Source organism: Garra rufa, chromosome 5 (assembly GCF_049309525.1).
Source record: "Garra rufa chromosome 5, GarRuf1.0, whole genome shotgun sequence".
Lineage (NCBI taxonomy): Eukaryota > Metazoa > Chordata > Actinopteri > Cypriniformes > Cyprinidae > Garra > Garra rufa.
In genome coordinates, this window is record NC_133365.1 from 13,977,687 (window position 1) to 14,121,865 (window position 144,179).

Genomic DNA, 144,179 nt, shown 5'->3' on the forward strand with positions numbered 1-144,179 from the left:
AACATTTAAGGGTTCAAAATAGGTCCAGTTCCATGAACTAGCAATCCAGTAACTGTCATCTCGTGCCCTTGAGGGAAAGGCAAAGCTGGCCATGCAGTAAGTGTGCTTTACGTCACTTTGGATGAAAAATGCCTGCTAAATGGCAACCAAAACAGTACATGTCATGTCAGTTATTTCAGGAAAAAAGCAAAGCATTTAGTGTGACGTTAGGTCTGCCTACATATTTACACTTTTCAAAAGGTCAACTTTCTATAGAAATTACAGCATTGTCACTGCATCAGTTAAGAAACAGCTATAAAATAAGTAACAATGAAGAAACTAACAGTACACATAACATAAGGTATGATCACACCAGGGTCAGTAATTAACTTTTCCATTAAGGGGAAATATTTGCCCCCTAGAGGTTATTTTTTATTTATTTCTTTTTATCATTTTTTTTTAATTTTTTAATTTTATTGCAGAACTTGTAAAAACACACAAGAACAGGGAAATTAGACATTGATAAAATCCTACAAGGAACAATCAGATAAAGACAGAAAATTAATATTCTGGATTTGCGTACATCAAATTGTGGTATTATCCAGCCCTCTTGAATTTATTTCCAGGGTCATTTTTTACATTCGTAAGAGCTATTTTTATAATCACCTTATTATTATAATCACCATAGGCATACTATATTGTCTTTTATGTCAAATACTTGAATTTATCCAATTACTTTAATCAATATTTTAAACTGTTAAATAACAACAAAATTGTATCTAAATTATACATGTAAAAAAAAAACAGAGCACATAGGGCTGCAATATTATGACAAAAATCATTGTAGATTATTGCTCTTTATATTGTAATAATGATTTAAAATAAAGATATAGAAAACGTTTTTTGCACATTCTGGCTGCAGACAAACATGTCGGTCCATGATGTTAGACGTTAAACTCTTGTTATTATTACTCAAATTACGAAATTAATATTTTATTTACTACGTTTTAAATGCACTGTGTTGTTTATGAAGAGGGAAATTGTGAGCGTGCGTGACCAACACAGCTCGACGTGTTGATCTAATCCAAGCGCCTCTGATTGGCCGATGCATTCCTTAATTCATCACAAACGCATTTGATTGGTTCTAAGCATCACTGCTGCACAAAACGGCACGTAAAAGCATTCCGATGCAGTGTGAGTGAATCTGAATATAGGCGAATTCCGTGAATTGACACATTTGATTCATTTTCAAATTTAATTTCAATCGCGACAGCTGTAACACATTGTTTAATAGTGCATTTTTGCTGCTTTGTCTTGAATTTATAGGGCATTTTTGTTGAAGTTAGTGGCATTTTTGCCATAAGCTGTCATTCATTTCCAACCTTGGGTCACTTTTACCATTGTTAGGCACATTTAATAATTCAATCGATCAGGAATTCGTAAGGAATTTTTTTATAATCTCCTGTTTATTATAATAACTATAGGCATAATATGTTGTCTTTAATGTCAAACACTTGAATTTATCCAATTACTTTAATTTTAAACTGTTTTCAATAACAACAAAAATGTATCTAAATTAAAGGTAAAAAACAGGAGCTCATAGGGCTGCAATATTATGGCAAAAATCAATATTTATAGATTATTGCTCTTATATTGTAATAATGCTTAAAAATATAGATATAGAAAACAATATAAAAACGTTTTTGTTAGTGTGTGCATTTTGGGTACATCACATTCTCGCTTTACAGACAAACATGGCGGTCCATTATGTTGATTTAATCTAAGCACTTCCAGGGGCGGAGCGGGGGGGTGGCTAATTGGGCTTAAGCCCCGAATGTTTTGGTTTTGTCAAAAGCCCCGAATCTTTTAGGTTTTTAGCGCAATTTTCCACCGGACAAAATTGCGATTGTTAACTCATGATTTCTGTTCTGTCTGTGCGCACCAATCTTGCACTTCTATCTACTCCTCAACCAGACCACCTAGAGAATTCGGGTTTTCGGCATTATGTTAAGGAAGGTCTAATCTCGGGAACGCACAAAAAAAATCCAGGAAAACATTTACTATCTCTTAGTGTTGTGATCCCATGACGTGAGAAAATTGCGCTAAAACACTCACTGAGTTTTTATTACTTGTTTAAAATAACTTCAACTTTGTTCCATTTCCTCTTATAGGCTCTACTAACTATCATCATTTTCCCAGATAGTGTATAGATTTTTAGGCATTCTATTATCTCAAACAGCCTGAAAAATAGTGCATTTAGCTGACGTAATTGGGAAAAAATCTACACGGGGGAGCATGCCCCCGGACCCCCCTAGGTTTGGGCTAAGCCCCGAATGTTTACATCGTCTGGCTCCACCCCTGAGCGCTTCTGATTGGCCGATGCATTCCTAAATTCATCAAACACAAGTTTGATTGGTTCTACACATCAACGCTGCACAAAACGGCACGTAAAAGCATTCCGATGCAGTGTGAGTGAATCTAAAGATAGGCGAATTCCGTGAATTGACACATTTTATTCATTTTCCAATTTAATTTCAATCGCAACAGCTGTAATACATTGTTTAATAGTGCTGTAGCATTTTTGCCCCTTTGTCTTAAATTTATGGGCCACTTTTGGTCATTTTAGGGGCACTTTTGCCATGAGCCCTTGTTCATTTCTGACCTTGGGTCACTTTTACCATTGTTAGGCAAATTTAATAATCTAATCGATCCGTACAAAGGAGAAATTTTACCATTCAGATTTGAGAGAAACAGAAAGCTGTTAGTCTTAGTGTGAGCAGAATATTTCCTGTTTTTTCGAAAACGATTTGCAAGTTCAAAATAGCCCAAACACAAAATAAAATACACATTTTTCTCAACATCTGCCTCAGTTATAGTTACAGAAGTCTAGGTTCAAGGACACTGAAGAGAAAAAAGCTCTTTATGCTCTTCTAAAAGCAAACATATCCAGCATATCTCAGATGTACGTTGTATAGAATTGCTGTTGACATGACAACTTATCTTTTTGGCAATGAGCTGAAGAGGCTTGTTACATGCTTCTGTGACACTTCCAATCAGCACTAGCACTAAAGTGATAGTGAAAGACAAGGAGGCAGAGGCCCAGCCCAAGTCACTTTGCCTGGGCCCATTCATCACAGGAACCGCATCGTGCTTTATTCCAATAAAGCCTCGTGAAACAAGAGCTGATTTCTTGCTAAATTCCAACATTAGTCACAGGTCCATATTTCAGGATTAGCAAAGTCTACGGGGAGTAATTGTTGCCCTAGGAACGAATGAGGCCTGCCTGGGTTACCGAACCACTCCATTTGAAGACATTTGTTTAGACATCGATTTGTAAAAAAAAAGTACTGTTATGCTACCGGATTAACTGCCACAAATTCCTGTCTTTGTAGCTGTCAGTGAAACCTCGTGAACAATGCCCGAGGGGCAAACAAAACAAAAAAAAGTTACAAAAAAAAGAAAAATTAGGTAAAGAGGCTTCAGCGTGTGTTGGAGTTGTCTAATGGTTACCTTGCAAAAGCTTAATTGTTACCCAAGTACTCGAAAGATCCAATTTCACAAGTTTATATGAGGAGGATCAAGACGGGAGACCTTTCATCAGAAAAGCACTTAAGATCCATGCTGATATTTGATAGAACTTAATCACTGTTTAGAAAAAATGGCGCCTGTCTAAGCACTCTTGGATTGGGTTCCTTCATTTCCATGAGCGGATTGTGATTTCTTGGGGGACTTGCATTGACTCGTATGTGATCCCCAAACATTCCAGATCACTCGTTCATTCATTCGTTTTCAGCACTGTGCTAATGCTCAATGTGTCTCTTGAGACTGGCAATTCTTAGCAGTTGTACATTGGCATTTTTGGTCCATCCACACTGACATACTAACATTCCCACAACATACTCTATATAGCTTCACTCCTAAGCGTTTTAACCAAAATATTTAGTCAGCCCATCTTCTCTGGTTTAGCTGAAAGTCAACTCCTGTGACCCACGATTCCTCGGTTCTGCCAGCGCACAGTGAACTCTGTGTGAACTGAGAGTTAATGAATACAGCCCTAATACACCGTACGGGTATAATGTAAATGTGACTGACTCTGGGTCTTCTTATGTCACTCCATGTGCTACAAGAAAAATAGAGGCTATGTGAAAAAAAGAAAAATATAACACCTAATGATTTTTTTTTCTCAAATAACCAAGCACAGCTAATTTGACAAGATCTTGACAGTCAGCATAAATTATCTCATAGGATATATCGTTAAACTTTGTATTTGACATTTGTTGACTAAGCAAACCTGTGTGATATTTTTCAGCAGTTCGGATGGGTGTTTGGGCAAAATGAACAACCTGATCTCATGACAAAAACGTACCTGTGGGAACTTGTGGGAAAATGCGAAATACGTACTGCCATGTACGTTTTGTGACCTATTCAATGTAAAATGTCCATTGAGTGGAGCTAAAAGAGTGTTATTTTTTCCCCCTGGAACAGATAAACATACATATGGTACGTTTTATGTGATGTTGGTTTTGTACGTGTCACAGCAGTTCTGACTTGAAATGTTCATCTTTCAGCTCTTTTATCGTGAGTCATGTTTTTCACGGGATTCATACCCAAGGATTTCGCATCCTAAGTCCACTTCTGTGCCCGCTAAGCTATCTAAGAAAGCTTGTTACGTCCGACATGCAAATATTATGGAGCTGCAATCATAACTGTGTATGAAAACGATTACAAGTGTTCACTGTTTTACTGCCTCTAGTGTTCATTTCTGTTGGAAACTGCAGTGATATGTACTTAGTACATATTTTGCTTCTTACGAAACAGTTCCCACTGGTAAGTTTTTGTCATGAGATCAGATCAGAAAATTAATAAATGAATAAATTACAATAACAAATGCATAACATCTTGTTATTGTTAAGTCAAAAATATGAAGAAAAAAACATTGGGTAACATGTTATTTATATTTGTTACACATTACATGCACTTACTATAGCAATAACAGTAAATTATGCATAATTACAAACAACTAATCCTAAACAAAACTCTAATGCTGTGTGCATAAATGTGAAGCCAATATATTCTCATCGCGTTATCACTCAGGCTAATGCCTTGCTCCATTTTATGATACAACCATACGTGTCAGACTGGACGTGTTTTCTGAATGCATCCTGATTCTCTCTGAAATCAATTTTGTGCTAAGATTTTTTCCAGCAGATGCCGCTCTAATCTAGTTTTTATCTGCACACTCAAATGCTCACAAAGAAAAGCGCAAAAGAGCTCTTGTGTGTTCAGCTGTAATTGCACCTTGGCTCAAATGCTTATGAATACTCTTGTAATTCACTTCAAACTTTATGAATTATTATTTTAGGTTCAAGTGTGTGTAAGGAACTGGAATCAAGCAGAGTACGGCTGTTTCTAAAGCTTGCAGTGCCATCTGCTGGTATAAACAGAGCTCAGAATCGATTCAAGAGAGAATCGTGATGCATTCGAAAAATTTCAGAATAGATGTAGAATCAGTTCTTGATTCACGATGCATCGATTTATTTTCCCAGCCCTAGGTGCAACGCCACACGACAATGCATCATGCCAACTTCCAGCTTTAGTTTACATTTTTCGACTTACACAGAAGATGTGACATTGATTGTTTGCGGCAATTGCGTTGCCCCAATTCGCATTGCTTGCGACGCCCAGCGCAATTTTCTCTGGAATCAATTTTGAGACTTTAACAGCAGATGGTGCTCTAACCTTGAATGATTATTTTAGATTCAAGTGAGTGTAAGGAATTGGAGTCAAGCAGACTACGGCTGCTTCTAAAGCATGCAGTGCCATCTGCTGGCAAAAAAAAAAAAAGCTCAAAATTGATTTGAGAGAGAATCTTGATGCATTTGGAAAATGTCAGAATAGATGCAGAATAATTAACTCAACGGGAAATTTTTCCACTTGTACAGAAAACACAATATTGTGCATTTGCTAATTTTATGGGTCTGGCTTCCGGTCTCATACATGACCAGCTATTTTTAGTTGTACAAAACAGCTTGTTTTGCTGCTTAATATTGCAAACTGGGGTGTCTTGCCATATTATTTTAATGTATTATCTTAATTATGAGGACACTGGTTTGTAGTGCAAACAGTATTACCCTTACTGCACGTTGCATTCTTCTCGTTATTTCCTTATAGTGGCCAATAAACTGGAAGTCTCACCCATAGGCTTACTTCCACAGAAAAAGGTGGATAGATGTTGTGGCACAACGCATCCGTTGTAGATACATGCAAGCCTATAGTAAGTACAGTACATGTTGTTAATTAATATTACTCAATACTTTTTTGCTTAATTACACTGTAATAAGGACACTTTAAAATAAAGTGTAACAAAACATTATAAAGAAGTTACTTTGGATCAGTGACTGGGAAATAACAAGTCAGCACAACCCTGCATTTGTAGCTTGTAATAACTTGTGATGGATGAGAAATAAAAGTAAAGTGTGTGACAGTGCCGATATGATTAATGATAACACCTTGACAGCGTAAACTTTGAATCAGACATCTGTGGAGAGCAAATCTGTTGTTATCAGACAATCGGGGGAAGTTTCTCTCTGTTTGTGCACACTTACCAGGTGAAGTTGAGACTTGTAGAGCGCCACGGCCATTGAAAAGCAAGAGAAAAGCTCAGAAGGACTGTTTGGAGTTTGGACATATGAGATCTGGCTGCGAGGGGATGTTGCTGCTTGGTAAAAGGAGAGGAAAAGATAATCAGCTTGAGCAAGATGGGGGTGCACTGTGCTTGGTTTGTGACTTCATGGATTTGACCTTGACCAGCACATTAGGTCAACCGTTTAAAAGAAACTTTTGCAAAGTAAAAGGCTGCACAGTTTACACTTACAACAGATCATTAAAATACTACACAAAAATAAACTGATATTAAGACAGAATGATATTTGATAATAATACATTTTATAACAACACTGACACTGAAACATAAATCCTTGGTAACACTTTTTGGGACCATTTAGGTGTTTACTGAGCAAAAGTCTTAGTTAATAGTGAGAATTGTTCCCCAAACTGATTTTTTTTTTCCACAGTAATTATTACAGTAACAGTTTGATATATCGTCAATGTATTCTGAATTCACAGTGTACAGCAGCAGGAAAATAATGTTGTGAAATATGCTTTGAAAAGAAAAATCTATATTAGCAGGTTTTATTGCAGTGAAAATGTTATTTTACATTACTGAATCAACCTAAATACATGAATTCTTACCCGAATATTAAATAGAGAAAAAGTTATTTAAGGTAATAATTGCAGGTTACCACTTTTTACAGTGAGGTAGACAGTCATGATTAGACATTACCATCAATGGTAACACTTTAGTAGAGGGACATGCATATTACTAGCATACTGCTATTTATATAGTAGTTATAAAGCACATTTTCTCCATATTCTACCCAATATCTAAACCTAACTACCTTACTAAGCAGTCATTAGGAGTTAATGAGGCAAAAGTCGTAGTTAATAGTTAATTAATAGCGAGAATTGGATCTTAAAATAAAGTGTGATCTGGTCAGTCACTAGACATTTACACTATTATGCCAAAATGTAGTACAAATATTTAGTAATATGTAGTGCTGTGACAGAAAATGACCACTCTTTCTTTGTTTTTACAAAGACATTAAGACATTACTATTAAAGGATAACTATTGCCAAAATGCAACCTGGGCTGTTTTTTTTTACTGTAAACGAGACAAACTTATATCTAATAGCATAATTACGACAAACAAGCCGTTTTTGAGATTGACCGTGATTTCGTTTTGTGGTCAATGGCCGGTGAATGGGAGTTCTAGGGGCATAATTTTGAGCTCATCAAAATCTATATTTTTACAACACTAAGAAGGCTCGACACACCATGAAACTTTGCTCGAAGTATCGCCTGGGTCTCTTCACATGAACTCGAGCATTGAGAACATTGTTTGTGTACACAGAGTTTACTAAAAAGAAAAGTTTTGAACAACTCACTTACACTGTTTAGGTTTCCACTCGCAGCCATCTTGCCAGTCAAGAAGTGTCGATCTCCGAATGCGAATGAATGGACTCCATAGGATGAAATATTAGGCTTATATGAGACTCTTTTTACAACTAGAAAGTTAATATTGTTTTTCACTTGCGACAAAACAACGAATTAGCCCTGCATTTATATGGAAATGCTTAGGAGCTATCCATCTTTACTCTCCTCACATTCGGAGATCAACACCTCTTGACTGACAAGACGGCCGCGAGCAGAAACTCAAACAGTGTAAGTGAGTTGTTCAAAACCTTTCTTTTTAGTAAACTCTGTGTACATAAACAATGTTCTCAATGCTCAAGTTCATGTGTAGAGACCCAGGCGATACTTCGAGCAAAGTTTCATGGTGTGTCGAGCCTTCTTAGTGTTGTAAAAATATTGATTTTGATGCGCTCAAAATTATGCCCCTAGAACTCCCATTCACCGGCCATTGACCACAAAACGAAATCACGGTCAATCTCAAAAACGGCTCGTTTGTCGTAATTATGCTTTTAGATATAAGTTTGTCTCGTTTACAGTAAAAAAAAAAAAAAAAAAAACAGCCCAGGTTGCATTTTGGCAATAGTTATCCTTTAAATATAATTACAGTGTGTTTCAAATACATTGAAAAAATGGTGGGGAAAACTAGTTTCACTCAGAAATTGCTAGTAAGTTTCAACGATGATTACAAAGGAACGGCAAGTAACATTGAATTAAACCGTGTATGAAGAAGTATCACTAAAATAGCAACTGAGCATAAAGAATTTTAAATCTCCAAACATTCAAAATAACCCATTATTGTATTTAAGCAGTCAACCGCAGAAAAACATATTTTAGATTCAGTAGATAAAACACTAATGATAAACTACACAGATGCACCCACAGCTTGCATTTAGGTCAACAAATGAAGCACAGAATGTGAACTCTATTCAAGTCTGTCAATCAGCAGAATGTGGTAGAGAAAGTATTAACTTTGCAACACCTTCCATTGAGAAGCACAAATCACTCAAATCATTCATATGCCAAATTTGTTTCAAGTGGGTGTTGTTGTTTCAACAGTGTAGAAACACTCCTCTCTTGTGAAGGGTAGACAAGTTGCCACTAGCTCACACATAATTCTCTTTTTATGTTTTGTTAAAAAAAATCACAATGAACTGAATACCAGCACTTAACACTATATATAGCCTGCATAGAAACAACTCGCCAATCCAGTGCGGGTTGTTACAAATATTATGCTTGAGCCAATCCGACTTAGCATGAAAACTGTCTGTATTTCTTAATTAATTGAATTTGATTTTGTGAAGTGAATGTCAGCTGCATTAGTTTTCTCCTTCCAATGCTTAGTAAACCTGAGTTTTTTTTCTAACAGAGCTGGCCATAGCTCACCAAGCCTGAACTCTGTCAGAATCTCCTATGCATTTATGATGAAGAGTATATGATTACCTTTTGTGCCAGAACGATTTTATTATTTTGCACAAGTTGGAGACCTGACCACTTGTTTCATTGAAAACAGGTGTCAACTTTTACCGTTAGTTTCCATCGAGGGGCAGCTGCCTTGGAAATACTGTTCATCTTACAGATTTAGAACATTCACGTGTTTGATTTATAGACAAAAAGCCAGCAGACAATGGGAAATAACATTGAGAACCGATTATAGAAAAGGTCTGACTCCACAGCATGAATATACCCAACAGCTATGCATTTTTGTTTTGTAGGAAGAGACTAATCAATGGAATATGAAGTATATGTTAATGCATATTTATTAGCTGAGAACTTTTTCCCAGCTTTTTGGTTAACTGGTTAACATTCTAGCAAGGTTCTCTCAAAGTTATAAACAAACGTTCTTCCAGTAACATTAATATAATGTTTGTTAGAACAAAAAATGTTAGCGTCTGAAAGGAAAATTTCTATAAAATTCCTATAAAATAAGGTCAGGTGCAAAAACAACTGTGTCCATGCCTTTTTAGTGCCAATTCTTCACTGTAAGTCTTAAGTAAATCCTGGCAGTACTATTTTAACACCAAAAGATGGTTTGCGCCGACGCAAGTTAAGAAACAATTTCCTCTTAGAAATCACTATTAAATTTTACAGGTATCACAATGAATCAGCAAGTAACACAATCAATTATTACATTTTGAAGTAGAATGTATGAAAAAAGTATTTTGTTTTTAAAACATACCCCAATAATCTTTCTTTACAACTTTAAATTAATAATTTCAATAAATGCAATTATTTTGTACATACATTTGTTATTACATTGTACTTATATTTTAGAAAAAAATGTATTACGCATGGAATTACATCTGTAATTCATTTCTGTAATTACATTTATAATTACACTGTTGACCCATAAAGTGGGACCTTTTTTTAAAAAAAAAATTAGTTTTGGAATATTCAGAGAACATTTCCTTAATCTTTTCTCTATTGTTTGCATAACTAAGAATAATACAAAATAATAAATAAATAAATAAATAAATAAATAACACATCTTGTGTTCATAAATGAATTTAATAATAGACGTCTCTTCTGCTTACCAAGCCTGCATTTATTTAATCCAAAGTACAGCAAAAACAGTAAAATTTTGAAATAATTTTACTAATTAAAATAATTGTTTTCAGTTTGAATATGTAATTTATTCCTGTTTTCAAATCCTAGATTTTCAACATCATTACTCCAGTCCTCTGTGTCATATGATCCTTGCTGTTCAAGAAACATTGTATTATTGTTATTATTATCAATTATTATTATCAATAAAAACAGGATTGTTTCAGTATTCTTTGATGAATAGAAATATTCAAAGATTACATTATACACTGTAACATTCAAAAGCTTTAAGTCAGTATATATATTTAGCAAGGATGCTTTAAATTTATCAAACATGATGGTAAAGACATAAATAATGTTACAAAAGATTTCAATTTTAGATAAATGCTGTTCTTCTGAATTTTCTAATCAGCTGTTTGTAACATAATAATAATGATAAATGTTTTTGAGCAGCAAATCAGTATATCAGAATGATTTCTAAAGGATCATGTGACACTTAAGACTGGAGTAATAATGCTAAAAATTCAGCTTTGAAATCACAGGAATAAATTACATTTTAAAATATATTCAAATAGAAAACAGTTATTTTGAAGAGTAAAAATATTTAAAAACTTTACTATTTTTGCTGTCCTTTGGATCAAATAAATGCAGGCTTGGTGAGCGGAAGAGACTTCTTAAAAAACATAAAAAACTGAATGATTAAATGATTAAAATGGACTTAATATAGTATATAATATATGTGCAACATGTAGTTTGTAACTGAATGTAAAGCACTATCAAGGGTCATACTGAACTTTATCCTGAGTGTATCCAAAGAAAAAAGAGGCTCTATTATACTAGTTGTTGCAGGTGAGTGTTTGCTAAGGCCTTATGTCAAATGCCATTCACCTGATGACTTCTCTTCCCGCAACAAGTCATCACGAGCATAAAACAAGGTGAAAAAGTTACATACACACCCGTCCTACACAGCAAAAACCCCTTCATTGTGTTTCCAGTGCTGAAAAATGAAAACAAAGATTTGCCTTCTGAATGCTAACGTGAGAGGGCAAGGACGTACGCAATGATGTCTATGTACATAGGAATCAGAAATTAATTACAGATGGGGCAGCTGTCATTCTGCCAGTGGCAGCTCAACAAAGCTGAGCGGAATACCTGAACCGTGAGTTTGGAGGGGTAAACACTTAACTTATTCACTGCGCCTTTACATGGCATCTGAGCTTCTGTCAGAAAAAGACAAGCACTGTTATGTCTACAGTCAATTGAGAGGCAATTACGTGGGACTAATCTGTCATTACTGCGAAAACGAACTAAGCCCAGAGACATTGTATCAAATCACATGCGTCTGACAAAGCATGCCTGTCAGATAAGCCCGTTGCATACCGATGAGCGCAGCGCCTGTGTACTCAGGCACAGCATGAAAGAGGGAAAAGGTCAATGTTTACTGTATGTGGCATGCAAAAGGCCGACCAGCTCAAGTTGTCGATGATACGACAGATCTGCCTTCTTCGGAGTGGTTTTGGTTTACTCGTCGCCAGGGCACGATCGTTTATTAATTGTCTTTTACTGCCATCCATTTGGTGCCTTGATGATTCAATAGGCTCCTTTATGGCCATCAGCATTTGGCCCCTGAGAATATGAGACTGACAAATTAAGATCGAAAGTCAGGCCAAAACAGTTTCTCACATACCACAAGCTTCATGTCATGCTAAAGTGTTTTGAAAACCTGAGATCTCCACTGATATGACTTGCTAATGCATGAAACGCCTCCTCTACGGCCTGTATTCATTACATGCTTCAGAACTACCAAAGACACTGATCGGTCCTGTGCCGTCTTACTCTCTGAAAACAATATCTTAATCCGGCAGAAGTCCTCAGAGGGCCGGACAGGATGTGCAATTGCTTTTGTTCATATGGGTGTAGCGTGTGTATGTATAGACACTGCAGATGTTCAAGATATCAAGATATTACAACAGATTTACGTTTTAATTTCTATAGCGTGTGTGCTGACACTTTAACATTCACTGTCTCACTCACACACACACTTGACACTAAGGGTGAGAGAATAAAGTAGCTCTAACTACTCCCAGATGCTTGTTGGTCGTTGGTGGCAGTCAGGTATTTTGCTGACATCATTCCACAGGAGTTTAAAGTATTCAGTGTGACAAGTTAAAAACACATTGCAAACTTAAATTGCCAAGCTCATCGTGATTTGAAGCAAGACTGTAAAGCCAACACACACTTTTTGGGGCTTCAGACTAAAGAAGAAATTAATAGAAATCCACTTACTCCCAAAATGAAAAGTTTAGGAGTGACAAATTACAGAAAGTTAATTGTTCAGAGGTGATTTCCTTCTTATTTGAGTCTGCCACTGTAGTGATTCTGATTGTATTTTGGTCTATATTAAATATCCATTTTGCAAGAACATGTTTTTATGCTTTTTAAAATTTAAAATTGTGGTTCCAAAATGTCACCACCCTTATAGTTTTACTGATTCCATTACAATAGATTCAGCATAACCACTGAACCTCACTATCTTAAAGGCTTAGTTCACTACTGAATTAAAGTTTCCTAGTAATTTACTCACCATGTCATCCAAGATGTTCATGTCTTTCTTTCTTCAGCAAAAGAAATGATGTTTTTTTGAAGAAAACATTCCTGCATTTTTTCTCTATATAGTGGACTTCAATGGGGATTAGGGTTGAAGGTCCAAATTGCAGTTTTAATGGATCTTCAAAGGGCTCTACACAATCTCAGCTGAAGAATAAGTGTCTTATCTAGTGAAACAATCTGTAATTTTCTTAAAGTTACACATATACATTTTCTAAAAATTTAAATGTATATACTTTTTAACAGCAAATGCTTGTCTTGCACTAGCTCAACTTCACGCATTAGTCACACTGGAAAGATCACAAGTGATGTAGGTGAAAGTACTGACCCAGTGTTTACAAAGCGATTGTGCAAAGAAAGTGAAACGCCTTCAACAAAAAAGTAAAATGATTTTTAAGTTGAAGGAGAAAATTAGTTTTTCACCCTCCCTACCTTTTTGAACCACAGTACTTAGACAGAGCTAACCCCATGTGACCTCTTCAACATGATTACACAATGCGTGAAGTCATGCTAGTGCAAGATGAGCGTCTGTGGTCAAAAAGTCTATTATTATTATTATTATTATTATTATTATTATTATTATTATTATTTATTTAAAAATTTTTTTTTTGAAAATGATGGATCATTTCGCAAGACAAGACCCTTATTCTTCAGCTGGGATCATGTAGAGCCTTTGAAGCTCAATTGAAACTGCAATTTGGACCTTTAACACGTTGATCCCCATTGAATCTCCACTATATGGAGAAAAATCTTGCAATGTTTTCCTCAAAAAATTTTGACTAAAGAAAGAAAGACATGGGGGTAATTCAGGAGTGATCTATTCATTTAGAAAACAACCAATTTGTGTTAAATATTAGATTTTTCCCCCTGAAAGTTTCATTCAAACCAAAGTTTGACACTGATTTGTGATTATTTATTAAAAAGAACCGGTTCACAGTTTGTTTGTTTTTTTCACAAGACAGACCCAGCTCATCAATTATTGTCAACTATAATTATTAACTGTTTCAACTATTTTGGTGGCCAGTTTAGTCTCAGTTAGTAGCCCTGCTTTTAGAAGTTAAAGGAGCAGTCTATTCACACAAAAATTTGTTTTCTCCTGTGGAACATGAAAGAAATATTTTGTAAAATGCTGCTAACCAAACAATTTTGGTGACCACTGACTTCTATTATAGGGTCAAAATACGCAGATACATTTCTCAAAATATTCTCTTTTATTGTCCACATGAGAAAAGATACAATAAATCATTAACCTTTGCTTGTAGGATCAGTGTTTGCTCTTTCCAGATGTTTGACTATCAGACAACCACTTTAAACCTGAGTGCAGGTCAAACCTGATAAACCAAGGTAAACCAAGACAACATGTTAAGTGAGCAACTACCCAGTCCATGGAACTAATTTTGTCGATTCTCTGTATTCTTAGTGCGAAGTCTCTTTCCTGATAGTAATGTGTCTTAGTTTAGCAGATGTCACGCAGGTAAAGATGATGAATAGACAGCAGAGGATAATGGTGAGTGGCAGAACACCTGCAACAAAGGCAACTACAAAGAGGCCTTACTGACAGCGCTTCCTCCCCCCCAGCCTATATCTTGACCCCTCTGGAATCCCACACCATCTTGGAAAAAGATTTCCAGCGCTGTTCTTTATCAGATGCTGGTCCCAGGAGGCTGTTAAAAATCCTGGGGTTTGCAAATCGAGTGCTGGAGCGGTGAAATTAAAGGGTCAAGTGATGGAAGGTGTCCCACACCTGCGGACAAATCTGGCTGAGTTCCACTTTCAATGGGATGACAGAGGGGCAAATAAACACTGGCCAGAGCGTGCAAGATAAAAAGAGAAGGATGTAGCCAGTTGGCCAAAAGGGATCTTTAAGAAACTGTTTATTGCCATGAATGGACAAAATGGACAATGCTTAGATTGAAGAAGTCAGATTTAGAGGTGCTTGACAGGTTCATTTGTATCTCTGGATGTTTTATTTTCACAAGAACAGACATATATGTGACCCTGGACCACAAAACCAGTCTTAAGTAGCACGGGTATATTTGTAGCAATAGCCAACAACACATTGTATGGGTTAAAATAATCTTAATTTTTTTCTTTAATGCCAAAAATCATTAGGATATAAAGTAAAGATTGTGTTCCATGAAAATATTTAGTAAATTTCCTACCAATAACATATCAAAACGTAAATTTGATTAGTAATATGCATTGCCAAGAACTTAATTTGGACAGCTTTAAAGATGATTTTCTCAAAATTGTCCTATTCTAACAAACCATACATCAATGGAAAGCTTATTTATTCAGATGTTTCAAAAAGTTAACCCTTATGACGTTGTCTAGGGTCACATATAGTGTTTGTAGGATCATAAAAATAACTCAGTTCATTAGGCCACAACTTATGCCCTGAAAACAAAAGAGCCTGGAGCCAGTGAGTGTCGTGCATGGAAACATGACACGAGTATATTCAAACTTTTAAGTATCCTCCACAAACTGATATTTGTTTTAGGCATATTAGGTGTCAATAACACAAAATTCAAAAGTGTAATGGCTCACGACAGACCTTTTTGCTACGTGGCTTCATTTAAATACGAAAAGCTTAATAAGGAAAGTTATCCACCTGGGACGCTCAGAATACCAACAGCACCACGCACAAAACAAACAAGCCCCCGAAACAGATGTCACATGTAAAACTAAATATAACGTGCCTTTGGTCAGGTCACACCTGGAAAACACAGGCAATTAGCCAAAGCAGGTCATGAAAGCCGCTCCAATCTATGGTATATATATTTAGCTGTGGCCGCTGTGCAAATACAGAGCGTGGTGAATGCCGATACTGCCGTGACGACTGTAATAACCGATGTGTTCATACGACGCCCACAAGAGCTAAAATTGTCTTTTTGTGAGTGCATTTGTAAAAACACTTGGGCCTATTGTAAGGCACATGGGATTGTTATTGTAAGGCCAATTTCCATAAAGCTAAAAGCCTATATGTGTTTATGCTGTTGCGCTCATTTGAGCTGGTAGTTAGAAGGTGTATTGAGATTTAATCACTTGGCATTAAGCTGCTAAGTGTCATTTCACACATTTGACTAATTCAAATATGTAGAGTGACTGATCGCCTGGCTATAGGATGAGTACAGGTTTGGCGACTGCGCACGCCCTAATTTGGACAGTGGGCAAATTTCATGGTGGGCAGTCTGAGGAGGTAATGGTTTTAAGGCAAATTGATTTTGAAACCACTGTCGACTGTCATTTTCCATGTCAAATGAACGCTGGTTTGGCCTTTCCTGACCAGTGAATCTGAAGTGGAGGCACTAACCATTCAGGTTATTTGGAGGCTTTATTTGGATGAATTTACATTCAGGAACCTCGCACACATCCTTTTTTGAAAATGGCAAGAAAATAAAGGATTACTGAGGAAAGGAAGCAGAGACAGAGCCAAAACCATATACTTTGTTTACCTGTCCAAAGGCTATTCAAATACAACCTTTAGTTTGTGCTTTGCAGTTCAACAAGATGTATTTTCATTCATCTGATGTATCTGCGTGTTGTTGATCAGATTTGAGAATACACGACAATACTAATAGACGGCTAACATACACTGTAAAAAGTTTTCACCAGATTCAACTTACAAACCCAAGTTCAGCAGCTGCCTTAAGTTTTTAAGTTAAATCAGCTTAAAACTACAAGTCATTTTAACTTATTACAATAAAAATGAGTTGATATAAATTAATTTAAATGGCTTAAGTTGATTTAACTTAAAATCTTAAGGCAGCTGCTAAACTTAAGTTTTTAAGTTGAAACTGGTGAAAACTTTTTACAATGTAGTAATTATAATGCTTTGCTCATTATGACCATTTTACATTTTATATTCTTTGTGATTAGTTATTGATTTGTTATATTAAAAGGTGATACAATAAAAACTGAATATAAAATCTGCAATATGTGACCCTGGACCACAAAACCAGTCTTAAGTAGCATGGGAATATTTGTAGCAATAGCCAAAAAATACATTGTATAGGTCAAAATTATAGATTTTTCTTTTATGCCAAAATTCATTAGGATATTAGGTAAAGACCATGTTCCATGAAGATATTTTGCAAATTTCCTACTGTAAATATATCAAAACTTAATTATTGATTAGTAATATGCATTGCTAATAATTTCATTTGGACGCTAAAGGTGATTTTTTTATTGCATCCTCAGATTCCAGATTTTCAAATAGTTGTATCTCGGCCAAATATTGTCTTATCCTAACAAACCATACATCAATAAAAATTGTATTTATTCAGATGTATGAATCTTACTTTAATTTTTTTTAAATTATATTTATTAAATGCTTATGACTGGTTTTGTTGTCCAGGGTCACATATAGTGTCTGTAGGATGATAAAAATAACTCAGAAGGGAAAACAAAAGGGCCTCGAATCAGCGAGTGTTGATTTTCTCAATATTTCGATTTTTTGCTCCCTCTGAATTCCAGATGGCCCTTTATGACTGATTTTGTGGTTCAGGGTCACATATATGTTTTAAAACGTATACTGTCTTACTCATTTAAAGTTTTTTTCGCTCTCTCTCTTTGTTGTCTGTTAAAAACCCTGAATTGTGCTTGTGAACAGTGGACATAAAATCTCCACCTGTGTGACAAAAAGTAATTTATTTTACCGTGCGGTTGGAATTGACTTGATAGGAGAAACGACCACAAGAATACAATCTGTCATTCCAACACTGAGGTCACATTCAACAACATGCCTATCTCACCTGATAGCATCAGCCAGGTGTCAGAGAAAGCTTATGGGCGATAAGGTTACACTGCAACCCAAATTACGTTTTGTTAGGACTGCTGTTACAATTTGTAAATACATGATTACTATCCAAAAGACAAATGTATCATTTCAATATGTTGTCTAGATATTTTGATTAACTGAATAATTTAACTAGATGTAAAAGTATGCAATTTCCAGTTATTTAAAAAAATAAATCAGGTTAATCTTGGCTTTGTATAAAATGAAAGATTCCACATTACAATGTTGATTGCATCATAACTAAAACCTCTTAAATGCTCCTCTGCAAACAAGATACAATCATCACTTTTTAGTTTAACAATGATGTCATAAATTATATCTTGTCTTGTCTTACTACTTTCTACTATTTACTACATTTAACCTGTAAAAAAAACAACAACAGAAGTGTAATAAACCATAGAGTTCACTCAGTATTCAAAGCCAGTTTAACAATAGCAATAAAATCATATTCCTGCATTAAAGATTAAGAACTATTTCCATTCAGAACAATAGAGTGCAAACTGATTTGCATAAGTCTCTCAGGCACAGCTGAGGGCCAATCGGACATTTTGTATTAGCAAATTGTCTTGGCTTACCTTTATTGTCTATTTGTTTTTTGTTTGTTTGTATTGTGTTTGAATTACCCTTTGTTAAACAACAACAACAACATTTTTTTTTGCTATCACATTCTCTTAATGGTGGAACAAGTTCCCATAAATAAACAAATAAATACAAGTATGAAAATCTTTAGAAAATTCTACCCTATACAGTATACAATATGTAAGCAGCCATCTTGTTTTGCTAAACAGCAGTGTTTAGTACTATGACAGCACTGATACTTTTGTTTTTAGAGCTTTGTGGTTTAATCTTCATCTCTCAAGCACTCAACACCACTTGTATCTGTGCTTTTAATGACATTTAGAGGTTTATTCAGCTCTTGATTTCTTTCCTGTACCTGTACAAACTGTGTGCTTTATTTCAGATGCTAAGAAAAAAAGCACATGAATATAAATGTATATTAATATTTGTAATTTCAGTTAAGATGAAATCAGTTCGATGATAGCACTGTTGCTATTTCTAATAGCAAATCTGAAAACTGTTGTATTAAACGATAACTATATTAACTATTTTTATTACGTTATTATAGTTATTTTTATTTGTGTTATTTAAATAATTTAAATAAATTGTGTTATTTTATTATAGTTATTTTATTTATAAGGTGAATCCGTTTGAATATGTGTGTGCATTATTGCATGGCAATAATAATTGATGGTTGGCAAATTAGATAATTCATTAACTAATTATATAAATGAGGTAATATATTAGTGTCAATACATGAGTTACCCTTTTAACACTACGAACCGAGTCGTAGCAGTATTTGCATGTAGGCCTAGATTGCGCTTGAATCTCATTGAATTCTTGAGCACTGCCTCCCTCGTGTGGTTACATAATAAAACGAATAGTTATCGCCTTACCCAGTTCATTGATTACATTGATAATTGCAAACATTTCTTGTATTACAAGTTTTCTAAAATGTTAGGTTTAAATATGCATATAAGGCATTATTTAATTAAATATCCGATAATTTGCATACATTTTTAGTACAAAAATGTAAACACTGGATGAAGACGGTTTCAAAATTCAAATTTTTATCATATTAGTGTCAAAAAAAATCACAGAGGGAATTTTGGGAATTTTTGTCATTTCATAATTCAGAAAATATTTTTACAGACAGAAAACAATATATTTTCACATGTTTTGGGGGGAATATAATTATAAAACTAAATTAATAAAAAAATATAATCAAGCAAATTAAATATGAACAAATCCCTCTGAGATTTATGTCTTAGTGTAGGACAAAAAATGCATTTTGAAAATAGATAAAGTGCTATAAATGAAACACTTAACAGTGTCTTTTGGATGTTTTCTTTCACTAGTCTGGGAAAAACTTTATGAAAAACCAAAAAGCCCAAAATCTCAAACTTGACAGGAACTCGCCGCGCTAAATGTGCATTTATTAATGAATCGATATGATTAATTTATGTTAATATATTTTTAAATAAGCCTTTTGATATAATATTACGGGTGACGTTGGCACTCCTATTTTTTTTTTTTAGTTTTCGTCATTTTGCTTTAGACAGTAAACAGGCCTGCATGAGCGCATTTGTGCATTCAGATGCATGAAAAAACTGTTTTGCAGAGTCTCCCCCTAAAAAAGTAACAACCAAAAGAAACCATCTTTCCCAGCAAATATTAATATTAATTACTAAATTGCAATCTATGATAGCTAAACTTGTGACAAATTGCCTTATAAGCTGACATTCATAGACAAAAGCTACCTTTGTCACAAGAAAACCGTTTCATTCTGTTACCCAATAGATGTCATATGCAAAAATATGATGATATCATTAGTTTGGATTCACTAAGAAGCCTTTGACGTAATAAATCATTATAAAATAGGTGTGAGGGTGGGCGTTATAGATATGAACCAATCAGGTATAGCCCCCCAGGTGTATGAACCAATCAGAAGCAGGGAAGTTATTATTTTTCACATTGAGTAACGTTGCATTTTCGGCCCAACAATTAGTTAATTATTTTTACCACTTATTTAAGTATGAGATACGTTTTTATTTATCACACTTGTTTTAGAGAGCAAATAAAATATCTAAAATAATAAACAAATAACAACAACAACAACATGGTTATGCAACCTATGAATATGCAATGCACGGAACCTGTGACAGCTCTTCCCTAGTGCAGTGACAGAGAAAAACGAACCAGATACGAGACGTAGGGACAGTTGCAGGCGTATATACAACACATTCAGTTCTGTGAGTGTGTGAAAACGTGATCATTTTCAAGAGTGTCCCCAAACGCCCTGGCGGACAGCCGAAAGTTCCAGCACGTTCTGTACTGCGAAGTGAAAGTGTACTTGAAAGGCCCGCCTCTAAATATACCACGAGATGATCGATGTACTTCTCAGCCAATCACAGCGGAGAGACGACTGCGCTTCCTGCGCTCTCAGCGAATCAGAAATGGCAAAACACTAAAAAACGCGAACTTCAACTTGTCAGCAAAACAGAGGGGAGGGGACCAACATATGGCAGTCATATTTTTGAAGCTGAAATAATGTGCTAGACCTTTTACTGTGTTGTTTACCTCGCAGAAGGTAATTGAGTTTAAATACTCTTTGCTTGGACATTTATACTAATGTATATATGTCAGCGGGCAGCATTTTTACCATTTTTGTGCTGATAAAATGTAGCGGGCTAGCATGCTAACATAACTGTGAAGACGGTTAGCGAGCTGCTGCTCAATTATATCAGACAGGGGGCTTTACTGCGTGCTTGCTTTTAACTTTGACAACATGAAAGCAGGTGAATAAACTGCTCTTCGAAGAATGCATATGTGTTTATAATGCGAGGAAAATTAAAAGCTGTTAATAAACGTGCATTGGTAGTGCGTTGTGGTGGGAAGGTCCCACAAAGTTTGAGATTTCAGGAAACTGCAATGGCGTGAGGGGGAGACAGTCATGACAGCAGGTCGAGGAAGCCATGATCTGATCAAAGCAACTCTCTCTAAATTACAGCCCTGCGCCACGCTATATGTGCATTTATTAATGAATCGATATGATTAAGTTATGTTAATATGTGTTTTAAATTAAGCTTTTTTATATAATATTACGGGTGACGTTGGCACGCCTAATTATTATTAGTTTTTTTTTAAGTTTTCGTCATTTTGCTTTAGACAGTAAACATAGGCCTGCATGAGCGCATTTGTGCATTCAACGATGGATTGATTGTTTATTCCTAGTTCTGCGTGAATGAACTTAAGTCGTTCTTAGATACTCAAATAATTACTGTAATTTCAATAGAGTGTGTAATTAAATGTTAACGTGTCGTTATACGATAAAAGTACTGTTATTTCTCCCTGTGCATGTTTTTTTTTTCCTTACTGTCATTATTGGCGTCTTGTGATCCTGTCATTTCCAGAAGCGCTTCTCAGGTGGGCGTGTCAGAGATCAACGCGGGTCATTGTTATGCAAATAACACTGGAAGAGTTTGCGTAAATTTTAAACAACTCTATTTAAAGGCCTGTCTGTTTGTTTCCCTTTATATGAGCTGGGGACTGTCCTTATACGTTTCCCACTTCTTCTTCTTCTGAACTACAATACTAACAATAATAATAATAAAGCAATATAACAGTAAAGCAATATTAGAAGGGATTAGAAGAATTACTAACGCATTATTAAAGTCACAAGTTGTGTTTTTTAACATTAGGTAATGCACTGTGAACTAATATGAACAAACAATGAACGACTGTATTTTTATTAACTAACATTAACAAAGATTAATAAATAGTGTAATTATAGAAAAAGAAAGATCTTGTTTAATAATGTATGTTTTTTTAATTGTGTGGTAAAGTTCATTGTTGTTATTATTATTAATAGCAACAACAACAATAATAAAGAAATATTAGAATATAAATACAACTAAATTAATAAAAATTGTTCAGGCTTTTTTTCCTTCATATAATGAGTATCAGGGTTCACACAGTCACGGAAAACATTAAAATGCTGTTTTCCAACCCAGGAAAAAGACGTTGAAATTCATTACTCAAAAACGTGGATCCTGAAATATCATCATACTACTGCCTGTATTTCCTTATTATGACAGAACTTGGTTTCAGGTTATTTATATACTGATGCAATAAGCCACAAGAGACTGAAATGCACTGCTGTCTTGGCTTATTGATTGTTATGATAAAAGATAACAGATGCTGTGCATAGTTATGTATACTAATAATCAGAATTTAATTGAATTCATTAGCCTAGCTGTAACTTTGATAACCGATGTAGAAACTTTCTCATATAATTTATTCTTATATAATTTGCACTTCTAGTCAAAAGTTTTTGAACAGTAAGATTTTTAATGTTTTTTAAAGAAGTCTCTTCTGCTCACCAAGCCTGCATTTATTTGTTCCAAAGTATGGCAAAAACAATAAAATTTTGAAATAGTTTTACTATTTAAAAGAACTGTTTTCTATTTGCATATTTTTAAAATAGAATTTATTGCTGTGATTTCAAAGCTGAATTTTTAGCATCATTACTCGTCACATGATTCTTCAGAAATTGTTCTAATATTTTGATCAGCTGCTCAAAAAACATTTTTATTATTATTATTATGATGATGATGAAAACAGCTGATTAGATTTTTTTTCAGGTTTCTTTGATGAATTGAAAGTTCAAAAGAACAGCATTTATCTGAAATAGAAATCATTTGTAGCATTATAAATATCTTTATCATTATTCTGACTCCAAGCTTTTGAATGCTATAGTGTATAATGTTACAAAAGCTTTTTATTTCAGATAAATGCTGATCTTTGGATATTTCGATTCATCAAAGAATTCTGGAAAAAATGTATCAATTTTTTAAATATTAATAAAAATAATATTATTATATATTTCTTGAACAGCAAATCAACATATTAGAATGATTTCTGAAGGATCATGTGGCACTAAAGACTAAATATACCTTAATTACAGAAATAAATAAAATTTAAAATATACTAAAATAGCAAATAGTTATTTAAAATATCAGATTTTTAATGTTTTTGCTGCTCTTTGGATCAAATAAATGCAGGCTTGGTGAGCGGCAGAAACTTAAAATATATTTAACTTTTTACAGTATTGCTTCTTATTTTGAAAGTAGCAAATGAAAAATGCTGTTATTTGGGAGTCAAACAATGTTTAGTATTTAGACAATAGTGAGAATTAATCATTTACAGTAAGTTTAAGCTTTTGCCACTTCTTCCCACAGATTCCCAGCCAATAGATGTCCACTCCCAATGAGCCACCGGTTGGGATGTCCCATGCTGGTCCATCACCAGGTGCTGGCCTGTCTCCAGGGCCCATCCTAGGGCCCAGCCCTGGACCTGGACCCTCTCCTGGCTCTGTACACAGCATGATGGGTCCTAGCCCAGGGCCCCCAAGTGTGCCGCATGCTCTTCAGGGGCAAGGGGCTGGAGACTATTCACAGGACATGCACCCATTGCATAAGGTAAAGGATGGCTTTTAGCGTTGATTATATTAAAACAGATCAATAGTTGTCTAATAAATGCAAACAGAAACATGCTATGAATAAATATGTTTCAAGTTGCCAGTATGCCAGCAGCATGTATGACTAATCTCCTTCCTCTGTTCAGCCTATGGAGGGAATGCATGAGAAGGGGATGGGAGACGATATGCACTATGGCCAGATGAAAGGGGTGGGCATGAGATCCCTGCACAGTGGCATGGGTCCTCCACAGAGCCCTATGGATCAACACAGTCAAGGTACAATTATCTGTTGGCCACAATATAATAATAAAGCACTCAGCGGTTGTAATTTAAACCATAATTATAGTTCAGCAAAGGAAGCTCTTGTTCCACCACAGAAGGAGGTAAGTCCACAAAGGCCTCTGAGGTAATGAAGGCAATTATCTGACAGTATTAATTTATTTATTTTGCGCACTTATCTTTGGGGCTGCCTTTATGTTACACTAATTATCCCCATATGGGTATACATAAGATCTTTTGTACTTTGCTCTCTTTCAAGCCAAGCTTTTCTCTGATCTGTACCTTTTACAGTCCTAAATATAGTATAAAAGTGTATTGACTTGTTGATGGGAGCCTAAAGGTTCATTTAAATTTAAAGGTTAATTAAATTTAGCAGGCAAAATGATCCATTGTCAGTGATGTAGAGGTGCATGAAGCACAGTTCACACAGAAATGTCTTTTAAGCCAAGCAGCTTTTTGGGGGTGGTTTATTCCTTTTCTAATATGATTGAGAGTGCATGTAAACACTCGATCGGATTTAAAAACTGAAACTGAAAGGACTGTGCATGTGCAATGACAGAAATAGCTTGTCAACTTGTCCTGTCTTTATAAAACTCTCACTCTGCATCTGTGAAGTGGAGAAGGACAACCTCCCACCAATCCTTGTTTTGGATTTTCATCTACAGCCACCCCTTTTTGGACCAGGGAGTCAGGATTGCCAGGTTTTCACAACAAAACCCACCCAATTGCTACTCAAAACGTTAAAATTTGTGTTCCGGGGGGTAAAATACATCTATTTTGGTAGGGTTGCCCTGCATAAGCATTCCAAGGGATAAATATTGCGTTGCTGGGGTCGTTTTAACCCGCGGCAACAGTGGTGAAGTAGCCCAAGTCCACGGGAAAACCACGGACTTGGCAACACAGCAGGGAGTGGCATTTTTACAGGCATGATAAAGCAGCACGGTTTATATGTATATTTATCCAGAAATATTAATTCTGCTGTTAAAAACAAATAAAGAATAAAGTGGTTATTATGTGAAAACAGGGAGAAACTATATTTGTGCAGTGTGCACATGTCCAAAAAAAAAAAAAAAAACTATTCCAATTTAAAGCTTGTGACATATAAACGCGCAAATCGACCCGATCACTTTATTTAGTGTTCATGTAAACACTACATTCAGATTCATTAGTCGGAATGAATGAACCGAAAATTGTGCATCTAAACGTAGCCACTGAGACAGCTTAGGTTTTTTAGGGATTAAAACAAGGAGTGAATGGATTTTATGGTGGTTGTTTCCACATGTATCTTAGTTTTGCATCCAATGTTCCCTTTCAAATGTGTGCACAGTATAGAAATAACCATTGCTTTTAGAAAATATCAGTAATTTTTTTTTTTTTTTTATAAAAAGCTGGTTTATTCTACAAAAAAAAGAGAAAACTTTAGTATGGCTGTGATTACCAAGTTACATTTCTCACTCTAATAAACTTAATAAATCTTTATTTATTTATTTTGCTTCTTAGGCTACATGTCTCCTCATCCCTCACCAATGGGCCAGGTGTCTGAGCATGTGCCCAGCCCTTTGTCAGGAGGAGGGCCGACCCCACCGCAAATGTCTCAGGGTCAGTCACCCATGATGCCCATGGATCCGCAGGGGATGGGACAGCAGGCCAGGGGTCAGTCTGCCTTCAGCCCAGTCCAGCTACAGCAACTCAGGGCTCAGATCCTGGCGTACAAGATCCTGGGCCGTGGTCAGCCTCTGCCTGAGAATCTGCAGTTAGCTGTGCAGGGCAAGAGGAGCCTCCCCACCATGCAGCAGCAGCCCATGAACACTGGCCCCTTCAACAGACCTCCAGGTGAATATGCTTATAGTTATTTTGGTGTAGTAACGTAAATGGGAAATGGAAGTTGAAATGTCCCTCATCAAACCTCAGTGAGTTCCAGTCAACCACCACATCACATTACCATATTGACCTCATTATGTCACAATGACACAATGAGAGTATTTCGTGTTTTTGTGTCAATTATGGCAAAATTCAAAATTTCGAGTTGGAATGCAGTGGAAGTCCAAGCGCCTAAATTCCAGTTTTCTCTTGTGCTTATACAGTATTTTTACATTGTTTTGAAGCCTAAATGCAGCTGGATACTTTCCGTAAAAAATTGGTTATGATGTTAGTTATACTTTTGTTGCAGTTGTTTTCCTAATTATTGTTCAATCTTGTACTGTTTTGCTAGGTATGCCAATGCCTCATGGAGGGCCTGCAACGGGCCCGTGTCCCTCTCCAGCCATGCAGACTCATACCCAGAGTGCTGGGCCAAAACCGTGGCCTGAAGGTGAGTGTGGGATGTATTTATTCTTAAGTAGTTGCATGTCTATGTTCCACCAGATGGCACTGTGAAGCAAAAGGCTTTCCATGGCAATCAATTAAAGGGATAGTTCACCCAAAAATTTAATTTATGTCATCCCTCATGACTTCCAAAATTCCAAGCTTTGTTAATGATGCTCTTGTGAACGTGATTCGAAGACTGACACAGAAAAGCATAAATTGTTAAAAAAAGTTATTTTGTTTTCTTTGTGCACAAAAAGTATTCTTGTAGCTTCATAAAATTAAGGTTGAACCACTGATGTCACATGGTCTGTATGAAAAAAGTACAATAATAAACTTACTGCAGTAATAAAATTACTGCAGTCAAAAGATCGTAAACTATTTACGAAATGGCATGCAAATTGATTTGTTATGCAATTATATGGATTGAAGCACGAAACACGTGTGATCATCATCATGTGGTGAATGTGGCCAATCATGAGAAGCTGTGACGTCATCACAGCCTGGTGCAGTCGCTCCTGAAACGCTGCGCTGGCTGAGCAAGCCGGTGTCGTGAGAAATTGAGTCCGCCCCGGAATCGGGTCTCCTTTAGGATCCTGGTGGTAATGCCTGCTCAAAAATGTTTTATATTTTTATAAAAACCAACATACATATAATACATCTATTACTATGATGTAATTATACTATAAAAAGTAATTTAATAACGTATAAATTTGTAATTATCCACAATAACTTCTTTATGGAAAAAACGTATTTAAATGCTATATAGCACTATAACGTCTGATAAATAATGCACGAGTAAATCAATTTTTAAGTGGTTTTATTTGTCAGTGTATATTCAGAAAACAAGAATAATTCACTATTAATGTAAAACGCTGTTCTATTATGTTTTAAAAACATAATTCTACTATGCAATTTAAAAGACATTAATGGTCATTATTACGCATTTCTAACTATAGAAAATATAACGTGATTTTGCAGGAATTGTAATCAGGCGCTAAAAATAATACCCATTAGCAGTCAATTGAACCAATAAGATCACTCTGGGTCCTAATGGAGACCCGATTATCACACTGTACAACAATAATACTGTTTTTTTATTATAGTAAGGGCTAAGTTTAGGGTTGTGGTAGGTGTAGACGTTAAAAAAACACAATCTAATAGGTAGAAAAATTAATTTCATTGTTAGTTTCCGGTCGTAGACGTATCCCTTCTAGCCACAACCGCGGCTGACTTGAAGTAGTGCATGCCGGTTAGAAATTTTGTCCGACTTGAACCGGCGCCGACGCCACGTGACGTTCACGTGTGGCATCAAAGTAACGCCAGAGCGTTTGGAGAACAGATTGATCGGTCTGCGCAGCACCACATGAAGTCGAACTCACCTAATGTTTACATTACAGCTGCATGACTAATAGTTAAAATATCACGATCTCTATCCAAACACCCATACGATCTTATTCATGAATGACAACGATTCAGCGATGTCTATTACAACTGTTGCACGCGCTCCACTGAGCTTACATGTGGAAGTTATTGAAGACATTCAAATCTGCATTCTTAATGCTGCCGTTTCAGAAAGCAACACAAACAGTCTTTTAAACCACATAATCATCAATATGTCTTTGTTACAGACATTTAAATAACATAAGTACTGGGATAAAAGCTTGTAGTTTGGATATAAACACTTATTGACTACAGTAGCGATCAAAACGAAAGTATCTTGTAACACGGCTGTAGAGCAACGTTTATTCTCTTCGCCAGGAGATGGCGACAACTACACGTTTAAAACAAGTATTTGTCATTGAATTAAACATTCAAGATATTCCAGTAGTGAAACAAATATTTATTAATTGAGACATGGGCTCCTTCTTTCTTTTTTTTATCCAGACTTAAGCAATGAACATTTCAAAACCACTAGTAAATTACGTAATTTTGTTTAGATTTCTAATCCTTTTTTTCTTCAGAATTGTGATCTCCAGTTTATAAAAGAAAATAGTTTTTCAGTTTACCCAGAATCATGCAGCATTAGTTTACATGTTTATTACTGCATATAATTCCTTAAAATATAAGTTTAATTTTATAAGGTACAAGTTCATACCAAAATGCACCTACATTTTTTGCATTTTGTGTTTTTTGTTGAATAAAATACTATTTTCCCCTATGTTTTTCATCATTGAGGATTTTTTTAAAAAAAGTTAAGAAAAGTCGTCTCGTCTCGTTCTCGTGAACCCAAAATCTCGTCCCGTCTCGTCTCGTGAGATAAGTGTCTCGTCACACCAATGTCTTCTATTCACTTCAGATACTGCTTAACTGTCAGATTATTCAGATTTATAATATTCTTGTGCACATAAACATGGTCAAAATGCCCCATATATGTGAATCTTTGAAAAAGATGAAAAAAGCTTTTAAAGAAAATGCCAAGGAGCCACCTTACAGAGGTTAAATCCCCTTTAACATGCTTTCAAATGACAGTGAAATAATTCATGGATTACTAAAAGTTCAAAGATCGCTTTTCTTTTCAAGTGAACTTGATTGGTGAGTCAGCCTGGTTTAATTGTAACCCGCTGCTTATTGGCTGTACTTGTGAAAGATAATGTGTACCACCTCAGGTCAATTGACATTTTAACTGCATTTTTGCTCGATATGAAATGACTGGGGACGTTGCATGCCCTCATGGCAGGTTCAGCAACTGATTGATTGTGCCTAACCAGAAATAAAGATCCAGAACTTTTCTCTTCGGAACATTTAACTTGTATCATCTCTTATGTTTATGTTTTCATTTAAGGATTTCATGCCCTTTATAAAGTTTCTTTAAGGGCATTAAACTTGGCTTGAAACAGGTCATATGAGTCCTTGTAAAGATTTTTTGTTTCAGAGGTGGACATCAGTTCATGCTGTGCTTTGAGCTGTCTTAAAACCTCCAACAACAGCTTTGATGAAGTCTTTGAATATGATCAAACATCCTAACGACAATAGGCTTCTAAAATATAAATGGCATTACTTATGCCGTTTCATAATGGTGCGTTATATCGATCGTACTGACAACAGCATAATGGATCACTGGAAGCTTAATGCTTTTTGCATTCAGGAGCATTTCTTTGACAGACATGACATTTTGATAAATCTCACAAGACGTTCACAAAGAGCATCACCTTTATTTTCAGGTCAAGGCTCAGAGGCGCCCAGCACTCCGCAGAAGCTGTCAGTCCCGGCTCCCAGCGGCAGACCCTCTCCAGCTCCCCCACTGGCCCCCACTGGCACACAACCTGTGCCCAGCACCTCCCTCACCTCCCAACCCCAACCTCAGCCACCGCCAGGACCAGGACCAGGCCAGCCCTCCCTCATCATCCAGCTTCAGCAAAAACAGAATCGGATCACACCGATTCAGAAGCCTCAGGGTCTGGACCCTGTTGAACTCTTGCAAGAGAGGGAATACCGGTATGTAATGAGTAATTCAATTCAACTTAATCTACACTAAGCAATCTACACTAGTGATGCGCGGGTCGTCTCATAACCCGCGGACCCCGCGGGTAACCCGCGGGTCGGGTTGGGGCGGGTAAAGAAATTGTCACTTTATTTGCGGGGCGGGTTGGGGCGGGTCATTAAAAACAAAATACAAAATTATGTTGCGTGCAATTCCCTATAGCCTATATTTAATATTTGGGAATATCTATTTTCATATTTTATTAAGTTCTTTAATAAGGTTATCAACACGTCACGACACGCAAGCGCTAAGCAGCTCCCGCTGCCAGCAATGAGCGCTTCAAGCGAGCGCACATTCAGCTTTGCTGGCCTGGTGCTGGAATCGAGGCGAAATAGATTAAACCCCGGTACAGTGGATGCATTTTTTTTTTGCACAACGAACGTAAAAACGCTAAATGAACATTTCCGTCTGTTAAATAAAACAAAAGTTTAGTGGTTATTTAGCGTAGGCTGTAAACCTATACACATTTGAAAAAAAAAAAAAAATGTTTAGCCTAGACGAATACAAACGCTGCTTTATAAATGTTGAAAATGTTTATACAGTGGTGTAGTGGAGGGTATACGCAGGCGGCTATGCGTATACCTATTTTTAAATCTTCTCTGATGCGCATTATTCAGTACTGTGCTGCATTAGCCAAAATCAGGACAGTCAACAACATCCAGTCATATGTGAATAAATGTACATATTCGCTAAGAACACCCAATAAAGACAGTAATAATGCAGTCAGGACCGTGGCGCCGGCTTGCTTTGAAATGTTTTTGATGATTAAGCCTGATGCGCCTGCGCCCGAAACAGTACATAATAACGAAAACAATACCTTACAAATAAAAAGAAGCAAATTTTTACGATCAGAAATTCCTTAAACCAGCGAACCCCTGTAAACTTTTCAGTCCAAGGATCCAGTAAACGAATGCGTTCAAATAGAAAGTTCAAAACGAAATTCATAAATGAAGCTTAGGCTATACCCACTTTTCTTCCGGCACCACTAACATTACGCCACTGACTATCTTGTTATTAATATGACATGATTTATGGTTCATATTCATAATCGTATGTTGTCGCCAGTTTACAGGGTGATGTTTCCAAGCACTGTCGGCCTGAAATAAAGGCTGTTTTCATTTGGATTACAGATTACAATGCCTAGTATGTCTATTTAATGGTCGCGGGTGCGTGGCGGGGCGGGTTGTAAAAATAGATACAGTGGTGCGGGGCGGGTTGGGGCGGGCCAAATAATTTCATAAAAGCAGGACCCGCGGGTTGAAAAAAACCTTGACCCGCGCATGACTAATCTACACTGCTCTAAAGAGGTTGTGAATTGCATTTTTTATTTTATGATATTTCTTCAGGTGCACTTATAATGTCTTAGTCCTCTGATTTAAACACTGTACTTAAAGGGGCATGTCTCTAAGACTTTAGTGTTATTATCTTTATACATTATGCAAGACGTCTTCTAAATGTGGATGCATACCAAATTAAAGGGGACATCTGATGCCCTTTTTCACAAGTTGGTATGACTCTTTAGGGTCTTCATGAAATGTCTGCAACATACTGTGATTAAAATTCCTCAGTGGTCATGTAAAACAACACACTCAAAAACACCTCTGTTCACAGCAACATGTTTTAGTGCATGTCTGTTACAACACGGTACCAGAACAGTACAATGAAATATTTGAGTGTGTGCAGTGCATTTTACGGAGGACTGTTTCCTGAACCTGAGAGAGTAGCTTACAATGTCAGCTGTGTACAAAGGCTTGTTTCTGTAAAGTGGGGCAATTCCAACTTTGCAAGGACAGTCTGGCGCTTCTGACTCACAGCCTGTAAGTACGTTTTCATATTTAAAGAATTTGCTACTGACTATTCAAACGCGAGTTTTCAGCAGTGTAAAGTAGTGCTTGTTGTTTGTTGTGTCTACGATCACAAATGCAGACATGGTTTTATGTTTATGCGGCGCGACGCACAACACAATGTGTAAAAAGACAGTATGAGTCATTATAATCAGTGATTATGTCCTCACTGGATGCAACAAATGCCTCATTTATAATGGGTTTATTGTTTTTGTCTCATCGCACCGGGACACAGCATCACAACATGGTAAGGAGCGTAACATTTCTGTCACACGCTTGAGGTATTCAACCAATCACAACGCACCATATAGCTGGCTAATCAGAGCACACCACGCTTTTCAGAACAATGAGCTTTGTAAAAACAATAATGTACAGTATGTGGTAAAAAAAGTTTTTGTTTTTTTTACCTCAAACCGTGTAAACCAGGGGTGCCCAACCCTGTTCTTGGAGATCTACTATCCTACAGAGTTCAGCTCCAGCCCTGAACAAATACATCTGAACCAGCTAATTAATCTCTTAAGTAGCACTTGATAATTACAGACAGCTGTGTTGGAGCAGGGCTGGAACAAAAGTCTGCAGGGAGGTAGATCTCTAGGAACAGGGTTGGTCAGCCCTGATGTAAACACATTGCATTACAACAAATACACAAACAAATCCTATTATTAGCATCATCGCATGACCCCTTTAAATGCTAATGAGATACTGCTCACACCACTTTCCGTGCGTCCTCAGTGGCCTTGATGTCAGGAGAAAATGAAGACTCTTACGTTCACTTTTACATCCAACAATAAAACACCTGTATTGCTTATGAGACGCTCAAGCACAAAGAAAATGGCGGACAGCGTACAACTGGCTGAGGGTGGAAATATGCTAATACGGGACAGTCCGTCAGTGGTTGTGGGAGGGGCCAAAACCAAAACAGCTTGATAATTAAGACTGTTTAGGTTTTTGGGGATGAAAAAAAAAGAAGCGAGTGGATTATTATTATAAGGTTTTTTGTGTCACACACTGCTAAGATACATTTATATGCAAACAAAATGTAAAAGTTTGCATCCGATATCCCCTTTAAATGAACTGCCTTTTTTTTTTTTTTGCTGGAATATTTTGAAAAAACAATTCACTTTGAAACATCCTGTAAAATCTGTGCTTGCAAAGGTTCTGCACAATTGCTCTTGTTTGTTCATCTTTGATATGGCAATTGGTATTGACACCATCATTAATATTAACAGCTGGGCAGATGAAAAATTGCAGTTATGGTAGGGGACATATCATTTTGTGGCAATACACTCTTTTAATGATCACAACAAAATTTGGGTATGAATTCCAGCAAAACAACCTGTCTTCTATTGATCTTCTGTCTCTAAAATATCACCAGAACTATGGGGGTTTTGGGAGGTTTTGGGAGCTGTAATGAATGTTAGAGGAGGGTGAGGAACCCTCTGAGGTTTCTGAAAGTTCCTCAGAACTTGGTGATTACACCGGCTTGCACTGTCTGAAACAACAGGCATGTGTTGATTGTTTGATGTACCTTGAGGTCACCAAGACAGACTTTTTTTACTGTCTGAACTATGTATTTTTCACGGAGTGAAAGTTTCAGATCTTGCTGGTGATTTATACTTCTGGAGAATAACTAGAAATTATTAATGCCTAGAAAGTTCACCTTTAGAGACATCTCAATTCAACAATAAATCTGATGATCTCTCCTTGATTGACAGTTTTAGCTCTCATATTTGAACCTAACCTTACCCCTATAATTCGGTTATTCTTTAAAAAAAAAAACAGATGAAAGGATTCAGTACACCTCTCATTTTCATTTCTGTTTAAAGTCTTCAGGCCAGGATTGCTCACAGAATTCAGGAGCTGGAAAATCTGCCAGGATCGCTGCCACCTGATCTGCGGACTAAAGCTACTGTGGAGCTAAAGGCCTTAAGACTGCTTAACTTTCAGCGACAGGTGTGTTATTGACTCATTATTAACCCATTATTACTCATTTATTAATTGTGACCCTGGACCACAAAACCAGTCTTAAGTCGCTGGGGTATATTTGTAGCAATAGCCAAAAATACATTGTATGGGTCAAAATTATTGATTTTTCTTTTATGTCAAAAATCATTATGATATTAAATAAAGATCATGTTCCATGAAGATTTTTTGTAAAATTCCTACTGTAAACCTATCAAAATGTAATTTTTGATTAGTAATATGCATTGTTAAGAACTTAATTTGGACAACTTTAAAGGTGATTTTCTCAGTATTTTGATTTTTTTGCACCCTTAGATTCCAGATTTTCAAATAGATGTATCTCGGCCAAATATTGTCCTATCTTTACAAACCATATATCAATAGAAAGCTTATTTATTGAGCTTTCATATGATGTATATATCTCAGTTTTGTAAAATTTTACCTTATGACTGGTTTTGTGGTCCAGGGTCACAATTTATTCCAAAAAGCTATTTAACACCATGAGTACACTTTGAGTACATCCCTCCTTATTTGGATGTTTTTACTTCATAAAAAATTGATTTTATAATTCTGTATAAAATTGTTATTTAATAAAATATATATAAACGTATAAACATGTAAAAATAAATATTTGTGCGTAATTAGCATGATGCAACTCTCCTGATGTCTTAATGAAGACAAAAATAATTCTTAAAACAACTTTTTAAAGTAGTTTAGCATAATGTTTGCTCCATTGCTTATTAATATTAATGTCATGTAGTACGACTCAGTGATATTTATGAAATGTACCTTGAAAAAAATATTTAAAAACTTTTTTTAAATGTGTTTAATATATATATATATATATATATATATATATATATATATATATATATATATATATATATATATATATATATATATATATAAGTATATACTCCCATGTTGCAAGATGCTGTTACATTTTTATTGATGGTTACACTGTATGCCATTTTTAGATTAATTTAATTTAAACTTTCCTTTAAAATGTTATAGAAGTGTCAAAACCATTGATACCTTTTTATATCATTGATCTAGTAATAAATTACTAATAAATCGTTAACAATAATAATAAATAATTCACTATATTTCATTATACTGGAACATTACTGACACAATTTTCGTAAAGGCATATTTCCAATAATTTTTACTCAATTACACCTCAATTTGGAGGCACTTATAATAAAAATGACTTACATTTGCCATTTTTTTTACAATAAATGGAATCATTTACAATAAGCTTAAAAAAATTGTTCATGCATATTTTTGATTTGCCGGTTCCATTGAGCTTTGTCCTATTCGTGCTGTGTGGATGGTGATGGTGTGTGTTGTGCTAAGAATATTTAACTTATGGTATATAGTGGATCTCACCATTAGAGGGCGACCTTGTTGTATTTGTAGCACGGTCTCCTCACAATTCAAAGCCTTGTTCTGCTGTAATTAGCAGCAAATATGAAAAAAATGTGTGAAATGCATCAGAATATGATTATCATTTGATGAAGCTCATTAGCTTAATGCATTTTGCTACAGATGACTATGATTGATTTTTTCCTTTCTCAGCTGAGGCTCGATGTTGTAGCCTGTATGCGCCGAGACACAACTCTGGAGACGGCCCTTAACTCCAAAGCCTACAAGCGCAGCAAAAGACAGACACTGAGAGAAGCTCGCATGACAGAGAAACTAGAGAAGCAGCAGAAGATCGAGCAGGAGAGGAAGCGCCGGCAGAAACACCAGGTGATCAATGAATGATGATTGTACTAAGTGTAATCAACTCAATGGACTACACAAACTCAATATACTGATTAAAACAACAGACAAGCTCCCACATCAAAATGCTCATATACACGATTTATGTGCTTACATATTGACTAACTGATAAAGATGGTTTCAGGGGGGTCATATCACGAGGAATCAAATTTCCTTGGCCTGCATAGTCACGGTGTGGCAATAACGAGGAAGTATGATAGTGCTGTTATTCTTAAACACCAGAAAAACTGAAAAAAGTTTCTCCTGGCAGAGTGTAATACCTAAACTTCTGAGGCTTCCTTGAGTTTAAAACGAATGGCTAAAGTTTTTTGAAGATGTCTTTAAGTAACCTTTTGTGCAGTTAAACCTCTGAGTGCAGAATTATTATTTTTTTTTTTTAACTCACGGAGGCGGCATTCGCACAGAAGTCTACAAGTAGAAAGCAGTTTTATTCTTAGCATAAGAGAGAATTTGGAAATTAACTAGGAACTTGATTCGCACTACAATGGTTCTACAAAGTGGAGTCAGACTAAAATAATGTTACAGAAATGTTCTGTTTCAAACTTTATATTCAGTGAAGAACTTTGAAAAACAAATTTCAACTGTTAAAACATGGTTAACAAGAAATGCTTCTTGAGCACCAACTTAGCATCTTATAATGATTTCTGAAATCACTGAAGACAAGAGTCTCCTGTTCAATGAGTTTGCCATCACATTAATTTTAATTGTAGTAATATTTTACAATAATAATGTCAATCATATAAAAAAGCAAAGGGTGATATAAAAGAGTTTAAAGACATTAAAACATCTCACCAACCCCAAACTTTTTAAATCATGCTGTGTTGTTCTTTTCTTGTTGTAGGAATATCTCAACAGCATTCTGCAGCATGCAAAAGATTTCAAGGAATATCACAGATCCATCTCTGGAAAAATCCAGAAGCTGTCTAAAGCCATCGCAACATGGCACACCAACACAGAAAGAGAGCAGAAGAAGGAGACAGAAAGAATCGAGAAAGAGAGGATGAGGAGACTGATGGTATGATACACTCATATACTGTATAGTATTTTTTTTATTGTCCTTGCTGACTTCATTTTAAAATGACCATACAGCACATTGTACACTCTAGTTCAGAGCTGTTTAATTAGCTTAATTTGAGGGGCCAGATTATCGAATTTCAAAATTTGAAGGGGGCTGAGGGGTTGTGGGGCTGTCACAATCTTTTTCTGGGAGGCATTTAAAATAAAAATTACGTTAATTAAGATACTATTTGAAAATCTGGAATCTGAGGGTGCAAAAAAATCAAAATACTGAGGGAAGGAAAGGAAAGGATGTGACGTGTGGCCAAGTATGGTGACCCATACTCGGAATTTGTGCTCTGCATTTAACCCATCCAAGTGTACACACACAGTAGTAAACACACACACACACACACACACACACACACACCGTAAACACACACCCGGAGCAGTGGGCAGCCTATTGCTATCGCTGTGGCGCCCGGGAGCAGTTGGGGGTTCGGTGTCTTGCTCAAGGGTCTCACCTCAGTCATGGTATTGAGGGCGGATAGAGCGCTGGTTAATTACTCTCCCCACCTACAATCCCTGCCGGACCTGAGACTCGAACCTGCACTCTGAACATTAGGCCATGGCTGCCCCGTAACAAGTGTGGGATTTGAACCCACATCATAATTGCAACTATATCTCAAACAACATGTGCTTTACCACTACACCATTGTGGTTTCCACAATCACCTTTAATGTTGTCTAAATGAAGTCTAAATGAAGTTCTTATCAATTGATATTAGGAATAATCAAAAATTAAAGGGATAGTTCACCAAAAAATGAAAATTTGATGTTCATCTGCTTACCCTCAGGGCATCCAAGATGTAAGTGACTTTGTTTATTTAGTAGAACACAAGTGAAGATTTTTGACTTAAACCAAAATAAACCCTGCGGCTCGTGGCGATACATTGAGGTCTTCACACACAAAACAATCAGTCTGTGCAAGAAACTGAACAGTATTTATATAATTTTTTACTTCTGATCCGCTGCAATGTCCAACTGTCCTGAGCATGTTCGCAACAGCTGGCGTGTGGCGAAGAGCAAGCATCCATAACTTCAGTCGATCAGGCTCAAAAGTTGGGAGTCTGTAAAAAGTCAGCACTCCTGACTGAATTTGCGCAAGCAAACGTAATTTTTTAATGTTTAATCGTTTGCAACAATCAGGATAAGCACAAGTAATTACCATTTTGAGTAGCTGCTGTACCCACAATCTCTCTGCACTGTATAAGCAATGAGTGACGAATACGTGCGGCATATCGCTTCCGCACATTTGTCTACTATGCCAGAGCACGTTGATGTGTCACACAGCGGCTGTTGTGAATGCGCTTAGGACAGTTGGACATAGCGGTGGATCAGAGGTAAAACATTATATAAATACTGTTCAGTTTCCAGCACAGACCGTTTTTTTTTTTTTCGTGTCTTAAAGGGATGGTTCGGAGTAGAATTGACTTCATTGCTATGCACTCCGAAGCCCATCTAAATACCCCATCCGAAGTTTACATTTATGGAGATATTAGAGTTTTTCGAATTGCTTGTTACAGGAGTGAATGGTACATGTAATGTAGGGATCGGCTAAAACGTGTTTTTAAAACACTCATGGTGGACTTACAAATGTTCTGATGCAGCGTTTTGTGAGTACATAACCTATTTACACTACTGTACAAGTTTGGTAAGATTACTTGCACGTTTAGTGGTGCAATTTACGAGATACATCACATGTACCATTCACTCCTGTAACAAGCATTTCGAAAAACTCTAATATCTCCATAAATGTTTGACTAAGGTAAAAAAAACTTCGGATGGGGTATTTACATGGGCTTCGGAGTGCATAGCAATGAAGTCAGTTCTACTCCGAACCATCCCTTTAAGACCTCAATGTATAGTCACGAGCCGCAGGGTTTAATTTGGTTTTGTCTGTGTATGTTTTTGACTCTCAAAGTCATGGGTCTCATTGACTGCCATTATACGACTGACAGACTGCAACGGTTTTAGTTAAAAATCTTTGTTTGTGTTCTCCTGAAGAAACAAAGTCAGTTACATCTTGGATGGCCTGGGGTAAGCAGATAAACATCAAATTTTAATTGTTGCTACTATTAAATGCATTTTACCTTCAATGTTAGCTGTTAATTATACCCATTCAACATTATTTCCTTCTTTGATTTACATCAATGACAGACTTCAGCAGGTTTCACTTTAAATGCAGCACTGCGTCTTTAAACCCATCCGCTTCTCTCCTAACTCACATCATTTAGGACTTTATAACTCATTTAAAACCATGTTTACGAGGTCACTCGCCAAAACCGTGCATTTTGACATAATTGTGTGTGTTTTTGTCAGTTGAAACACTACTAACGCACTGTCTAAAGTTGCTCAGCTTGTGTGTACAGCTGAATGCACAGACTTTCAAATTATACTTCATTTAATATCCATCTTCAGCCAGTGTCTGTGCTATTTCTCTTCAGAAGTTATGACTGATAACACTGTCTTAATATTCGTTTGACCTAGAGTTGTGGATATCTCAAAACCTTTTCACAGAAGTGCTTGTTAACACTGCCGTCTATTGAATAACCATGGTCTAGCTCTTGAACAAATGGTCAAATTGATGATTTTCCTTTTTTTATAATTATTTTAACAATTTTATTAATAGATTGGTGAATCAGTCTGAATTGGAGTCATTAGACTGAATCATTAGGCTTACTCATATGTATCCTGACTAACACACAAGAACAAGTGTGAAGTACTTTTTGAATGCAATGTATTTGAATGGAGGGGACAAAACAAAATCCTTTTAAAGTTCTTAGGGAAGAGGCATCCTTTAAAGGTTCTCACATGCTCTTCATCTGTTTTCACTAGGCTGAGGATGAAGAGGGTTACAGGAAGCTAATTGATCAGAAGAAGGACAAGCGTCTGGCCTACCTTCTTCAACAGACAGATGAATACGTGGCCAACCTGACTGAGCTTGTCTATGAGCACAAGGCTGCTCAAGCTGCTAAGGACAAGAAGAAAAAGAGAAAGAAGAAAAAGGTGTGAAGCAACATGACTATGGAAAAGAAGCCATAAAATCACTAAAGATCAAGTTTGATGTTTTTACTTCAGACATGTTTTATTTCATTCAGTTGCTTACAGTTTATCCCACTGTGCTTTTGTAAATCTCAGCTCCAATCAGTAGCTTTAGGACATTTCTACCAACATCAAACACTCAATACTTGTTTATTTCTTTCACGTTTAACCTTCAGAAGGAAGCTGGTGATGCTGAAGGAATGGGAGCCATCGGTCCTGATGGAGAGGTTAGTAAATCGCTATGAAAATGAAAGTGAAGTAGACGTGAATAACCAACTGATGTGTGTCCCTCTGGTAAATTCACTCTGTCAAACCTAATCTAACACAGCTTGTCACAGAAAACCTGCTTTTATGTTTACTTATTTGTGCAGCTCATAGATGAGAACAGCCAGATGAGTGAGCTGCCAGTCAAAGTCATTCAGACAGAGACGGGGAAAGTGCTACAGGGGACGGATGCCCCCAAGTCCAGTCAGTTAGAGGCCTGGCTCGAGATGAACCCTGGGTAAGCTGTCCTTACATTGCATCCTTTGTGTGTCTGGTAATTGAAAACATTTCCACAAAAATATGACCAGTCACTTGCATTGAGATGCGAAGCCGTGGCGAGCTGTATGTTTACAGCAGTGAGTGATGAAGGAAATGATGAAAAGGATGCACTGACATTTTGCTCTCTGAGAAAAAAAGAAAATGTGCTACTCGGCTAGAAACAAATAATTAAAAATAGGGACATTAAATGTAATTTAAATTGAAATTACTATATCTGAATATCATCTTAAAGCTTGTGCTAAGAAAAATATTGTTCTCAAAATCCAGACAACAGTTGATGCATAGAACCAATTCCCCCTACAATTTTCTTTTTCAATGATCTGTTACACTCAGATGTACATCACAATACAGAAGAAAAGATCTGTCACTGCTTCCATTTCATTGTGACCTTAAAGGATTAATTCACTTCCAGAATAAAAAAATCTTAATTTACCAACCCCCATGCCATTCAAGATGTTCATGTCTTTCTTTCTTCATTTGAAGAAAAAAAAACTCATGTTTTTGAGGAAAACATTACAGGATTTACAGAAAATGTTTCTCCATAGTGGACTTCAATGGAGTCCAAATTGCAGTTTCAATGCAGCTTCAAAAGGCTCTGCATAATCCCAGCTGAGGAATAATCGCCATTTACGAGAAAAAAACAAAACAAATATACTTTTTAACCACAAATTCCTGTCTTGCACTAGCTCTTACTTGATCATGTTGGAAGGTCACATGTGGTTAGTTCTTCGTCTACATATTCAAAAAGGTAGTGTAGGGTGTAAAAGCTCTCATTTTCTCCTCCAACTTCAAAATCCTCCAACATCTTTGTTGTACCATTTTTTATTAAGGGCGTTTGACTTTCTTTGCACGTTCGCTTTGTAAACACTGGGTCGGTACTTTTGCCTACATCACACATTACCTTTCCAACATGACTACTTTTTATTTATTTATTTTTAAAGAAAATGACTGATTGTTTTGCTAAATAAGACCCTTATTCCTGAGCTGGGATTGTGTGGAGCCCTTTGAAGGTGCATTGAAACTGCAGTTTTGACCGTCAAACTGTTGATCCCCATTGAAGTCCACTATATGGAGAAAAATCCTGGAATGTTTTCCTCAAAAACCTTAAAGGGTTAGTTTGCCCAAGAATGAAAATTAGCCCATGATTTACTCATCCTTCAGGCATCCTAGGTGTATATGACTTCCTTCTTTCAGACAAATCCAGTCGGAGTTTTATTAAAAATTATCCTGGCACTTCCAAGCTTTAGAATTGCATAGGCAGGTGTTTTTCTTCATCAGTCCAAAACAAGTCCAATAAAGCGCATCCATCCATAGAAAAAGTGCCTCACGCGGCTCCGGGGGGGGGGGGGGGGGGGTGAATAAAGGCCTCCTGTAGTGAATCTATGTGTTTTTGTAAGAAAAATATCCATATTAAAAAAACTTAAGAATCACTTTAATCTAGCTTGGGTCGGCTGGTCGTTCCCGGAAGCAACTCCAGGTGGATGACGTCGGATAACCCAAAATGATAACCCCCCCCCCCCAGAAGCTGTGTGATGCACTTTTTATTATGGAGGGATGCACTTTGTATGCCTGTAAGGTGAGTAAATCATGGGCTAATTTTTATTTTTGGGTGAAAAAAATAAGAACTTTAAGAACTTAACCACAAATTCACAAATTAAGAACTTAATTTCCTTTTGACTGACAAAAGAAAGACATAAAAATCCTGGATGACATGGGGGTGAGTAAATTATCAGGAAATCTTTGTTCTGTAAGTGAACTATTCCTTTAAAACTATTCCAGTTTATTGCTGCATTTGACCAATGAGAATCAAGTATTCCAGAAAGCTGGATAACAAAATTATGTATTGAACTGATTTGTGTAATCATTTATGTAATCCTAAAAAATTTAATATAGAACAGTGCTTAAAAGGCTCATATATTATTAGCAATTTAATGTGTCTAGACATTTGGCTTTAGCCAAGAAGATTCATTTAAGTGCTTCATTAGATGAAAGAGACTTATCCAACAGAGACTGCATCTTTGTGCATGCCTCCTTTGTAGCATATTTTTAATTTAACTCTGGGGGGGGGGGGCTTTGATAACAAGCACCTTTTTTGAGCTTGTGTTGTCAATAAACCATTCTAAGGCTTCGAGTGTTTACTAGCGCATTATGCCCTTTAAAACAGCTATGAAGTTGCTCCACGGTCAGACAGTGAAGAGAGTGGCTCGGAATTTGAAGAGGAGGTGAGTATCCTCTTATTTCTGCTCATTAAGCATTGACAGCTCCTTGGTGTGGAGTGAGTCATACATAAGTACACAAACTCGCACATTATTATCCTTTTCTCTGCACCCATAAAGCATCTCCTAAAAGCCTTTTAGCATCTGCCTTAGTAGCTCCTTTTTTTACTTACACTGCTATATTGTGTACGTTAAGCAATCACTGTGTGTTAAATGAGCGTAATCCGCTAATACTCCCTTTAGGATGATGAAGAGGTGGTCTCCAGAGCTGAATCGGAAGAAAAGAAAGCCATCGATCCCAACAGTGATGAAGTATCCGAAACGGCAGCCAAGCACATCATAGAGTACGTTGCTTGTTCTCACTTCAAAGCAAAAAATGCCTTGTTGAGCTGGAGTGCAAGAAAAGTAGGACGACAAGATTCGGGTGTTGATAGCTGTTATGTGTTTTTCTTTTTTTTTCTTACTTTTGTCAGCATCTGCCTCAGCTGGAGTTCACTTTTTGCTGGACAATATATATACTATGCACAGTGGAGTTCAAAAGTCGAGTTGTGAAAATGCTTCTATTTTGCACGTTTCCAATACTTTATCCCTTTAAAAAATATTTTATCAGCTTAACAATTTGACCAAAGTGGAAACTGAGTATATCTTTTAGTATTCACTTTGTCTCTTTTGCTTTAATAAAAGCAACAATAGAGCTGCAGGAGCTCACATACTTACTTGATGTTCATGATTTGAGATGATTCAAAACAGGGTTATTTCAGTTAAATAAAAGATAAACAACTCAAGCTAATTTTATTTCAGCTGGTTTCCAAGGCAGTATTTCTCATTTTTATTTAGATTAACTTCTTTGTCATAACAATTAGTTTCATTTCTTTGTTATAAAGTTTATTTATGTAAACTTGTTTTATTTCCAAGTTTAAATTTAAAGTAATTTCTCAGACTTTTGAACCTCACTGCACATGCTATAATTATTAGAGCTGACAAAAGATGAAAATAATTGTAAAATCTCAATTAATCTTTAGATTTCTTTGTAGTTAACACAGTTAAGTTTTCTTCTAAATACACTTATTACACTCGTTAGTTACACATTCACACTGCTCTATAATGCAAATGTCTAATCAGTCAGTTTTAATGGTGACTCACTGCACACATGGTCAAGAGGATCAGAATAGCCAAGAAATGTCACTTAGACCGTGAAGTGATTGTAGGTGCCAGATGGGGTTACAGTGTCTCGGGAGCTGCTGGTCTCCTGGGATTTTCACACACAACAGTCTCTAGAGTTTCCAGAGAGTGGTGTGAAAACTAAAAAGCACCCAGTGAGCGGGCAGTTCTCTGGGTGAAAAGTCATTGTCAATGAGAGTGGTCAGGAGAGAATGGCCAGACAGGTTCAAGCTGACAGGAAGATGAAGTAACTGAAATAACCACACTTTGCAATAGTGCTGTGCAGGAGAGAATGTCTGAATGCACAGCACGTTCAACCTTGAATTGGATGGGCTATAGCAACAGAAGAGCGCATAAGGTTTCACAATATAAATCCATAGATCCATTTTGCCTTGTGTCAGTGGATCAGGCTGATGGAAAGGCTTTAATACAAACTGAGGATCGTTTGAATGGCACAGTCTACTTGCGTATTGCTGCCAGTCAGCGCTGCCTCTGATCACATAGTATTTTCTGTAGAACCTTTTGTGAAGACACAAAGCATGCGTCATTTCAAGCTGGTTCAATAAACATGTCCACAAATTTCCAACAAAGGAGAGCTCCATAATTGGAGTTGTAGATCTTGTCAACGTTGACCATAATCTAAATGGTTTCCTTGTTGAATCCTTTCTGTGAAGAATTCAGTCATGTATGATGATAAATTCAGCAGATGCTGGATATTAGAGATGTAACGATATCAAAATCTCATGATAATGAAGTCCACGATGCTATATTTGTTGCGAAATTTAAAAAAAGACAAATAAAGGAACATTTTGTACATTTTAAAGTTAAATTATTCTATCTAATACACTTTGAGCATTCAAAATTAAGAGCTCCCTCCAACCCATGTTCGTACCTGAACTTTAAAGGGGACTTAACCCTCTTTTTATTTGTGATATATCTCAGTCTAAATTACATTCACACTGGTGTTTTAGGAAGCCAAACAAATTAGAATATACTGTAGTAGTAGTAATAGCCATATATTGTAAAACAACTGCACTGCAAAATAAATGAAAATGAGTATTTCATATGTATATAATTTTTTGCTGTACACAGTAGGGAAGTTACAATACTTCTTTCATGATTTCTACACATGACAGAGATATTTTCAATTTACACTTCAGTAACGCCTCCCATTTAAACCGCTAGCTGTCAGCAATTTATACAGCACTTTTAGATATTTTTGATATTCTTTATTTGTTTTTGTTGATTCCTTCAAAGTCCACACAACTGTTTCAGACAGCTTCAAACTGTTTTGTAACAGAAATCCATATGATTCAAGCGGTTTAATCCAAGTCTTCTGAAGACACATGATTGCTATATGTAATGTATAGACAAAAATGATGAAAGAATATTAAAAATATCTACATTTGTGTTTTGAAGATAAACAAAAGTCTTTTGGAACAACATAAGGATGAATCAACGATGAATTTTCATTTTTGGGTAAACATTTCCTTTTAATGTTGACCCTGTGTTGCAGGTCTGCTAAGCAGGATGTGGATGATGAGTACAGTGTTCCAGCAGGAGAGACCAGCTCCCAGTCTTACTATGGAGTGGCTCACGCGGTCATAGAGAGGGTGGAGAAACAGTCCACCCTGCTGATCAATGGGTCCCTGAAACATTACCAGGTAATGCAACAGTTAAAGCAAACTCTGACTAGACACCTCCACAGATGTATTATACTCAGAATCTTCTCTGAAGAGAGCCGTGTAGGTTTAAATGATATTTCAAGGGATTATACTCTAGAAATGGAAGAGGCTGCTGGAAAGAAATCACACAGAGAGGAAATATCAAAAATTGAGTGGTTTGTATTGAATCTGTTATCCCCTTTTGGGCAGTAATGGATTTCAAAAGGAGAAAACAGGCCTCTTATCTTCTAATTTTCTTTTCTTCCCCACCTGATTGCTGGACTGTTTGAAAGAAAACTTCAGGGAGACTGTTTATCCTTTGAAAGAACTATGTGAGCACTAGGATTCATGCTTTGATTTCACTCTGCGGCTGTGAAACACCAATTGGGTCCATGTTGTTCAATGTGGAACAATTGTGGAATCTGAGTATCGTGCATCTGCTCAGTTGTCTGTTCGTAATGATTTTATATGATGTTACCGCCATTATAAGACAAGTCTTTTGTTCAGGTCCAGGGTCTGGAATGGATGGTGTCTCTGTACAACAACAACCTGAATGGTATTCTGGCTGATGAGATGGGTTTGGGGAAGACCATTCAGACTATCGCACTTATCACTTATCTGATGGAACACAAGAGGCTCAACGGGCCATACCTCATCATTGTACCGCTCTCGTAAGTCCAGCAAACAAGCTGTGAATAACGTGATAAGAGGTGTAATGAGGTGAGCTTCCTAAGAGGATTTATAGTGTAATGGCTTCATTAAGTAGCTAAACACTGTTACATGTAGTTCAGTTGACCTCCAATGACTGAAAATGCCATAGTGATTCATGATGTTGCATTTTAGGCAACATATGGCAGCACTACAGTTCACTGAACAGTCATATTGATCATGCATGGTTGGTTGGTTGGAGATTGAATTAAATGGATTCTCTGATAGTAGAGCATCTTGTAACATTATTTGTGTAGTTGGGGTGTTTTATTTTCTCAATAGTATGCCCCACTAATATCACAGACTCCCTGTCTGGAAAAGCCCCCTGTGAGACACAGTAAAAATGACCATCAGCACTGTTTTAGCTTAAGTCATTGTGATTGATTTTGTGCAAGGGCCAGAAATGTCCTCAGACCGCCTCACCTCACATCCATCATTAACTCTGTTCCACGATCACACCATCACATATCATTTAGAGATGTGACTTCATTTAGTGGTAAAACGTTTATTCCATATCAATGGCTTCTGGTATAAAAAATGACAGTATTGATTTTTGTTCCTCTTTTTCACAGGACTTTGTCCAACTGGGTTTATGAGCTTGACAAGTGGGCACCAAGCATTGTGAAAATTGCCTACAAGGTAGCCATTGATTTTTATTATCACTGTGTTACTGTGGACGATATAATTTTATGATGTAATATAGCATAAAAGTAATAAAATCAGAGTTAATAACGGTTCTGTTTTAATTTGTCTAAGGGCACACCATCAATGCGGAGGTCTTTTGTGCCACAGCTCCGCAGTGGGAAGTTTAATGTCCTTATAACCACCTACGAGTACATCATCAAAGACAAGCACATTCTCGCCAAGGTAAAGGCCACATATTTACATTTATGCATTTGCAGACACTTTTTTAATCCAAAGTGACTTAGACTGCATTCTAAATACAAACTCCCTTTCAAAAGTTTGGGGTCGGTAAGAATTTTTAAAGGGTTAGATTACTTCCAGAATAAACACTTCCTGAAAATGTACTTACCCACATGTGATCCAAGATGTTCATGTCTCTCTGTCTATGGTCGCAAAGAAAAGAAGGTTTTTGATGAAAATATTCCAGGATTTTTCTCCATATAGTGGACTTCAATGGGAGCCAACGGATTGAATGTCCAAATTACAGTTTCAATGCAGCTTCAAAGGACTCTACCCAATCCCAGCTGAGGAAAGAGGGTCTTATCTAGGGAAACTATCTGTCATTTTCTAAAAAAAAAAGATATTTATATACTTTTTAACCACAAATGCTTTTGCATTAGCTCGACTTTGCGCTTTATGTAACCATGTTGGAAAGATCACTCGTGACGGCGTTGGAAGTTTTTCACCCTACCCTACCTTTTTGAACCAAAATACACAGACGAAGAACTAACCGTGCATGTCCTTTCCAAAATTATTACTTAATGCGTGAAGACACTCATGCTCATTGCAGAGCTTCTGCCTGAAAACAAAAATGTCATGGCACTAAACCCTCTCACGAAAGAAAAAAGCTGTTGTGTTTACAGCTGTGATGACAAGCACTTATTAGGATCAAATTAACGTTTGATTTTCAAAAGTATGTGAACATTTTAAAGTTTGCGGCATAGAATCTTTAAAATATATCAGAGAGTTCACACTGGTCTGTTATTGTGGCAACATTTCTACAACCCTAAACATGACGCACCACAAAATGAAACAAGCTGCATTGAAATTGCAATTTGGACCTTCAACCCTTTGGCCACCATTGAAATTGAAAAAATCCTGGAATGTTTTCCTAATTTCTTTTTGACTGAAGAAAGAAAGACATGAACATCTTGGATGACATGGGGGTTAGTAAATTATCAGAAAAGTTTTATTCTGGAGGTGAACTAATCCTATAATGTTGTTGAAGTAAAATAGTAATATTATGAGTTTTTTTATATCTGTTTTCTATTTTTATATATTTTAAAATAACATCATGCATTCCCTGGGACTCAGGCTCATGACCTTGGAGTCGTTTGTGCCAGTGCAAAGCACCTTAGTAAATTAGCGGCTTTATGCTCTAATTGTTGAATCTTTTCCAATTCCCAGATTCGCTGGAAGTATATGATAGTGGATGAGGGCCATCGCATGAAGAACCATCACTGCAAGCTCACACAGGTGTTGAACACTCACTATGTTGCTCCCAGGAGGCTGTTACTGACTGGAACACCTCTGCAGAACAAATTGCCTGAGCTCTGGGCCCTGCTCAACTTTCTGTTGCCCACCATCTTCAAAAGCTGCAGCACCTTTGAGCAGTGGTTCAATGCTCCTTTTGCAATGACAGGAGAGAGGGTAGATATTTCACACTTGTAGATTTAAATGGCTGTTTTACATGCTACACGGTAGCTTAACAAGGTTTCTCTCTGTTACGGATTGCACTGTGTTTGTTAGGTGGATCTAAATGAAGAGGAGACCATCCTTATCATTCGTCGTTTGCATAAGGTGTTGCGTCCCTTCCTTCTGCGAAGACTGAAGAAAGAGGTGGAGTCTCAGTTACCTGAGAAGGTAAGTAGCCACTTTTTTAGAACCGTTTTTATTAGACTTTGTTGGCAGTAGTAAAAAACTAGATATGCATTTCTAAAGGATGTACTAAACATGTAGTGCCTTGTCAAAGCAACCTAAGCAAATAAATGGTTTAATATATGAATGGAAGACAAATCTAGTCACATTCTATAAGTGTCAGTCACAGTCAGTAAGACATTTTCAGACTTTGAATGAAGTCTGTATGCTATGGAATTCAGACTGTGATGATACATTGGCTCTTCATTTGTCACAGGTGGAGTATGTCATCAAATGTGACATGTCAGCCATCCAGAAGGTTCTGTACAGACACATGCAGGGCAAAGGCATCCTGCTCACTGATGGCTCAGAGAAAGACAAGAAGGTAAAGATAGGCTGTATGTTAACTCACTGTTACACTCCTGTGCAGATTGAGCAGATCTGAAGAGGTTTTTACCTTGATATGATTCATCCACAGGGTAAAGGAGGAGCCAAGACCTTAATGAACACCATAATGCAGCTGAAGAAGATCTGTAACCATCCCTATATGTTTCAGCACATTGAGGTATCACCATATGTTTTAGTACACTGAAGTGTATATCAGGACAGGTTTTTTTTTATTTCCATTTCCATTAACCTGGATAAATTTAAAAATGTATTTTTTTTCTTTTACGTTTTTTACTTTATCCTCACTCAGGCAGAATTTTAGTCAAAACTGAGCTTTATGTTTGTTTAATTTTGCATTATAGGGTGTGTTCACACTTGTAGTTCATTTCGTTTGGTTCATTTGGTCCGGACCAAAAAGGAAAATTATACATTTGGTCCTGGTCCACTTAGCATTCACACTGGAATCTTTGAAGATGAACCTAAAGATACCAAACCTAAAGCCATAGTGAAACGTTCACAACCTGATTAATCGTGTTGAATGGCATATATTTTGTGACGGACCTCACCAACCACTCCAAACAAAATGATCATAACAGGCACTTTGGCAGCGTTCACACTTACTCAAATGAACCGTACTAACAGAGCAATCGCACCAGAGTTTGTTTTAATCGAACCAAACATTAGAAGTGTGAACACACCTAAAGTGTGAACTGTTACAACCGAGGTATTTGAAAATGATGATGCATGTTTGGTCATGTGACTCATATTTTATCCTTGTTTAAGGTCAGGGGTGTCCAATATTGCATAGTTTATGTCCAACCAGCTCCAACACACTTGCCTGGATGTTACTAGTTAGTCTGAAGACATTGATTAGCTGATTCAGGTGTGTTTAAAGGGATAGTTCATCCAAATCTGAAAATTCAGATTTTCAAAAAATTTAGTTTTCTTGGCGCACAAAAAGTATTCTCGTAGCTTTATAAATTTAAGGTTAAACCACTGATGTTATATGGACTTTTTTAATGATGTCTTTACTGCCTTTCTGGGACTTGAACGTGGTAGTTGTGTTGCTGTCCATGCAGGGTCAGAAAGCTTTTGGATTTCATTAAAAATATCTTAATTTGTATTCCAAAGATGAACGAACGTCTTGCAGGTTTGGAACGACATGAGGTTGAGTAATTAATGACATAATTCTCATTTTTGGATGAACCATCTCTTTAATTACAGTTGGCTAACTCCAGGAACAGGCTTAGACACTCCTGTTTAAGGTTGTACTGCCTGCTGTTCATTTTCATAGCTTTGCTAAAAGGTGGATGTTAATTTTGTACAATCTTCACACTAAAATTCTCAGAATATTTACTTACAGTGATGACATTTGTGTTTTAGATGATACATGGAATGGTGATTTTGAGTATGACCTGGGATATTTTGCTAATAAGATAATTGTGCCAGAAGAATAGCTTGAGAACTTTATTATGTCTGTTCTCTCGGTATCATCTCAGTGAGCTTTTATCATGTTTCACACCGTCACAGCAAGGTGATTTAGCAACTTTTGGAAAATGCTAAAAGACTAATGTGGACAGAGAATGTTTTAAAATGCTGTTTTCAAATGTATCCGGATTAATGTAGATGTAGGCAAAAATAAACATTCTTCATCTTTCTTCTACAGAACACAAAATACGATATTATGAAGAATATTTAAACTGTTTTTTATCCATACCATCAAAGTCAATGGGGTCCAAAAACATTGGACCCTACTGACTTTCAATTTATGGATATAAAATCTTTTCTTTAACACCTAGAACTGCTTCATGGCTATGGCGTTAGACCTTAAACATCTGTCAACAATCAAAATGAATCATTTAACAATGCCATGGTATATCTAAAAGTGTCTGTTTTGTACCTATTTAGGAATCCTTTGCTGAGCACTTGGGATATCCAAATGGCATTATCAGCGGGTGAGTGCGGACCAATTCGAGCATTACTTAACCTTCAGGCTTACCATGATGTGTTCATTCATGTCACATATGGATCATTAAACGTGCCACAGGCCCCCTGTGCTACATGACCCGGACAGTGAAGGTGCACCATGATGAAGGCATTGACATTATAGACATGCTTTTTTTCTTGTCCACCTAGACACGACCTGTACCGCGCCTCTGGCAAGTTTGAATTACTGGACCGCATCCTGCCCAAGCTGAAGGCCACCAATCACAGAGTGCTTCTGTTCTGTCAGATGACCTGCCTCATGACCATCATGGAGGATTATTTTGCTTACCGTAACTTTCTCTATCTGCGTCTGGATGGTCAGTAATCAGTGCATTCCTTTCTTTAATGTTTTCCTGTCCTTTGGGAACTAAATTCTGGGGATTTCCAATTTGGAAATTTTTAATGAGTGTGATCACACAAATAGACTGCCCTTTCTCTTTCATTAACATGTGTTTGCTGCTGGTTGTGTCCTCCAGGAACTACGAAGTCTGAGGATCGTGCAGCGCTTTTAAAGAAATTCAATGAGGAAGGCTCACAGTATTTCATCTTCCTGCTGAGCACCAGGGCAGGAGGTCTGGGCCTCAACTTGCAAGCTGCAGACACCGTTGTGATCTTTGACAGCGACTGGAACCCCCACCAGGTTTGTGTGAATCACTGCTGTGATTAAAGAGAACCGAGACAGTTGTATCGCCAGTTTACAGCTCAGCAGTGATCTGTCATCTCTGGATGATTATTCAGAAACATCTAATAGTATATGTGATACACCTTGGTTGAGGTAGTTGTGGAAACTGGATTTTCATCTAAACAGAAATAAAAAGTTTTTAAATATTGCAACTTTATTAATATTAAAATAATATTGCAACAATAAATCAAATTTGTGACCATTTTGATGTTTGATAAAAATTAAAAAAAAAATTATGCTAAAATTAGTTTCGAATATAAGATATTTGTAACTTTGCAAAATATTTCTGTTTTAAATAAATTCCATGGAAGCCCGTTTTACATTTCACTGAATACATTTTTTTTTTATTGAGACTTTTTATCTCACAATTTTGTTAATTTTGATCAGAATTGCATGATATGAACTCACAACTGCGAGAAATAAAGTCAGAATTGCAAAATAAAAATTTGATTTGAAAATATATACATAGCATACAGTAATTTTACATTGCAATAATATTTCACAATATTAGAGTTTTTATTGTGTTTTTGATCAACTTTTTAAAAATCCTACCGCCCCAAGCATTTGACTGGTAGTGTATACTTTTGAATTTCTTAATGATTATTTTTAATGGTTCTGCGTGTGGAAAAAAACTAAATGTTTAATACTTCAAATATTCCATGTAGTTTCTCAGTTAATATGAGGTAATAAAATCTGCATACAAAATAATTTGAAAAAATACTTTTGAAGAAGATCATCTAACACCACAGCACTTTTTCATGCCAGCTAACCACAAACAAGTATACATTTTTAAGTAATGTGTGAAATCAATGTTTCTTTTTTGCTTCATTTAGTTAATATATTCATTTATCTATTTTTATTCATATATAAGTGATATTTGTTGGTTGGATTAATTTATTTTTTTATGCAGCTATATATATATATATATATATATATATATATATATATATATATATATATATATATATATATGCTGTCTCTTATGCTCATCAAGGCTGTATTTATTTGACCAAAAATACAAAAAAAGAGTAATATTGTGAACAATTATTGCAATTTTTAAAGTTGCAATTTGCAAAACTTTAAAATATAATTTATTTCTGTGACGCAGCACTGAATTTTCATCAGCCATTATTTCTCTGTCACATAGTCCTTCAGAAATCATTCTAATATGCTGATTTATTTTCAGTGTTGAAACTGTTATTGTTAACTGTTAACTGTTGTGCTGCTTAATTTTTTTAGAACCTGTGATACTTTTTACTTTGATTAATAAAAAAGTTAAAAAGAACATTTATTCAAAATAGAAACATTTTTAACAATATAAGTCTTTTCATTCTTTTATCCATTTAACATTCCATTGCTGAATAAATGTATTAATTTCTTTAATTAAAAAAAATATATATTTTGAATAAAGACTGTTCTTTTTAACCTTTTTTTAATCAAAGAATCCTAAAAAAAAGTATCACAGGTAAAAAAAAAATATATTAAGCTCTGCACAACTGTTTCCAACATTGATAATAAATCAGCATATTAGAATGATATCTGAAGGATCATGTTACACTGAATACTGGAGTAATGATGCAGAAAATGTAGCTTTGCTTCACAGCAATACTTAAAATACTTTTGAAGAAGATCATCTCACCACAGCACTTTTTCTTCATACTTTTTTTTCATACCAGCTAAAAATCAATGTTTTTTTTGTTTTTTTTTTGCTTCATTTAGTTCATATATTCATTTATCTATTTTTATTTGTATATAAGTGGTATTGGTTGGTTGGATAAATTGAATTTTTTATGCAGCAGCATGAAGTTTAAGCCTTTTCCCCACGCATTTTCAACAGAAAAAGCTAAAATTACCCCTCCATCCGCCTCCACATATAGCACAACACAATAGTGATCTTCAGCCAATTTAAAATGTTTATTTTTTCTTCTCTAAAGAACAAGTCAGAGTGAGTGCACTTTGCCACTTCTCAATAGCATTCTGTCACTGTGATTGTAATTGATATAACTATGTTAATCACGCACGACTGTATTTCCAATCACCAGGACTTGCAGGCGCAGGACCGAGCCCATCGTATTGGCCAGCAGAATGAAGTTCGCGTACTGCGTCTGTGCACCGTTAATAGTGTGGAGGAGAAGATTCTAGCAGCGGCCAAGTATAAACTGAACGTTGATCAGAAGGTCATTCAGGCAGGCATGTTCGATCAGAAGTCCTCCAGCCATGAGCGCAGAGCCTTCCTGCAGGCTATTCTGGAGCATGAGGAACAGAACATGGTGAGTCACTTTAACAAGCACAGATGGCCGTGAAGTGTCACTCTGACCGAATTAGAATGGCTAATTGTATATAGTGATGCACTGAGGTGAAAATTATTGGAAAAAAGGGGCCAACAATTAAGTGCCAGATTTTTTTTTTTTCATTTAGTAACCAGTATGAAAGCGTACATAATGTGAATATATTTTTGGGCCAATTTATACTTATTTGCTTGATTGATCGGATTGCTATCCAATTGGCTGTGTGCATTCAAATTACTCTTCGCCACATAATTGTGTCTTCGCAAAATGGATGTAAATCCAATATACTATTGCCACAAATACATAAATATGCAAATGTAGCAGAGTTCATTTCCGAGATGATGCCAATACCAGGCGGTGAAATTTTCTGTTGAATGCTCTCATCAGCCCACATAGCAATTAGTGTTTGAGTTTCACGGTTTCTCCATCCGTGTGTCTCACCCATGATTGCTCACTCGTGTGTGGATTGTGGAGCTCTCAAACTTGGGTACTCTGACGCCTGTTTTGGAGGAGTAAAATGTATGTATGTGACTTGAACAACCTAGCTGAGTCTTTTCTTCTGTGGAGGCGTTTTCAGTGATCAGGTTTGATGTTAGCCTCAAAGGCACCATTTATAGTCTGATCTTTAAAAATATGTTTCTTCCACTATTTGTCTTCAGTAGATTTATGCTTAGAAAAGATTTGTGAAACAAAATAATGAAAGACACTTACTGTGAAATAATGTGGAAATAGTAATGCGTTATCAAACATTCAAATACACTCTTAAAAATAAAGGTGCTTTAAAAGGTTCTTCACAGCGATGCCATAGAGGAACAATTTTTTGTTCCACAATGAGGCAAGAAGGTTTGTTAAAAGGATCATCGGATGCCCATTTTCCACAAGTTCATATGATTCTTTAGGGTCTTAATGAAAAGTCTATAATATACTTTGGTTAAAAATTCTCAATAGTAGTGTAATAAACACCCTTTTACCTTGTCCAAATCAGCTCTGCAAAATATCAACTCATTTTATTGCACGGTCCCTTTAAATGCAAATGAGCTCTGCTTGCCCCGCCCCTCTCTGCCGTGAGATGATGAGACGTGATGTTTACTTTAGCCGCATTTAGCCTCGTTTAGCCGCATTTAGCCGCAAAAGTTGCCAACAAGCACATTATTAAGAAAGGCCATTTGTAAAGATGCATAAAAAAACCTTATATATACTCACTTCTGCTGTGGGTGAAGCTGCATCAGGAACGGTTCGCGCGAACAGTAGACGCATATGTAGATCGGGATCTGCGCTTTCCTTTTAAAAACGAAAGTCCAACAACATTACACCTCAGTCGCTCAATCTGAGACATCGTTGTCTTCCTCTGCACCTGAGTTGACACAGTGGCGATCAGAGTTGGACTGTTTCAGCTCCTTGAGGGCGGGTCTAAGGTAAGGAGCTCATGTCAGTCAACTATCGTGGGAGTGGGTGGATTTGTATCATTGTAGGGTTGTGCACACACATTAATGTTCAAACAACATTTAAAAGCATCCAATGACCCCGTTTAAAGAACCATCTCTTTCTTACCTTTTTATAATCTGAAGAACCTTCTTTCGCCACAAAGAAACTTTTGTGAAACAGAAAAGTTCTTTATGGAACCATTTAAAAAAAAAAGTTCTTCTATGGCATCGTGAAGCACCTTTATTTTTAAGAGTGTACTCTTCAAAATGGAAAGCATTAAAGGCATAGTTCACCCAATTATGAAAATGTTGTCATCATTTACTCACCCTCATATCTTAATAAACCTGTAGGAATTTCTTTCTTATTTTGAACAGTTGAAAAATGTTTGAGAATTTTCAACATTTTTTTCTTTTTATATGTTCCACTAAAGAAAGAAAATCATTCAGGTTTGGAGCGACATGAGAGAGAGAGGAATGCTGACAGTATTTTCATTTGTGTGTGAACTAACTCATTTTATAATTAATGTTTCCAGTTAACTAACAGATATTTTACCTCATAAATATTGAATAGTATGTAATTATATCTATTTCCATTTAATACAAGTTCTCTGCGAATGTCAAACATTTTTGAACTGCAGTGTTAATATATATATATATATAGTTTCTAATACAGCTGCTGAGGGAGTAATGGTAAATTTGACATCATTATTTGCCGTAATCCATATGTTTATATATTTTTTTTTCACTGTTGGAAAGTTATTGAAAGGGAATATTGGATTTTTTTCTTTCACCTTTTTGTGATTCCGGTCCTTATGAACTAACTGCCTCTCTTTCAGCTTTTCAGTAGTTTCAGTAGTTTAAAGAAAACTTTAAATGGCTATTTTTGTGAGCATCACACAATAACAGGTTACTACAAATTTACCCATTACAACCACCAAAAATCCTTTAACAGCTGCTTCAAAAACTTTTAAAATTGTTAAATGTCAGCGTTAAGTATTGCTACACAATAGCAGAATAAAATGGCAAATTGTAGATGAATTGATTTTCTTTCCATGGCTCAATTCATCATACATGGCCTGTGTCATTACAATGTCACTGCCATTTATTCAACAAATTACAGTTTATCACCAACATAAATTATTATGTCCTGACCCATAAGAGAATGCAGAGTTCAGCTGAGACCAAAGTCTGTGTTTCTATTGATTTTGACTTTGACAAAGGCTGAAGGAAAGGCATGTAATTTTGGTAGACTAACCGGAGTGCAGTTAAGTTAAGCTGAATTACTTACAGGAACAGTACAAAGCATTTGGTGTCTGGTAGTGCCTGTTCTGGTGCTATTGCAATTTGAAAAAGCAAAATTGTCCAAGGCTCCCATGCAGGATGTTAATTTAAAAATCCACATGGCCAGGTATGAAACTGCTAGTTACTCGCAATGTAAATGTGTCCTAATTGTGTTTGTTGGCATATGTGTGTGATACCAGGAGGAAGATGAAGTTCCAGATGATGAAACTCTCAATCAAATGATTGCTCGTAATGAGGACGAATTTGAGCTTTTCATGGTAAGACTGAAATTGCACAAAATTTGCTACTTCCACAGATAGTCCCTTGCATGATGATTCACAATAATTGCTGTTTCTTTGAAAAGAAAGCCACATGTTTTTGCGAATTTGTGCATTTTGAATCCAATTAGGGGTAGAACAGGAAACGTTCCAGTTACTTTAAAACTTACGCAATCCATTAATGGCACTTTTAGCGCATGGATTTGGACCGCCGTCGGGAGGATGCACGCAACCCTAAGCGTAAACCTCGACTAATGGAAGAGGATGAGCTGCCATCATGGATCCTGAAGGATGATGCAGAGGTGGAGCGGCTTACCTGCGAGGAGGAGGAGGACAAGATTTTCGGCCGTGGATCCCGTCACCGCAGAGATGTCGACTACAGCGACGCATTGACAGAGAAGCAGTGGCTGAGGGTATGCTGCTTGTGTTATATTCAGTTCATTATAGGCCATGACAAACATGTAGAATGACACATGGCATAAACATAATCCCATCCACCTGTTGAGAGCTCTTGTTACCGTAGCAACAGGTAGTCTGCCGCTCTGTCTAATGGTCTCTTTATATGCTGAATGAAGTTGCACAGTGGTGGCATTATGAATTGACTCCTTATAATGAATATTTCCAATTTGTAAAGTTACTTCACTTATAGTTTAGTGCTGATCAGTGTTGTTTTAGGGTTATTTATATACTATTATAGTGTTTATTAATATTTGGAATTAGCTTTATTTAAAATGTATTTTTCTATGTTTCTATTTAGCTTTTATTTTATTTCTGTTTTAGATAGTTTTAGTTATTCTACGTAACTCAAGTTCTTTGTCTAATATTTATATCTATTTTAGATTTATTTCACAGAGAAATTTGTTTTAGTTAACAGTAATGTCAGATACAGATACAGATAGAACTTCAAAAGCATTAAGAGTGAAAGTACTTGACCTCAAGAAATGAAATGAAGACATAATTCATGAAGTGTAGACAACCATACAATTTAGATCTAAATCTACAGAAAGCTCAGCAGATTTCTGCAGAATTGGAACAGATTATTTATAAAATCCCCTGTTCCTTGCATATTCATTTATTAGATGATTTATTAGATTTATTAGATTAGATAGGTTAATTTGATAACACTCTGATCTACCAATAAGAGTGAAGTGTAGTGTAGTGTAGTATCTTTCGACTGAGCCTAAATATATGCCATAGGGCTGTCAAAATGGCTGAAAAACTAAATAAACTAAATACTTAAATATATTCGAATTCGAAAAGGGTGCATCAAGCAAAATATTACTAACGCACTTTTATTCAAAGCAATAAAATAACATGACTGAGAAAAAAGCATAATGTTTCAAATAATGCTTATAAACCAATTCTAATTAATTGAGTTGCTTAAACAACTATATTCAAAACAGAACCATGTATGTATGATTTTAATTTTTAATACTTTTTACATTTAAACACATGCAATACAGTGTGATGAGGAAAAAAAACCCACCATAAAGTCTCGAGATATGTTTTTTCAAATTTGAACTTTCATTTTACATGGCTTTCTTGTGCGAGACGGTGAGTTCAACGGTGATAGATGTCCCTCTAGAAAATGAGTGGAATAATGCATTTTGTTAGCCTGGCTAACGCCAGACCACGTTATGACTTCGTCATGATTCGTGGTCTGGGAACCACATGTTCATTTTCTCGTATTTGAGGCGTGGTTTACGAATGCCCAGAGCCGTTTATTGGGCGCTACAAATGTCTATCAAATGCGCCTGTGCGTAGCTCATAGCCAATCGTTTCAATCATACCGGATGACATATACAGAGCGATGGTTTAACGGCAAAAGTTGCTCTTTTTTCAAAATAAACTTGCGTTCTAAACTACTTAGAACACTATCTAATGGGCCGTTCACATGTCGCGTCTTTTGCGCGCTAAAGTTCGTTATTTCAAATGGAAGCGACGCGGTTGCGACGCGGTTGCGACGCGGTTGCGACGCGGTTGCGACGCGCTCGCGTTTTCCATGCGCAAGCTACAGAGCGGTTTGGAAAGGAGAAAGCGACGCGCCTAGCGTTTTCCACGCGTTTTTAGGCGCGACATGTGAACGGCTGCATCGAATGATAACTTGCTGCCATGCTGCATCCATAGTTATAAACAAACTGCTTCGGTGAGTCGCGACGCATAGAAGGCGTCATCGTCTTGCTGCTCCCTCCCCGTTCTGTGATTGGTTCCCTATCTGAGGTGAAAATTTGGTCCATGGTTTCCATGCTACCTTCCAGCGTGAATAAAATCGACACCCAGGCTAGCATTTTGTGTGAATGACTTAGTTTCAGTTTTGAAGTAAACAAGATGTTCTCCGCATTGATGTTCTCTTTTTCTGCAATATTTTTAGTGAACAATGCAGCAGCGCCATCATAGGGCTTCTATACTCAAACAAAATTGGCTCATTACAGACACTAAATGTGCTCTTCAGATGGCTTCAGATGACAGCAACTCAGAGGTGGAATTTAAACCTTTCGCAAGTCTGTCTACAGTAGGGGTTGCACTGACTAGTCAAATTTAATGTTCTGCAATGACACTTTAAGCTTGACATGACATCATTTAGTCTCTGGTCCTATAGAGGGCACAACAGGATAAGAAGTCTTTGAAGTCCACATTTACACTCTGTTTCAAAACAGCTAAAATGATAATTAAATGCATACTCCTAAAGTTCTCCACAATATGTGTGGTTATACCATCTGGATGCTTGAAATTAAACATTAGAATGCATGTTTAAAAGACAGCTTATTGTAATTGTTGTTCTAATCTAATGCACTGCTGCATTTGGACTTGTGTAAGATAATTTTCTCCCAAACACAGTAATTTTGAGCTACTGGTATGATACTAAGGAATTTTCAATCTGGCAACACTGCCATCGCATCTTGTGCACCACTGATAAGGCTGCCTCCTTAAAGCACACCTACAATTCGAATGCAATGCTTTTGCATTCGAACGAATATTCAAAATTAGTTTTTTTTTTGACAGCCTTAAGCCAAAGGTTTGAGGAGCTAGAGATCTAAGAGTCATAGCAGCGATTAGTGTTTCATGGGGTGTTCAAATCACTGACTTCATTGTATGTTTGGATCAGCTGAATATGAGTTAAATTTCAGTATAAAGGTTCATAAGAATCAGAGCACAGCCAATATGTGCTGAGGTTATAGCTTTAGTCACAGCAAGGAGAGATTCATGGAGTGACCAGTTTTAAAACTTGTTCATTAAAATCAAATAGGTTGTTCTTGGAGGTTTGAAACCACTTGAGTGATTAAATTAATTAAAAAGACCCCCCCAAAAAAAGAAAAAGAAAATCTGTTAATAATTACTCATCCTCATGTCGTTCCAAACCCGTAAGACCTCTGTTCATCTTCAGAACACAAATTAAGATATTTTTGATGAAATACAAGAGCTTTCTGACCCTGAGCAGAACTACTATGTTTAAGGCTCTGAAAGTTAGTAAGGGCAACGTTAAAATAGCCCATGTGACATCAGTGGATCAAATGTAATGATATTAAATTAAGGTCGAACCACTGATGTCTCATGGACTATTTTAATGATGTTCTTACTACGTGAAGGTGAAGGTGGTAGTTGCGTTTCTGTCTATGCATGGTCTGAATGCTCTTGGATTTCAAAAAAATTCTTAATTTTTGTTCCGAAGATAAACAAAGGTCTTACGGGTTTGGAACGGCATGAGGGTGAGTAATTAATGACAGACTTTTCATTTTTGGGTGAACTATTCCTTTAAGTTAGAAAATTATTATTTAAATCTGCGTTGATATATAAACAAAATTTTTGCTAAATAAACGGCATAAAAAAGAATCAAAATTTCTAAACTTTCAAAAGTAAAATCAAAACTGACAAGAAAAACATCAAAATTATTTATGTCAAACTAATGAGTCTTAAGAAACACATTTCACTATTTCTAATGATTGCACAATATATAACCACAAGTTTCCTCTGCAAGTTTTTAATGATCTGTAGAGCAGTTTGGTTGCATTCTGTAAATAAAGTATTAAGTGGGTTGGAAAAGGTTTGAAACTTGTAAACAGTCCCTATTACGTTCTCGATCTGCTCATCTTTCTTCCACAACACATCCTTACCACATTGTGATTGATAAGACAACAACACAACAGCCAAGACAAATACAGCTCTTATCCCTGTGTAACAATTCAACCCGATCAATGAACCCAGTTTCATTACACTGAATCTCCCAAACCCTAATAGCTCATTGTCTTATTCTCCATTCAGACACAAATTGACTGTCCCTCTCGCTAACAAGCTTTTTCTTCTGTCATTTTCTCACACAAACCAGTCTCAGTACAGTCCTTCAAAACAATTTCAAAGCTAGCCAGTGGATTGTTCCGGTCGATAATGAGTGCTGGAACCGTTTCCATAGGGTATCGTGGTTGTTCTTTGGTGAGGGTTCGTCTGCTGTAGGGTTGGGCTGGAATGTAACAAGAGCAAAACTGTATTTGAGCACAGAGGCTGAAGGTGTAAAGCAGCAAGGGAGGTAATTATATGTGGAGCTAGTTCCTGGTAAACAGAGAGCCACTGAGGAGTAAAAGTGTACTGAAAGAGGAAGGAAGTTCGACACACGGCAATCAGATCTTTCAGAGCAACAATATGGGGTCTGTGAGTTTTTATGGGGTGGAAAAAGACTACTTTGATTAAAGCTATCTGAACCACCTCGCTTTTATTGCGGCTTGACAGGCGACTTGGAAGTGGACCTTGGAAGTAATCTTATTTAGTGTCTCACTGTTTTAGTAAAACGCACCTTGAAAGTGTGAGTAAATGTTTACCGTGTGATAGTCTCCACACACAAAAATGGTTTCTTTTGTAACTTATGCTTGAAGTCATTCTCCAAGATTGCTTTTACACAGGAAATTATGACAGAGCATCTCCCCATCGGCACAGCTCAATGGCTCAACAAATTGATTTTGACGCTTGGCTGCACAGAGTTTAGCAAACAGTCAACTGTGTTGGGAAATGAAGTCTGTTGCGAGGTGTGAGAGAATACGTATCAGTCTAGGGCAAATAAATACACTGCCCATTTTCCGTCTGCCTTCACCTAAAATCTATTCTTGCATTGTGCGATATAACATCTAAATGGAGTATAGGCATGTACATTATGTGTGTTTCAACAGAGAGGTCAGTCACCCATGCTGAAGCGAGATCATTCACACTGACAGAAGTCATTCGCTTTCAGTGTGAATTGGCCACTTGAGGCAACATTAAGATGACATTTGAGCATCTCCAGTCATTCAGCAAAGTTGAGAAAAGATAACTTCATGATAATAAGCACTCTGAAACAACTACTTATGGGAATAAACTAATTGGAACGCATGTAATGCGTCTCCTGTGAGATACTTTAGCCAAGTTGTGGGCAAGGCAAAGGAAAAAGGGCATGTTACTTTCAGCAATTTCACAGTTCTGTTCAGTTTGTCATTGCCCACATACAAAGATATAACTGATGCAATTCAAAGTGTTAGAAACTTTGAGTGATACTGATACAGTGGTGTGAAATGTGTTGGCCCCCTCCCAGATTTTTTATTTTTTGGTATGTTTGTCACACTTTAATGTTTCACTTGCGCTCTTGGGTAATTTTGGTTGGCCGGCCACCCCTGGGAAGGTTCACCCCTGTTCCATGTTTCCAAACACTTTTTCACACAGGGCCATGTGGGTTTGGTTTTTCCCCCTTCATAAAAAAAACCCTTCATTTAAAAATCAGGAAGGGGGCCAACACTTTTTCACACTACTGTATGATGCATTATACTACTCAGGTTTATATACAGTATGAAAAACTTTTCTGTCCAAAATTATAATATTTAGTGGCAAGATTTGGAACTGCACTGGAATCGGTTAAAGGTATAGTTCACCCAAAAATGAAAATTTGATGTTTATCTGCTTACCCCCAGGGCATCCAAGATGTAGTTGACTTTGTTTCTTCAGCAGAACACAAACAAAGATTTTTAACGAAAACCGGTGCAGTCTGCCAGGCAAATAATGGCAGTGGATGGACACCAGACCTTTAAAAGTAAAAAAGAAAAAACATGCACAGACAAATCCAAATTACACCCTGCGGCTCGTGACGATACATTGATGTCCTAAGATCAGTTTTTGTGAGAAACTGAACAGTATTTCTGTAATTTTTTTACCTTTGATACACAGCCATGTCCAACTGTCATGAGCACAAGCTTTTCATTTCGGCTTGTTACACGTGTACACACTCTGGCATAGTATACTCAAACGCAGTAAGGGGAAATCGGTGAAAAGTCCTGGATGAGTTTGCACAAGCAAACGTAATCTTTTAGCTTTAAATCTGTTTGAACAATCAGGATAAGTGCAAGTAATTACCATTTTGAATAGCTGCTATACCCACAATCTCTGTGCACTGTGTAAACAATGAGTGTTGTATACATGTGACAGATCGCTTCCGGTGACACATGTAACGTGCCTGATGCTAAACTCGTGCTCATGACAGATGGACGTGGCTGTGTATCAAAGGTAAAATATGATATAAATACTGTTCAGTTTTTCGCAAAAAACGATCGTTCCGTGTCTAAGGACATCAATATATCGTCACGAGCCGCAGGGTGTAATTCGGATATGTCTGTGCACTTTTTTTTTTTTTTTTACTTTTAAAGGTCTGGTGCCCATCCACTGCCATTATTTGGCTGGCAGACTGCATCGGTTTTCATTAAAAATCTTTGTTTGTGTTCTGCTGAAGAAACAAAGTCACCTACATCTTGGATGCCCTGGGGGTAAGCAGATAAACATCACATTTCCGTTTTTGGGTGAACTATCCCTTTAAGTTTAGTTTAAGTGGTAATAAAAAAACATGAGATAGATGATCATATTTCCAAAACAGCAAACATTTGGAGAAAAAAAAGAGAGAGAGAGAGAGAGAGAGAGAGAGAGAGAGAGAGAGAGAGAGAGAGAGAGAGAATGAAGACGGGACACATGTGAGCACCACAAGGCACAGGTGCATGCTTTTTTAGTCATCATATGTGACCCTGGACCACAAAACCAGTCTTAAGTCGCTGGGGTATATTTGTAGCAATAGCCAAAAATACATAGTATGGGTCAAAATGATTGATTTTTCTTTTATGCCAAAAATCATTAGGAAATTAAGTAAAGATCATGTTCCATAAAGATTTTTTGTAAAATTCCTACTATAAATATATATAAATGTAATTTTTAATTAGTGATATGCATTGTTAAGAACTTAATTTGAGGAACTTTAAAGGTGATTTTCTCAGCATTTTGATTTTTTTGCACCCTCAGATTCTAGATATTCAAATAGTTGTATCTCGGCCAAATATTGTCTAATCCTAACAAACCATACATCAATAGAAAGCTTATTTATTGATCTTTCATATGCTGTATACATCTCAGTTTTGTAAAATTTAACCTTATGACTGGTTTTGTGGTCCAGGGTCACATATGGCTCAACCTGTAAATCAGTGTCTGTCCCCAGCCTCTGAATTGATCAAAAGTGGCAGTGAAGACATTTAGGGCCAGATTTACTAAAAAGGCCAAATTAGCATTAATTTAATAAAAGCACCAATGGGAGTGTAAATTCTTTGTGTGATTTATTTACTTAATGTGCACATTAAATAGCACAGACGCAGCCAGATAATTAACATAATGACGACACGAAATCGACGCAAATTTCCACCTGCTTTAAGACATGCTTTTTTTGGCCATTATATAATGGCACAAATACCAGTAATTTGACAAGCACATGCATTAAATTCGCATTTGCTGGTTCATTTTAATACTTTCCTCCCATAAATTTTGTGTCTGAAAGTAACAAATGCATATTCAATAAGGTCAGGCGCAAAAAGACAGTGTGTCAATGCCTTTTCAGCGCTAATTCTTCACTGCACATCTTTAGTTTCATCAGAAGGTGGGGAGGGGTGTATCGTTTCAGCTGTTACTGAGATTGACCCAGCCACTAACCCAACAGCTGGGTAACACAAAAACTGCCCATCACCGGATAAAACCACCCAACAGGCTAAACCCAGTATTTGGGTAGAAAAAATAACAGCAGTTTTTAGATCATACCCACACAGTGCATGACACTGAAGTCTGCACCTCCAGTCTTACATGACGTTTGGGCAGACTTCCTTTCACAGATGCTGCTGAGTCTTTTTTCCCTCAGATTAGTTCAGTACCCACATGTGCGACCTCACCGTGACAACGGTTGAGGTGATGGAGGAGAGGTTATCCATTATTGGCTCAGTGTTACTAAAACACAGCCAGAGGCATCTCTGCAGAGAGCCGGTATTTGAACTCATGATTTCAGCCATGGGATGCATCATTTGAGTGCTCCGGAAACAGCGCTTAAAAGGATCATGTGTACCCCCTGCCCTGACCTGATGGATAATGCACAAAATTGATGCTGTGCTAAAAAGCATGCATGTTTTTATTTGTGATTACATAAACGTATATGTAACAGACATCAATTTATGTGGTCAAAAGAAGTCTCTTATGCTCACAAGACTTTATTGGACCAAAAATACGATAAAAACAGCAATATTTTGAAATATTATTGCTGATTTCATGCTCAAGAAACATTTTATTGTTATCAATGTTGAAAACAGTTGTGATTTTAAATAATTTTGTGAAAACTGTGATAGATTTTTTAAATGTTTTCTAAATGAATAGAATGTTCAAAAGAACAGTATACAGTCGTGGCCAAAAGTTTTGAGAATGACACAAATATTAGTTTTCACAAAGTTTGCTGCTCAACTGCTTTTAGATCTTTGTTTCAGTTGTTTCTGTGATGTACTGAAATATAATTACAAGCACTTCATACGTTTCAAAGGCTTTTATCGACAATTACATGACATTTACTGTATGCAAAGAGTCAGTATTTGCAGTGTTGGCCCTTCTTTTTCAGGACCTCTGCAATTCGACTGGGCATGCTCTCAATCAACTTCTGGGCCAAATCCTGACTGATAGCAACCCATTCTTTCATAATCACTTCTTGGAGTTTGTCAGAATTAGTGGATTTTTTTTGTCAACCCGCCTCTTGAGGATTGACGACAATTGTTTAAAGATCTGGGGAGTTTCCAGGCCATGGACCCAAAATGTCAACGTTTTGGTCCCCGAGCCACTTAGTTATCACTTTTGCCTAATGGCACGGTGCTCCATCGTGCTGAAAAATGCATTGTTCTTCACCAAACTGTTGTTGGATTGTTGGAAGAAGTTGCTGTTGGAGGGTGTTTTGGTACCATTCTTTATTCATGGCTGTGTTTTTGGGCAAAATTGTGAGTGAGCCCACTCCCTTGGATGAGAAGCAACCCCACACATGAATGGTCTAAGGATGCTTTACTGTTGGCATGACACAGGACTGATGGTAGAATATGACTTTGCCCCAGTCCTCAGCAGTCCATTCGCCATACTTTTTGCAGAAGATCAATCTGTCTCTGATGTTTTTTTTGGAGAGAAGTGGCTTCTTTGCTGCCCTTCTTGACACCAGGCCATCTTCCAAAAGTCTTGGCCTCACTGTGCGTGCAGATGTGCTCACACCTGCCTGCTGCCATTCCTGAGCAAGCTCAGCACTGGTGGCACTCCGATCCCGCAGCTCAATCCTCTTTAGGAGACCATCCTGGCGCTTGCTGGACTTTCTTGGACACCCTGAAGCCTTCTTAACAATGCAGTGGAAAGTTTTTTTTTTCGGGATTAAGTTTATTTTCATGGCAAAGAAGGACTATGCAATTCGTCTGATCACTCTTCATAACATTCTGGAGTATATGCAAATTGCTATTATAAAAACTTAAGCAGCAACTTTTCCAATTTCCAATATTTATGTAATTCTCAAAACTTTTGGCCACAACTGTACACTACCAGTCAAAAGTTTTTTAACAGTGAGATTTTTAATGTTTTTAAGTCTCTTCTGCTCACCAAGCCTGCATTTATTTGATCCAAAGTGCAACAAAAACAGTAAAATATTGAAATATTATAACTATTTAAAATAACTGTTACTATGATAATGTATTTTAAAATGTAATCTATTTCTGTAATTTCAAAGATTAATTTCTAGCATCATTACTCCAGTCACATAATCCTTCTATCTTTCTAATATTCTGATTTGCTGCTCAAAAAACATTAATATTACATTGAAAATTGACAATTAAATTTTTTTCAGGTTTCTTTAATGAATAGAAAGAAGAACAGCATTTATCTAAAATAGAAATCTTTTGTAACATTATAAATGTCTTTATCATCACTTTTAATCAATTTAAAAATAAATGTAAAAAATAATAATAATTATACTGACTCCAAGCTTTTGAATGCTTTTTTAAGATAAATGCTGATCTTTGGATCATTCTAATCATCAAAGGATCCTGAAAAAAAACTTTAAAATATTGATAATAATAATAATTTAAAAAAATGTTTCTTGACTAGCAAATCAGCATATTAGAATGATTTCTGAAGGATCACGTGACACTGAAGACTGGAGTAATGATGCTGAAAATGTAGCGTTGATCACAGAAATAAATTACATATTAAAGTATATTCAAATAGAAAACAGTTAATTTAAATAGTAAAAATATTACTGTTTTGCTGTAATTTGGATCAAATAAATGCAGACTTAGTGAGCAGAAGAGATTTCTTTAAAAAACATAAAAAAATCTTTTGACTGGTAGTAGAAGTGTTCTGTAACATTATAAAGGTCTTTACTGTCATTTTTAATCAGGTAAATGCATCTTTGCTAAATAGAAGTATTAATTTTTTTACTAAAAAATGAATGAATGAATATCTTATAGGCCTTAAAGTTTTAAATAGTATGGTACATTGGATTATATTTCAATGTGAAGTAAACTTAATATATCTAAGTGGATGAAGGCATTGTTTATGTCTTTTAAATTGGACATTAACATTTAAGTTTGCTTGCAATGGCAAGTACAAACTCAAGACTGATTATTTTAGTTATTTAATTTGGCAATTCATCCAAAACATGCTCTGTTACGTAGGAGATAGTCTTAGACCCTCTTTCATAATATCTTGGTAGAAAGTCAAAAATATAATTGTACCACAGAAACTCACATTAATTTGTTTTCATATGCGACTTTTGATTTCAAAAGCGGATACTCTTTAAGGTCTGTTTGTTTGCTCATTGTTCATTTCTGGCTCTGTGCTTTCACATTATGCTCAAATGAGGTCTCTGGCTCAGCTGCACAAAAGGGGTGTTGATTTACTTTGCTCTGAGGATCAAGACTTCCGTATTGTGATAACCGACCTTTGAGTTTTACAGCAAATCTTCCAGAAGAGCAAAAAACAAAGACGTATATACGTTTCTTGCTTTTCATAGAGAGTTGATTTGTCTGTGAAAGTCATTGGATTTACTGTGGATTTTCAAAGTTGCGCTCATTCGGTAGTGGAATTACCAGTTTTTGGGCATATGTGGAGATTTAAAGTCCTACTGTGCAGACTTAACCCAGCAGGATTGTTTACTCCTGCTTTACAACAGGGGCAGGCATTAGGCCAAACTCAACAGCACAAATGCAATGAACCATACAGTACTTTTACTGAAGGCGAATGACTCATTCTCTGTAAAATATTCATGCCAAATGTGTGTTCAGAGGAGACTGAAAGACGAGACAATACCTCTATATCCATCTGGGTAACAAAAGGAAGGGCAGGATGGAGAAGAGATGCCAGACAGATGGATTTAATAAAGAGCAGTTCTGCACAAATGCTGATCTCAATCATGTGAGATTGTGAGACTGATGAAAGTCCAAACAGCTCTATAATCAGAGCCCATAGTCAGTTTCTCTGTAGTCGATAGTTTCTTACACTTCTAGATGTAGTTTAAGGTAATGAACATGGCTTTCATGGCTGCCTATAGGGAGCTAAAGTCCTCAAAATACTCACTGTCATACACTAGTCTAATCAGTGAGATTTGCATTTGCAGAATCACATTTTTCTGGCATGTATTTGATGTAGCTCATGATTTAGATGAAGAGGCTTCAGTCCCAAATGCTGTACATGCCAGACCAAATTTTCTTTGGTGAATCAAATATAGATTGAAATCATGTACATCCAAGTGCAAATTGCCAGTAGACCATAAATATAATAGTCTTCAACAGTTGTATCTTGATTACATTTCATTTCATAGTTTTTCTTGAAAATGTGTCTTTAACTACCCAATGGGACCTTAAAGGATTAGTTTACTTCCAGAGTAAACATTTCCTGATAATTTGCTCACCCCATGCCATTCAAGATGTTTGTGTCTTTCTTTCTTCAGTTGAAAATAAATTAGGGATTTTGAGGAAAACATTCCAGGATTTTTCTCCATATAGTGGACTTTAATGGAGGCCAACGGGTTGAAGGTCCAAACTGTAGTTTTAATGCAGCTTCAAAGGGCTCAACACGGTCCCAGCTGAGGAATAAAGGGTCTTATTTAGCAAAACGATCAGTTATTTTCTAAAAAAAAAAAAAATGAATAATTTTTAACCACAAATGCTCATCTTGCACTCTGCAATTCACATCATGTTGGAAAAGTCACAAACGGTTAGTTCTTCATCTGTGTACTTCGGTTCAAAAAGGTAGGGTAGTGCGAAAAACTACATTTACAATCATCTGACATCGTCGTTTTACCTATTTTGTAAAGGGCGTTTGACTTTCTTTGCATGTTGCTTTGTAAACACTGGGTTGGTACCTCTACCTACGTCACACATGCGTGACCTCTCGATAATGCGAGAGGTCAAGCTAGTGCAAGATGAGCATTTGTGGTTAGAAAGTATATAAATTTGAATTTGTTTTGTAGAAAATGGCCCTTATTCCTTGGCTATGATCGTGTAGAGTCATTTGAAGCTGCATTGAAACTGCAATTTAGACCTTCAATCCTTTGGGCACCATTAAAGTCCTCTATATGGAGAAAAATCCTGGAATGTTTTCCTTAAAATCCTTAATTTACTTTCGTCTGAAGAAAGAAGACATGAACATCTTGGATGACATGGGGTGAGAAAATTATCAGGACATTATTATTCTGGAAGTGAACTAATCTTTTAACTGTTGAATTTGACTTCTGGCAGGCTATAGAAGATGGCAACCTGGAGGAAATCGAGGAGGAAATACGGCTGAAGAGGCGCAAGCGTAAGAGACACGTGGACAAAGACTTGAGACGTGAGGATGCAGACAAGGCCAAGAAAAGAAGAGGGCGTCCTCCAGCAGAAAAGCTCTCCCCAAATCCACCCAAACTCACAAAGCAGATGAATGCTATTGTTGATACAGTCATCAATTACAGAGATGCGTAAGTACTGTTAAACTTCCACGAATGGCTCATATTGCCAGCCCATTTCTCACCTCACTGTAGTGTTGCAGAAGACTCTTTTGGCTTTTCTTGTGTAGCACAAGTGACCTGGAATATCTGGAATGTAATTATGTACCGTTCAACTCTCAGTGGCTTTGTGCTGAACATGCTGTTCTCAACTTTTCCATGAATTCGCAATGTGGAGATAGACAAATAGTATGTTGACAGGCACTGTTACTGTATCCAAGACTATTTCATGTGGAATGACTCCTGACTGGGGTAACAACCAGAAGTAATGTAAGGTGAGGTAATGTGAGGGCAGTCATAAAGAATGTCGGCATTGTAAAATCGAATGGCAGCAGGATAAAACTTCTTCATGGTGTTTTACAGTTATATCGGTCCTTTCAGTTGATGTGTTCACTGAACATAACTGTTAACCATAGAAAATTAAAAGGAAAGTTCACCCAAAAAATTTAATTATGTCATTAATTAATCACACTCATGTCGTTTCAAACCAAAAAGACCTTTTTTTAATTTTTAGAACTCAAATTAAGATATTTTTGATTAAATCTGAGAGCATTCTGACCCTGCATAGACAGCAACAATACTACCAAGTTCAAGGCCCAGAAAGGTAGTAAGGACATCGATAAAATAGAAATGCACATGCATGTGTAGTGGTATTCTCGTAAACGCGCATCAAAAACTGACACAGAAGAGAAAAAATTGTTGATTAAAGTCATTATTTTTGTTTTCTTTGCACACAAAAAGTATTCTATAGCTTCATAACATTAAAGTTATTATGTCACATGGACTATTTTAACCATGCCCTTACTACCTTTGTGGGCCTTGTCCATGGTAGTCGCGTTGCTCTCTATATGCAGGGTCAGAAAGCGCTCGGATTTCCGAAGATGAACAAAGGTCTTAAAGGTTTGGAACGACACAAGGGTGAGTAATTTAAGGACGTAATTTTCATTTTTGGGTGAACTATTCCTTTAAGATATGCCAGTATACAAGAATGTCCATAACTGATTGTCATTTCAAAGAGAGTTTAAAAGCACATCCACAGAGCTATTTATGACATCAACACAATGCAGATTTTAAACCCGGAAGATGAAAGTAGCGCAAAAAACTAGTAGTCCAGGGTTTCATGAACCTTTAAGAATGTGCATAACCAATTGTCAAGAATTGAAAACACATCCACAGAGCTATTTATAATCTATATATATCAACTTTTTTTATCTTTCAAAAGTTTGAGGTCAGTAAGATTTTAGAAAGCAGTCTCTTATGCTTAACTAAGCTTCCTTTTTTTGATTAAAAAAATACAGCAAAACTAAAAAAAAATAAGTATTATAGTTCATAAAAACTTATTTCTATTTTAATGTATTTTAAAATGTAATTTATTCCTGTAATGGCAAAGCTGGCAAATTTTCAGCCACAGTGTTACACAGTCCTTCAGAAATCATACTTGTGGTGCTTAATATTTTTGTGTAAACCATGGTACTTTTTTCAGTATCCCTTGATGAATAAAAAACTCAAGCTAGAAAGAGCAGACTTTTTGTAACATAATTATCCATCAAATTTCTAAATATCTATTATAATAATTAAAAAAAAAGACAAAGACGAAAACGGGTATTGTTTTGGTTTTAGGACAACATTGATAAAAGGTTTTGATCCACTTCAAATGTTGACTACTATATGTCAGTGCATTTACAGGATGTGCAATAGCAGATTTTTTTTGAACAAATTTTGATCATACTTTACGAGTTAACATCAACGATCATATATGTATGAAAATGTATTATTACAAATACAATGATAATATATGTACTATAGGTATAGATGTCATAGGGGTGGGGATAATATTTATATATGTGACCACAAAACCAGTCATAAGGGTCAGTTTATGGAAATGTATATTTATATATCATCTGAAAGCCGAATAAATAAACTTTCCATTGATGTATGGTTTGTTAGGATAGAAAAATATTTGGCCGAGAAACAACTATTGGAAAATCTAGAATCTCAGGGTGCAAAAAAATCTAAATATTGAGAAAAGCACCTTTAAAGTTGTCTAAACTATTACTAATCAAAAATTAGGTTGTAATATATTTGCAGTAGAAATTGTGCAAAACATCTTGGAACATGCTTTTTTGCATAAAAGAAAAATCGATTATTTTGACCCATACAATGTATTGTTGGCTATTGCTACAAATACACCCATGCTACTTAAGACTGGTTTTGTGGTCCAGTTCATATATTTCAAATTACAATATGCACAATACGTACTTGGTTTACAAATACATTGGTTACAGTTATACCCGGTTTTCATAGACATCATACATCAGACCCCTGTCAGTGAGACTGAAGGATGGTCATTGGAAATTGTTGTACTTTAACACACTGTCACAGTATTTCCAACCACCATAAACATTATTTATAGGGAAACGCTCCTATGCCTGAGTTCGTCGAAGACAGTTTTTACAAGCCAAGGGTGCATGAATCATTTCTGGCCTGCATGCATACGCATCTGTGTCAGGGATGTGGCATGATGGGTAATTTACAGCTCTAGCTCTAGTCCCTCATTGCTCAGATGATTAACTGAACACATTTGCACTGAAATTGATTCATTGGAAATTAATAAGCTTAATTTAATTAAATGATCTTGTTGATTAATCAGTGTTCTTATCTGTAGCTGGCTGAATGTCACACTCGTAATGCACTGGGATGCTGGGATAATGCTGTATTGACTGCCCCACTCCTCTGAGAATTTCAAATCAGTTTCAGAGTGACATTCAAACTGTGGTGCAGCTGAGTCTTGTCACACTCGCCATGGCTTGATTTCGGCTGAGTGGAGGATTTGGAATTGCTATTCCTCTTGTCAGGCAAAAACCCATAGCTTGATGTGTCACCCAATTAAGCTGCAATCCCACAAATTGAAGGTAATTCATCAGATTGATATGCTGGGTGTCTCTCCTGGTGGTCCCCATGACATATCTGTTGTGGAATAATTTTGCTGTCTGAACATGGCAGTAATTTTACATGATAGACAAATCTCTCTAATCTAGCCCATATTTAAACCAAGACATCTAGAAATGCCAGTCAGGTAGTATTTAAGCGTCTCAGAAACAGACGTTCTTGGCAATTATTTCAAATTTATGACGCTGAGGAACTTGATGAGTCACATAATGTGAAAACTGAGCATAACTGCATTTGTCCTCAGATGACAAGAAACCTAGTCTCAGTGCCACACTCTCATGACTAATCCCAAGAGAGTTCAAATGCTTTCAGCTGGTATTTTTAAGTCAAAGTGTATAATTTCTGTCACTAGAGCAGCAATGACTGTTTTCGAACAGGTTTTATGAACGGCGGGTAAGGGCCAATGGTCAGCGAATAGTATTTAAAAGCAACAGTTTACAAAATGTAGTAAAACTTGTTTCTTTATTGGAACAGATTTGGAGAAATTAAACATTCTATCACTTGTTTACTATTGGATCCTCTGCAGTGAATGGGTACCGTCAGAATAAGAGTCTAAACAGCTAATAAAATGCACAACTTCAGTCCATCAATTAACATCATGTGAAGTGAAAGCTGCGTGTTTGTAATAAACTATTTCTTTAAGCCATTGGTTGAGAACCACAGAGCCAGCACTAATATCGGTTATTAGCCAATATTGGTTCTAGGTTTTAGTTTATCTGTGTCAATGTGTATATTGAATTGTACATGCTCATCTCCACTATTGTATTTATTTTTAGATTACCTTTGGTGTCATATAATGCTTAAAGGATTGGTTCACTTCCAGAATAAACATTTCCTGATAATTTACTCACCCCCTTGTCATCCAAGATGTTCATGTCTTTCTTTCTTCAGTCGAAAAGAAATCAAGGTTTTTGAGGAAAACATACCAGGATTTGACCCCCCACAAAAAAATCCTGGAATGTTTTCCTCAAAAAAAAAAAAAAAGTATTTTTCGATTGAAAAAAAGAAAGACGTGAACATCTTGGATGACATAGGTATGAGTAAATTATCAGGAAATTTTAATTCTGGAGTGATTTAATCTTTTAAGTCAAGATAGGAGATTTTTTTTAATATAAATTAAAAATTGGACACAGTAATTATAGCTAGTCCTATAAGCGCATTTAGTAGAATTTCTCCAATTATTTTGCAACAATTTTTTGTGTTGCATCATATCATCATAATAATGACATACAGTGCTGCTTGAAAGTTTGTGAACCCTTTAGAATTTTCTACATTTTTGCATAAATATAACACAAAACATCCGATTTTCACAAAAGTCCTGAAAGTTGACAAAGAGAACCCAATCGAACAAATGAGACAAAAAATATACTTTGTCATTTATTTATTGAGAAACATGATCCAGTGTTAAATATTTGTGAGTTGCAAAAGTATGCTTTCAATATCTGGTGTGACCCATTTTTTTGAAGCAATAACCGCAGGTAACATTTTTGTAACCGCTGATCAGTCCTACACAACAGCTTGTAGGAATTTTAGCCCATTCTTCAGTACAGAAACACTTGAACCCTGCGATACTGGTGGGTTTCCTCCTATGAACTGCTTGCTTAGGTTTTTCCACAACATTTCAGTTGGATTAAGGTCCAGACTTTGACATTCCAAATCATTAACCTTGTTATCATTAACCAATTTCTTTAGAGATTTTGGTTTTGTAACCTTTTCTAGCCAGATGAGCAACAACGACCTTTTTTCTGAGGTTCTCAGAGATCTACTTTTTTCATGCTATGATTCACTTCCACAAATATGATCAGACTTTGATACATTTCTGTTCTTTAATTAAAACAGGGCGTGCACTGGCACCTGATAGTTATCCTATTGATTGATAACATATCTGAACAAATGGACTCTAATTTCACCTTAAAATTAACTGCTAATTCTAGAGATTCACATACTTTTGCAACTCACAAATATTTAACACTGGACCATTTTTCGCAATAATTAAATGACAAATTATATATTTTAATCGCATTTGTTTGATTGGGTTCTCTTTGTCAACTTTTAGGACTACTGAAAATCTGATTAACTTTTTCATCATATTTATGCAGAAATATGAAAAATTCTACAGGGTTCACAACCTTTAGGCAGCACTGTAGTTGGCATGCTGAGCCGCCAATTTGGAAATGTTATACTAAGCTAAATGCTATGAGATCTGTTTTAGCATTGTGCTGCAGTCTGAACCTCGAGACACTAAACATGCATCTGCAGCAAAAACTATAAATTGAGGTGTGTATGAAGGTCGACACACCATAATTGCACCAATTTACGCCCTGATTTAATCACTGAATGTGTAATGAATCATCTGCACTGTGTCATGAATATTTAGAGCAACTGTTACAGACAGATATGGGCAGATGTCAGGGTCCTGTAAAGCACCCCTGTCGCCAGTGTGTCTCAAGAAATATTGCTTCTGGAGATCTTTATACAATTTCCTGTTGCCCTGGATTTAGACTTGTGCTGTCTCCTGTTGGCTCAGGGTGAGCTCGAGGGTTAATGGTCAGTAGAGCACTAGTATGATGATAATGTAAACCAGTTGGACATTATTCCACCAAGCTGGAAATCCATCCAGGCTAATCGCGTAGTTATCTGTCAGTGTGCAGTCGGAGGAAATCAGTATAACCCTCAATCTCTGCTTCTGATCACAGATCAGGCCGTCAGCTCAGCGAGGTCTTTGTGCAGCTGCCCTCCAGGAAAGAGCTCCCTGAATACTATGAACTGATAAGGAAGCCAGTGGACTTCAAAAAGATCAAGGTAAGTGAGTTTCAGTCTTTTATTCAGTGTGACCCTTAAGCCTACGCAGATCTGAACATCACATTGTATGTTCCGCTGTGACGTATTATCATACAAACCGGACTGGCACGCTCATTACTCCATCTGGACGATAATGGGATTACCGTGCCATAGAGAATTGGTTTTTGATGCTAGAACAGATAAGATGATGTTTTCGCACTTATAATGGGCCGCTTTACTGTCCTTTTTTGTTTTAATTTGATAATGTCTGTGGCTCTTATTTTCTCTTGCAACTCTAATTGGCAATTTCCTCAGTTGTTAAAGTTGAATTTTACAGGTGAAAGATGTTTCGCTGTTAGAAGTGTTCTTGTTGTTGCAGGAGCGTGTGCGCAACCACAAGTACAGGAGTGTGAGCGATCTGGAGAAAGACGTCATGCTTCTTTGTCACAACGCTCAGACTTATAATCTAGAGGGCTCTCAGGTGAGTGAATAAATAGATTGAACACCCTCCATTACTGTCTTAAGTACGAGTTGCCTAGTAGCACTACACCACCATTTTGCTCTGATTACATGTTGCATGAATTCAATGACGTGTCTGTCATACATGCAAATACTAAACGTGTCATTATTGTACAAAGACTTGAATAGTCACTGATGTGCTTGGATTCTTGGATTGTCTGAAGAAGTCCATTACTGCCCATTCCCAGATGTAATTAAATTATTAATGTAAAGCTTTATAAGAACTCCACATTATATTTCAGATCTATTTATGCAGATCTCTTTACACAGTACTTTCATGGTGGATTTTATATTGTGTATGTTTGAGAGGATTACAGGATTACTGACCAGATTTCGTCTGTGTGTCTGAAATCAATATTTCATCTTTTCTGAAATGAGCTCAGTCTGGAGATGGAGTCCAGACCACTGCAAAAATATAATAAACTTTTTATCCTGTCGCTTTAAACAGCTATCATCATCATTTTTAGTTCCAAAGGAGTGTTGCAGAGGGCATGCTTTTATTATTATTTTTGCGTCACCTTTTCAGGTTTCAGAAATGTATTGAGATGCAGATTACTGACTTATTTCTTCATTTGTTCTTGTTTTGTTTGGGTTATGGTTTTTAAATCACTCTTTGTCTTTTTGTAGATCTATGAGGACTCCATTGTTCTCCAGTCAGTATTCAAGAGTGCAAGACAAAAGATTGCTAGGGAGGAGAGTGACGATGACAGCAATGATGATGATGATGATGAGGAGGAATCAGAGGAAGAGTGTAAGATTTTTTATGAACAAAAGACCAGTTTACTAATACTGATGAAACTAAACTACATAGCAACAACATTGGTAATACGTGCCTCTATATACATTTCTGCGAAACTGAAAAAACTTACCTATATGTACGAATCACTGCAGTTTCCAGTTAAAATGAACACTAGAGGCAGTAAAACTCAGACAGCTTTTATTCCTTTTGACATGAAGTATGATTTACACACACAGTTTTTGATTAATAAAGCCTCATTTTCACACAGTTACTTACAGAATATTATATTGTGGCTTCAAAACAATTTTAACATCCTGTGCGATTTGACAACTGATACTTTTGAACATTGTCGTCACATATACAACTTCCTGTCCGTGCGTTTTCTAATTCAGTAGGTTTGCCTGGTAGCTCACGTGATACAGCGTAGCACTCGAGTGATGAACAGCTCCGGTACGAATCTTGGTGTAGGGAATATTTCCAACACGATAAGAGCATTAACCCTTAGCGACACTACCCAGATATTTGAATTCTGAACAGCTGCAATACATACCTCAAGCAAAGTAAATAAAATGCCACAGTCACAAATGCCACGTATTGAACGTGTGTTTTAGTATGTAGAGGCTCAAATGTCCAATGAACCTGGGTTGAAACTAAAGCTCTAGATGTTGCCTAAAATAAAAAGTTTCTTTCTTTTGTTAATGAGGAAGTTCACTTCCGAAACCAAAATTTACAGATAATGTACTCACCCCATCCAAGATGTTTATCTTTCTTTTTTCAGTCGTAAAAAAAATGGTTTTGTCAGGAAAATATCTCTGGATTTTTCTCCATATAGTGGACTTCTATGGTGCCCTCGAGTTTGAACTTCCAAAATGCAGTTTAAATGCAGCTTCAAAAATCCCAAATGCGGCTTTCAATGCGTTCAAACTCGGGGCACCATAGAAGTCCACTATATGGAGAAAAACCCTGAAATGTTTTCCTCAAAAAACGGGAATAAAGAAAGACATGGACATCTTGGATGACCTTGATTCTGGAAGTGAACTTCTCCTTTAATATGGATGTTTGGGTGGCACATACCTAAGGTCTAAACCCTCTTTTATTTTTTAAAACATCATAAGGCCGCATTTTCACTATCTCTTAAGTCAGTCATTTCCATTCAAAAGTAGTACAAGAGTTGAGTGGAGTTCCAATCAGCATTTTCAGAACTGATTTGAGCTTCATGTGCATTAAAATATTTGAACTTTTGCAGCTAGACTGTATGTGACTTGCAGACTAGATGTGATGCATTCTAATAAAAACTGAGAATGAGATGAGAATTATCAACATCTTTTTTGTAAAACATTCTTTAATCTTTAAACATTACTTTTGTTAGATTTTTGTTGTCTGCATCAAATAAAAATTGGCTAAAGAGATTTTATATACATATAAAGCATATTAAATGCAAGTAAAGTTTCTACTTTAATGTTTTAAATAACCTTTGTGAAATGAAAATGTCAGAATATGGGTGAAATAATGTTCCATCATCACGAAATGTGACAATATGCGGATTTCAGAGATAGTAGAAAGGCAGCTTAAAGAAATAGTTTACCCAAAAATACAAAATTCTGTCATTAATTACTCACCCTCATGTCATCCCAAACATGCAAGACTTTCGTTTATCTTCAGAACACAAATTAAGATATTTTTGATCAAACCTGAGAGCTTTCTGACCCTGCATAGAAAGCAGCTACCGCATTCAAGGCCCAGAAAAGGTAGTAAGAACATCGATAAAATAGTCCATGGTCCATCAGTGGTTCAACCTTAACTTTAATGAAGCTACAAGCTAAAAAAAAGTACTTTTTGTGCGCGAATAATTACGTTATTTAACAATTCCTTCTTTTTCTTCTCAGTTTTTGACATGCTTACATGAGTTTTATTTAATTGTTGTAAAAAGTTATTTTTGTTTTCTCTCTACTACCTTCCTGGCCCTTGAACATGGTAATTGAGTCAGAAAGCTCTTGGATTTCATCAAAAATGTCTTTAATTTGTGTTTTGAAGATAAACGAAGGTCTTACAGGTTTGGAACGACATAAGGTTGAGTAAATAATGACAGAATTTTAGTTACATCACATCCATCAACAGGATTTCTACTTGCTAGTCAAGTACAAGTGGTATTAGGGGAGGGATATTCTCAATCAAGAGCGTTTGGACAAAAATAAGTGCAACGCAAGATGAGTAAACACTAAGGATTTCATGAGATCTTTAGTATTCAGTTTACATTTGAGCAAGCAAACAGTTTAACAGCAAAGTACTTTGAGAATAAGAAAGATGTGGGTGGCATTTGAAAAGATGGGCTTTTAATAGATGTGAGTGAATGTAAAACAATATTGATTCTCATAGTGTTAAAGGAACACTCCACTTTATTTGGAAATAGGCTCATTCTCCAACTCCCCCCGAGTTAATAAGTTGAGTTTTACTGTTTTGAAATCCATTCAGCCGTTCTCCTGTTCTGGCGATATCACTTTTAGCATAGCTTAGCATAGATCATTGAATCCTATTAGACCAATAGCATCGCGTTCAAAAATGACCAACGAGTTTCCATATTTGTCCTATTTAAAACTTGACTCTTCTGTAGTTATATCGTGTAGTAAGACCGGTGGAAATGCAAAGCTTCAATTTTCTAGGCTGATAAGATTAGGAACTACACTCCCATTCCGGCGTAATAGTCAAGGAAGTTTGCTGCCGTAATAAGGCCGAAGCAGGAGCAGTAATACCACGCAGCACATGTGCAAATGCTAAACTAGCTGGGAACTCATTTCTGATAATACTCCGCCTGCTTCTGCCATATTACGGCAGCAAACTTCCTTGACTATTATGCCGGAATGGAAGTGTAGTTCCTAATCTTATCAGCCTAGAAACTCGCAGCTTTGCATTTCCACCGGTCTTAGCACACGATATAACTACAGAAGAGTCAAGTTTTAAATACAACAAATATGGAAACTCGTTGGTCATTTTTGAACGTGATGCTATTGGTCTAATAGGATTCAATGATCTATGCTAAGCTATGCTAAAAGTGATATCGCCAGAACAGGAGAACGGCTGAATGGATTTCAAAACGGTAAAGCTCAACTTATTAACTCGGGGGGAGTTGGAGAATGAGCCTATTTCCAAAAAAAGTGGAGTGTTCCTTTAAAATGACTCATTCTATAAGCTAATTTGTATTTCTATCTCTACTTTGTTGTAGTAGAGTTGTGTTTTATTTAAATGTTAAATGTATTATTTTTTTATAATCCAAGCTAAATCAGTGAAGGTGAAAATTAAGCTGAGCAAACGGGACGAGAGATCTCAGGACAAAGGCAAGAAGAGACCGAGTCGTGGAAAGGCCAAACCTGTGGTCAGCGACGACGACAGCGAGGAAGATCAGGAGGACAACGTAAGTCCACCATTCCCATCGTCAGTTAGACCTGTCACCGATACAGTCTGTTTAGCCAGTTGACATTTAGCTTAATTAGATGTCTTGTAATCAAAAACCTCAGGCGCATACATTGACATTTTGATTGAATATGCTTGAGGAGGATATTATCCCTCCAAAAAAACAAGCTTTGATTAAGCGCCTATGGGATAGCTAACCGCAAAGAGGTGCTTCCACTCAATGTAGCCTCTAAAAACAAAGAGAATTTTAGATGCTTAGCCACATGTCCTTTCATCTTCTAAGAGGTGTTTGAGATGCTATGCAGTTCCCCGAGGAAATTGTTTATCGAAAAAAGGATATACTGTGCCCTTAAACGTAGCTTTAATTCCTCTCTCTTTATCCCATCTGCTGCAGTTCAAGAGGACAACGTAAGTCTTGACTATTTCTCTCGCTTTCACACACGCTTTTTCCATTGTGTGATCACTTCATGTCTGAACATCAATCCTCATATAAAGTCTATAAAGTGTGAATATGTCAAAACCGTGACCAAGGCCCAAGAGTCGGTGTTAGATTGTCTCATTATCCAGAAATAAGGAGGTGCATTCAGTAACCAGCTCAGACCACGAAATAATGAGCCTCTGCGGACCAGCGATCAGTCAGGTGTGGCATGGGGGTGAAGCGGGTCGCTGGAGCTCTGCCGCGGGGCGCTCTGTGCTCCACTCGTGCGTGTAATGTCGTCATGTGTTTGTTTTCAGGAGCAGTCTGAAGGGAGCCACAGCGACGATGAGTGAGGAGGAGATGAGCTGATCATCAGCATTCCCTTCACATGTTTATTCACTTCTTTTATTGTCCTTCCTCACCCAGCTCAATTATTCGGTGCTTTGCTTGAGGCTTGCTAAAAGATTGATTGTTTTTCTTCCTTTTCTCTTTTATTTTATTGTATGTTTAAACACTTTATCTTGCTCTATTGTTCTGTTTTTGGAAGCAGCCGACTAAAGTGAGGAAACTATTGCACCTTCAACAGCTTACTGTTAGTCTGAAATTTCCCTACATGTATTTTAGAAATGATTTCTGTATGCTTGTACATAATTTACATTTATGCAGTGTTTAAAAACAATCAAATATGTTGCATCAAAGAACGTCATTTATAAGCTATTCGAACCTTTTTCTTTTTTTTAGCCTAACCTAACTTTTGGTTAAACTTTTCGAAGCATATCAAAAATATTCAAGTGTTACTTAAAGTGAAGTCCTCATTTCATGAGCATTTTGTATTGGTTAGGTCATATATTATAGCGATGTCTGTATTGTATTGCATGCAGCACAAAAGCCAGCAGAGATTATAAATGAGATCAGTCCTGTACCCTTTTAAACGGTATGTGAAATAAGAATTTGATTAGCTTTTATATCATATCCATAGATGTGGCGATTTCTCTTTTGCCTCTTTGGTGTTTATCATTTATTGGTTTTATACTTCATAGTCTGACTTGCTGCTTGTTCCAAGGGCAAATGCAGATTTGTTGGTTGCAGTGTCATTTGCGTCACTTTCTTTACAAAAAAGAACAAGAGAAGAGTGTCTCACAATATTTCGATATTTCAACAGCGTATTGTTTTCAGACTATAAACCCAGCTGCATTTTTCATCTATGGATATTTTTATATTTTCATTAAAAAAACTACAGTGTTATTAAGGAATGGGATGTTTTTAAAAAAAAATATCTTTGCTCTTATACTGTATTGGTAGAAATATGTATTACTTTTTTTAAACAAATCGAATGTTATTGCTTTTTAAAATGTACTCATCAACAAACTTTAGCATTATCGTCAGTGAGAAATCTCTTTGATCTGTAGTCCTGTGTGCCATTGGTCATTTCTGACATCTCTTTTATACGTGCTTGTGCTTGGTAGCTCCTCTAAAGTGTCATAATCTTTATTCTCCTTGCACACTTTGTCTTTGTGGTTGTAGCTCATAGCCCCAAGTAAACATTGCCAATGATAAACCTTCACTTGTTGGTCTGTTTCTTTTTTTTAGTGCAGTGCAATATTGATTATCTTCATGAAGTAATTGCCTTGATTGATATATGTGACCCTGGACCAGATATACAGTGCCTTGCAAAAGTATTCATACCCCTTCATTTTTTTCACGTTTTGTTGCAGCATTATGTTAAACTGCTACTTCGAATGGAGTTAAACTGTGGCAAATTCATTCATTCAACAGCTGAAAATGCATATCAGAGCAAAAACCAAGTCCTGAGGTCAAGATAACTGCCTGTAGAGCTCAGTGACAGACTTGCGTTAAGGCAATGATCTAGAGAGGAGTTCAGAATAAAATCTGCTGCATTGAAGGTTCACAGAAGCCTCCATGTAGCCTCCATTATCCATAATGGAAGAGGATTGGAACAACTAGGACTCTAGAAAATGTCTGCCAGCCCCCATCCAAGCTGACAGAGCTTGAGAGGTGAAAAGGTGAGGCGAAGAATGGCAGATAATTGCCAAATGCAGATGTGCAAAGCTTGTCACACCATACCCAAAAAGACTTGAGGCTGTAAAGGTGCTTCAACTATGTACTGAGTTAAGGGTATGAATACTTATACAATGTACTTATTACAGTGTTTTATTTTTAATAAATTTATAAAATTTGCAAATCTGGTTTTTGCTTTGTCATTATTATGGTGTATGGAGTGTGAATTGATGTGGGGAAAACTTATTTAAAGCAGTTTAACATAATGCTGCAACAAAACGTGAAAAAAATGTCCTGTTTGTGGCACATTAGTATCTTGAATAGTATACTAATGTGCGACAAACAGGACGTTAATATCACCAACCATTCCCATTTTATTAAGGTGTATCCATATAAATGGCCCACCCTGTATATCAAAACTTAATTTTTTATTAGTAATATGCATTGCTAAGAACTTCATTTGGACAACTATAAAGGTGATTTTTTCAGTAATTATATATATATTTTTTTTGCACCCTCAGATTCTAGTTTTTCAAATAGTTGTATCTTAGCCAAATATTTTATCCCAAACCACACGTTAATGAAAATCTTTTTTATTCCGCTTTCCGATGATGTATACATCTTATTAATAAAAAAAAAAACTGACCCTTATGACTGGTTTTGTGGTCCAGGGTCACATATGTACAAGTTAGCAACGCTCCTTTTCTAATAGCTATCTGAAAATCAATCCTTGTGTACCAGTTATGATGTGCTAGGAAGAATATTTAGGTGTGTATGGCTTCATCTGCTTATAAAAATGCAAGCTTTAAGAGTCATTGAAAAAAAAAAATACTTGTCATTTTTTAGGTAGTGTTTACCTAAAGCTACTAATCTACAGTAATTGCAGGAACGGTCCCCAAGCAAAGAACTGAGATTAAGTACCTTGCTCAAGAGCACTTCAATACAGCACACATGCAAGCAAACCTTTAACATATAGGTTAGCCATCTTCAAACTGCCTTCATGGGAATGCTAGAGAAAAAAAGAAAAAGAAAAAAAAAAACACTAAAAATTACAATTCTTTCATCATTTACTCACCTTCATATGATTCCAATACAACTTATTTTCTTCTGGAGGTTGCATTTTTGAGTGAACTATCTGTTTAATATGTCATTCTAAAATATTAATTAAAGGGATAGTTCACTCAAAAATGAAAATTACCCTCAAGCCATTCAAGGTGTATATGACTTTCTTCTTTTAGATGATTACAAATAGAATTGTCCTGGCTCTTCCAAGCTTTATAATGGCAGTGAATGGCTGTTAAGATTTTGAAGCCCAAAAAAGTGAATCATCCATCATAAAAAGTGCTCCACACAGCTCCAGGGGGTTAATAAAGGTCTTCTGATGTGAATTTCAAATATCCATATTTGAAAACTGCTAACTGAACATGAAAGCTGTCAGGATTATAGACTGTTTTGTTGTGTTTTCCTAGTGTTTTCCCCCCTGTGGTTCCTATGTTTTGGTTTATTCCTGTGTCTCCCCCTATTGTTCAGTTTGCTTTGGTTTCCCCTTATGCCCATATTTGGACTTCCCCTTGTTATCTTGTTTGGTTACACCTGTCTTGTTAATTCGTCACACCCCTCTGCCAGCCTTTAAAAGTTGTTTGTTCCCTCAGTCTCATTGTCCGGTCTTAAAGTTACGTCGTGTTTGTTGTATCCCTGGATTTCTGTTCTGCTGTTTATTAAATACGTGTTTTGTTTTGTACTCCTGGCTCCTGCGAGTTTCCCCCTGGCTCCTCACCCCCAGCAAACAGTGACAAAAGCTCAGTGGAAAGAGCAAAACAAAACATGAAATGTTGGAGGATTTTAATATAAGCCATGAGACTGGTTTTCCTTTGCTGTAAACAACACTTGGTTCTCGCTAGACTAGCATAATCTCACCAGAGTTTATGCTATACCTACGTCATCTGCTGGAACGCCACTCTCTCGTGAAGTACATCAGTTAGCGAAATTACGGTTTATAAAATTTTTAAATATGTATACAGTATTTTTCTTACACAAACGCATCAATTAACTTCATAAGCCCTTTATTAAACATACCAAGGCCATGTGGAGCACTTTTTATGATGGAAGGATGCACTTTATTGGACTTGGAAAAATGAACACCCATTGCCATTATAAAGCTTTTTTAATATATCTCCGATTGTATTCGTCTGAAAGAAGAAAACCATATACACCTAGGATGGCTTGAGGGTGAGTAAATAATGGTTTAATTTTCATTTTTGGGTGAACTATCCCTTTAAACATATTAAAGTGTACTTACTTTTAATTTCAGAATATGCCTTTCATGCTTCATATTTTGTATACTTTGTAAACTTTCTATTCATCACGGAATTGTGAAGAAAAAAATCTCTTTTTAACACTGAGCATAAGATGTTTCTTGAGCATATTAGAATGATTTCTAAAGGATCATGTGACACTGAAGACTGGAGTAATTCTTAAAAAAAAAAAAACTTTTCAATTGTGGTGTATAGCTGCATTTTTCAAGGTCCTTGACACACAAAAGTTTGAGGAGATCACTCCTACACTAATAATATAGGTTCTTTACTGGCATTGATGGTTCCATGAAGTACCTTGAACATCTATGGAAACTTTCAAATACAGAAAAGGTAATTAATAGTATAAAAAGGTTCTTTAGATTTTTAAAATGCCAAAAATGGTTGTACTATGGCATCACTGCAAAATCACCCCTCTGGAGCCTTTATTTTTAAGAATGTATCAGCACATTTATGTGATTTACGATGTTGCATTGACTCCAAGAATGCACATCTGGTCAATTGTACGTTGTTCAGTCCACTCACCCACCAGAAATGACACAATCCACCTTTAAAGCAAATCCCATTTTAAGTGTCCTACCCCATATGAGCACTGAGAGGCAGTGCAGAAGTCCTTCGTTGGTTTAGCACGGCTCTTTTTTCTTTCTTCAGAGATCAAAAACAGCCTTTCTTTCAGTGCTTCAGCCATTTAAATGGAGTTCTGCTAAGCTTATTCTGTCCGAGAGTACACAGTCCATTTCTGCCCTGTTTGTCTTGCACTTTGAAGTGGCAAGCTGTTTAGATAGCGGTAAGCCTCAGAAGAAAGAGATAAATTGGACAGTAATCCTTGTCTCTGTGCCAGAGATGTCAGCTGGAAAAAGTCAGGTGCCAATGCAATCCCAGCTATTCCTCTGTAGCCTTTGTGAGCTCTTTTCCGATCATCCGAGTGCCCGATGTGGTGATAACTAAGGCCGTTTCTCAAACAATCTCTCTCAGAAGTGCATAGAAATTAGTCATGTATCACTGAATAAAAGGACCAGGTGCTCCCTATTATTAGAAGTTCTGCAGCTAATCACACTTTATATCACATATCTAAGGTCTCAGGCCTATGAATGCCCAAAATGCGTCACTTAAAAGGGCTCGGAGAGAATGCATTGATCCCTCCGGCATTCCAGAGTTCGTGATCGGTTAACTGCATGACTGAGGAAGCCTCCCCGTCCCCTCCTTCTGAATTGAATTAAACCTTACAGTATATATCAGCTCCACCATAATCTGACCGCTGAACCAGCATTTATGTAACTTGACTGAAGCATTTGCACCACTGGGGGGCAAGATGAAAGCTGTGGTCAGCAAAAATTTCTGTCGTACGTTCAAGAAATACAGCACTTGCTTGCATTGAATGAACTTTATCGACTTTTCCGCTAAAGGCAGATTAAGGCAAACCCGAGATTAAAAGGTGCTTTATAGAGAAATCTATAGTGTAATTTACTCCATGATTAGGCCTTATCTGACTCCGGTAGGCTATCTAATTTGCTTAGATAAAGGACTGTTGGATAGCAGCTCGGCTCAATATCATCTCAAATGGAGAGTGTTTAAAAAATGAAAAAGAACAGAGTAAAGAATACTCGAAATCAGTCATGCAGGAACATTCGCACATTTGAATGAGATAAAACCACGCTAGGGGACCTGCCAAAATCCACTGCCTTTTTACTCTCCCATGTGTCTAAAATCAGCGGAAAGGTGCTTTATTCAGATGCACCCTTACCAGAATAGAGGATGAGATACTGGCTAAGCCATCACATCTTCGTTCACAGGCTGCCATACAAAGGAACACTTGAAGTGGCTTATTTGGAGCACTCATGAGAATTGCATATCAACTATGAGCCTTGTGTTCGTTCCCACTCCGTCTGAACAGTTAAGCCGTATGGTGCACACATGCTAAAGCCTGCTCTTATCCATAACGCAGGATTTCCTGTTCTGAAAGTGTAAAAACTGTACACACAGACATGTTTATAATGAGGTATGTCACTGAACTATTCTGTAGATCATTGTTTCTGCTATGTATCATCATGGGAGTAAAAATGGTGGATTTACTGTACATCTCACTCAAAAATGAAAATTGTGTCATTAATTACTCACCCTCATGTTGTTCCAAACCCGTAAGACCTTTGTTTATCTTCAGAACATAGAAGATATTTTTGATGAAATCCGAGAGCTTTTTGACCTTGCATAGACAGCAATGCAACTGACATGTTCAAGGCCCAGAAAAGTAGTAAGGCCGTTAAAATATAAAAATCAACCATAATTTTATGAAGCTAAAATTACAGCTTTATTTATCAATTTCTTCTCTTCCATGTCAGTCTTTGAGGTGTGTTCATTTTTGGGTGAACTATTTCTTTAATACACTTTCATTTTGTGGAAGTAGTACTGAATTCCAACTAAAGATACACTTAAGTATATTTGATTGTGCTAAAGTGGAACTATTGCAATTATACTTAAGATACACTTTAAATATCTTGCATTTAAAGACTAATATTCATACATCATACATCAATAGCGACAATAAAACACATTTTAGTTTAATTATAATTTTTATAGTAAATCTTGAGCGATATGGCAGTAAATATGATTTGTGACCCTGTACCAAACCAAGGAAATTTTAGCATCTGAAAGATGAATAAATAAGCTATCCATTGATGTATGATTTGCTAGGATAGGATTTAGCCGGGATACAACTATTTGAAAATCACCTTTAAAGTTGTCCAAATTAAGTTCTTAGCAATGCATATTACAAATAAAAAAATACATTTTTGATCTATTTACGGTAGGAAATTTACAAAATATCTTCATGGAACATGATCTTTACTTAATATCCTAATGATTTAAGCATATAAGAAAAATCGATACAAATATAGCTATGCAACTTTATGACTGGTTTTGTGGTCCAGGGTCACAAATATGAACCAAAGACATCTAAACGCACCGAAAACATTCAATAAGGTTCTGTGAATTCAAATGTTCATGGTCTAAAACAACACTGTCTCAGCGTTATTCAGCTTTTGTCAATTTGTTATATTAATTTCACCCTTCTCAGAGAATTTGATTGACAGGTGATCTGACCAATCATAAAGGCGAATCTGCCATTGTTTTTCCGACAAACAAAGACAGTAGATTAACGTCGGTGGATTTAACTTAAATAAATGGTGTGTATTGACGTCTTTCCGCAGTTCCGCAGAAACAAGATACATTTTGATGTTCATTCATGTCTATTTATTGGCATAACTAACAAGGAAGAGATGATGGGTCATCCTGCTGTTGAAGTGAGGTGCTACGGCGATCTGTCACGAGTCACAACACATTAAAGAACCACAGAACGGTATTTATTGTTTACATTTCTTAACAATGACCAAATTTGAAGGCTGAGACTTTGTTTTATACTAAAGTAACCTGCTCTGTTCTGTCTGTCGGCCGGCGTGTTGTCAGTTTTCTATATATTAATATAATTTCATATAGTTATAATATTACACAGAGAGTGCCGATTTTCTTAAAAAAAAATCAGCATGAATACAAATGTGATATGTGATATTTATTCAGTTCAATAAACAATAAGAGACTTACGTACATTTTAGACACCATACTGGCTGTTTTGCATCTCAGAGCAACATGATGGTGTTGCTTTCCTGAATGAATCAACCGTTTAAATGATTCAGTTCAATCACAATGACTCACTTATTAACAGTTACTGCCGTTTAAAACTGCCTTTTAATTTCACATTTGAAGTATCTTTTCATTTTTAAAATAATTTATCAGTATTCAGTAATTTATCAGTATTCAGTATTCAGTATATCAGTAAAATATCAGTATTCAACATTTTATGTTAAAACATTCCATTTCCTTCTGGGCTTCATTAAACAGTGTGTAAATGGCAACTTCTGCAAAGATGAATTTTGTTGATACTGCTTTCATCCCTGGTGAAAAAAACAGCTAAAACCAGCCTAGGCTGGTTGGCTGGTTTAAGCTGGTCATAGCTGGAAGGCAGGCTGGTTTTAGAGGGGTTTTGGCCACTTTTCCAGGCTGGTCTTAGCTGGTCAGGCTGGGAAACCAGCTAAAACCAGCTACTTCCAGCTTAAACCAGCTAAGACCAGCCAACCAGCCTAGGCTGGTATTAGCTGTTTTTTTCAGCAGGGATTTGTTTGGTAACAGCCTAAATGTATTATTATTAGAATTGACTGATTGAATATAATAATTTTACTCAAAAGACGACGCACACTTTTTTATAAAAATGGATTTATAAAGGTAAAAATCAATTTAAACTTATTGGAAAAGATTAATTTCTATCACTGCAGTGAACTGGCCACACAAAATATGAAGAAGTATCAAAGAATTCAGGAGTCAGTTGGCTGGTAAGTGAAAAAGTTAATTTTGAATCCCTGGATACAACATACAGTACACTATAATATACTGTCACAGTGTGCTGTAGTATTACTGAAAAATATCATCTTAAACTTTATCTCATACCAAAATCTCAGTTGGCCAGACAGTGATTCATCTTTTCTGAATCCTTAAAATAATGGTGCTCAGGGTGCCGAGAGCCTGTAGTGTGTTAGGGTTTTTAAAAGTTTAGCTTCAAGGTGTGCTATGAATGAGCAGTGCTCTTAAACAACTCCTCAGATTGTATTCCCACTCAAAACAGTGCAGAGACAGGACCCAGAAAGTATTTTGTACATTTAAAAAAGTGGATAAGCTTTAAATCTATGAACTTGGCATTGGAAGCACTTTGCTCTACCAGCCTAGCAGTTGAACTATCATTTTTAACCTACCAAAGCTTTTTGTGCTTCTTGAAAAGTACAATATTTCTTTCAAATAAATGGCATTTGATGTTTTGTTGTCTGCTGCAGGGCCATTAAGACATTTATAAGCGTGTCATTAGTGTACATACAGCAAGTGAATTTAAGCTGAAATCAGTGTGTGTTCCTCTTTGGAGCAGCTGTGCTGACATGGCTGACTGCTGACAGTGCTGGAAGACCCTGGGATGTGAGTTCACTTTGGGTAATGTTGAAGTATGGCATGCGGAGGGGTGCCACGGCAGGAGTCAGCCCTCTGCTTGATGTGCTGCTGAGGAATTTAAGTCTGAAAGAGGGGGTGGATTAAAAGCAAAAGTCCCAGCAGGTGGTTTTATTGTATGGAGGTTGAGGGAATATGTGAGGTCTCTACTCCTCCCTCTCATTCGCTTTTTTTGTCTCCCATTTGTTTGAGTTGTTCTTGTTCACGCTTTCTCTTCTCTTCCAATTTTTCTTTGTATGTTTCTCTGAAAATACTTTGTTGAACACAAAGTAAAATAAAATGAAAACAGGATTTGTAGAACAGATATTTAAATTATTTTTCACACACTTTCCTAATGCATCCATTTTCCAAACCGCCTCTCTTATGTAGATTCATAGGGAATCTACTGTATGTGTGTATCCTGTCGCAATAGTAATTGTGTGATTAAGGTGTGTACATGTCTATACTGCACTTGGATAATGTGACTAAAATAGGAATAATCCATGTCTTAATTTGATTTCTGTTTACTTTGAGTATGGCTTTAGCAGGTTTAAGGCTATAATTAAAAATCTCTGTTCACATGGTAGATTCTTAATTAGAGTATTGTCTTAATCGTGTTAATTGTTGTTGATGCACCCTCATAATGCGATTAGAATAGAATTTTGGCAATATTGCTATTAAACCTTACGTCATGTGAACACAGTACTTAAAGGAGTAGTTCACTTTCAGAAAAAAAATGTATAGATAATGTACTCACCCCCTTGTCATCCAAGATGTTCATGTCTTTCTTTCTTCAGTCGTAAGGAAATAATGTTTTTTGAGGAAAACATTTCAGGATTTCTCTCCATATAATGGACTTCTATGGTGCCCCCGAGATTGAACTTCCAAAATGCCAGTTCAAAGGGCTCTAAACGATCACAGCCGAGGAAGGAAGGGTCTTATCTAGCAATACGATCGGTTATTTTCTAAAGAAAATTAACATTTTTATACTTTTTAACCTGTAATGCTCGTCTTGTCCAGCTCTGTGTGTACTCTTGTGTCGAGATTAAAAAGTATGTAAATTGTAAATGTTTTTAGAAAAAATCCCATTGTTTCGCTAGATAAGACCCTTCTTCCTTGGCTGGGATCATTTACAGTCCTCTGAAGCAGCATTTAAACTGCATTTTGGAAGTTCAAACTCGTGGGCACCATAGAAGTCCATTATATGGAGAGAAATCCTGAAATGTTTTCCTCAAAAAACACCATTTCTTTCTGACTGAAGAAAGAAAGACATGAACATCTTGGATGACAAGGGGGTGAGTACATTATCTGTACATTTTTGTTCTGAAAGTGAACTACTCCTTTAAATCGAACAAATGCGATTAAGATCATAATCATAGTAGTAACCATAATCGCGTGCATACACCAAATCGCAATAAACAGGTATGTTAATGCCTTGAAGAACAAAAATGTAAAGATCATTTACTCACCCCCTTATCATCCAAGATGTACATGTCTTTCTTTCTTTAGACGTAAAGAAATTATGTTTTTTGAGCAAAACATATCAGGACTTCTCTCCATATAGTGGACTCCAATGGTGCCCGTGAATTTTAACTTCAAAAATGCAGTTTAAATGCAGCTTCAAAGGGCTCTAAACGATCAAGTTAAGGAATAAGGATCTTATCTAACAAAACGATCGGATATTTTATTAAAACAATTACAATTTATATACCTTTTAACCTTAAATGCTAGTCTTGTCTAGCTCTGTGGGAACTGTTCTGTCTCATCTCATTTTCTTCTCCAACTTCAAAATCGTCCTGCATTGGATGTTGTTGAGTTAAATCGAGTTATAAAATCTGAACTAGGAGAAATAAATTTGCATTTGCGAGACAAAAAAACAAAATTGTAAGATAAAATAGGTCAATCATGCAGTAGCTGTAGGCACAACAAAGGCACAACAATATATCTCCCAATATATCTCCTATTCCGTGGATTTTGTCCATTTACCTCCACTTGTTACCAGTGTTTTTCTGCAACCACAATGCGCGTACAGCTACATGTGATGGAACTGTGATGTCTACTCCAAATTGTTCTATAAATTTAGAATAACATACAATTTGTAAGATTAGTTTGCTAGCATGCTATTCTAAAAGAGAAATGAAAAGCACATTCGCAATAGATTACTCCTTTTCTCTGGAATTGGTTTTCACCAGCCTAGGGTACAGTCACATTTATTACCATTGTTTGGCGAGGTATTGTTAGGAACCCAAATTGGCCAAGCCTATTCGCTGTGTTGACCAGCAGAAAGCTGCTTAGTTTAAAAGCAACTTTATGCATCGCTACACTACTGACAATGGACCTTTTTTGCCCTTTAAATTTTTGCTGGAATTTTGCACCTTTATTGTGTATGGTTTAAAAATTGCATTCTGTATGCACTACACAGATTAAAAGAAAACATGTTTATCAATGTATATGAACAAAACACAATTCTTTGCTCAAAGGAGAATTTATGCTCGTCTTCTGTGTATATGACTATATAATGCATGTGTGTAAACATTAGTTACATGAGTATGACAGAAAGCAGTATTGCATATTTACTACTGTGTGCTTTTTTCTTAACGTCTACAAATGTATTATCTCGCCACTGTAAACCGAGTGCACTTTCTAGGAACTGTCTACTCTGTCATTCAAATTCAAGAATCCCTTTCGGAAAATGTGTAGTAGAGATTCAGATAACTCATAGGTTTGTTGTGATGGTGGCACACAGCCTCTAAAACACTCAGACTGCACATTTTCTACAGACATTAAAGTCAAATATACTAGTAATGTGGCATTGAATTTTACTGAACATAATCACAGACCTATCCCTGCTTTGCAGGCTATTAAATTACTCTTGAGCGAGAGACAGTCTCTGGTAGGATGCAGCGGGGAATTGCATTTCCAAACCATCTCACATTGAAAGATTTTCATCTGTGGTTAATGGTGTTCTTTTGCTCTTATAGGGATAAGATATGTAAATGGACAGACTCTTTCTGATTGCTAGTGTGTGCAGGTATTTGGTGGATATTTTACCAGGGGAAAACAAATCACTAGATGAAAACAAATTGGTGGGTGGCACTTTTCAAATTGAAATTTATCTTCACATCTGTTGGCCATCTTGCCACTCAAGTAATCATGCACAGTGAAGCAAATTTAATATAAGTCATATTTTTTTTTTTTGCTTGAACCACCTTTACCTTATTTTGATCGGCAGTTGATGCTAAAACTCAAGTGATCATTATCCTCAATGCACCGCAGCACAATCAGAATTGTGCTCCTTTTCAAGGACCATTGTCACAATTATTTGGCTCATTTAGCTTCGACTTCTGAGGAAAAATAATTATCTGCATAATGACATCTCTGAAGACATCAGTTAGAAGAGCTGTTAGAAAAAAAATGTTCCCTCAATTTTGTTCAAGCTGTTTACATTTAACTTTTGACTTAATTCAACATTGTTTCACTGTACAAACAACTGAAACAAATGAAGGCATAATCACAAGGCTATTTGTGATTAAACTCGGAGGCTGGCGAGCTGCCCTGTTTCACTACAATGGTTATGACGCCCCATGTTGTTCTGAGGGACTTTTGTCATATGAAATATTTCAATGTGCTTTCTGAGATATGAGGCAGATGACAATGTCTGGGGAAATATGGGTTGAACAATAATGTACCTCTGTGTTCATTAAAAACGTCTCTTGTACAAAGCTGTTACACCATCTCCAGCTAAGAAAAAACAAAGATTGTTGCAGGTCATTCTGCTGTAACCGAACAATGCACACAGAGTTTGAGAGAAGTGGGTTGTCATGATTTCTCAATTCAATTTGAGTACTTTTAAAAAAAAAATCCTCATTTGCATTTTTCCTGGGTCAAGTAACCGGCAAAGTCCAGGAAGTGCCACAGTCCCATGTACGAGAATCCATTAAAAAGGAATTATTAGACCTTTTCCAAGGCTGAGTGATATATTAACACCTACAGCCGAATGTCAGCGGGTACCGTGTCAACTAGATGAGCCCCAGAGACAGATCATCAAGAAAGAACTCCTACCCTAACGGCCACCAGCACAAGGCCATGGGAACCAGATGAGTCCTCCCCAATTTGACTTTGTTGCAATATGGAACAAGCATTATTATTGACATTTTACTTTATTATTTTAATACTGTAAGGTTGCTTTGAAACAACTTGTATTGTAAAAGGGCTGTATAAATAAAAAAATAAAATAATTAAACTTATTTAGAATCATAATAAAGCATAACGTATTGTGAATTCACAAAGGATTTGATTCAGTCAAGTAAATATATACGATGTAGGTTCAAGGCCTCTCAAACTCTATCTCTTCATATTGCTGTGAGTGTGGGTTTATTATAACGTTCATCTGGGATCTCAATGTGCGTCATTTCATCAGATTTGTAAGGTAAATCTTTTATAAACCTACTCCAACACAGGAGAATGTATGAATATCTTACTCATTATGCTAACTGTTTTTTACGATTTCAAAATAAAAGCTCAAACCCTCACTCTGTGTTTACACATTTTGAATTTTGATGTCCACAAATTTAAAAAAAATTATAGTGGTTGTGGCATTTCTGTCATAAAGAAATGGCAAAGTATTGAAGATTAAGTGGACATTTGAATGAAATGTTGTTTAGTCAGTATCAAACAAGGATTCAATCATGCAGTAAAGAGTAAAAACAATGGTCAGGTCATTGACGCCTTCTGCAGTCTGTTATAATGCGTAATGTATTTTAAGAGTTTTGGTCAATAAAAAAAAAACATACTGTATTGTGACCCTGGAATACAAAACCAGTCATAAGTAGCAAAGGTATATTTGTAGCAATAGACAAAATTATTCTATGAAGATGTTTTGTTAATTTCCAGCCGTAAATATATGAAAACTTGTTTTTTGATTTGTAATATGCATTGCTAAGTACTTTATTTGGACAACTTTGAAGGCAATTTTCTCAATATTTCGTTTTTTTTTTCATCCTCGGATTCCAGATTTTCAAATAGTTGTATCTTGGACAAATATTGTCCTATCCTAACAAGCCATACATCAATGGGATGTTTTCAGCTTTCAGATTATGTATAATTCCATATTTCAAAAAACTGACCCTTATGACTGGTTTTGTGGTACAGGGTCACATATGATTGAAAATCTGGAATCTAAGGGTGCCAAAAATATAAATACAGAGACAATCGCCTTTAAAGTTGTCCAAATGAAGTTCTTATCAATGCATATTACTAATCAAAAATTAGGTTTTGATATATTTATGGTAGGAAATGTACAAAATATCTTCATGGAACATGATCTTTACTTAATATCCTAATGATTTTTGGCATAAAAGAAAGGTTTTGACCCATACAATGTATTTTTGGCCATTGCTAAAAATACACCCATGCTACTCAAGACTGGTTTTGTGGTCCAGGATCACATATGTGTCAGGATTTGAGTCTGTTTCTGTCATGTTTTCCTAGTGTTTTTCCCCCATGTTTCCTATTCAAATGGTTTAGTCCTTGTCTCCCCCTTTTGGTTCATCTTCTTTTGGTTCAGTCATGCCCATATTTGTATTTCCCCCTCGTCATCCTGTTATCTCATTTGTAACCACGCCCTGTTTGTTGTGTATTTTAGTCTGTGTCAGTTCACACCCCAGTGTCCGTCGATATACGTTACTTCCGTCTGTTTTATTACCACAAAAGAATTAACTATAATTATCCAACTACTTGATTCATTGCCAGAAAAATCAACAGGTTACTCGATTACCAAAATAATCATTAGTGACAGCCCTAGAGAGATGCTCACCTTGTTTTTCTGTGTTCTGCATGTCAAGCTTTAGGCCAGCCTGCATAGAAAGGATATTTACTGCGTAAAATGTAGACCAGGACTCTTCAGGTGCTGATATCAGCTGTTGGGGAGACAGATGAATCCTTGGTTTTTGCCTGGCAGCTGTAATTATACAGTGTAAAATAGCAATTACATTTTATGCAGCATAAGGAGCTGTGAGTCACAGATACTGAAAAATGTAAAGTAATTGGAATCTATATAAAAACATGGATAACAATTTTCTACCAGATGTTGTTCCCAGAACAAACAGTTCCTTATTGAACAATGTTGGGTGAGTGAGTTCCAGCAGGCTTTGCTGTAGGAATAATTATGTGGTTATTGATATATGTTTAGCATCTGCTGTTTGCTGGTTGTTATTATGCTATTGAGTTTTATTGTTGCTTACTTTGTTGTGTGGTGATGTTATGAACTTCTTACCTTCTTACATCTTACCTTAATCACATTTGTTAACTTCTTGACATGTGGTAACTGTTAAGTTGCATCATGTGCTTCTATAAAACTGTGACACATGGCACATGACACATATATTCTTCAGTTTAATGCACATTAAGACACCATATGTGGGTCGTTCCTTATCAAGCGGTCCAATGGAGATTTTATAATTTTTAATGGTATTATGTTGTGTTTACCTCGTGATTGTAATTATGACTATTATTGGTATTGCAAAGCCACTGGTTTTCTATTTTTATTCTACTTCTTTTAACTACAGCAGCCATCCTTGTTTTATTGGCCATAAGATATTTTGGTTATAGATTTTAGTGCATGCAGGACATTTTGTTCAAGACTTATTTTAGTTTTTAATGGGGGTGAAAATGCAGTTTGCAATGTTTTTACAATTTTTTGATTAAAACTTACAAAACTTTAGAATTTTTCGAACCAAATGAGATAGAATGACTCGTATGAAAATGAAATGACAATTAAAATATTATGTGTTCATTATTAATTTGCTGAATTTGTAAATGTAGTATATAAGCAAATTTGAAATTTTCTAGACATTGTATTGTTACTAATTACTGTTTATTTGAACAGTTTAGTGACATGCAGTTCAGAATTGTATCTGACATAGATGAAAAATCCAAAATGAAGGATAAAAATGAATGTTAAATTGTATGTTATAGATTTTTGCAATCAATTATTGACAAGACTATTGTTGTTTTGAGGTTCCTTGTCAACACTAACCTGAAATCAATATTTTTCTATTTGTCTGTTTTTGCAACTGTAAACAAATACACAAGAAGACATGAAACCGTTGGATATTCTGAAAAGGTTCAGTACATATGGATTTTCTGTCATGTTTTGTGTGACTATGTGTGACTGAATTTGAGGCAGATCAGAAGTGCATCCTAAGTATGTCGGCAGACTTTAAAGCATTGCAGTTATATCACTTACATTTTTATTTCCTTTGTCCTCTGCTCACCTTGGCTAACGACTGGAGTTAGAAGCTTGTGTTTTTTTAAACAAAAATCCTCATGGTTTTCTGTTCATTGATCAAAACATCTTTCCATCATTAGCCAGGCTGTTATTATATGTCTGGCAGCAGTGTTTTGAATCTAAATAATTGAAATGAGTCTGCAGGGCTCTCGTTTGGCTCTTCATCTGTTAGTAGACTCTATGCATGTCCTAAATTGATTTGAAATGTTTAGATTTTTAATGACACTACCTCACTGAGCATTTGGCAACTTGCAGACATCATAAACATAACCTTTGGCTCAATCATTTGAAATGTGCAGACAAAAAGAATAAACAAAACATTAGCTTTGCATTACTAATTAAAGGATAACTATTGCCAAAATGCAACCTGGGCTGTTTTTTTTTACTGTAAACGAGACAAACTTATATCTAAAAGCATAATTACGACAAACAAGCCATTTATGAGATTGACCATGATTTCATTTTGTGGTCAATGGCCGGTGAATGGGAGTTCTAGGGGCATAACTTTGAGCGCATCAAAATCGCTATTTTTACAACACTAAGAAGGCTCGACACATCGCCTGGGTCTCTACACATGAACTCGAGCATTGAGAACATTGTTTGTGTACACAGAGTTTACTAACAAGAAAGGTTTTGAACAACTCACTTATACTGTTTGGGTTTCCTTATACTGTTTTGCCCCTAGCACTCCCATTCACCGGCCATTGACCACAAAACGAAATCACGGTCAATCTCAAAAACGGCTCGTTTGTCGTAATTATGCTTTTAGATATAAAAAACAGCCCAGGTTGCATTTTGGCAATATTTATCCTTTAATGTATATAACATAAGAATTTATTTGCTAAATAGGTTACTGTCAACCGGCATGCATGTCTTTATAGCAAATAAAAAAAAAAAAAATGCCTCAAGCAAACATACCATTTTAAACACATTTATAAAGCATATTTCATTTTCCATTCAGCATTTATTATGCTCTACTCCAAAATTTGCATAAATGTGACCTTTGTGATGCATAATGTATCTTTTCAGGGGAAATCGCCAGTAGAGACCTTTTCATTATTATTGCTAATTTTAGTCTTAATATGACAGACTAAAGGGCCGTTCACAACAAGCATGGTAACTATAAAGTAAAAAAAATGTTCTGATTCTATGAGAATGCACAGAGAAACAATATCATTGGAATCAATTTCAGAAGGTTTTTCTAAGCTGATTAATGATAAAACTGTTGAAAGACAATAGGAATCCTCTCAACCTTAAGGAGCATGAGCATTAAAAGTGGCAGATGACAACTGCATTGTGCGTTGGTTTAAATCAGGAGTGCTCAACCCTGTTCCTGGAGATCTACCCTCCTACAAAGTTCAGCTCCAACCCTTAATCAAACACATCTGAACAAGCTAATTAATCTCTTAGGAAGCACTTGATAAATACAGACAGCTGTGTTGGAGCAGGGCTGGAACTAAAGTCTGCAGGTAGGTAGATCTCCAGGAACAGGGTTGGGCACCCCTAGATGCTATTATAGGTATTAATATAAATAACTTTATTACACGGCTCTTTGGAATGCTTGATTCTGATTGGTCAGTTGAGACATTTGCAGGTTCGTTCTTTTCAAATAATCACCGCTCCAAAGTAATAACGCATAGCCGGTACTACTGTATGTTTAAAATCCCTCCGTGCCAACAAAGATTACCGTTTGGCGCCATCTTGTGACAAACACTGGACAACCACAATTAACAATGGAAAATTTCGACATTAATCTATTTAATTTGTCTTACTAACGTACATAGTTTGAATGTTAGTCACGTGGTACTATATCGTTTCGCGGAAGGATAAAAATGTTAATTTAAAACAAATATGCCAATAAAAGGTTTCAAATTCATATTCATGTCCAGTTTTTTCCTTATGTGGCAAGTAGCCGTGTAATAAGCGGGATAATGTACAGGCAGCCGGTAGTTATCGCGAAATAAGCCCCTTCAGTGTGATACAAGACCCTCCGCTTCGCGTCGGGTCCTGATCACACTGTCGGGGCTTATTTCTGCGATAACTACCGGCTGCCTGTACATTATCCTACGGAGCCCCTTACGTCACCTGTAGAAGAAAAATAATTAATCCGTGGGGACGGTTTTGCAATTCGTTCCCTCAGTTTATAAACCGTTCTCACGAATTCTTAAACTGTTCCCTCAGTTTAACAATTCGTGCCCACGGATTAACAAACCGTGCCCACGAATTTCCAATCCGTGCGCTCAGATTTTGTAAACCGTACCCTCGGATTTTGAATCCGTACCCACAAATTCATAATCCGTGCGCACGCTTTCGCAATCCGTTCCCACAGTTTGTAAACTGCTCTCACGGATTTGTGGCCCCGCCCCCAAATTCAACCAGGACACGTGTTTATATGCTGGATGCATTGTTTTGCATTTATTAGACTTTATTTCTCAGTAGGCTATATGAGACTATGCAACAATGACAAAACAGAGTTTTTAGCTTTATTTTATATTAATCACCAATAGATTAGCTGCCAAAAAAACCTGTGTTTTAACCTATTGGTTATTAATGTAAAATAAACGATAAAAAGAAGCCTGTTTTGTAAGTGCGGTCATGGTACCAAAATAAAATAATAAGTGAAGAGCGCTGTTCAAACGGCTTTGTTTTATATAATATTTTTCAAAATATAAAATTACCTGAATTAAAAAAAAAACGAGTTTTGGAGAGGAGAAGGTAAAAAGCAATACAAAACAAATAATGTACAGGTTATGTTGCCATTCCTTTGCTCTCAAACTAAATGCAATGTAATAATAGGCCTTATTTAATAATAACATTAATAGTGCAGCATGTATCTAACTCTGGGTGAAAAGCTTATCATAATCACAAATCCGTGAGAGCAGTTTACAAACTATGGGAACGGATTGCGAAAGCGTGCGCACGGATTATGATTTTGTGGGTACGGATTCAAAATCCGAGGGTACGGTTTACAAAATCTGAGCGCACGGATTGGAAATTCGTGGGCACGGTTTGTTAATCCGTGGGCATGAATTGTTAAACCGAGGGAACAGTTTAAGAATTCGTGAGTACGGTTTATAAACTGAGGGAACGAATTGCAAAACCGTCCCCACGGATTAATTATTTTTCTTCTACAGGTGACGTAAGGGGCTCCGTATTATCCCTTACTTACAGCAGGGTTGAGAATTAATGAGGGCTTGTGGAAAACATGGCTCATAAATTCAAGACAAAGAGGCATAAAATGCCCCTGCATGATTAAACAATGTATTATGGCTGTAACATATTACGGTAATTAAAATGAAATGAGAAAATTAATGAAAAGAGTAAATTTGCGGAATTACGTTTATATTCGCTCACACTGTATCAGATTGCTTTTAAGTGCTGTTTAATGAAGCGTTGATCCTTATAACCAATCTAACACGTTTCTGTTGAACTTAGGAATGCATTGGCCAATCAAAGGGGCTTAGATTAGTCAGAACTAAAACTCCCTCATCATAAACAACAAAGTGCAGATACAATGTAAATAAAAGATTAATTTCGTAGTTTCTGTGATTATAACAGGGTTTTTTGCAAAACTTGTGCTAAACTTGGCTAAAGTCATGGAACAACATGTTTGTCTGTGAAACCAGAATGTGAAGTGCCCAAAATTAAACAAAAACATTTTATATTGCAATAAAAAAGCAATAATCTATAATAATGATTTTGTCGTAATATTGCAGCCCTATGAGCTCCTGTTTTTTACATGTATAATTTAGATTAAATTTTAAACAGTCTATTGTTATTCACAACAGTTTAAAATATAGAGTATTTGGGTAAATTTAAATATTTGACATTAAAGACAACCTATTGTTTTTATAATAATAAGGTGACTATGAAAATTGTCTTCACAAATGTAAAAAATGCCCTGAAAATCAATTTCCACGGGGCAAATATTGTTTGTGGTGTGTTTTAAGATATGAATACACACCATTATACTATAATTGTAAGATGGATTTTGATGGCATTACTTTTTTTTTTTTTTTTTTTTTGACAATGACTTACTGCTCTGGGAAGCAACACAAAACTGAATTTAGTTGACCTGGAATCCACTAACCCATACTGCACATCTCACCCCAGTGAAAGGTCTAGTGTATTGCATAACCCAAGCGGGCAGCTCTTGCTCTGCACTACATTTATAAAAATTGCACTCCCATTCACAACAAATGGCACATCTGAGCTGGTCTGTGGCAAAGTCTGCCACAGAATTTTCTCCGTCTGGCTGTCAACTCTTCAACAAAGCTGACCCTCTTAGACATAATGCAGCAAACCAGCAGTGAAAAGTTCAAATATTGGACTTTCCTGTGGGGCTCAGGCTGCGTGACAGCATGTTTAAGCCAACATCAACAGGGTGGGATGTGTCGAAGAGCATGTCTGTCTCGTCTGCGGCAAGTGGCTGAAGTGCCATGTGTTTGAGCGGGAAAGAATACCACTCCATCTTTTGTTTTATAAGGCAGAATAAACACTTTCCGATTTTCAGTCAACTCAAATCTCTTAATTTTACTCATGTACAATCTGTTTAAGATGGGTAATGGTAGTTTTATTTTAACAGTGAGAGACAGAATAACAACAAAAAATTCCAGAAAGACAAATTTCAAAAAAGTTGCATTTTAATGAGTGAAATAAGTATTTGATACTGTATTAATCAGCAAGATTTCTGGCTCCCAGGTGTCTTTTACACAGGTAACGAGCTGAGATTAGGAGCACCCTCTTAAAGGGAGTGCTCCTAATCTCAGTTTGTTATTTGAATAAAAGACATCTGCCCATAGAAGCAATCAATCACTCAGATTCCAACCTCTCCACCATGGCAAAGACCATAGAGCTATCCAAGGATGTCAGGGACAAGATTGTAGACCTACACAAGTCTGGAATGGACTACAAGACCACCAGCAAGCAGCTTGGTGAGAAAGTGACAACAGTTTGTACGATTATTCGCAAATGGAAGAAACGCAAAATAACTGTCAATCTCCCTCGGTCTGGGGCTCCATGCAAGATCTCACCTTGTGGAGTTTCAATGATCATGAGAAGGGTGAGGAATCAGCCCAGAACTACATGGAAGGGTCTTGTCAATGATCTCAAGGCGTCTGGGACTATAGTCACCAAAAAAAACAATTGGTAACACACTACGCTGTGAAGGACTGAAATCCTGTAGCACCCACAAGGTCCCCCTGCTCAAGAAAGCACATGTACAGGCCCATCTGAAGTTTGCCAATGAGCATCTGAATGATTCAGAGGAGAACTGGGAAAAAGTGTTGTGGTCATATGAGACCAAACTCGAGCTCTTGAGCTCATCAACTCAACTCACTGTGTTTGGAGGAGGAGGAGTGCTGCCTATGACCTCCAGAACACCATCCCCACCATCAAACATGAAGGTGGAAACATGATATTTTTGGCTGTTTTTCTGCTAAGGGGACAGGACAACTGTCCAAGGGACGATGGACGGGGCCACATACCATCAAATCTTGGGTGAGAACCTCCTTCCCTCAGCCAGGGCATTGAAAATGGGTCGTAGATGGGTATTCCAGCGTGACAATGACCCAAAACACATGGACAAGGCAACAAAGAAGTGGCTCAAGAAGAAGCACATAAGGTCCTGGAGTGGCCTAGCCAGTCTCCAGACCTTAATATCATAGAAAATCTTCAAGGTTCAAGGTTCAAGTTTATTATAAGCCCAAAGGGCAATTATTGGTGGAGCATAAAAGTTGTAAACATCATACAAAAACAAAGACAAAGTACAAATAACAACACAATATTCTAACAACTTACAAATTTAAAAGCCTTACAGTCTTAGGAATAAAAGAGTGTCCATACCGATTGCTTTTATGTTTAGGCATACTATAACGTATGCCCGAAGGAAGCATTTTAAACTCATGGAACAGTGGATGAGTACAATCTGCAAGAATAGCTTTAGCTTTCTACAAAACAGCCCGTTCAAAGCAGTCTAATAACCCAGTCTGCTTAATACCAATAATCTTACTACCTTGATTAACAATGGCATTCAATGAATTCCGGTGTTTAACATTTACATTTCCGAACCAACAGCATATAGAGAAGCAAAGTACAGATTCAATATAAGATTTATAATACATGGTCATTAGAGTCCTACTAATATTAAAGGTAGAAAGCCTCCGGAGACAGTGTAACCGTTGCTGGCCTTTTTTGCATACTGCCTCAACATGAGTATCAAAACACAATCTATTATCAATGATAAGACCAAGATACTTATAACTACTAGCCCATTCCACAATTTGACCCTTCAAACTAGGTTGAGGAACTGAAGGACTAGATCTAAAATCAATTACCATATCTCTTGTCTTTTTTTATGTTTACTTGTAAAAAGGCACTGTCACACCATGTCATAAAATCATTCACCACTGACCCATGACAATTCTCTTCCTTAGTCATCAAGCTAACAATAACAGTATCATCTGCAAATTTTATAATCACAATTGTCGGTATATAAAATATAAAGCAAGGGTGAGAGAACACACCCTTGAGGAGAACCTGTAGATGTAGTAAGGGCATCCGAGAAAGAGCTGTTTACTCTCACTCTCTGCATTCTATCACTTAAAAAATCGAATAACCATCCCACCATCTTTAAGTCTAATTTAAACTCAGAAATTAATTTCTTTATTAAAACATGGGGCTGGATAGTGTTAAAGGCTGAAGAAAAATCCACAAAAAGTAATCTAACATGGGTTTTATTTCCCTCAAGATGTTGTATAATCATATTTAACAGGGTAGATGAGGCATCCTCAACTCCCCTTCTGGCCTGGTAAGCAAACTGCAAGGGATCTAAAACGTTTTGAGTTTTCAATAAAAGTTCATCCCTGACAAATTTCTCAAAACATTTCATTGCCAATGATGTCAAAGAAACAGGTCGAAAATCATTTAGAGTCTTAGGATAACTTATCTTCCCTACAGGCACCACTATAGCTTCCTTCCACAACTTAGGAATTTTAAGTAAGCGTCCTCCAATCTTATCTAGTTCAGAGGATTTTCCCACCTTACTCTTTTAAAAGCATCTGACATCCTGCTGATTAAAAAATGTATAATCCATATTACCCACCGTCTCATTTCTAAGCACATTCATTTCAGTAATAAAATCCTCCTTATCAAATCTAGTATAAAACATATTCAATTCTTGTGCCAACTGTATATCGGATTGATAGCCCGCTAATTTTATGGGGGCATTTCTTTTACTCTTAGATCCAGTTATAGTATGTATACTCTCCCAGGCAGAGCCAAGTCTATTACTTCTTAAATCTCCCTCAACGTTCACCTTATACCTAGCTTTGGCTCTCCTGATTTCATGCTTTATTTGTTTTCGCAAATCATGCTTTTTTTCTAAATCACCTGCGTGAAATGCCTTATTTCTTTCAATTATAAGGGACTTTATAGATTTAGTTATCCATGGCTTTGTATTAGCAAATGTTTGTACAGTTTTTTGAGGGACAAGCATATCCTCACAAAAAATTATGTAACTGCTTACCACATCTGTTAATTCATCAATATCAGAACATGAATTCTCAAAAAAAAAAAAAAAAAAAAACAATTTGTGCATCCAAAACATCCTTGCAGAGCTAAAGAAGGATCTGCAGACCATTCGTTAATAGACTTGTTTTCAGCCCTATACCCAGTTTTATACACAGGAATTAAAAGTACAGCATTATGATCAGACAATCCCAAAGGTGGATTACTAATAGACTTGTATGCACCATAACAGAACCATAACACAAGTCCAAAGTCTTGTTAAATCGTGTTGCACAAGTAACATACTGTTGAAAATTTCGCAGAGAGTGTTTCAACGGGCAATGATTAAAGTCCCCCATAATAAAATTGGGAGCATCAGGGGAAACATTTTGAAACTTTGAAACAGTATACGCTCAACAGTCTCCTTCACTTTAGCCTCGTTTGCCTTTGGGTGGATATACAGTACACCACTGTAACAAATATTTGAGGAAATTCTTGAGTCAAGTAAAAAGGCTGTAAAGACACAGAAAGCAGTTCAATGTCTTGGGTGCACAATGTCTCTCTTACTATTACTGAATTGCACCACCTTACATTAATGTAGAGACAAACACCGCCGCCTTGGCTTTTACCTGTAATCACTGGATCACGATCCGTTCACAGAGAAGTCCGAGAGCCATTAACAGTTAAAACTGAATCGCTGTCTTGAGATTTCAGCCAAGTCTCTGTGAAGGCCAAAATACAGGCCTCTCTGTATGCATGGTGAACATGTACAGTGGCTTGCAGTTCGTCAATTTTGTTCCTTAGACTGCACGTTTGCCATTACGATAGTGGGCTAGGGAATCCTTCTGAGAAGCTGTTTCCTCAGTCTCTGGCGCACACCACCCTTCTTTCCTCTCTTTCGCGGCTTCCAAGTTTTTGATTCATCATTGTTCCTAGTAACGCTTTCCATAAAGCCGCCATTGTTCCGAAAATGTTGCAATCTTATATAATCCACTGGATATCGAACATAATAAGGCCGATGCCACTGAAGCAAGAATTCGCGGCTATACTGGAGCTTTAGAATCTGCAAAGAGGAGTGTGACAAATCCCTCCTGAGATGTGTGCAAACCTGGTGGCCAACTACAAAAAACATCTGATCTCTCTGATTGCCAACAAGGGTTTTGCCACCAAGTACTAAGGGGTCAAATACTTATTTCACTCATTAAATTGCAAATCATCGTATATTTTGAAATGCGTTTTTCTGGATTTTTTTGTCTCTCACTATTCAAATAAACCTACCATTAAAATCATAGACTGATAATTTTTTTTTTGTCAGTGTGCAAATGTACAAAATTAGCAGGGGATCAAATAATTTGTTTCCCTCATTGTAATCAATACTTTTCATAGACCCCGGTCTTAATGTATTCCCCCATATAAGTTCCATTCTTTACGTTTAAAAAGTTAGCCTGCTCACATTCTTTATAATGCAAATGTGGACTGTGTTAATACTGTTAAACTATTCAGTAATCACTGCAAAGTGGAAACAAGAATGATGCTATTGAGAAATATGAAAAATTTACTTGGGGCACACTCAGCATGACTGAACAAGTGTTCTTATATGCAATCTTTTGACCTTTCTTGATGGGTTAAGCAGCTATCAGGCCTTTGTTATGCTCTGCTAAGAAACTTTGATTTGACCAAAGCTAAACTGAAGAGAGGTTCTCCATAAATGTCACTGACTGACATTAGCTGGTAATTACTTTAAGCATCCTTACCCAAGAAGCTCAAAATTTGTTGTGGTACTTTAATCTGCCCTCTTAACCACTGTGATCCAGACAGACTTTGGGGCATTTTCCTTCCCAGTGATTCCTTCGTTTAACTCATCAAAAGAGGCATTGGATAAGAAGAACAGCCAATTAGAGGTTGGATCCAAATGGCTGATTTTGTGACCTGTCCTGAGAGCTTTAGAGAAAGGAAGCTGAAGCCCTTTCTCTCTCTCTCTTCCTATTTTCCACTTCTACTACATCCCCTCTTCTCATCCGCTTTAAAGGATGCCACATGTTATCTGATGGAGCTGTCTTACAAAGTGAGACTTCATCAGTTGTCCGTACATGTCAAGCATCCTAAGGCTCAATCCCAATTCTACCCCTTACCCCTACACTTAGCCCTACCCCTCCGTTTGGCGCGTTCACGTGAAGGGGTAGGGGTGTCTCATTTCTCTTTTGGTTGGAGGGGTAGGGGTAAGGGGAAGGGCCAGATAGCCCTCCAAACGAAGATTTTTCAGGACCTCACTTCAAACGAAGGGCTAAGAGAACTTTCCAACATGGCTGCTCACTCGAGCAAGCAGACTCGTAAATATAAGTAATTTTTGCCTTTAATAAGGATTTTGATGACAATGTTTCATTATATGTATATTACCTTCAATCTTGTGTTTGTGTTTATGGTGTTGTTTTGTAAATAAACGTTTGCAAAAAAATCGCTAAAGTTTGCTAGCAGATAGCACTGATTGCACGATATTAAAAAATATATTTTTATGTCATATACACTTGACTGCATGTTAGAAACACAAAAGACCAGTGGCACGGCAATTTGCAACGGTGGTGTAGTGGAGGGTGTACGCAGGTATACGGTGTATACACACTTCCACTTTTTAAATCCCCTCTGATGCGCATTATTCAGTAGTGTCCTGCATTCGCCAAAATCATGGCAGTCCACCACATCCAGTCATGTGAATAAATGTAAATATTCGCTAAAAACACCCAATAAAGGCAGTGATGATGCAGTCAGGACCGTGGAGCCGGCTTGCTTTGAAATGTATTTGATGATTGCGCCTAATGCACCTGCGCCCGCTACGTCTACCGCACCAGTAATTTAAATCAGTACATAATAATAAAAACGATACCTTACAAATAAAAAGAAGCTGATTTTTACGATCAGAAATTTCTTAAACCAGTGAACCCCTGTAAACATTTTAGTCCAAGGATCCAGAAAACGAACGCGTTCAAATAGAAAGTTGAAAACGAAATTCACAAATTAAGCATATATACTTCTCCAGGCACCACTACACTGATTAGCAATTTGCCGCGCATGTGATAATGCGTTGTTTGTTTTGCTCACGGCCACATGTGAATGAACGGTGCGTACACTGTACATTTGTACTTTTTGAAACATGACAACATTTTGACATCTTGGAATGAGTGATAAACATCTGCGCATGTCCTCTGACGTAACATTAGGAACTAGCGACAACCTATGATGACGTATAACAGTGTTGTAGTGGTGTCCCATTTCTTAGGGGAAATATTTTAGCCCTTCCCCTTTACACTTTGTTTCAAGGGACAAGGGGAAGGGGCGAGGGGTAGGCGAAGGGGTAGAAAATAGAATTGGGATTGGGCCTAAATCTTTCTGTGATGCCCGTGGTCTAGAATTACTACAAAATCGATTCACAACACTCTTGGTGAAAACAATCTTAATAATATCTAGGATATTAAAGGATATTAAATGCAACACTTGTGCAAGGGGGTCCCTGCTCTATTTATCTATTCATGATGGGCCTTTTATCTGAAAAGGACCCCTGGGCTAGATCATAATAAATTGTGACATTTGTAAAGCTTTATTACCCTCGTTGTAAACAATCAATGCCATTGTTTTGCAGTGGAATATTTGTAATATGTAGTAATCTGTTATTAGAAACTCTGTCGGCAACTAAGAACTGTGTAACTTATTGAACACAAAACATTCATAAAGACAGGCCTAAAAGTGGGCCATTCTCTAGCTGGAATGTTCCTCGCTTCTTTCATTTTTCTTTGGAATATGGGCAGTCTTCCTAACGGATGTGCAAAATGTTCAAATTATGCTGAAAAAAATGATTTTATAGTAAACAGCCAGTTCTCTCTGTTATTGGTACAATAAACACACACACACACACACACACACACACACACACACACACACACACACACACACACACACAAATTTACTTAGCTATCTAAATGGTGACATTACATAGACCTCTATTGTTTTTATATACAGATAGTTATACATTTTATAACCTAACCCTACCTCTAACAGAAATATTTCCCTTTTGTACGATTAAAAAATTTTGTTTACTTAAATTTTTACCAGTTTTACAACTGAGGATGTCCCCAAATGAAGGTTTTTGGAGATTTTGCAGGTTTTGCTCATACAAAGACAAAAGCTGTTAGACTATATTAGTTAGGACATAGACTTCCATTATTTTTCTATACAGCTAGTTATAAATGTTATTGAACACCCAAACAATAACCAAACTTTCTGTATTTTTACAATTAAGTAAGTAGTTACAAATGAGGGCATCCACAAAAAGAGGTTTTGGTAGATTTTGTCAGGTTTAGTTCACTTCTTTGTACATAGCATAGCACACTTGTGAGTACAAATTTGTAGTAGGTACACACAAACCCACACACACGGTGGAAACCTCTTGTTGATGTTTCTTTTAAGGTTATCTCTTTAAACAAGATCAAGATTGCAGCAAGATCAATCAAACAATTACAACGCATTAAAGAACAGATCAAATTAGGAGTTTAAGAGGAAATTAAACGCTTGAAAAACATTTAAAAGCTGTAACACATACGATGATAATACTGTACATACAGCATAATAAATGAATCACAACACTTCATCAACATCTTATTACATTATATATTAATTATTAAGTATTTAAATATATTGCTAGGGACAGTGCACATTATCAAACATTATTGTAATGTTAGCCAAGAGCAAAATAGATCAAACTATAGACTTGAAAATGTCAAAATTATTAAAATAAAAGGCATGATAATGTTACATAAAAGGCGTGTAATAAAATAATGTTACATACAGAAATAAAAAGCATGCACAGTGCGCAGATAGATAAATATGTGTAACAACATAAGGGCAAAACCACCAGTGTATGCGTGTGTGTTTTGCCGTTTAGTGATTAACATCTTTTCAATCTAGCATTGAGTTCCTGCACAGCTAGATGAGTAGGTATTGTTAGCACAGTTAGTTGTTGTTCCGGTTTGGGTTTCTAGGTATGACAGCAGTCTCCTGCTAATGCGGTATATGCCAAGTTTCAAGTAGACAGCTTTACTGAAAGCAACTGAGATGTATATACATAGATGCCTCATTAGTGACTGTTTCTATAGACTGCTATATATATAAGATATTTGCCATATTAAAATGGTTAAAGTATGTATGTATGAAATATATCCACAACGCACTGTCACGCTTCAGGCAGGAACACACGAACAACGACGTAGTAAAAATAAAGTATTTAATAAATCCAACGGGAGACAGGTAGACACAGGAACACAGAGTGGTAACATTAAAGACCGACAGAGTGTAGGGGAAAACACACACCTTAAATAGACTGATTACAAACATCCAGGTGACAACAATGAGGGAGAAACCAAAACACTCAGAACTGCGGGGGAAAATGGGAGAAACCAACATGAAAGTCCGGGGGTGTGACATTACCTCCCCCTCCCGGAAGGCGTGTCCTCGGCCGACAAACAGCAAACAGTCTTAGGAGGGGGTTTCGGCGGAGGACGGACTCCCGGGAGGAGGGCAAGAGATGGAGTCCAGAATGGTGACGGAACAGTCCATGGAGGTGATGACGGAGGGAGGAGCCAAGGAGGTGACAGGAGGGGGCTGGAGCAGGAGGAGCCAGGTGAGACCCAGAACGCAGCCTTGATGGAATGCCACGGTGGAGCCGATGGAGGGAGGAGCCATGGTGGAGGTAAGGTTGACGACTCCATGGGGCCGAACGACGGAGGCGGAGCAGGTGGTGGTGGAGACCGAGGCGGAGACGGAAAGCCGCTGATCTTGGGCGACACCACGGATCCGGAGGGCCAAGGCGGAACCCAAGGCTCTGGCGACCAAGGCGGAGATGGAGATCTGGAGGTCTGTGGCGGAGCCAGAGTGACAGAGGGCCGAGGCTGTGCCTGCGGGAGGGAGGAGGTCCACAGAGCCGGTGGGACAGAGCTACGAGGCACAGCCGGAGGAGTAGAGTCCAGATGCGAAGGTGGGGCGACGACTGACCAGGGCGGAGCCGGAGGGACGATGGAGCTGGTAGACCGACGGGCGACGGTGGAGACGAGGGAGCAGAGAGCCGGGGCGGAGCCGCAGGGTCAGAGGGCCGAGGCGGAGTCCAGGACTCTGAGGCTGGAGGCGATGGTGAAGGATCCTCCAGCCATGACACCGATGGAGACTGGCAGACCCGCGGCGAACCCACCGCACAGATGGTGGGCTGAGGGTGAGCAAGGGGACAGACAGAAGACAGCGGGGATTCAGGAAGGCTGGACAGAACCAGCGGAGATTCAGGACGGCTGGATGTAAACAGCGGAGATTCAGGCATAGGCAGAAGAGGGAGGGTGGGTGGGAAATCCAGGCAGATAGGTATATCCGTGAAACAGTCAATTAAATCACCAAAATCTTGTTCCAGCTCACCCTCAGTGGTGGTGCAGTGGGCAGGGCTCTCTACCGCCCCTTCTTGCTCGACGCAGCACTCCACCGTTGCAGCTGTGATAGCCGGCTCTCGCACCTGGTCGGAAGTTATGATCCCATCGGCGCTCCATACAGCTGTCGCTCAGGGCTCGGGCTTTCCGTCTACGGTGGTCTCGAGCTCGTAATCCGCACGTCGGGGTGGCTGGCTGGGTTCTGGGTCTGGAGTGGCACTGACGAGGTTCTCCTGGGAACAGGCGGGGAACGCGGGTCTGTTTCTCGCCAGTGTCCACTCCACAAACGCGGAGAAATCCGCTCGAGGGCCGTCCTCGGATGACGGCGCTCTGCATGACATGTTGAGGCTAGCGTCATAGAACGCACAGAGCGCGTCGTCCAGGTAGCTGGTGGTGTTTGCTAAAAGCTGGAACATAAGCGTAAATCCCTCGAGCGGTATATCCCCCTGCTTCAGCCGGAGGAGGATGAATTCTGGACGTAGGAAGGAATCCATGGGGGAAACACAACGGAAACAAAAAGAATGTAAAACAGAACAATAAACAAAACGGGGTGGAATACGCAAAAAAAACTGTATCGTTCGGTCTTTCTGTCACGCTTCAGGCAGGAACACATGAACAACGATGTAGTAAAAATAAAGTATTTAATAAATCCAACGGGAGACCGGTAGACACAGGAACACGGAGTGGTAACATTAAAGACCAACAGAATGTAGGGGAAAACACACACCTTAAATAGACAGACTGATTACAAACATCCAGGTGACAACAATGAGGGAGAAACCAAAACACTCAGAACTGCGGGGGAAAATGGGAGAGACCAACATGAAAGTCCGGGGGTGTGACACGCACTTTATTAGCCAATAATGTTTTAAAAGAAGTCTCTTCTGCTCACCAAGCCTGTATTTATTTGATTCAAAGTACAGCAAAATCAGTACAATTTTGAAATATTTTTTTCTATATAAAATAACTGTTTTCTAAATGAATATATTTGAAAATGTAATTTATTCCTGTGATTCCTGAGCTGAATTTTTAGCATCATTACTCCAGTCACATGATCCTTCAGAAATCATTCTAATGTTCTGATTTGCTTCTCAAAAAAAAAAAAAAAAAAAACATTAATTATTATGTTGAAAACAGCCAAGTAGAGTTCTTTCAGGTTTCTTTGAGTAATAGAAAGATTGATATTAAAATTTAGCTTTGATAACAGGAATAAATTACATTTTTAAATCTTTTCAAATAGAAAATAGTTATTTTAAATAGTAAAAAAACAGTTTTTGCTCTACTTTGGATCCAATAAATGCAGGCTTGGTGAGCAGAAGAGACTTCATAAAAAATCTTACTGTTCAAAAACTTTTGACTGGTAGTGTATGGATGTTGCATAGGGAGTTAATACAGATAAAAAACAAATCAACACATTCTCATCAGTGAAAGTTTATTCAGTTTCATCTGGAATTCATAGCTCAGTGGTTGTTACAACTGTAGGCTGTGGCACTTCTAATGAAAATTCATTAATTTCTAAACAGCATCATGTTGACTGCTTTAAGATGGCGGATGTGTTGACGTGTCTAGAGCAGTTGAATGTGGTATCTGCATATACATATCTATACGTGGCACGCTTTCAACCCAAAACACCACGCTGAAGCCTGTTACAAGGCACAACTTTAAAATAACACAAACATTACTTTAAAACGTCACTATTTTCTTGTAAATATGATAAGTGTAAGTGTAACCAGAGCACCAGAGAACAAATGGGGACGTAAAAATGGTCATGCCCTCAGAATAGGACGAGCAAGGGTTAAAATGTCAAAATGTATTGTCCTTCCCTTTGTGAAAAGCCTTTACATGCGAGTTTTTATTGCTGTATTTTTTCTTTAACTCAAAGATGTGCATTGACAAAACTACCATTCAGCTCTCAGGAGGTCAAAGCACCAATTAGATGCACATTGTGACTTCGGCATGCCATCAGTTGCTATTGTGCCCCTAATGTTTTGTTTGAAAACAAAGATGGAAATGCAGCAAGTGGACAGCGTGACATTCAAATACGTACTTCATAGCCATTAGAATGCCCTTTGTGATGTCAGAAAGGTCAGTCCATTGCAAATTGCTGTTAGGTGTGGTCTGGTGGTCTGGTCACTGTGCCACACATTAGACAAACCGCAAGCGACTTGTTTTGAAGAACAAAGCATTTAAACTGTTTCTGGAAATGGTTCTTCCGGACTCAATTCCTCATTTTGTATTAACCACAAAATGCATGACTAATTGCTTACAGTTTTTGGTCTTGTGTTTTCAGACAAGCTTGAGAAATGCTTGACTGAAAGACGGAACATTAGGAAAGGTGACAGGCCTCAAACTTAAGGAGTGCCCTACATGAACAGTATGGTTCTTAACGTCAGCGCAGTTGCAAATAGTTTATTGTTTCATTGACCACTTTACAACCTCATTACTCAGCCGGAGTCTGGCTTTACAGAATCAAAGCTGAGGCACGAAACAAAAGGGTTGCTGACATTCAATTTTACCTTCCAATAAAAGCTTTAGAGTGCATGGACCTGAGTGCAGACAGATTCTCAGGACCTCCGAGCACCTCTTTAATCAACGATAACAATACAGCAGGAATTTCATATAGCATTTCAGCAGCAGACCGGTAACACTTGGAGAGAAGCCAGAGTTTAGGATCACAGGGAAGAGAGAAATACTGCCATTCTAATGTGTGAGCGTTTCCCACGGGAGAGTCACATGTGTTAGAAAAATACAAACATTTCACAAAAATAATTTCATATCTTACAGTAGTTTCACAGTTATACACATTCCTAAATTCTAAAATAAGAAAATTTGGTGTGTTTATAAGACATGCTAAAAATGTCACCAGATGGAAACTGTTTTTTTGTAGACAGTCGACACTGAACGTGGGCTATTATTGAGTGATATGGTCTGGGAGAGAACCCAGACAGTGGAAGCCATGCCTAAACAGGGATGAGGGAAAACATGAGGTCTACAGATGTGAAGGTGATCAGATTACCTCTGCTTAAAACTCACCTGTAATGCATTTGAACTGACACATGGCCTTGAAGGCATCAGGAAGACCTGGAATAGTGTGGAAGAGAAGAAACAAAGGTAAGAACGGCAAAACAAAATAGGCTAATATGTATGTAAATACTTCTACTGTAGTAGCCCGATGTTATTAGACAAAGAAAAAAGTGCTAAATGAATGTGTGATACAGAATCAGACCTCAAAGAGGTCAAGAAAAACTGAGAAAAAGGTTGTGTTATTTTACACTCAGAACTGGAAGCTGGGCCAAATTCTCCTCCAAACAGTAATAAAATAGTCTGTTCTCAGCAGTTTCTGTTATTTCTCAGAAGTATCGACACATCCTTTCATATGAAGAAATGAGAACGCAGCAGAAATAAGTTGAATTAGTAGAAATTAGTTGTGTTACCCGGTGTTTGTGTTTTAGCCAATTTGGCTGATATAAAGACCTTGTAGAAGGCCATTAAACAATACGTTGATTGAGATGGGAGAGGATTGTATTCTTTGCTTTGTTCCTCCCTTCTGTTCCTCATCAGAGAGGGAGGAAAAACAGAACACATAATTTTCAAGCACTGCGAGCTGTTATTATCTCTGTTTTAATAAAAGCCAGTCAGGTCACTGGAAAAAGTCAAGTCAGCTATAAAAATGAGCACTAAATACATTTTTACTTCATAAACGTATTGAAATCAAAACTAGTTATCATTTTATGCCATGCAATATTATTATACTGTTATTACCTGCCAAGTGGATTTTACATGCGCAGGAGTATTCTCAGACCTCTTCTGACCAGCTTCCCTCCCATTTTCACACTCGCCATATGTTTTCTTTGCATATTCCTTTTCTTCTTTTTTTTCCCACCATGTGCTTTCCTGGGAAAGGGTAGAAAATGACGTCACGGCAGGGCTGGTCTGTAGTTTATTAGTCAGCGCGAAGTGCCAGGTTAGAGCTCAGACAAGGCTCTGTCCAGCCAGCTCAACTCAACTTAACCACCACAACTCTTCAGAGGGATGTCTTTCCTATAAGTTTACCAAGCTGAGGCATTGACCCAAGTTTTACAACTGTCAATTCTATTAATTACTCTTTGCTTACTTTTAAGTAGTCTTGTTTGAGGATAAGCTTTGCGCGACACTTTTAGAGAAGACAGACGCGTACTGAAACATCCAAATTTGGATTATAGTTTCTGTTTCTCGTCTTTCAGTTGAGAAAACCCGACTCGTGATGGTTGTCCTGTCACTTAGGTTACTAGTGGTAGGAGTTGTAGTAAGTCTGACTTCAGCTCATCTGGTAAGTGTTAATGATTTACTGTTTATGCACGTAAAGTTGTATATAAAGTCATATGTTAAGTGAAAACTTAGCGGGAGATGTGACAGTCGCCCTCCCGCATAGAACACGATTCGAATTCATATCAATTTGACTAAAATTTAAGCCGGTTATAAGAATATTCATACCAGTATATTGAGTTTGTTCTGTCTGTTTGTATTATGCATAGTACTAACAGAAAACGTACTAACCAAATACTAGAGAGAAACGTGCGTATTTTAGGAGATGTTCCCAGCTGTCAAACCAATAGCCAAACTGTCTGAAAAGTTGGCATGGCAGAAAACACGTGAAATATGGCAAGCTGTTTCCACATTCATTCCTTAATTCTGTTGTATTTTATCAGGTACTAGTAGGCTACTTGTTGATTAATTATTAAAGCTTTATTGCGTTGCAGCTAGTAACTGTTACGATTTCCCCATATAATTCTTTGTGTATCTGTGGTAGACTACCTTGCTGAAAAAAACAAGACACGGTTTTACCAGTTATAATGGGATTTGTATTGGTTTTGGAAACTGTAATGGACCCTGTGGGTTTCTACTGGTAATTGATCACCTTCTACTGGTGGCTTGTTAAAACCAGAAAATCCTAATGGAATATATACTACAGAAAACCTTTCTTAATAATTTTAATGATAAAAAGTTGTTTGTTTTCTTTGTAATAGTATTTGTAGTCGAAACCATTTTTTTTCGTAGCAGTTTATTAATCCTAACTTTTAGTTACTGTTTTAGTTACTATTCCTGTATACTAGTATGTATTTGGTACACATAACATTTTCAACTTCTAAAAACTGTAAAGTAGCCATTCTGATTAGTGACTAGTTAACTAGTTATATAAGAAACATTACTAATAACAATTGAGATGGGATACTAATCTCTCTAATAAGGTACTAGTTTCAGAAAAGCTGAAATAGATGCTAGTAACTATTTGGGTGAATAGAAGTAACAAAAATGTACTGGCACCTACTACTAGTAAACATAGAACGGTACCATCAGTAGTTGGAGCACATTCTTGTTGGGATATTTCATATCTGAACCACAAAAACAATAGATGCTTGTTCTGCTACTGGTCACTATCTTGTCACTACTGGGTTACATAGCACTTAGAAATGAGTAGTAGTAACAAAAATGGATGCTAATTTGTTAAATAAATGCATGTTAAAAAGGCTTGCCACAAATGAAATTGAAAGTTGAATGTCAGATTTAAATATTCTTCTGACAGATTTACATCCCTTATGGTTTCTCTGTTTTTAACAGTAGTACTTTTTCATTTGTTTTGTGAATGTCTCGGCTGCATGTTTTTAATGTATAGGCTCTTTATCTCTTTGTTCTTTTTTTCTTGCAGGCTGGTGAAAGTATAGATAAAGAAGGTAAAGTACACAGCCTTGTGGTCCTCAAACATTTCCGCTATCTGTATGCTCTTTTTGTTTTTTAAACTTATTATCAAGGTGAAAAAGTCATTTTATAACATTTGATGCTTCATTAATAATTTATGGAGACAACTGCAAAGTGCAAACTTGAGTCACAGTCTGCCAAGTCGTGTGGGGTTTAACTGTTATCACTTGCATCGTCTCCTCTCAATGTTTAATGACAAATATCTTAATCTGAAAATTATTCAGAACTGTTTAACAGGCAGTACAGAAAAAGCCCTAAGGTTACCCTAAGAGATGATACAAATCAATCTGTGAAGATCTTTCAACAGACTTTAACACCTTTAATAGTTTAATTAAAGTTGAGAATGACATGCATGTTGCTCAGGATGATTCATTGTTTAGTCAGTTAGACTTAAATGGACTAAAAAAACATATTCTTTCTCTCTTTTTAATGAAAAGTGGGAGAAGTTCAAAAAGGTAATTCAGGTAATTGTTTAAAACTCCTACTTGAGCCCTTGAATTTCAAAATGGTGTCAAAGTCAGGACCTGCAGTGATGAGTTCATTGCATTTTTCAACCACATTTGGTTTAATTACCGATGCAGTAAATCATGTTAAAACGGACAACTCATTAAATCCAATAGCTTTAATTTGTTGTATTATTGTTGAAAGCATTTCGTGTTTTGAAAAACCAGTATTTGATGCCTTATCTAGTTTGGATGTTTATTCAATTAAACAAGATATTCTCACATTCAAGCGTCCTCTTTAAGAACTCAATGTCTCAATATTAGACGGCTGACCTCAAAATGCTGCATAGGAAGAAACTGAATGAATTGCTTTATTTTTGTATAAGCCCTAAAACGGGTGGTCATGGGAGGCAAACAGTCTTATTTCTTGCTTAGCCAAAACTGCCATAACAAATTGCAAGGCGAAGAGTTTTTGGCTCTGGCACATTTTTCTGTTTGAAATGTTTTCCCCCATCCAAACCATCATTCATGTGTCAAGACGCAGGCCAAGCACTCAAATAAAATTGCTTTGAAATGTAGGAGGCAGTTACAGCTATAAACAGCCATTCAGTTTGCAACCACACAATGTTTCTGGCTACTTTTTAAATTCAAAATAGACTTGTTAGAGAAATTCTTTCTAACTCTTTAACTCAGGATTCAACATCAGAAATTCTACATGTGTGTCTCTGTTTTATCAGACTTGTTGAAGAACCGTCTGAAAGAATATGGCCTCATTACTCCCATCAGTACCGACGCAGAGGGACACTTCCTCTCGCATCTTCTGTCAGCCAATCACAAGCAGCGTGTAAAGCGGGAGGTTCTAGAAGGGTCATCGCCAGCGGTAGACAGGCTGTTCTTCAACATCACTGTCTTTGGCAAAGAATTCCACCTCCGGCTACATCCCAACCAAAGATTAGTGGCTCCGGGAGCCATGGTGGAATGGCACGATGAGATTGAAATAACTGGAAATGCGACCGAGAATGGAACCAACTCTGAGAGAATACTCAAAAGGGAGTTGCTGAAAACAGACTGCACTTTTATAGGGGACATCACGGATGTGCCTGGAGCCTCTGTCGCCATTAACAACTGTGATGGGCTGGTGAGTGTTGTTTCCTTTTCTAGTATATTATTTTGAAGTGAACTTAACAAGTAGAGTCGGGCACAAATGACAAAATGTAACAGAAACATGATGTCGCAAAGCAGTACGTTTTTATAGTTAATATTAGGGATGCACCGATACGAATCGGCCGATCATGCTTGCGCGTTTTGTCAGTAAAGCCGGTTCTGTAATCAGCGGTAAATGCCATCAGGTGCGTGATTTCACGTTGAGCCGTATATACTACACACAGCCGTTGTTCACTGACGAGCTGCGCACATTCACACTGATAATGAACATTGATTTGCGCAGCTCGTCGGTAAACAACGGCTGTGTGTAGTATATACGGCTTTACTGACAAAACGCGCAAGTGATCGGCCGTTACTATTTTTTAAAATTGTTTACATTGAACATTGTTATTAAATAAAAGCAGTCCAGACGAGTCATTTATTATATTCCAAGCCCTCTAAAAGCCATCCAATAGCTTTGTGTGAGTAATCGTCCGAAATTTAAGTTATTCATTGAAAATCTTGCTTGTAGCAAAAAGGAAAAGTTATTCATTCCTCTTTTAGCACATGCTGTGGTGAGGGTGGTAGTAATCCACTCACCTGCCAATCTTCAGATCAGATCATTCAGGGAAATTGTGTATTGTACTGTGTATCTTTTGGCCTTTCTGATTCATCACAAAAGACTATGTGAGCTTGAGGCGAGTGTCCAGAGTCATAGTAAGAGTTGAGTGAACTATGGGTCACCCCAGGAAGCTGACAAATAGGATGAAGCTGCTCTCCCCAGGGCCTGTCCAACATCAGAGGCGAGCTTTACTCTTCAACAATAAATACAGAGGTCAAATTGGGAAATCGATTTTGCATAGACTTCCAAAGACTTTATACAGACAAGCTTGGGCAAAGGAGTGACTTCTGTGTTGATGAGGCTCTCAGTGGGAATCAAGCGATGACATTTAGCACAGGGCTTTATTCATCTGAGCCTAAACTTGGCCACCACTCTCTCGCTTTCTCCTTGGAATCAAGTGGAATGTGTCAGCTTTTTTGTACTAATGAACTACATAGGGAAAAAAACAACAATAAGAAATCTAGTTGGCACTCAGAAAGCCATGTGAAGGAAGCTATTTATCTGACAGCCTGCATGATTGTTTTATTATTATTATTCATTTTAGGACGCAGTAAGTCATTGAAATAGAAATTCAGAATTCAGAATGACTGCAAAAGACATGTCAGTGTGAGTTTTTGAAAAGAAATGAACATTTTACTTTTAATAACCTCAGCAAAAATGCTTCTAAAATCATTCTTATTAGTAAATCTTGAGAGTCCTTTTGGATGATTTATTAAAAGAATCACTCATAAGGATAATCATTCTGCTCTCACTGTGTAATGTATGTTTGTTTTGCCTATAGCCAGCGAGAACAACTGAAGTGAAAGTTGTGTTTTTCACTAGCTGTTTTAGTGAGTCATATGTTAATTCAGTATCTGCTTTGACAAATTTATTCAGAGAATTCATCAGACTGATACAAACTCTGGCTCCTGAACAACTGATAAACAGAACCACTCATATTAATCATTAGTGTCATACACTGATTCAGTAGCCACTCTGATGAGTTTGTTGAATTAATTCAGAGAGGGAATCATCAGATCGAAAGCTATTTATCTTACAGTTTGCATGGTTGTTTTTATTTTTATTATTAATAATAATAATTTTAGGATGCAGTAAAATCATTGAAATGGAAATTGGAATATGACTGCAAACAACGGGAGTTTTTGAAAAGAAAGGCACATTTTACTTTTAATAATCTCTGCAAAAATGACTCTTGAGAGTCTTTTTTCGAATTATTTATTAAAAGAATCACTCATAAAGGATAATCATTCTACTCTTACTATGTACCGTATGATTGTTCTTGCTTATAGCCAGTGAGAACAACTCAAGTGAAAATTGGGCTTTTTCACTATTTGTTTTAGTGAGTCAGATTTTAATGCAGTATCTGAATTGACACATTTATTTAGAGAAATCACCAGACTGATACAAGCTATGGCTCCTGAACAATTAATAAAAATAGCCACTCATAACACTCATTTATGTGTGAAGTCATAGTCTTAGTAACCTCTCTGACAGGTTTGCATGGTTGTTTTATTATTAGTAGTAGTAATTTTAGGATACAGTGAAATCATTAAAATGGAAATTCATAACTTGATCGAATATGACTGCAAAACACATATCAGTGGGAGTTTGTGAAAAGAAAAGGACATTTTATTTCTAGTAACCTCAGCCAAAATGCTTTCAAAATGATTCAAACCAGTAACTCTTGGGAGTCTTTTTGAATGATTCTTTAAAAGAATCACTTATAAGGGTAATCGTTCTACAAACAAGTCAAATGAAAGTTGTGTTTTCTCACTAGTTGTTTTAGTGAGTCAGATGTTTAATTATCTACTTTGACACATTTATTTAGAGAAATCACCAGACTGATACAAGCTATGGCTCCTGAACAATTAATAAAAATAGCCACTCATAACACTCATTTATGTGTGAAGTCATAGTCTTAGTAACAGCTCTGACAGGTTTGCATGGTTGTTTTATTATTAGCAGTAGTAATTTTAGGACACAGTAAACTCATTAATTTGATTGAATATGACTGCAAAAGACATGCAAGTGGGAGTTTTTGAAAAGTAAGGGACATTTTACTTGTAATAACCCTGATTCAAACCAGTAACTCTTGAGAGTCTTTTTGAATGATTCATTAAAAAAATCACTCATAAGGGTAATAATTCTACTCTCACTATGTACTGTACAGGATGTTCATTTTTGCTTATAGCATCGAAAACAACTCAAGTGAAAGTTGTGTTTTTTCACTAGTTGTTTTAGTGAGTCAGATGTTAATTCAGTATCTGCTTTGACAAATAAGTCTTTTTAAGCAATTCATAACATTAACCACTCATAAGTGTTGTTTAAGTGTGAAGTCATATACTGATTTAGTAACCGCGCTGATGGGTTTGTATGGTTGTTTTATTATTAGTAGTAGTAGTAATTTTAGGACACAGTAAATTACTTAAATTAGAAATTCAATTTGATTGAATATGACTGCAATAGACATGCAAGTGAGGGTTTTTGAAAAGAAAGGGACATTTTACTTCTAATAACCTCAGCAAAAATGCTTTCAAAATGATTCAAACCAACTCTTGAGTCTTTTTTAAAATGATTTATTAAAAGAATCACTCATAAGGGTAATCGGACTGCTCTCTGTATGTCTGTTTTTGCTCATAGACTGCGAGAACAACTCAAGTTGTGTTTTTTCAATAGCTGTTTTAGTGAGTTAGATGTTAGTTTAGTATCTGCTTTGACAAATTCAGTCAAAGAATTAATCAGACTGATACAAGCAATGGCTCCTGAGTCTTTTTGAACAATTCATTAAAACAACCTCTCATACTGTAAGAGTCACTTATGTGTGAAGTCATAAGCTGATTCAGTAGCCACTTTGATGGGTTTGTTGAATTTATTCAGAGAGGAATTCATCAGACTAAGTTTGTGATTCTTTTTGAATGATATCAATAAATTGACCTCTCTCACTAGTGAGTCAGATTCAGTTGATTCAGTAGCTGCTTCATTCTGTGAATTCATCATACCGATTCAATGTGTGAATCAGACTTGCATCCTTGCAGACTTTTGTTCATGAATTGGTCTACATTGAATGCTGTATGTTTTTGCTTGCAGTCCATTGAGTACTCATTAGAACCTGAGTTAATCTGCTCTGAGACAAGCTGAACTATTCCATTTGAAGTGACTCCTTTAGATATTTTCCTTAAGCTCTGTATGTTTAAATTGTCTTAGAATGACATCAGTGTTGATGTGTGACCTTTGAAACCTGTGTATTTCTACAAGACCCACTGAGGCTTTAGATTTACTTTTTCCGTCTAAACTCCACCACCTCCTTGAGTAATGGATCAAATGCTTACGTGGACGGTCTTTGATGTAAAGTGGCACTCCGAGTCGACACCACGTTATGTTTCACTGGTCTTAATTACAGCCACTGTGGATCTTGAAGTCTTCACATGTAGCCCGTGAAGGAGATATTTCCTCTGTGAGCTGAGAGGTTGTGGGGGATGGAGGGATGATTTTAGCTGGGGGAGGAGGAGAAGAAGGAGGAGGAGGAGGAGGAGTGGGAGGCTCACTTACATGACACAGGCATGTTTCAGGCCTGTGAACATTCCTCTGAAAGTGGAGAAAAGTGAACGGTTCTGTTTCTGCTTAGCAACTCAACAAGGTCTCGGAATGTCAGCACAAATACTTTGGTGGAAATATCAAAGAGCCAAACCATGGCCTGTTCCTTTTCCATTAGGAACTGAAACAGGGTCAGCAGTCAGACTGTTCGCGAGGCAATGGGAATTATCCTCTGCTAATCTACAGCCCTGTGTCACTCATAGCTTGGCCTCTTTAATGCATACTGCTGTATTCTGTGGCCAGGGCGCTGAATGAGGCTCCTCACTCATTGATGATCAGAGCTAGCTGTGTTACTGAAGTCCTGGCTGAGCTTCACACGGGACACTGGCCCTGAGCCAGAACTTCATCCCCAATGTACCTTTGTCAGGAGAATAATGACATTAATGGTCAGAGGAGTCTGTGTTCTTCTGCCCACTCTGCCACTAACAATCTTACATGTTACAGCCTTTCTCAGATCCACTTCACAGCTGTGATGACTTTGAACTTCGCTGTTTTTTCCCATCATGCCTTGAATTCCTCTAATAACTTTCTATAGCTCTGTTTCAAATAGTGGGCTGCATATTTCTCAGGCACTAAGAAGTCCTAATCATGATTTATATTACTGTACTGTACAAAGACAACATGCAGCAACTAACAAACATACTGTAAATGTACATGACGCCAGTTATTTGAAGTAAGCTATTTTCTGTGAATGCGTTAGACTTCTGATTCATTAGCTGTTATAGGTAAATAACTATTTGTGATACAAATCAGTGTGTTTATAACTACCACAAAAAATTCAAATAATATAAGAAACACCAGTTTGCAATATCAAGCAGCATAAAAAAAACTACCTGTCAAAAATTTTTGACCAGTAAGGTTTAAATGTTTTTTAAAGAAGTCTCTTCTGCTCACCAAGCCTGCCTTTATTTGATCCAAAGTATACAGCAAAAACAGTAACATTTTAAAATATTTTACTATTTAAAATAACTGTTTTCTATTTGAATATATTTTAAAATGTAATTTATTCTTGTGATTTCAAAGCTGAATTTTTAGCATCATTACTCCAGTCACATGATCCTTCAGAAATCATTCTAATATTCTGATTTGCTGCTCAAAAAACATTTATTGTTATTATTATGTTGAAAACAGTGAAGTAGAATTTTTTTCAGGTTTCTTTGATGAATAGAACGTTTAGAAGAATAGCATTTATCTGAAATAGAAATCTTTTGTGACATTATAAATATGTCTTTATCATCTCTTTATTATTTATTTAGTTATTTTGAATAGTAAAAATATTTCACAATTTTACTGTTTTTGCTGTACTTTGGATTAAATAAATGCAGGCTTGGTGAGCAGAAGAGACTTCTTTAAAAAACATTAAAAAAAATAGAGAGAGAGAGAGAGAGAGAGAGAGAGAGAGAGAGAGAGAGAGAGAGAGAGAGAGAGAGGGGAGGAGAGAGTAAATTGTTTTACACCATTACAAAAATTTGTATTTCTAAAAAAAAAAAAAGTTATTTTGAACTAATCAAAAAAAAAAAAAAAATATATATATATATATATATATATAATAGCCGTTTTTAACACTAATAACAATAAGAAGTATTTCTTATGCACCAAATCAGCATATTAGAATAATTTCAGAATGGCTGCTGATAATTCAACTTTGCCCTCAAAGGAAAATAAATTGCAATTTAAAATATATTAAAATAGAAAACAGTTATTTAAATTGTAATAATATTTCACAATATTAATATTTTTACTTTATTTGATCAATTAAATCTTGGTAAACATGAAAGATTTCTTAAAAAAAAAATCTCCAACCGTACACTTTTAGACGGCAGTGTATGTATGTACTGTATCAGATTCAAACAGGTAACTAGTTTGTGTGTTTTTGAAGTGTTCTTTATAGGTTAGGATTGCTCATAAGAGTCATTTGTTTGTGAATTGGATTACACTGCTCACGCTATATGTTTATTTGTGCGTGCAGCCTGTGAGACACGTTTTCTCACTAGACGTTATAGTCTAGTTATATGTTGATTCAGTAACCGCTCTGATAGATTCAGTAAGGTCATTCAGTAAATGATTCATTAGACTCATTCAAAGCGAGTCTTCTAGAGCTCATTTGTTTGTGAACTGGACCGCACTGTATATTTGTTTATAGTTTGTGTGTTGCCCATGTGAAGTGTAAATCTTTAGTAAATTCAGTTGTGGTGGAAGGTGCAGGAAACACTGCTGTTATCGCATTCTAGCAAGCATGTACAGTGGAGCTGAAGTTCAGCGAGGAGAAGCGTGCTGTCATAGTCATTTTTTATCAAGTTCAGACACAGTGGCTGCACAGCCTAGATCAAACAGAAGTGCCAGTGACCAAGAAGTGTATGAGACCTGAACTGTCACAAGTGGGTGTACGCTGTTTTAAGAGTAAACACATCTCTGCTCTCTGACATGTCAGGCATACCACTGTGTGTCCCACCCTTTACTCAGTGGATCACTCAGTGTGCCTTGTTCTTAATGCTCTAGGCTCTCATCGTCTGTAACTGCCAGTGTTTAGAGACAAACTGGAAAGTAACAAAAAAGATTTATTGGGCATGCGAATTTAATATGAAGTTGAAGAACGGAATGTTTTAGCCAAAGCAACATGCCTTTTTAACCTTATAACAAAATGTTCTGTCCTTACATGGCTGCTGCAGCAAAAGTGAGTCAAGAATGGTGCGAAGATTTTGCAGATGCACTTGTGTGAAATTCTGTATCCCTATTACACAGATAACAGAAGAGATATCCTTGCTGATACAGTGCCTTACCAGTTAAAGATTTATTTTCTCTCCCTCATGTTTTTCAAACATCTTTGACTTTATGTCTTGATTGACGCAGAACAAAAGTCTGAAGACTGTGCTGGTCCCCTGTCTCATGGCATTGAAAATAATTGGGACTGAAGCTTTTTAAGTTGAAAAAAACCTACCATAAAAGTGGACTACATGACTCATATGTCTTCTGAAGGAACACAAGCTTTGTGTGACAAAGAGACCAACATTTACGTCATTCACTGATAACCTTCCCATCGAGAGCTCTTAAACATTCAAGACAGTCAGCAAGTTAAACTTGAGAGCTGGATCAATTAGAATTATGAATGAATCAGTCGACTCGAAAGAAAGTTTTGTTCATGGATTTGACATTGCTACCTTTCTCATGAAATCTCTTGAGAACTAGGTTGGGTGTTGATGCTTCAAACGAATAAAGACTTCATGTTACTTTAGAAATGTGGACCATTTCATAGCACTTTTATCAGGCTTTTGTGACCTTTTTGAATCTTGAAATCTTTAACCCGTTCTATGAAATACCACCGGAAAGAGCTTCCCCCCCTTTTTTGTTTAACAGAAAAATACATATATGAAACAGAGTAAAGCAAGCTTTCTGCACCATCAGAACTATTAGAAGTTGTTGTTTTTCTATGGAAAGAGCAGCATTGAGTTTCACTCCCTATGTTCAAACTTTGCAAACTCAGGTGAGGCTTTTATTCAGTCCAACACCAGTTTAAACTCAGAAACCATCCATCTGGGAACACAAACATTCTTCCCCAAATATTGGCTGAACTCAGTGACTTCAACTTCAGCATCTCAGCTTGAAATCAGGTAACATTTGGATCATAACCGGCTGTCCTGATTTTAACCGTTACCTCAGTTTTGCTTGTGTTTTTACAGCTAAGGGATTTTAGCCATGTAAAAGAAACTGAATTGCCCCTTCTATGAACCCCCATATTTCTAAATGCACTCAAAATGCACCCAAAATGTTTTAGAGTGCAAATTAACTGGCAGTGGTCCCAAAATATTTCATAACGCTCTGTTTTTGCTGGCAAGACTTCCATTACGCAAAGCATTATCTAAAGCGACAAAGAGAGGCTTGAGAAAGCAGATGCTTCGATATTTTGGATTAGACTCAAATCGCCACTTTACACTTAACAAGACTCTCGTCCTCTCTTGAAAAAGAAAGACCTTTAGTCCATCTCCTCCAGTATGATTTGCTAAGCATTTGCCTGTATATGCTTCAGTTATACAGAAGAGGGCATGTTGGGGATTTAGCATATCCAGAAAAAAAGGTCGCCTTTGATTGAGAAAGAAACCGAGCCAGTTCCTTCCCCCTGAGAAGTGCACTCGTACACAAGAGTTGTATTCACTAATAGTTATTGATGTACTTTGTTGATTCAGCCGAGGACTTGCCTGTTGCAGAGGCTTGACCCCTGAGCTGTTTTGGTATATGGTTTGAGGTTGAGGAGGGGAGGTGTTGGGGGATATGCAGAGGCAACTTATTTCTTTAGGTCTCAGAGGCTAGCAGCTCCAGCCGTGTGTGTTTGGCTGCTTTTATTGATATATTAATATATTTATACATTTTTAATCATGACCAGTTTAAAGCCACATTTTCTGTTGTCATTGCTCTGGACACTGGGGCCTGTTCACCAGCAGCTTGGGTTTTATTTAGAGTTAGCCATGCGGGTCTTGCCACCACTCAAAGTAATGGGTAAATGTTTGCTTTGGGTGCTTTTTCAGAGCGGCACAAAAAGAAACGAATGATTCTGATTTGATTCTCATGTTGTCTTTTCGAATTGAATTTAATATGACGTCACTTACTATTCCCTGTTCTTTTTTGAGTTTCCTTTGGGTTTTGTTAAAAAAAATCACAAACACTGACATACTGTTGGTCCCAAAAAGTAGATTGTGTCAAGTAGCCATTTCAGTTCATTCTCTATGGGAACAGTAGGGGATTGTAGGATTGGACGTGGAACAGGTTTTTAAATTCAGTTTTCACACTTTCATTGTGATTAGGTTGTGGCTGGGATAATAAAAGTGTAATAAATGAATACCTTTGTATATACGCCACACTCTAAAAAATGCTGGGTTAAAAACAACCCAATCGCTGGGTTTGTCCATATTTCACCCAGCGCTGGGTTGTTTTTAACCCAGCATTTCACCCAGTGCAGGCTTTCGAAAGTGTGCTTTGCATTTTTCCTACCGTAATGGCGCATATATATGAAGGCATTATTGACTGTGTTGAAAGCAATTATTGCACTCGCTACTGCACATTTTACAGACACACCCCCAGAGGGACATTTTGAGTGGTATTGATCTGACTTCTTTAGCGTCAGTGGACACATAGGGTAATATGATGTGTGATATGATGTTTTGAGCTAAATGCTCTTTTTTCAGACTACATACAGGTTGCACAATAATAAAGAAATTGAAGAACAGTAAGCTGATGTTTTTTATTTGCCCTCCCTTCATAGTTTGAGCACCTGCAGCAGTATTTTAGATGATTTTCTTTGCCACTTTCCTTTGTTTATTGTTAAATACACCCCAGCGTTGGGTGAAATATGGACAAACCCAGCGATTGGGTTAAATGTTTAACCTAACCATCTGGGTAGTTGTATTTAACTCAACTATTGTTTAAAATGATTGCATGGCTGGCTTAAAATGAACCCAAAATAGGTTGGAAATTAAAATCAGACACATAATTACTAGAGGCATCAGCAATAATCAAAAGGTGCACATTTTTATAAGCAATTAAAAAAAATGTTATTATTTAATTATGTTTTATTCAACTTAACATATTATTAAATGGTAATTTTCAACCTATTTTGGGTTCTTTTTAAGCAAGAAATATAGTCATTTTTAAGCAATAGCTTAACATTTAACCTGACCACTGGTTCAAAACAACCAAATCACTGGCTTTGTCCATATTTCCAACATAGGCTCATTGGAAATATGTGCTTCTATATACAGTACATTTCAACTAAAAAAACATACCTTTATGTATGAATCACTGCAGTTTCCAGATGAAATGAACACTAGAGGCAGTTAAATTCTGACAACTTTTATTTGTTTTCACATAAAGTATGATTTACAGGTACAGAGTTATGATTAATAAAGGCTTATTTTCACACAATTACTTGCAGAATATTATCTTATGACTTCAAAACTGTTTTAACATCCTGCACAATTTGAAAACGGATACCGTAAGCTCCGGAATGAACCCCGTAAAACTATGGTTCGACAAAACAGCTTAAATCCACATTAAAAAAGAGTGAAAATAACACGGCTTCATCAACAAATGTGTTTTTAAATCACTTTTGTATTTGTTAACACTATTGGGTAGGTTTAGGGGTTGGGTTTGGTGTAGGGGATATTTCCAAAACAATAGAGCATTAACCTTTAGCGACACTCCCCGGATATTTGCATTCTGAACAGCCATAATACGTGCGTCAAGCAATGTAATTAAACGCAGCAATACATGCCTGTACCAACATAATAAAAATGTGCCACGGTCATGTATTGAAAGTGTGTTTTAGCACTACTCTCTGGGACATTTCACCTTGAAACTGCGGAACATGCAGTGAGGTGTGTAATTACGGCACTGCAGAAATGTATATAGAGGCACGTATTTTCGTGAGCCTCTTTCCAACACAACAACATTTCAGTATTTTTAAACCTATCATTTTTTGTGTGAAATTTGTTGTCACTTTTTATGTCAAGCTGCTATACAATATGTATTGTGAATGAGCACCAAATAAATTAGCTGGTGTGTGACATACTGTACAAAATTTTTCCAATTGGTAAGCCTTTTTTTTTTTTGGATAAAGATGTATTAGCCATTAAACTTTCTAGTAAGTTCTTCAATACCATCATGTTATGTAGTGACCAGTATGCTTTAGATAGTAGAAATAAAAAAAAGTACTAAAAAGTACAGTACATGGGATTATTATGTTAATTTACTACACGTGACAATTTACTAGTACTTGTGAAATATTTTTGCTTCACTCTGTTTATTTAGAATTTTCTTCCTCAAAATACAGAGATTCCTTTTTTACTCTCTGGGTTAGATGACTTTTGCATTTTTCTCGTTTTTTTTCTCCCAGTGAAAGAAATTAACTGGTGTAACTTTTTAAAAGTTCCTTTTAAAGGAGGGATGAAAATGGCAGGTAATGATGACGAAGGTTTACACACATTTCTAAACCAAACACACCTTTAAACAACATGGCGGGTGAAAGGTAGCAGTGTGTCGGCTGAATCCACGCTTTTTTGAAAGTGGCAGTAGCTTTTTTTAAATAAAGCACGTTCAGACCGGCTCCTTAAGAAGTTTAGACTGGAGTGCCGTCTTAGAAAACTGGACCCCTTCAGCTGAATCCCATATGTTTGTCTTGGCCCATAACTGGTGTCTGCTTGGCGGGCGCTGATGCTGGGGATATTAAACTGATGGAACACAGGACTCTTGATCCCCGTTGAGGGCTGCTGTTTAGGTAAAGGCAAGAGGCTCTGTCCATCCACCTGTGATTGTCCACTCCACATAGCCAGCTAATGGAGCGGTAATAGTGTTGACCACCCCATCCTCCATGTTTCTCACTGGCATTGTCACCTCTGAGATGTGTTTAATGTTTTTAATGAGGGCTGAGAGTAAAAGTGGGTTATTGGGAATGGCAGTAGTTCATTGAACAGGATGAGCTGCGATATTTTCTGACCAGAGTGTCCAACCACAGCCTTGTTATGGAGGAGTTATGGTTTGTTTTCTCTGTAGTCCAGTCAAATGGTTTCTTGGAAGAACATTTCAATGTTAATGTTAATGAAACTGTTTTTATTTTTGTTTCAGCATTCTCTAAAAAGGTTTCCTTGGATACAAAGAGCCTAAGCACTTGTGTATTAGAAAAAAAAGCATTTGCAAAACATAAAATACACTTGTTAAATATTAAAAAAATATAGCACTTTAAATTCTGTCTCGGTCTATTGGACCATTGGTTCTTTACTGTACCATTATTCTGGAGCACATTATGTACAATACCACATTTTAAAAGCCTTGGAAGTTTTTTTTCCCCCAAATTTTTTCAACCTATGATGTTCTTAGGCTGAATCACACTGTCTATTTTTTTCTCCTTCTTTCATCATCCTCTTTAAGAAGTCTTTTCCAAATGTTCACTTCTGAAAATAGTATAAGTTAGGAAACTGGTTTGTTGTTCGTTTAGTTGGCGGAATGGCCATCATAGTAATGCTGGTTAGCCAAGTAAGTCTAGCTAGTTAAATTAGTTCAGAGGTCTGGTGTGATACCAACACTCACCAACAGTGCACCCACATCCAACTTTGCATAACATGACCAACTTTGCTGGTGTTTTGAGCAGGTGTATGGAAAATAATAGTTGAAGGCTTTAATTAAAATCTCCTGGGAGACATATTATGCAGTATTTGTTTCTTTTATCCTTTTTTAAAAACATTTCACAACTTTCTGACCTCCAAAAGTTGGGAAACACCCTAGGCAAAGTTCACAATATCAGCATAAATCCAACATAAATCCTTCTTCAGCATCCTTCCTTTCTTTCCCTAAGCGACTTGCAGTCATTAAAGAACAGCAATAATGTTTTTTTTTTTTTTTTTCGTAATAATGGCCATGTATACCTGTCAGACAGGCTCTTGATGACAGGCTCTGACAGCTGTGGTGCCTGATTATTAGATTAGAGTGACCTTTTCATTTTTTATTATTATTAGGTGACGTTTAGCTTTACTGATTGATTGTCAGTTAAGGTTAGTGTACAACAAATCGATTAGAACATAGTTTGGAGTTTGGAAGTTTGGGGCCCTTTGATTTTGGTATTAATTAAGATATTAGCCTAATATTTCACCTACCTGACCAGAAATGATAAGAACAAACACAGATGCTGTCAGGATTCTTGCCCTGGAAATCATAGCTCAGTTTGGTCAACCACAAACGCCTTTTGTTCCTCAGACAGTTTTTTGCACTGTTTATTATAACTTTTGGCAGTCTATAGTACCCAAAATGTTTTTTCCTGGTGCAACGGATTAGTACAGTCTAAAACATGACAATAATTGACTATTTTCAGCAGCAATAAACCCATCAAAATAAAAGTTTGGTCTAATGTGATTATAGTACTACTACTAATAATACAATTATTTTTAAAACATTATTTTTAAAGGAATATTTACTTGAATTTATGTAGCAGAAAAATGGAAATATACAAAAGAAATAAATAAAATAATATATACATATATTTTTAAATATAATCAATTAATTAGAGATGCTTTTGATTATTAATATTTAATTAAACCATTAAAAAGTAATCCAGAAAATTAATGGAAAACAGAATTTCATAATTTAAATTTATTAGACAAGCTTTTTCATGTAATTAAAACTAAAACAGAAGGGGGAAAAAATGGAATCCAGAAAAAAAAAAGGATTTTGGAAAAAAAATAAAAGATTTTGGGGCAAAAAAACGGAATTAGGAAAAAGGGCCCTAGTATTTGTCTACATTGGCATGCGCTTAAAGGCAGCATCATTTATACGCTTTGGAACAATGCTCTGTTACACTCCACTATCATCATGAAATTATTCTTGCAATAAAAGGGCATTCATTCACTTTCAATTTAAGTGATTAAAGTGCAAAGATACTCCCTCTCTAACAGTCAAACAGCTTGGCTCAGGTGGTCGGTGCAGTGACCTGTGTGTCTGCAGGGAAGAATCATGGGTTTTAAACACGCATGTTTGGCGCATACTGATTCTGTACTCGAGCATGTGCGGTGCACAGCATATTTATTTGCCTGAGGCAGTTTAAAAGCGAGTGGATATGAGTTTTTGTAATAATAAATAATGATCCAGCATTATTGTGATGGAGTGATTTGCATGGAATCTTTAGGAATCTTCTTAACCTTTGGATGCATTTTACAAATTTGTGCCTATAAGCAAAAACTGACTATTAAGGCATAGAGTTCATCAGAAATGGATGGAGGCTACAGGCATGGAGAAAGGTAAACCGTGGGTTCTTGACTGCACAGGATGGCGCTGAGAAAGGGTGGCCAGGTTATGACTAGGAGAGAGTGGACTGAGAGAGAGAGAGCGCTAGTCTTTCAGCACATTCCAAAGCACGGCCTTTGAGAGGCTGTTCTGTGTCCAGGAGGCCGGCTCTGGGGCTGGAGGTAAAACTGAGAGGCTGTTTCAAAAGAGCAAGGAGGTCGGTCCATGCGCACACACTTGAAGTACTGTACATGGGAACACTCACCCACTCACGTGCGAATAGACAAATACACTGTTGAGCATACAAACTCACACTGCAGAAGTGAGCATGTGTACATGTATGATCACACATTGCATGTCAAGATGGTTTGGCGTGATGTCGGTATGATTTCAATGACTTAGCTACATGCTAAAGCACACAGGATGCAACAATATATAGTGAGGTAAAGAAAGACCACTGGTGAAAATGCTTCTGTCTTGCCTTTTTTTGCCTTTTTAAGTATTTTTTGTTTGTTTGTTTGTTTGATATATTTTTATGGCTATGCTAAATTAACAGATAGATTTTAAGTGATATTGTGTAGTAAATAAAACACAAAGAATGTGTTGGCGCCAATAGCCTTGTGGGCAGCGCTCTGGGCGTCCCGTGTTCGAATCTCGACTTCATAACCTTTCCCGATTCCGCCCCCTATCTCTGTCCCACTTCGCTTCCTGTCCTGTTCTTACCTGTCCTATCAAAATAAAGGCAAAACAAAAAAACACAAAGAATGTAGTAGGGATATCATGATTCCTTAATTCAATTGAGTACTTGATAAAAAAAATCCTTGACTGCAATTTACCCGGCAAAAAACGTAAGTAGCGCATTCCACTGATGAGATTCTTGAAATGAAAACAACGTTTAATTCAAATATATGCGCTTTAATTGTTTTTATACAACAGTTCGTTCTGGTTCTCAAATCTGATTGGTTGAGAACCGTGAGATATTGTACTAATAATTTTGTATCACTCCGCTAGCGGAATATGTTTTTTTTTTTTCCGAGTGTCATGGCGGACGCCCAAATTCCGTATCATTTCATAAATATTACTCTTTTTGTGTCACAGAATGTAGTTTTAAGAGGTTTTCAGGCGAGAATGTACTTGTTTATAGTTCAAATATGCAGTTTGTTAATTAATAAAGATAACGTCTATTTGAAAATTTGCTTCATCGTTTTCTTACGTGTGAGATCCATATCATCTCGTTTTGATGCCTGTTGTTGTTGTTATTTATTAAATATTACTCAATAAATAAAAATTTATATAAACTATATTTTAAAGAATGTATTCAATAATGGTGTTTAGTATAGTATTGAGAAACGTGCATGTATTCATGATAGTGATATTAGTTACATTGTTCCGCCATTAGATGGCGACAAGGGACCGTTTTATGAGTGAGCAGTTAAAAGTGACTTTGGGACTTTAGCGGAAGTTATTTTAGGCTTCAACAATAGCTTGACACAGCGAATAAATGCACTGAGCAGCAAAATCACCTTAAACAGATGAACGGATATTAATATTTTCTTCAGTAAACATTCAAACTAATGTCATATCATCATGAATATGAATAATCATATGCAGGCACGTTAATCACTTGCTCAGTTCATCTGTTTCTCATAATACTCATACATGATACAGTGAGGTTTTAATACAGTAATACAATAGGCTTTCAGTAAAGCAACTCAACGTTCCTTCATTACTAGTTCTAAAGTGACGTTTTGGAATTAGCAACGGAGCTTATGTTCAGCTGATCAACCGTCAAACTTTGATTTGAATCTGTGGCAGAAGGAAGTAGTTAGCACAAAAGAGGGCTTTTAAAGACACTCCGTTGTTATTTTGTTTATGTATTTACACATTCGTGCATATCGAACTGTTGTATAAACGCAATATCACACGAGTAGACTTGAGATATGGCTGTATATCGGCACTCTGTGATTACCTACGGCGAATCACAACCGTGCCGATATACAGCCATACCTCAATTCTACTCGTGTGATATTGCTCATATACTGCATGCTATGGCATCTCAAACTCCATCTCTGCATATTTCTGTAGGTTGGGGTTTATTATAACTGTCATTTGGGAATGTAACTTGTGCCATTTCATCAGATTTGTAAGGTAATTCATCTGTAAACCTACTCAAACAAAGAAGAAAACATCAATATCTTTCTCAAGTTGCAAACTATTCATTGCGATTTCGAAATTGCCAAATATTAAAGATTAAGTGGACATTTGAATTAAATGTTGTTTAGTCAATATTAGGATTAGATTGCGCAGTAAAGTATAAAACAACCGTCAGGCTGTTGGTGCCCCCTTCAGGGATTTGATATAATGCGTAATGTACATTAGTTCTATTGCTTATAATACATTATGGATTTTTACAGTTTTGTTCAATAAAACCATATGATTACTTGCTTTTGATACTAGTTTTGATACTAGTTTTGATTTAAGCTAATTATTATTGCCTCATTGCTGTTAAATATGTATTTTAAATCATTTTTATTACCACAAAAAAATGAATTATAATTATCAGATTACTCAGTTAATCATCAGAATAATCGAGTGAAAATAATCCATTAGTGACAGCCCTAGAATGGAGTAATATGAAGTAAGGTCAAAAAAGTGCTGCTAATGATCATTTTTATTATAGTATCAGTATTGCAATTTGAGAGAAAAGTTGAATTGTTAAAATATTTTTAATTCATTGAAGCTTTCTTTTTAATTATATATTATAATATTTCACAATCTTAAAACTTTGTTTTTCTATTAGATATTTCAGTATTTCCAGGTCTAAATTATCCCCACTTTGTTGATTTCTGAATAATTTTGCACAATAATTAGGCTGTGTGATACGTGAGTGCGTCAGACTCATTAAGGAAATAAGTCAGGGGATATCTAATTAGTTTATCGAGTTATGCAGGAAAAACTAATTTTGCTTACAACTGTGTGCGTTTGTATCCTATTTTTGAATTAAACATGCCTTTGATTTCGAAACTAATAGGAGGCTGAGACGAAAGCAGAGAGGAGATTCAAACCTCTGATTATTCACTGACAAATGCATCAAACATTAAACTCTCTCTGGTGTTTTCATTTGTTATCGGGGCGTCCAGAAAATATTTGGTTGTGAATGCACACACTGGACTGTGTTTTATCAGCACAATTCAATATAATTTTTATGAGGCTGAAAAATGTATGATATGTTGCTTTACTTTGAGTAGAAGGAATGTTTGGAGGTGAGCCATGTGTTTTGTACCTGTTAATATGTTGTGACTCTTACCATATGTTAGGCGAAAAGATAATAGCAAATGAGGGGATGAGGGTTAGGTGATAAATAGAGCATCTGCCCTTCCAACAAGACCATATGATGTGTTTTGGCAGGGGCCTTGCATTTGGTGAGATTTATTGTCGCTGTTGTAATGACACCTACATTTATGAACATATTTCATTTGTGCTGTCAAATCTGTCATAGTTATTTATAGGTTTATTCTCTAGAAAGGTCTTTGGTTAGAGAGACTTCAATTTCACCTTTATTTCTGTCAACAGTTGTTCTTATTTTTGTTCTCCCAAGGCTGGTATGATTCGAACTGAATCCGATGAGTACTTCATTGAGCCTCTGGAGCGAGGAACACAGGAACACGAGGAGAGGGGTAGAGTGCATGTGGTGTATCGAAGGTCTGCAGTATTGAAAGCGCCTTCAGACATCTCCTTGGATTACCAGCCGATTGGTACGTACCGCTGGATTATTGAAGTCTTGTGTGCATCTGATGATTCCAGCCTTGCCCATTTCCTTTGTGTGCCTTAGGCTTGGGATTTTTCACAGCCTTGTGTTGTAAATCATTTAATGTTTCATTTGTCTGAAATCAGACAAGGAACCAGTGAACCATTGTTGCTGTTCATTGATGAATTGATAAATGTAATTAACAGTCAACATTGTAACAAAGGCCTTAGTTCAGGGGTCAGCAACCTTTCTGACATAAATGTCATTTTTGCACATTAGCAATCACTTGCTATACACACCTTACACACAAGCCCCCCTTCCCAATCTCTAAGTATAATGTGGTTTGCAACAGAATCATTAGTCAACTAAAACTAAAAGCATCAAAAATGTGCTTCTTAACATATAAATAAATAATAAAATAAAGTATAAAAAACTTTAAAAAGTCAACTTGACAAAGCAACTCATTGACTTGATGTACTAAAATATCTATAACTTAAAAAAAATACATATTTGAAAACGTGTACTACGAGTATACTACAAATACAGTTGCATATTATAGCCTGCGATTGTGCTTTTGGTATTTTTTTGCAATTGTGCTAAACTAGTGTACTTAAAGTCTGCTAAATTGCTAATTTTGTACTTAATGCACTTTAATGGTGCTAAAGTAGTGTTGAAGTAAATATAAACTTATATATAAGTATTAGGGCCGGGACTTTAACGCGTTAATTTAGATTAATTAATTACACAAAAATAACGCGTTAAATTTTTTTAACGCATTTTAATCGGACTTAGTTTTGCACCGTGGAACGTTTCTCACTGGATGAGATTCGGCGGACCGATTATACTGGAGCACCAACTAGCGTTCAGACAAGCTGCGTCCGTCCTAGTAACGCACCTAACGCATCTAGTTTGACTCATGTACGTTGAAGCTGCCAACGCTTGCTTTTTGGTGCGTTCACACCGCACACGTCAGGCAACGCTCCCAACGCATCTAGTTTTTTGCACACTTCCCCTGAATAAACCATGGCAAACTATTGGGACTGGACATTTTGGAATCCTCTCATGACCATGTTTCGCTAGCTAACGAAATGGGAAATAATTACGTTGAGAAAAGATTTGACATCCCGATCTCTTCAGCGATCTTCATCCAAGCAAGTTCCTTTACATTCCTGTCTTTATACAACAACGAGGACGGATCATACAATTCTCTGCGATTGCAGACGGCTAGAATAAGCTTGTAGCCGTCTGCAATCGCAGAGAATTGTATGTTGTTGTTTTTTTCTGCTCCCGCTTCATTCAAAATACGTGTGGTGACGTCGCTACAGTGAGACACTCTGATTGGTTGACGCACTGCGTCAAGTGCGTCAAGTCTGTCAAAAGTTCAGCTAGCTGAACTTCTGCGTTGCTTGCGTTTGCTGCGTTGACGCTTGAAACGCAGGTAACGCTTGAAAAGTTGACGGATCCAACGGACACAACGCAACGCAGAGCCTCTGACGGACCTCTGACGGACTCAACCATTGACTTTACATGTAATCTTGCCGCAACTGACGCATGACATTTGGGGCGGTGTGAACGCAGCATAATAGTATTGTATGTCCCAAATCGTAGTATGTTTAAAAAAGTATTCCAAAGATTCCCGGATGGTCTACTACTTAACGATCAATGCACACTCTACGGCTAATATTGCCCACAACACACTGCGCCGTGAACGAGGATTCAATTAGAACTACAAACACGCATAAAAAGTGTTAAAAAACTACAAACATGGAGGATATGCGCGACCAACGGACAGGTAGAGAAAGGGGTTTGAGTGATAAATAATCAGTGTGTAACCTGATAAAAATATTTTTTAAATGTTATCCGCGTTATATTCCATGTGCAGCAACATTTATAATGATAGGTTTGGTCATTAACGTTTAAATGCATAATTAAGCAAACACAAGCGCAGAGTTCTCGACATGAAAGACTCGTTAAAGAACGTGCCTCTTAATTTCTCTCTAATACGGTAGGAAATTAAGCTTATGTATTCAGTCATTATTCAATGGTATAATAAAAATCCATATAAAAAAACTTACTTCTCACTGTTCTCAGGTCAAATATTTATATGCGATTAAAATGCGATTAATTTCGATTAATTAATTACAAAGCCTCTAATTAATTAGATTAAATTTTTTAATCGAGTCCCGGCCCTAATAAGTATATTTAATTGTGCTGAAGTGGAACTATTGCAATATACTCCAGGTACACTTTAAATATCTTGCATTTAAAGATAGATATCATTCAAAAATCATACAGTCCTCATCAATAGTGACATTTTTTAAACTTAATAATAAGAAATGTGCATTGTGCACAAGTAGTACTCTAAATAAAGTTTAATTTCAATTTTTATATGAGTAAGTTTTAAGCAATATGTCAGTAGAATTGAACTTTACTTAGTATGAAATAAATGTGTTTTAAATAGATTACTTTTTTATTAGAAACAACTAAATTACTAAAACTTTAACAAAAATTAAAATTAAAGCAGAAAATATAAAAATCAAATCTAATTCAAAATATTAACAAAAATTGTAATAGTAGGCCTATACCAACAATATTGAAATAACACTGATTTGCAATATAAAACAATATATTTATAATTTTATTTTTTATATTTATAACAATATATTATACAGTATATTTTATGATACTGGTAGAATATTGCATGGCTGGAAAGACCTCTCAGCCGAACAAGAAGTAATCAGAAGGACAAGAAGTTACTGTTAATATATATAAATATATATATAAATGTTTTAAGTTGCTGACTTGTTGTTCAGTTCTTTAAAAACTACCCTAGAAAAAAAATAGATTTAAAATTAATTCATTTTATACTATAATTCTAATTCATTTTATAGTATAATTCAAGTCTAATAACATATTTACTAACATATCACTAGAGACTTAATGGTATAAACATTTTTAATTAATCTTTATTTGAAATACTACTTGTGCACAATGCACATTTCTTAATATTTATGCTAAATAAATTTATGTTTTATTGTCATTATTGACGAGGATCATATGATCTTTAAATAATATCTGTATTTAAATGCAAAATATTTATAGTGTACCTAAAGTATACTTGCAATAGTTCCACTATACTTACTACTACTAGTGCTAGTAATTATACTACACTATATTTAGTTGGACTTCAGCACTACGTCCGTACAATTTGCATTTAAGAGTGCATTAAGCACAAAGTCAGTTGTTTTTTCAATATACCAGTTTAGTATACTAAAAGTACAATTGCAGGGTATTGCAATGTAATTTTGCTTTCTATCACATGAATACTGCTTGTCCCTAAATGAATTTAATGGTGCATGTCCTCTTTTGTTGCTTTTGAACGAATAATAGGAAAAGTGTCTGGAGGACATAAATTCTTTTAGAATTAGTTTTTTTTTATAAGCTTTTGAATGAAACAAGGAAAAATGTTTGTTTTGAGCAGATGAATTCATTTATTTTTTTTAGGGTTTTGAATAAATAGTAGAGCTATAAAAAGTGTTTGTTTGGAGCAGATACTATATATTTTTTCCTAGCTTTTGAATGAAACCAGACAAAGGAAAAATGTGTTTGAATGAAGCCAGAAAAAGGATTAAGTTCTTTTATAATTTGTTTTAGCCTTGTAAATGAATAGTTGAGCTAGGAAAAGTGTCCTTTATCATGTTTTGAAAAGTTTTTTTATATTGCCTTTTTCTAAAATACATTCAAATACATCACATATACACTACTGTTTAAAAGTTCGGGATCAGTAAGATTTTTTGTTTTTAAACATTTTTTTTTTTTGCTCATCAAGGCTGCATTTATGATCAAAAATACAGAAAAACATTTAATGTTGTAAAATATTATTACAGTGTAAAATAAAGTTTTTTTCTATTTTATTAAATATTAAAATCTATTTGATTTCTGTGATCAAAAGTTTTCAGCATCATTATTCCAGTCTTCAGTGTCACATGATCCTTCAGAAATCATTCTAATATGCTTATTTATTATCAGTGCTGGAAACAGTTGTATTTTTTGGAACTTGGGATACTTTTTGTCAGGATTCTTTGATGAATAAAAAGTTAAAAAAGAACAGCATTTATTTAAAATAGAAATCTTTTCGACACAATATACACTACTGCTCAAACGTTTTGGTCAGTAAATTTTTATTCTTTCTTTTTTCGAAAGAAATTAATACTTTTATTCAGAAAGGACGTGTTAAATTAAATAAAAAGTGATTTAAATATATGCAGTTGTCTTCTGAAGGATCATGTGAGACTGAAGACTGGAATAATGGCTGATGAAAATTTAGCTTTGCATCACAAGAATAAAATTATATTTTAAAGTACATTAAAAAAAAACCCATCGTTTTATTTTGTAATAACACTCAGCAATATTACTGTTTGTTTTTCTGTTTTTCTGATCTAATACATACAGCCTTGATGAGCATAAGAGACTTCTTTAAAAAGCATTAAAGTCTTACTGATCCCAAACTTTTGAGCGGCAGTGTACATTCATAGCACTTTATAGAAATATAGAGTGTACTAAAGCAGAGTGTGTCTAAAGTCAGACGCTCTTTGTAGGTGGGCCTGCCCATTATTGCAGAACAGCATCTTCTCAACCAGATCACACAGACCTTTTTACAAACCACCATCAGGGCATGTGAATGACTGACAGCACTTTCAATTCACAGGCAACTTTTTTTGTTGAAGTAATTTTATAATCACATTCGAACAGTGGGAAGCTCTGGGAAGCTGAGCCCTTTGTGCGGCCGCGACCTTTTGAGATTTCCTCTCAATTCAGTCGCTTCTAAAGAGTCAAGTGCTTGTGTGGTAGTACCGGTTGCTATGGCGATGTGATGGCATTCCATTGTCCCAGGTGGGAAGCATGCCGTAAGCAGAGATGATTACGCTTTCGCTCCTGTTGCTTAGATAATCACAGCGTGTTACTGATAAGATGAGGAAAGGTTTTCTCTATTCGGCCAGTGGACCTTAAAGTTATTGGCATTATCAAATCTATTCTGAATTTTCACGCACTGCTTATAAAACCTGACAATGTTTAGCTGTATGAAAATTCCGTGAATGACTTATGATCCATTTATGTAGACAAACATCTCTAAAGGTATTAAAGGGATAGTTCATCCAAAAATGTAAATTTACTCTTTAATTTACTCACAGGGTTCTACGCTTACTTTTCTTGTTAGGAGCACAGTCAACATTTCAGGAGCACATTCTGAACAATAATAAAAAAATCTGATAAAAATTAGCCTTCCTATTACAAGGTGATATTTGACTACTTAAAGTGATTTACAGGGGAATTTATTTTAACCTTTGCTTTTACCTTTTACCTTTTCATATGTTTAATGAGGCTCAGAGGATTTAAAGCCCTGATTTATTCATAAAAAATGCTTTTTTCACTTAAAAAAAATGACGTGCCTACTTTTAGGTAAATGAGGCCTATGATTAATCGGATCCAAATAGAAACACGAAACCAGTCCTAAATGAAAGAAAACAAGTTGACGAAAAGAATGAATCCAATATAAAGCATAATGACAGATTTATAAGCAATTGTTTGGAGTCCGGTGACCGGGAACACCACAAGTGTGGCTTTTTGCAATTTTGTGCAAAATAAAAACATTTAAAGGCAAACTTCCTGATTTAACATTAAAGCTAAAAAGATCTGCCAGCAGGTGGCGGCAAGACACTGATTTAATTACTGAATCATATCATTCATTTGATTCGTTTGAACGGCTGGTTCATTCAGGAATAAAGCAAGTGACTGTCTTTATGAATGGGAAATTGAATCATTTCACATTAATAAAAGAAACACAGCTGTGTTTGAGTGGAGATGCGCAGCGGCTCAGTTGTGACTTGTTTCAGACTACTTTTGATGATGAAACTCAGGCAATAGTGTTATAGTCAGACAATGTAAGTCACTTAATAATAACTTCTTGTTTATTTAACTGCTGTATTAAATCAATATCTCATTTACAAACTCCCTTAAAAATTATTAAAAGCTGTCACTCATCTCACAAAGCTCTATTATAATCAACGAAGCTATACTGTACTCTATACTGTCACGTAGAGAAGGAAGGGGTCTGAGTCTAAGTGCGGGGAAGAAGATTTTAATTAAATAAACACAAGTAAACAAACAAACAAAAGGCCAACACGGCACAACACGACTAGAACACAAAGCAAAACAAGAAACACGGTCAAGAGCAAAGATATAAGCACTAAGACAGAACATACACAACAATGCAGCCAGGAAGATGAGTGGGAAATGAGAGTTCTTATAGTCTGTGTGATTGTGAACAGATGTGGGGATGATGAGTGCTAATGACAATGACAGGTGTATACAATCAGGGAAGTGCAGTGCTAGGGAAAGGGAACAGCGACCTCAGGTGGCTGAGGGAAGCCCCACAGCCCAGATCATGACATATACTGCACAATCAATCTCTTATTTACTCTCTCTCTCTACACTTTGTTTATGAAAGGATTCATGAGATATGTCTGTGATACATTACTTAACGTTGCAAAAACATGTAGAAACCTTTGAAGCTGTGTTTGTGCACAAACACAAATATGCTGATCAGGTCAGTCGCACATGGTGCTCCTAAATATTTTTTCATAGTTGCGCATAGTAGTTTCAGCCGCAAATGTGAGTGAAATGGTCGTACTGTAGAGCCCTGGACTCAAGAAGTAGATGCCTTTTTTCTTCAGTAGAACAGTAAAAAAGATTTTTAGCTGAAACCTTAATCCTTGATGAATTATAAAATGCAAGCCAATAGCTGGGTTTCCATCCAAAGTGCGGATTTAATGCATGAAACATTTGTGAATAAGCAATGTTTCCATCCAGCGAGTCAAAGAGAACAAAATCATCACTTCCTGTTAAACTGGCACTAAATATCACTGAGTAGTACTGAGTAGGAGAAGCCATTGAATGTAATAATTTTCTAATATAATAAATTACTTGCGTTTCAGAGTGAGCAGATGACACAATAAATGTGGTTATTGCTTTTGGAGATGGCTGCCTGCTGTTTGGGAACACAGTTGTGTAATGGTGTGTGCACACCAAAAGCGTATTTAATTATTCACGCGAGTAGATTAAGTCAATGCAAAGACACAAATACATGCAATTTCGTGGTGGGCGATGCAAATGACATGCACAATAACGGATAATTCGCATGACACATCCAGTTTGACATGTCTGGTTGTATCAGAAAATGGAGGAATGGATTACGTGTTGATTTTATTCACACAAAAGACAAAAAACATCCTGTGAGTAATCTAGAGCGATTGGTGTGCACACAGCATAAGGCAGTTCTGGGAGGCAATTATAAAGAAATACTTTGACGACAGATTTGCTCGGGCATTTAAGAATGACCATAAAAACATTTCAGATGCTGTGCAATGAGATGGGTCCGTTGGTTAACCAGTTTATGCAGCATGGAATAATTTATTCAGCAAATGCATTTCCATCTCCCGTT

At 36.6% G+C, this 144,179-nt stretch overlaps 2 protein-coding genes across 4 annotated transcripts in view; both read left to right on the plus strand.

The window, feature by feature from the left end:
* Positions 1 to 21,010: 21,010 nt before the first annotated feature.
* On the plus strand, positions 21,011 to 82,595 carry smarca2 (SWI/SNF related BAF chromatin remodeling complex subunit ATPase 2). Of its 3 annotated transcripts, XM_073839323.1 has the most exons (35): positions 21,011 to 21,105; positions 23,756 to 23,995; positions 24,141 to 24,270; positions 25,774 to 26,106; positions 26,486 to 26,584; positions 29,742 to 30,015; positions 33,732 to 33,858; positions 35,446 to 35,619; positions 36,494 to 36,667; positions 39,546 to 39,716; positions 39,929 to 39,979; positions 40,124 to 40,254; positions 42,460 to 42,517; positions 42,755 to 42,855; positions 45,189 to 45,336; positions 45,844 to 46,007; positions 46,617 to 46,683; positions 46,801 to 46,911; positions 48,136 to 48,378; positions 48,478 to 48,591; positions 48,863 to 48,970; positions 49,064 to 49,150; positions 50,881 to 50,927; positions 51,109 to 51,275; positions 51,435 to 51,598; positions 53,683 to 53,910; positions 56,834 to 56,911; positions 57,106 to 57,324; positions 69,973 to 70,190; positions 75,863 to 75,968; positions 76,327 to 76,428; positions 77,094 to 77,217; positions 80,478 to 80,614; positions 81,008 to 81,021; positions 81,349 to 82,595. In XM_073839323.1, exons 2-35 carry the CDS (start codon positions 23,771 to 23,773, stop codon positions 81,398 to 81,400), a joined length of 4,746 nt encoding a protein of 1,581 aa, XP_073695424.1. In that variant the 5' UTR covers positions 21,011 to 21,105; positions 23,756 to 23,770; the 3' UTR covers positions 81,401 to 82,595. The 3 variants fall into 3 exon arrangements, with proteins under 3 accessions (XP_073695424.1, XP_073695425.1, XP_073695426.1); XM_073839324.1 differs by lacking the exon at positions 81,008 to 81,021 and having other exon boundaries at positions 80,478 to 80,634; positions 81,355 to 82,595; XM_073839325.1 differs by lacking the exon at positions 81,008 to 81,021.
* A 33,040-nt stretch (positions 82,596 to 115,635) lies between these two features.
* Positions 115,636 to 144,179, plus strand: part of adamts3 (ADAM metallopeptidase with thrombospondin type 1 motif, 3) — a 97,113-nt gene continuing 68,569 nt past the window's right edge. Inside the window, exons 1-4 of the mRNA XM_073839532.1 lie at positions 115,636 to 115,942; positions 117,320 to 117,344; positions 118,550 to 118,950; positions 136,529 to 136,685. Of these exons, the coding sequence (XP_073695633.1) occupies positions 115,877 to 115,942; positions 117,320 to 117,344; positions 118,550 to 118,950; positions 136,529 to 136,685 (649 nt within the window). The 5' untranslated portion in view covers positions 115,636 to 115,876. The remainder of the gene's footprint in view (positions 115,943 to 117,319; positions 117,345 to 118,549; positions 118,951 to 136,528; positions 136,686 to 144,179) is intronic.

Coding starts and splice junctions, on each gene's coding strand:
- smarca2 (XM_073839324.1), top strand. CDS start 23,771: ATGTCCACTCCCAATGAGCCACCGGTTGGGATGTCCCATGCTGGTCCA. Junction 39,980..40,123: donor CCATCGGTCCTGATGGAGAG/GTTAGTAAATCG, acceptor TTATTTGTGCAG/CTCATAGATGAGAACAGCCA. Junction 46,684..46,800: donor TTGTGAAAATTGCCTACAAG/GTAGCCATTGAT, acceptor AATTTGTCTAAG/GGCACACCATCAATGCGGAG.